We start from the raw sequence: 144,179 nt of genomic DNA, 5'->3' as shown, positions 1-144,179 counted from the left end.
CAGGATAGAAAGATACGTTCATTCTTAAAACAGATTAAACACAGGATGTCCAGTCTTGCAGATGACAAGTCTAGGTGACTTTTACCTTTATTAAGCCACTTGAGGCTTCGGTAATCCACTCCCCTCTGCTCTCGTTGTAAAGAAGAAATCACAGTGACTGGCTGGCCAACTACAGCTGACTGGACTGTTTTAAGATAGCAAGGCTCTCTTAAATTTTAACAGAATAACTCGAGGGCAACATGGCAAAGAAGAATTTCTCCATGTTGACTCGAACTCTGGAGAACATAGAGACATAAATGTGGCTTATGGCTGTTAAAGTCTACTCCGTCTCCCTGGTATTTTGGCAATGAAACCTAAGATTGTTCTAGGCACCGTACTTTGTGAGTTGGCTGCACAGGGTAACATTATAGGGTGGTAAGTAGTGTGATTTGCGTGGGCCTGGGGCCAGGAAGTTGGAATTTGTTGCCATTAATCTTGAAACTGTTGAAGGTGTCTTATGTTCAAGTTTATCTGGCACCGTCCAAAAAATGAGAGTTCTGATAGCCAGAATGCCTACATGACTATAATACATAACCTTAGTGAGTGGTAAAGAATTTTTATGGCTACTGGCAAGAATCCAAGCACATATTCAAGTATATCTCCACAAGATATTTCAGTGGAGTGACCCGAGTTATCCAAGTAAGATTCTGGCTCATAAATCTGGGGTTGGAATAATAACATTATTCTGTGTCCTAAATATTACATTACAGTGGCCAGAAGACGGAAGCATCTCTATTATTTACACACAGCGCTGCTCCATTGTCAATTGATGAGTCATCACGACGATCATACAACCTAGTGAATTTTGTGCAGTAGCTAAAATCTAACATTTATTGAGAGGTGATTATGTGTCAGAGTACGATGGTAAGTGGGCTTCAGACATTATCTTGTTCAAGCCTCCCAGATATTATGGAGGAGGTGCTCTTGACAGATGAGAATTGCAAGCACAGGGCAGTTGAGTAGCTAAGCACATTTTCCAAGGTCGAGGAGCTCCATACACACCAGCCCCTTCAGGGTCTCGACCATGCCCTAAACTCCACAGAGGTCTTAGGACCTCTCTGACAATGAGAGAAAACCTTTTAAAGATCTTGAGCACTTTAAAATATTAAAGACATACAAAAATGTCTCAAGAATAATGGAAAGAATAGTCATGCAGCTTCACTCCAAGCATAAGAAATAAATACTGCCAGCATAGTTAGACCCAATTGCCTTCCCTGCCCTCCCTACCCTGGGGGATCTCCTACCCTGAACTGGACACTGGTCATTCCCATGCATTTACGTTATATTTGAACTACATCAGCATGTATCCTTAGGCTACGTATGCAGTATGGTTTGGCATGTTCGCATGAATGATATATCATGCCTTATGTGTTCTTTTGCAACTTTCTTCACTCAGTGTTGTATTTGATTCAACCACATTGATACGTGTGGCTGCAGCTCTGTTCCCTTTCACTGTACGAGCCTACACTGTTTATTTCTCTCCTCCAAAGGGCATCTTCACATCAAGCATGTCAGTGACCTTTACAACCACCTTCTGCATTTAGCAGGATTGGTACTGATATCATCATTTTACTGATAAAAAAACTGAAGCTCTGTTTCAATGCCTCCCCCAAGGCCTCTGTCTTAGTTCAAGAAGCAATGACAGAATACCATAAAATGGGTGGCTAATAAACTACAGATGTCTATTTCTCACAGTTCTGGAGGCTGGAAGTCTGCGATCAGGGTGCCAGCATGGTCGGGTTCTGGTGGGAGCCCTCTTCCAGGTTGAGACGGCTGACGTCTTGTGTCCTCACATGGCAGAGAGAGAAAGAGAGCTCCCTGGGGGTCCTGTTGATAAGAGCACTAATCCCATTCATGAGGGCTCCCCCTTCAGGACCTAATGACCTCCCAAAGACCCCACCTCCTAATACCATCACACTGGGGATTAGGATTTCAATATACGATTTTGGGGCAGGACAGGAGGGGAGAATTAACATTTAGTTCATTGCAGCTGCACAACCAGAAAGGGACAGAGCCAATATTTGAACTCAGTTCTGCTGACTTATGGTCTGCGACTTTCTCTCCCACTGTATTTGGCCTTCTCAGGTAGCGCTCTACAAGTCTGTGCTAACGCCCCATCTTCTGGGCCTTTTCTGGTCACCTTTTGGTCTTCTATTTTTCATTTTGTGGCTAGAACAACTTAACAAACTTCACTTGGGACCTCGCCTCCCACCCAGCCTCTTCTCCGAAGCTCCTGAAGGAGGCTGAGGGTGAAGGTAGCAGTTACTAGCTTATGCCCATCACTTACGACATCTGAAGGTCATTGTAGCTATGAAGTAATGGAGATAAAGACAGTGCCTTCCCTGAAGTAGGCCTGGAGCAGAACGCTCCCCTTTTATTTCTAAAAGACTCTTAAAAATTGTGTGTGTGTGTGTGTGTGTGTGTGTGTGTGTGTGTGTGTGTGTGTGTCTTGGAGGAAAGCCCTGGAGAGTACTTCCACCTTGCTAGGGACATGAAGATCGAAAGTAATTACATTTTGTCAGGAGGTTTAATACTTGAATCTGGGGGGACTTGTAAACTGACAAATTGAAGAACAAGAAGGGACAGAAAGCAAAAGTGTATCATTTGGGTCTTCCTTTTGAAGAGGTTGAAGATTGGTTAATAAAGCTAGAAGCTAATTATTTCCACCCATAACTTCCTTTCCCGCCATCGTTGGCAATGAGGACCATTCAGAAGCAGAAAGATCATTACTGTTTTGCTTTCCATAGAAAGCACTTCTAGAGGAATAAAGTTGATTATTTGGGGGTGGGCATTTTTAGTCTTTTATTCTTTAAAACTCGAGTAAACTGGTAAAATCCAAATAAGTTTGTCATTTAATATTGATAATATTGTACCAATGTCAATTTCCTGGTTTTGATATTGTAGCATAGTTATATAAGATGTCATTAGGGGAAGCTGGGTGAAGGGCACCCTCCACTATTTTAGACACCTCTATGTGAGTTAAAATTGTTTCAAAATTAAAGATTTTTTTAAAAAATTTGAGCAGTTCTTTTCACTCTTCGGATTTTGAACCAGGCAAACCTCATCAATGGGCATTTTATAGCAAAGTGCCTATAGGATACGTGGGGAATGGGAATTTTGAAACAATGTCTACCAGCCCATAAACCTGCTGGAAGGTAAGGTAGTGCTTTTACAAAAGCATCTTAAGAAGTTTATGATCACCCAACCCGTTGGGACACATTAGTGTTACAGTCCAACTCCCAAATGTTCCATACTTCAGGGTTTCTCAACTGCAGCACTACCTGCATTTTGGGATGCACTAGTCTTTGCTGGAGGGGGGTGTCCTGTGCATGGTCCCCTGTCTAGTGGCATCGTGATTTCTACCCACTGGATCTCCATTTATTGCTAAGTGTCTCCAGAGGGAACAAAATTGCCCCTGGTTCAGAATCTCTGCTATACTTAGTAAACCATCTATTGTCCCTCCCTGCTTTTAAAAGAAAATGAAATTTACTGATTTTGTAAGTTAGAAGAACAGCACCCGCCCACTCATCCTTCTGTTGGCCTCAAAGCACAAAGCCCTTGAGTTGAGCTTCTAGATTTTTTAAAAACATACAATTTCACCCAGTCTTTACTATCTTGGAGTGGAATTGAAATAGAAGTATTTTCTATTCTTAAAAGGCTGTCTGAAGCAGATATTTCAGAAGGAGAAATGTACGTAGGGCCTCCAAAGTGCAGAGTGGAGACAATGTTGGCAGTACTACTGAGTATCATAGAGGGTCATAATTTCACATGTGAAGGTAATGCGTTACATTAAAACATTCACAGGCTTTCGTTTATTTAAGCCTCTGGGGCTCACACAGCACATTTCTAAATATTATGGGTTCTGTAAAGGTGCATGACGAACACGCAGACTGCCGGGACACTGGAAAAGTGATACAAATCAGCACTGAGCTTAATCACGGCTTTCTTTGGAGTGTATATTTATGTGGTGATGTCAGCACGGTATTCTGCAACCGGCTGAAGGTCATGTTCTGTGTTCATCTGCACAGGATTTAGAAACCCTCAAACAGTCTGGCTGGAGAAAAATGCCCAGCTGAGTCGGAGCACGGCTGTCCCTTCCCGGTGTATGTTGTCCTCCCTCAAAGGAACTGAACAAAGTAATCTATCTTTAAATGAATTCAAAACCACAGCGGATCCGTCTTTTGCCACATGAGTTATTTGACTTATTGAGGCTGGCTCCAGTGTCAAGCCGTGTATGTTGCCTCAATGTATTTATTTAACCCAGGACTGCCGCAGAGAAGGAGAACCCACCACGGCACTCGAAGGTCCATGACAAAGGGAACATTCAGGCCAGATCCAGGGTAACAAACACATGAGGAACGCTGGGAAGGGAAAGACGTTGCGAGGCCAGCACAATGCCCGGCTTTATTCCCCACGTGGAGGCAGGCTGTAGCCAGCCAAACTGTAAACTGTCGTTCTCCGAGCAGACTCAGCGGATGGCGGACGTGGAGGGAGAGCGGAGGGCTTCAGCCGGGCTGCTCGGAGGCCTGATGGCGGCGCAGACTCTCTGAGTCCCAGCCGTCGGTGGCCTTGTGTTTCCTTTTAGGGGCCCAGGATCGGCTGGATGTGCTGGGTGGCTGTTGCACGGAAAGAATCTAGAAGCCAGTTATCCACAGGGCGATCCACGAGCTCATGCAGCATCCTGGCCCCGCCCACCGAGTCCCAGCCCCAGCAAACCTCACCCACATCTGGGACTGGGGTGTGTGGGGGGTGCAGATGGTGGGGGGAATTGATGCCCGTGAGCACTACCTTCACATACGACGTCCTCTAAGTGCAATGACTCTGCAGATGACGCACTCCCTGGGCCAGTCACGGATTAGGCTAATCCTAGCTAATAGTATTCAGTTTGTATTTTCTTGGTTTATAGATTTGGCAATTGGGAGGCAGGTCAATGGCTTTGGGTGAAGTTAGAGGCTCTGTTACCATACGAGGTACCCTTGTCTCTCCGTCAAATCCAACTGAGGTTCCACCCACGAAAGTCACTCTGTTGGCCAGGAATCTTTCCATTGCGAGTGACAGAAAGGCAAAACCAACTAACCTCAACCCAAAATAACTATACACATTTAGGTACCAGGCACTGTTCTAAGTCCTTTCGTATATTAACATCTTCCATCTTCACAACAACTCTAAGAGGCAAGGCTATTATTACCCTCATTCTAGAGATAAAGAAACTGAGACACAAGGAAATGAAGCATCCTGCCTCAAAGTCACGCGGCTCTTCAGTGACGGAGCTGAGATTGGAACCCAGGCGGACTGGATCCAGTATCCACACCCTTGAGTACCATCTGATACAGCACACGGGTCAAGGGGTCAACTCAGAGGACTGATTTAGATACTGGCGGTATCTGCAGACACAGAGTAAGAGCTGCAGGGACTTCACAGCACCTGGCCTTTTCTTTCTGCACAGGTCTTATCTGCTCTTGTCTCTGCTTCTCTTTGAATGCTGGTCTCATTCTCTCCTGCAGCAAGCGAGCCCTCTGTAAGCATGGGGAACATGGCTGCTTGAAGCCTCAGCTGAGCAACCCAATAGAAACGTGAGCTTCTTCCTCCCAGGATTTATGTATCAGTACTTTGCTGGGCTCGGTGAGGCCCACTTGGGTTGGCCCATCATCTGGCCAAGCCTAGGTCACCTGCCTCCTGCGGTAGATTGTAGCACTAATGGCCCTAATTCTGCACCCTTCCCTGTATCCACGCCCTTTTGCATGAGACTCTGCAGTTCTTCCCATATCCCGTAATTCTCCAACCCTTGATTCTGAATTTGGCCATGGGATTGCTGTGATCAACGGGATGTTAATGGATCTGACGCAGGCTGAGGTTTGAAAAAGCACTTTCGCACTTCTGCTTCCACACCTGGGGCTCTGCTGTGACGTGAGAACAGGTGGGTTGGCGTGCCGAAGGCCAAGAGAAGAGTGGAGCGGAGCCAAGATGCCCCAGTAGCCCGTATACCAGCCAGGCGACCCCCAGGCTTGTGAGAGAACCCAGCCAAGACCAGAAGTACTGCTCGGCTGAGCCCAGACTAAATCATCCACTTGCAGACCCATGAGCTATAGCATTACTCTCACGCCTCTGCGTTTCTGGTGTGGTTTACTGTACGGCAGTATTCCCAACGCGAGGGACAAGGCTTGCTCGCTGATGCCCGCCAGGACCACAGAGAGTCAGGGAGTCGGTGCCCAGAAGAATGGGGGTGCTCTCAGCAGACAAAGGGCCTGAGGAAAGCATTCTGGGCTGTCAGAGTAGTAGCTCTAGTCCCACACATCTTGTTGAGGACATTACCTATTATACTATCTGGAGTCCTTTTGTGATGAACCACTGTGAATTTCTTTTAGATTTAAAAGTCAAAAATTCTTGATTTTCTCAAGTATTATTTTTCCTTATGAATAATGTACATTTTTTAACTGATTACATTTTCCTTTTTGCCTTGAACTCCTGAACTCCAGGAAGCTCAGGGCCAAAATTCGTAAATTTTTGGACCTGAAGATACGCATTTTGTTATACTCAACTTCCCTCTTTTATCATCCTGCCATTTTGCTTCTATTTTTCTTTCTCCTGATTTAAAAAACTGCTTTCCTCCTTCCTCTCTCTCTCTCTCCCTCTCTCTCTCTCTCTCCCCTCTCTCTCTCTCTCTCCCTCTCTCTCTCTCTCTCTCTCTCTCTCCCTCTCTCTCTCTCTCTCTCCCCTTCCCTCCCTCATTGTTCTGTATGTGTTTTATTTAATCACCTCAAATTCATTTGGGGATGAGCAGTGAAACAAAAATGTAATTAATAAAACTAAATATATTTTTAGTTTCAGGTAAAGAGCAGTTCAGGATGAACACAAAATTTGTGGTTGTAATACCTTTGACATCATGAGAAGTATGATTTAATATTAAACTAGAGTACTGACAAATAAATAAGATCTCATAATAATAGACATGAACATTAAGAGTACAATGAAATTAGCACAGATCAAAAAGTTTGATAACCCATCTTGACAGTAGGAGTGCAAATTGGCACAAGTTCTATAGAGAGCAATTCAACAATGTCTACCTTAAAATGCATCTATCCTTTGACCCAGCCCTTCCAGGAATCCACTTCTAGGAATTTATTTCATTTAATTTTCTAATTTAAATTAAGAAATTTAAATTTGAAAATAAAATTAATTTATTTAAATTTCACTTTCAAGAATTTATCTTTCAGCTTCATGGTTGATATGCAAAATGATATACGCATAATAACATTCACTATGTCTTTTTAGTAATAAAAAGGAAACGCCTAAATGTCCCTTAATGGGGACTGTTTAAAATATGGTACAATCTATATAACAGAACAGTAAGCAGCCATTTAAACCTGAGAATATTATCTACATGATAACATGAAAAGGTCTTTAGCGTTTAGCATTAAATGAACAAAGAAAAGTGGAAAACAGTGTATATACACCACCTTCTAGGGATGAGGGGGCAGGTGGATGTAGGTGTACATATAAGCCCACATGCATACGCTTATGTATGCAAAGAATATCTCTGGAAGCATACGCAAAAAAAATACAGGGACAGCTACTCATTTTAGGGATGAGAGCTTAGGTGGCTGAAGCCAGAGGTCAGAGACTTACTTTTCATTTTACACCCTTTTGTAATTCCTAAATTTTTTACCGTATTTTATGTAATCTAGTTAAAGAAACTAATGAGGAAAAATTAAATGAGTTCTTACTGGCTTGTTGCATAAGGAATGACCACAATTACTTCTTAATGTGAGGGAAGAAAATGAATCTAACCCCTCTAGCAATTCCCCATATTAATGCAATTGTGCCATTTATTAAATTACAGTTCAGTGATCTGAAAGAATTAATTAATACCCATGCCCCCCAAAGCCTGGCTGTGGCCCACGGAGCACAGATTTATATACAGCACTCGTCATTACACAAGACACCATATCAATCTAATTCCACTAATGCTTACTGAGGGTCTCTCATCGGTCAGGCCTTTTGTCAGGAGCTGGAAACAAAAATACTCATAAGACTCTGTCTTTGTCATTAAGACAATCACACAGGCAACGAATACACTGTGATGAATTGTAGGGTGCTTGAAGGCAGGGGCTGTTGCAGTTATTTTTGTATCTCTAGCATCTAGTATGTAGTAGAGACTTCCAGAATGTCTGGAGAATGAAAGAATGAATGAGTGAAAGGAGTGTGGACACCCCTGCACCGGGTGTGGACAAAAATGATGACTCTAGGAGGGAGGTAACTAAGAAACAATCAACTGAGTCATGAGGAATTACCCAAATGCACAGCCTCATTACCTGGCACTAAGACGATCCCAAAAGTATCCATGCAAAAGGTTTCTCATTATTGACACGAACTATATTTAGTGGGTCGGCAGGTAGACAGCTTCATGATTTTCTGGAAGAGCATGAACTGTGGGATCCAAAAAACCTGTGTTAGAAAAACCCAAATCCAGCGTTGGTCACCTAAACAACCATGGGTAACTTCACCTTTCTGAGCCTTAGCCTTCTCATGTATAAAGCGGAAGTAATCTTATTTAACTTGCAGGTGAATTATGAGGTGTTAAGGATCGTTGATTCATTTATTCATTCATTGAGAAATATAGGGAACAATTAGTGGGTGCCTGGCACTGGGCTAGGTGCTGATTAATGCACATACAAAGTTGAGCCCAGCAGTTAAACCCAGTAGGTATGAACACATGGAATGTCTTGGGACGATTCGTATTGCTTGGTAGCTGGTCAATCCTTCTGCCCTCCAGTCAGGAGGAATGAGGGAAGAGTAACCGGACACTTCTGTTGGTGTGAAATGAATGGAAGGAGGTTTCACAAAGAAAACGAAGGTGAGTAAAAGGATAAGTCCATTAAGTTCAGAGTTACTCAAGCAGAGAGGCTTCAGACTCATTAACAGAGTCAACACTGCCTTTGGCAGGAATCCTATGTTCTTGGTGTAAGATGTGTGACGTTTTTTCCCCCCAGGTAGTAGGGGATAACCAAAGGAAAAATCAAGAAAAATGGAACCAGGAGTAGACCATAGATGATCACCCTCAGTAGCCCCTGAACAGCTTTTAAACCTGAAGTCCCTCTCCTGCCTTCACCTGACTGAGGAGAGAAGGGCTTACCTACCTCCCAGCCAGGGAGGCTCTGAGTCCCAACAGGTCAAGCTATCTGCTGAGCCTTTGTATCAGGGGTGAGGAGATGGCGAGTGGCTAGAAATAGCAGGGAGGTGGAGACACTGTTGGAGGAGAAGAGTTGAAGGGCAGAAGTTCTGGAGGGGAGAGAGAGGAGGATTCTGAGGGGTGCTCTCTACCAGCCAAGAGGATGCCCTGAAGTGCTGGTGGGTGAGACCCTCCTCCGTGCCGTGAAGGTAAACCAGGAGGCACCATGTCTGATTTAGTCTCCCCTCCACCCCAACCAATAGTGTAGGTTTGGATGAGTTACTGTAGACGTGGAATGATGACCTATTTGCAACTGCTGTGTGCATGCATACACGTGTGTGCACCTGCTTTGGGAAATGTGAAATAGCCAGTGATCATGAGCATTGAGGGAAGAGTTCCCGTGCCCCATAGAGCTATCTCCAGATGGGCTACATGGCTACAAGGAGCCCCACATGCAGATGCCCCCAGGGCTGAGATGTGCCCATGGACCCAAGATAAGGGACTTAGCGCAGGGGCAAGGATGACAGAAGCCGGCATCGCTCCCCAGTCCTGTCTCCTCTGCCACCTTGTGTGCAGGGCAGCAGCCCCGTGATGCGTCTCCCTCCTCACTCCGGCACATTTCTGCAGACTGCACCTTCTGTCTTAAACATTTTGCTAACTCCCTTGTGTTCTTCAAAGTTCAGACTGGGGTTACCTCTTCCCAGAAGCCATTTTGGGCCTTCATTTCCTTGACCTCCCCGTGCTAACCGCCCTCGAGCTGGTCCCCCGGCATCTGGAGCATGTTAAGTCTTACCATTGGGTCTTCAAGTTCTTTAATTCCTTGCCTCCTCTGCTGGACTGTGGGCTTGAATACAGGTCATGGGCCTCATACCTTCCAACCCCCAGGACTTGTGGCAGCATTGGCACACAGTAAGAATTCAAGACTGTTGGTTGGATGAATGAGCCAGTCACGGGATGAATTTGGAAAACTCAGTCACTGTAGGAAAACTGTCATTTTTAATCAGGTTCTTTTTCAAGGAGTTGAAAGTGTTCCACAGGGACACAGGGGTCTAAGAATATGCCTGATGTATAAAGAAGGGACAGAGCCACAAAGAGTCCACAGAGTAATTGATGGCTTTAATGAGTTTTTCCACCATTTTCAAATGCCAGTTCCAAAGCCTGGGCACAGCCTCTTTGGAAGGTTTCTCGAAAAGCATTTTTTTCAGCAAGAGTGCAGTTAACGGAGCTAGAAACACAAAACTTCACCGAGAGGAAGTGGCTTTTCTTCGGGTTTTTTTTTTTTTTCCTCTAGAGTTGAAGCATGGAAAACTCAACCCCACTCCTCCTGAAGATTTACAAACAGATGTGGCTTTCCCGGCACATCCACACCTGCTGTCCCGCAGCCAGCCTCTGGTGGCTTATAAGGAGCAGCTTATCCCCTCCAAGGGCAGAAAGCCAGTCAGTTTCCTGCATGCAGTCATTACTTCACAACGAGTTTTCAAGCTATTTGTTTTTTCAATAGCTAGTTTCAACCTTGCACTTGCATCAAAATGTAAAACTGCAAAGCGATTATTAGCATTTCACATTGGATATAGTCAAACATTGCAGGGGAGTCAAGCCACAGGCTGGTCTTGTTCTGGTCATCAGCACTGCTGAGCCAAGAGAAGCTGGACAAAGGCGGTGCAGAGATGCTCTGGTGAAGGGAGTGGAAGGTTTTGCCAAGACTTCAGGGCAAGGACCCCGGTGGAAGGTTCTGGAAGACTGTTGTAGAAAAGTTATGCATGGAGAAGACTGGATTCCCTTTGATGCCCAGTCACCTTGAGCATGAGTCTTGTGACATCACTGAGGCTGCTAGACTTAGAAAGCAGGGATACAAATGGAATCAGGCTAAATCTTGCCAAAATCAATTTGAAGGAAATACCCTTTTGTCAGTCATTGATAATGAGGGAAGAGACGTGGTATTTACCATCGGCAGGTTTAGTTTCAAAATTCCAGTTTTATCCATAGAGCTGTATGGTTTGGGGCAAGTGACTTAACAAGACAGCTTTAGTTTCCTCCTGTTTATAATGCTCGCTGTGAAAACTACCACAGTGTGTTGTGAGGATTCAGGTAATGTGCAGAAGGCACTCAGCACAGTGACAAGCACAGCAAAGATACAGTATCAACAGTGATATTAGTAAGAGTAATGTAGTCTTTTGCTTTGAAAAACTCTCTTTTCAAGTAACCAGGCAACCCACTGCAAGGCCAGGAAATAGAGAAAGAGGCAGCAGGCAAGATAACAATGATGACAGGGCCAAGGTAATGAAATTCCTTTTTATTAAGGAAATGACAAGGTGCATATGGCCTGGTCTAGTGCCTTCTTCTTTATGGGTTCTTGCCAGGATCATATACTTTTTCATGCGTTGACTAAGGTAAGACTAAAGGTCTCTCCATATTCATAGCCCAAGAAAACTGGGTCATTTCACTGTCAGATGGAAGGGCAGACTGCTCAGAAGGGAGGTTTATTTGATCCATACTCCCTAGGGCCCCAATTTCCCAAAGGAATTCCATTCCATTCCTTTCCCCCAGTGCGTGGAGCTTAGGCCACACAATCAGACTATCTTTTGGCCCCTGAGAGATGCCTGAGAAGCAGGTGTATCTGCTTAATATCCAACCTGTTTTTATGGCCAATCCCAACGACACAAGTGAGTTCAACTGGCCATGATTTTAGGAGAGTCAGAGGTTGTCATTGTTCCAAGAATACAGTTTCACAAGAGTCATAAAATGAGGACTCTGTTTAGCCCAAGAATATTGAATTGGGGTGAGGAGCTCCAGCTGCAAAACTAAGAATGATAAACTTTTCAGCAAATTGGCAAGAGTATTGTTATACCAGTCTTTTGTCTTCTTGGAGAGGTCATAAAATACATCCAAGATGCTGTGTTTGTGTTACGATGAAATGAAGATCCTCCATCCCCTTTTCCCTGCCGCAGGGGTGCCTGCTTGCACAGTTTAGAAAGGGCATTTAATAAAATCCTTTTCATGTGAAAGGCCGGAAGCACAAACCGAAGGTTATTATCAATAAGTCTGTGGTCTAGAATTCTGAGAACCAGTTGTTCACTGCCAGGCTCAGTCTTGGGTCAGGACGAACCAGTACAGCCATCTCTACTGTTGGCATAAAAATAAAGACCTGCTGAACTATAATCTAAGAAGGAGAGGGATAGGCCAGAAACAGCTAGCAGACAAAGAGCATCTTTTGTTTATTGCCACCGAGTATTTCCCATCAGAGAATCACCCCTTCACTTGCTATCAGTCCTTATGTTTCTGGGAAAGCGGACTCCTTCCCTGATTCAGGAGGCTGAGTGATCCAGGCTTAAGCCAATCAGCACGTTGTATTTTCCCTGGCCACTCTGATTGGTTGAGAGATGAGCATCTGACTCAAACACAACCAATGAGACGAGTGAGACTTTCAAGGGGAATTCTGGGGAACTGTCACTGGCTCTGAAGTGAGAGAGATGTGAGAACCTTGTAAGCTGTGGGGTTACAGCAGGAGGAAGCCCGTGGCCCAGGAAGAGCCAAGTGGTGAGCTGAGAGACAGAGGAAGTAGGGTCAGAGGGTCATCATCTAAGCCCTGCTTTAAGCCTGCCCTCCTTTTCCATTTTGTCAGTCACCAACTTTCCTGTTCTGCTTCAGCCACTTTGGGTAGGAAATTTGCCGTTTACACCCCTTTATTGCCCCATTGTCTCTACCTTTGCTTCTCCATCACTTCCTCTTTTTTTACTTTTTTTTCCCATTTTTAAAAGCAATGCATACTTATTTTAGAAAGTTTCATAAACACATAGCAAAAGAAAATGAAGTAATTTTCCCAAGACCACACAACTCTCAGGTGGCGGAGCCATGATGCTGACCCAGCTGGGCTAATGCCAGACACTGGTGTTCTCAATCCTACAATTTACTTTTTTTTTTTTTTTAACATCTACAATTTACTTTTAACCCCTCATAGATCTTCTAGGCATTTTAATGTAGATTCTTCAGTGTCTTCCTTCCTTTGAAGTATTTTTTTCTCATGAGCATATATACTTATGGTTTTGCAAAGTTAGGATGATATTACAAATACAGTTTGTGTGTGTGTATTTTTTTTTTTTTACTTAGTAATATATCATGGACATTTCCCCAAGTCATTAACTATTTTATAAGAACATCATTTTTAATAACTGCATAATATTTCATTTGAACTGAATACATCATAATTTATTTAAACATTCTCATATTATTGGAACTTTAGATGCTCTATATTCTTTTCTATTTAAAAAAGCCAATAGGGTATAGCTGATTCACTTTGCTGTACCACAGAAACTAACAAAACAATTGTAAATCAACTATACTCCAATAAAAATGTTGAAATTAATTAATTCATTTATTAAAAAATAAAACTAGGGCTTCCCTGGTGGCGCAGTGGTTGAGAGTCCGCCTGCCGATGCAGGGGACACGGGTTCGTGCCCCAGTCCGGGAAGATCCCACATGCCGCAGAGTGGCTGGGCCCGTGAGCCATGGCCGCTGAGCCTGTGAGTCCGGAGCGTATTCTCCGCAACGGGAGAGGCCACAACAGTGAGAAGCCCGTGTACCGAAATAAATAAATAAATAAAAATTTTAAAAAAGCAAATGGGTAGAGTAAGATTTTTAGGGCATACAGTATCTGTATCTGTATGGTGGGTCCATGGCATACATTTGTCAAAACCCACAGAATGTACCACACAAAGAGTGAACCCTAATATAAACTATGGACTTTAGTTGAAAATAATGTTTTAATATCACATCATCAATTGCAACAAATATACAACACTAATGTAAAATGTTAATAGGGGAAACTGGGAACACTCTGTACTTTGCTCAACTTTTCTGTAAACCTAAGACTTCTACCAAAAATATTCTATTCATTAAAAATAAATAATTAACAGTATAAATGAACAAGCAAGCAAAAGGCAATGTAAATATAAATTTTCACCAGTTCTGATTAGAGTTGACCCTTGAACAACATGGACTTGAACTGTGTGGGTCCACGTAGATGTGAATTTTTTCAATAAATATATCAATAGTACTACATATCTGTGACTGGTTGAATATAGAATGGTGGATACAGAGAAAGTGTGGATAAGGAGGGCCAACTGTAAAGTTATACAACAATTTTCGACGGCGGGGAGTGTCAGTACCACAACCCCTGTCTTATTCAAGGATCAACTGTATTTTATTACAATAGATTCCTAGGGGTGGAATTACCAAAACAAATGTTACGATATTTTAGACATATTGCCATAGTTTCTTTGCAGGAAAAAACAATGTACCATTTTATAGACTCCCATCAATGTATGAGAGAGTCTAGCTCATTAGATTCTTGTCACACTGAAAGCTGAGTTTTTAAATCTTTGTAAATTTACTAAGAAAACATAATGCCTAATTCTAATTTGCCTGTCTTTGATTATTAACTGTACAAACGAAAACTGTACGATACAGATGAATGGTACAGAACAAACTTTAGAAACAGAATTAATTTATTGAAAAAGGTAGCCTAACAAATCAGAGGAAAAATTGAAAATTCTTCAGGACAGAGTGAGACAAAGTGCGATACACACCTCATACCTCCTTCAGTGTTCCTCAAACGTGAACGTACATCCAAGTCCCCTGGAGGGCTTCTTAAAACACAGACTTGGGGCCAACCCCCATCTCTGATTCAGTAGGTCTAGGGTAAGGCTCAAGATTTTGCACTTCTCCCAGTGTCTCAAGTGATGCTGTTGCCAAGGTCTCCAGGGACCACACTTTGAGAATCATTTCTTTGTATAATAAACTCCAGATCAATGAGAGGGATGGGTGGAAAAAAAAAAATCAAATTCTACATCTTTCTCACTTCTTGACAGATCAAGAATATAAAATTTACAGATATATGTGAGCTCGATAGTATAATTAATAATATATGTATATATTAAATTAAGTCTAAAATATATGTTAATGTGATATGTGCATATCATATATCTCATATTATTATATTGGAGAATGCATAAAGGCAACCTCAACATATTTTTAATGGTAGGAAGGCGATAGATCACATTTTCTGACCAAAATTCAATAAAACTAGAAATAAGTAGAAACGAAAAGCATTAACTTCCCTACCACGTGGGGAATATGCCTCTCTCTCTCAATACTTATTTGCTAAACAACAATAATGAGACTGCTGCTCCCTTAAATGCACGAATTGAAGCTAAATTTGGGGAAATTTTTGTAGCTGTAAATTCTCTCATTACTAACAAAAGAGTGAAATCAAACAAATTAATCGCAAAACTCAAAAATTTAGGAAAAGAATATCAAACCTAAAGCAGAAGGAAAAAACATAAAAAGCATGAAACTGAATTTAAACTAGAAAACCTAAAAACACTACAACTGATTAATTCAAGAGCTATTTAAAAACTTAGGGCTTCCCTGGTGGCACAGTGGTTGAGAGTCCTGCCGATGCAGGGGACACGGGTTCATGCCCCGGTCTGGGAAGATCCCACATGCTGTGGAGCGGCTGGGCCCGTGAGCCATGGCTGCTGAGCCTGCGCGTCCGGAGCCTGTGCTCCGCAATGGGAGAGGCCACAACAGTGAGAGGCCCGCGTACAGCAAAAATAAAAACTTAAAAAGAGAAGTGATAGTCTACCTTAAAGGAAGAAGAAAAAAAGAGTTGGAAAATGCAAATATCCAAAATTAGACAAAAGAAAGGGCAGATACAGGGGAAATTTTTTAAAGTATTAAAGAATACTTTGTAAAAGTGTAGAAGTAAATTTAAAAACTTGGATATCGTGGACACTTATTCTAGAAATAATAGATTTCTTATATCAAGAAGAAATAGGAAACTTAAAATAAGCTGCTAGACAATTATGAAGGAGATTCTCCTGAAAGGGGCCAGGCTCAATCAGCCTATATGGTTCAAACCATAAAAGAATAGACATCACAGAAATTATTTAAATTGCTCCATAACTCAGAGAAGGAATGCTTTTCAATGCATTTATTGTTTTTATAAAGCCAGCAAAACATTATACCAAAACCTATTAACGGCATACCCAAAAAGAAACTATGGACCTCATTTCACTTATAAATTCTAAACAAAATATTAGCAAATAGAATCAATACCAGTGGGTCATTATCATCACTGATACGTACCATCTGTCCAAGCCAGCACAATAAACCAAAACAAAGGGTGTAAGTATTGGAAAGAAGCAAGCAAAATTGTCATTATTTGAGGATAAAATGATTTTATACCAAAGAAAACTCAGGAGAATACACTGAGAAAACTATTAGAAACAGTGGTAATATGACTCCGGTTCCAAAACAAATGCTCAAAAAAGTAATAACTTTCGCACTAACAATAGTCACTTAGAAAGCGTAATGAATCAAAAATTCTATTCATAATAGCAATTTATATATAACTAATAAGACATATGCTCTATAGAGAAAGCAACAAAACCCTATCGATAATAAAGGAGCTTTGGTAAAGCGGAGAGATGTACCTTTTAGATATGCGATCTTAACTTTTCGAAGAAGGGAAAAAATAATTATTAGTTTTGGAGCTGTAAGACGAATATAAATTCCTCTTGGAGAGAAAACTGAGTTTTTTTGCTTATTTGTTTTTGTTTCTTTTGTTTTGTTTTTTTAGCCAAGCACCTGGGTGGGATGGGTTTATTTTGGAAAGATAAGTCTTATCCTTGTTGTCATGACTAGAATTAAGATAGTGAAATTGGGCTGGAGGTGAGTAAACCAGGAGAAAGAAGGGAAAAGATCAAAGTAAAGGAGCTTAAAGAGAGAGTGAGGACCTTCCTCCTGTAAGAGGACAAGTAGATGAACGTTTAAGAGTAAACACTTCTAGTATTTAAAGTCATTCGTTGTGATCCATTATAATGCAGCCCATTTGTACATCCTCCAAACCTTTGATGATGAGGATGGTGGTGGTGCTGATGGTGCTGATGATAAGAGCTCATATTTATTGAGTACCTACTTTCTGGGCAATGCACTAAGCGCTATAAATGTGTTTATCATTTAATTGTCACAAAAATCCTGTTTCCCATTACAGGTGAGGAATTCAGGCAGAGAGAGACGTTAAGTAACTTGACCAAGTACACAGCTTGGAAGTGGAGTTTAGCGGTTGACGCAGACATTCTGACTCCAGGGCTCAGACTGTAACTCTACCCTGAAGTCACCTATCTTGTGCTCATGGCCTAGAGTTAATGGCAGCGTAAAGATCGGACCATCTCCAGTGGGGTGCTGTGGACTGGAGAAAGGACAGATGTGCGAGGGTCAGAGCCAGAGCAGAGATCAAGAATTCTGTGGAAGCAGGAAAATGGAACTGGCTCCAGGAAAAATAAACACCAACCCCCTCCACTGCCATGAAACCCCAGAGAGACTGAAAAGCACGTTGGGATTCTATCAGGTGTGAGATGGGGTGTTGAGACAATTTTATTACATCTTAAAGTAAACGATTACTTCAGCTGGCTGGATAACATAGATTCATGGAAGAGGCTGAAATATAGCTTAAAATTATTAAAAAGCCAACGCTCCCTGAATCTATTAAAATAAATTCAAGCACTTCCAAATTCTAATGGGATTTTTCAACTTGCCCAAATTATTTAAAATACATTTGATAGAATAAACTTATACAAATCACCAAGAAAGCGCTAACAAAGAATTACCAAGGAAAACCTGACCCATGAGATAATAAAACACACTTTGAAAACACATGAATTAACAGAGTATAAGTTTCAAATCAGAAAAATAGTCAATAACTAACATTTGAACAAAGAGCTAAACATTTTTAAGAAATCTGGATTCTTCTCTACATCCAACACCAAATAAAATTTCCAATGAAGCAAAAATTTAAATATAAAAAATTAACACAAAAGTACTAGAAGAAAATATAGGTGAATAGTCTTGGTGTGGCAAAGACCATTCAAGTTTGACAAACCTCTGGCTCACTCCCTAACCACAAAAAGGGGAAAAGAGGATGGTCTATTTAAACTTCTGGATTGGATCAGATGTCTAATTGAGCACTTGCAACTACCCCCAGTTCCACACCAAATCTCATGAAATGTAGATAAATGTATAATTTAATAATAAAATCATAGCTGATTTGAATAATAAGAAAAAGTGCTGTCCGCATATAAGAAATTTTGAAAAACTCCTTTAAAAATCCAAATAGATCAGATCAACATAGAGAGGGAAAAAACAAACAAACAAACAAACCTGTAGGAGACCCATCCCTCAGACATTTGTAAAATAACTTCCATGGATGAGGGAGAGGTTGGAGGATGCTGGGAGTCCAGAAGGAATGGCCTTGAAAAGGTGAGCCTGGAGCTACTGCATGTGTGTGGTTAACTGAGGACCTGCTTTCAAGTGCTGACATCCAGACAAAAGCAGTGAGTAGACACGGGGTCCAGAGAACAGAGCAGCATCCACGTAGCTACTGACCCCAAATAGCAGAGGGAGCAGCATCTCAGTAAATAAAGAGGGAGGATCAAACACCAGCGTTTTCTTACTCTCCCTCCCAAAACAACTGTAAAGAGATTTTTTTTCTTAACAGATAAACCCACAAGGTCAAACAGACTGGGAAAAAGAACAAGTAACAAAATTTTAGATGCTGGAACACAGATGGACCAGTGGTGACTTGTTCCTCCAGGGAACGGGGGAAGCCAGAAAGCAACCTGACTTACGGGACAAAACTCCCCAAAGGCACGGATCTCGGCAGCGTCAGGTACCTCTGGAGTAGGTAGTGGAAAAAAACAAACAGGTGTTTAAGAAGTTGGTTCCCTCGGCCCAAAACCACCATGACCACCCATGCAGAGCCCCAGCCATAGGGACGGAAAGTCAGGGAGAATCAGGGACAGTTGAGGGCTGGGGTGCCATTCAGTGGTGTAAGGGAACTTTCACCTAACTGAATGCCAACTTGTAATCAGTCCTCAGAATTGTGGCAGGCAGGACTATATCCGCCAGGTAGGAGATGCAAGACCCTTCTCTAGGGAATGTGGTCAGCCCAAGAGAAAGACCTGATCGTCTTGCAAGAAGCCTGTGGTTTACAAACTTCACCCTCTGATTCAGACCTTCCAGTCAACATATTTTTCCTATTCCCAGAATAGTGATCTATCTCACAGCTTCCCTTTTCCCCCAGCACTGAGCACAGTTCCTAGACCTCTCCCCTCACAGGCAGGGGATGAGCCTGGCCCTGCTGCTGGCTGGCGCGGCTTCGTGGGGAGTTCTTGGCTACCACCCACTTTGCCGCTGAGCATCTTTGTGAAACAAACACAGCTGAGTATCGTGTGCCAAGTCCTCCAGGAGATGCTGCAGCAGGTGGTACCCAAGGAGGCACTGTGGTGTGGTGGTTAGACATACTCTCTTGGAATGAGGCAGGCCTGGGTCCACATCCCAGCGTTGCCCTTCCAAGTCATGAACCTCGGGCAAGTCACTCGGCCTCTCAGAGCCTCCATCTGCCACCTGCAAAATTGGGAAAATAATAGCACTTGCCTCCCACTGCCCCCACCTCCCCGGCTGGTGATTGTGAGAATTACACAGTGTTTACCCTCTGGCCTGTAAAAGCACAATCATTGTTTTCTTAAAATGATCAAAATCTTAAGGCATGCAATTAGACCAAAGCCTCCGTTCAAATGCCAGGAGTGAAGAATATACAAGTTGGACCATCTCCTGAATCAGAACACATGCTCTGTCCTAGCTGGTCCTCACTGTTGTTTTGATTTTTTTCCATTAGACATTTTAGAGCTTCATAAGACTAGAAGCATTTTTTGTTTCTTGAAGAGTTTTTTTTTTAATTTTGAGGAAATTGAATTATCAATTTTTTGTTTTATGGTTTATGGTTTTGGTGTCCTATCTAAGAAATCTTTGCCTACCTCAAGGTCACAAAGATTTTCTTCTATGATTTTAAAAGTTTATATTTTTAGCTTTTATGTTTACATTTATGATTCATCTAATGTTAATTTTTGTATATGAGATCAAATAAGGGCGAGGTCAGCACCATTTGTTGAAAAGGCTATCCTCTCCCTTTGAATTACCTTGGCTCATGTGTCAGCAGATAACTGACCATGTATGTGTGAGCTGATTTCTGGACTCTCTGTTCTGTTCCATGGGTCTATACATCGAATACTATACCATCTTGATTACTGTGGCTTTATAGGAAGTTTTGAAATCAGTCAGTGTAGTTCTTCAGGTTGTAGCTCTTTTTCAAAATTATTTTGTCCAAATCATCTTTTTAATGTCCCACTTTAATTTTGAGAGGAAAATCAAATTTTACCAGGCATATGAAAAAACCTGTAACACGAAAATTAAAAATCAAAATAAAGAAACCACAAGAGCGAGTTAAAGGAACTAGAGACACTGCATGCAAGTAGGGGAAAACTTCAAAAGAACTATCATTAATATCCTCAGATATAAGAGAAGATAGCGAATCTATGAACAAAAAAAAACGTGAAATTGAAAGGAATATTAAGAAAATGAAAGTGGGAGCAAGCCCTTCAAACGACATTCTTTGTCAAGTATGTAGGGAACCACTTCACACTCATCCACTCTAGATATTTATTAAGCACCTACTGTATGTCAAGCACAACACGGGTCAAACGAGATGGATAAGACTATAGGATACTTGAGCAGGAAGACCTCAGAGATCACCTTTATCAATTTCCAGAAGGAGAAATAAAAACTCATTGATGTCAAAAGCCTTGCCCAAGATCACACACCAGTTGGTGGCAAAGCCAAAACCAAAATCCAGGGCTCTTAACATGCCCATTGGTGTTTTGTTTGTTTGTTTTCATTTTTTCTATTGGAGTATATTTGCTTTACAATGTTGTGTTAGTTTCTGCTGTACAGCAAAGTGAATCAGCTATACGCATACAAATATCCCCTCCCCCTTAGACCTCCCTCCCATCCCCCCCATCCCGCCCATCTAGGTCATCACAGAGCACTGAGCTGAGCTCCCTGTGCTATACGGCAAAGTCCCACTAGCTATCTATTTTACACATGGTAGTGAACATACCCACTGTTGCATGTGGTTTATTTCATTGCACTGATTGTAATCTTCTCTTTTAAAAGCACAGTGGAATAAAAGGTAATCTGATATTAAAAAGAAAACAATTCAGTTAGTAAAAAGGTAGGGGGCATTTTGTTAATAAGTAGTACTTTGTATGACCTCAGTTCTTTATAAAATGTCTTGTGGAGATTATTGCACTGCTGCTGAAAAGGATGCTCTGTCTACCTAGTGACTTGAGTATTTATTTTCTCAAATCTTAACTCTTTTTAAGGATAGGTGAAACTTTACAAACTTCAAGGAACTCATCATCAGAGAGAAATTTGAACGGTTTATGGCCCCTCTCATCACTTGGAAATGGAATCCTCCTTATGCTCTGAGGATCCCTTGCTTGGAGGCGCTGTTGCGTGGAATCCTGTGGAGAGTTCCTGGTCATTACCTTCCTGTATTTTCATGTTGACTATTGGTGGGGGGCTGGGAGGTGGGAGGTTGAGGGTAGCCCATTATTCACAGATGAAAGCCATTCTGCTCTGAATTGTTGATGCTCCCTCCTTGTAGTCTGAATCGAATCCAGCACCACCTTGGAAAGATCTAGAGAAGAAAGCCTTTGTTATGGTAGACATACTTTTGTTTTTAACTGCACGATAGAAAAGAAACACAAGAGACTCTTGAGTTAGATTCTAAGAGATAAGTAGATGGGACAAATTTCATAGGTTGATCAATTCATCTATCTGTCTGTCCATCCATGTATCTATCTACTTAAAGAGGCTGGATTTCTCGTGGGCTTCTCTCCATAATCATTCCTCTTGCTGTGGTCTGAGCTGCATGTGTACTTTTATGCCACTTCCATCCAATCGTGCAATTATGGCAGTTCCACACTGTCTTCTCCAAAGCTTCTCACTCTTTAATTAGGAGGTATTGGTTCTGGTTTCCTAGAAACCCAGGGCATCTGCTAAGGGTCAAGTCCTTGATATCTGAGCTCTCTCATAAATGACAGAGGAGGGAGGGATTCGTGGAGGTGGAAGCCCTTCTACAGATCTAGGGGGTAAAGATTTGTGTTGTCCTGGTTGAGCCCAATCTACCACGCGGTGTCTGTTACACAGGATAAACTATTAATGTTAGTTTTCCTTGTTCACTTAACTTTATCCTTTTCTTCCAGCCAGATCACTCTGCTCCTGTCCTCCAGAGACACCTGGTAAATCCTCACTTCTACCCATAGGCTTGTTTCCCTGCTTTGCATATTCCAGCCTCACCGGGGTACTCAGTTTCCTGACCCCACCATGCACACTCATACCTTTGAGCCTTGTGCCTGCTGTTCCCTCAATCTGGAGCACCCTTCACGGTCCTCTTTGCTTGGTGTGGTGTTCCCTGACCTTCATTACCCACAGGGAGACTTGGTCCCCCTGCTTTGTGCTTTCACAAATGCAAGCTTCTAAACTATTAACCTTCCAGACTACTTATAACACTGCATCTGGTCAGCGTCTTCCTATGTTGAAGCCATGAACCCCTCCATAGTGGGAGCTTCTTGGAGCCAGGGACAATTTCATCCATTCTTTTGGATCTCCAGTGCTGCCACATATAAAGTTTCATTTTAAAGTAAATAAGAGCATGATAGTCAAGAAATAACAGTGTGGTCTAGGAGCTGTTCATAGGGGCTTCCTCTTCAGATGAGTTATTTTCTGAAAACTTTTCTGATTTTTACAGATCTGTCTTTAAGTAAGTCTGTTCTAGTAAGTATGGAATTCTTACTATGTGGATCGAATTCTGGAGATATTTCTTACTCCAATCATTGTCGATTTCCCACAATTTCACTAATTTCTCATCATCAGAGCAAAGGTTGGGACTTCTAATTTTATTATCAAGCATCTGCCTTTCATTGAATTTTCAGAGTAATAGATTCCCCTACTTTATTTAACCATAATTACAATAAATGAACCATGTACATAGATGTATACGTGGAGTCTTTCATTTATCCTGTGAGAAAGAATGGTCATAATAATTCTGTTATTTATACAGGGATCAGATTTTCTTTGCCTTATGGGATACTAGAAAGTTGCAAAATCACAGAAATAAATATTTTTCCAGTGAGCCGGTTGGCTCAGGTGCCACAGCACTTCACGTGGAATAATCTATTTGTACCATACACAAAATCAGGCAATAACACGGATATAACTTAGAACACAGCAAACCTCAAATCCCAAGTTATTAAGATGAAGAGGGAGTATGCAGATTTTCCCTCCCCCCACCTCTCCTCTGCTCACCCAAGATAATCCTGTCATTGCCATCCCACTGCAGGGCTGGTGTGGAGAAAGGCTTGGGAGACCAGTGGAGAGAGAGGTGCTCCAGAAACCTGGTAGGATGGATGCGGAGACAGGATGGGCAGGCTGGTGGGAAACATGCCACTAGAAGAAACTATTGTTAACTCTAAATTTGGATCCCCTTCACAGTTTTGAAAAGCCCAGGTAAGGTTTAGAATTCCTTTTCAATTACTTTTTTGGCCACAAGACTATGGTTCTTTGAAGGCAGTGCTGCCCACGTGGGTCCCGGGATTTAGCGGGGTTACAGAAACAAGGCTGCTCCCAGCTGGGTAGGTTTGCAGTGCTTATCTGCCTAAACATGTCTACTGTATGCTGTGTAGACATTTTCTTAAAGGAAGATAATTACTATGAGACAGAAAAGGAAAGTAGGAAATGACACGTAATCTATAAAATAGTTTCAGAGAAGAAATATATTCCTGCTTGGCACACACACACAAAAAAGGATCTTTTTTGTTGCCAGAAGTAAGTCAAGGCTAGTTTTCAGGGCTGTGAAAACTTCAAAGTTTTGCCTGAAGGGATTTCCTCCTACAAGAGAATTTTGAAAACCTTGACTTTCATCTGCCTTATTTGATCAACGGAAAGCAATATTGACAATATCTCAGGGTTCAGCGGAATACCCGCTAACCCGCCATCACCGTAAAATGATTACTTCTGCTTAAACAGAGGCATATTTAAAATAAGACAGAAGCCTTCGACCAAAGGCATCTCACGTGTCCTAAACATTCCCATGTGGAGGACACAAAACCATTCTCAGTAAACCCAATAATCCAGCTGGTCTCTAGAAGTCCATACTAACAATATGGATGTATGGGGGTTTATACTGTGTTTGGCAGACCTGGTATGGGGGGCAGGCTCTAGGCCACCTCCATCCCCTAGATCTCAACTGCACTTGTTGATTGTAAAATCTGTCTTATATCGCGGGCCAGCATGTAAGATGTTATTTGAACAAAGATTGCTATAGTTAAAAAAACAGTGTTTGAAAAGCATGAGTAGCCCACCCATAGCTACAAATGGGCTCTGTTTTCAAACAGTGTATAAAGTCAGTTACTTGGAATTCAGAGCACATATCCCCACCCCTTGAAATAATAGTGAAGTTGGTAGGCAGGATCCTAAACTGGTCCATAGATGCCAGGACATTGTGGAATTGCCACTGCAACTGGATATTCTAGAAGCAGGAGGCTTACTGAAACTCTAATAAAGGATGGGAAGTGTTAGTCATGATAAGTACTATTTATTGAACGTACTGTATACGTCAGGCTCTCTTCTGGTTGGTTTACATGTGTCATCTCGTGTGTTATTAGAGCTGACCCTCCCCTCTGTGTGCCAGGCGCCTCTCACAGATTTCTCACGTAGGCTTCTTAATAACCTATTTTATAGACAGAAAAGCAAAGTCAGAGAAGTTGGTTTATTTGCTTTCATTTGCTTGTGTTTCAATCACGTTTTCCAGTATCGGGCAGAGTGATTCTTTTCAAGCAGTCTGCCCGTCAGGCTCCAAACCTACAGATGTGCGTTTTGGGTCACACTGGGAGCAATGACAGGCCAGAACAGAGGGTGTGGCCAGCTGGGCAGCAAGTCAGCGGGCCTGGGAGAGCCAGCAGGTTTGTCTGCTGAGTCCCCGCTTACCAGCTGCAGGGTCCCAGCCAGTGGTGTTACCTCTCTGAGCCCCATTGTCCTCATCTGTTTACAGAGGATAATAGTGGGATCCACTGAACTGGGAGATTAGGATTGACATATACATACTACTATGTATAAAATAGATAACTAATGAGAACCTACTGTATAGCAAGGGAACCCTACTCAATGCTCTGTGTAGTTTTCCTTCCCCTAAATGGGAAGGAAATCCAAAAAAAGAGGGGATATATGCTTACGTATAACTGATTCACTTTGCTGTACAGCAGAAACTAACACAACATTGTAAAGCAACTATACTCCAATAAAAATTAATTTAAAAATAGCACCAAAAACACTTTAAAAATAGTAGGAGCCACCACATGGGGTTTTGGCAAAGGCTGGGTGGGGAGGCATTAAATGTCTTAGCTGGGTACTGGGTGCTTAGTAGCCATTATAACTCAGAGTCCCCTGCTTCCCTGAGTCACTGAATTCAGAGCTAAAAGCCTCACCTCAGCCACTATGGACTCCTGACCCACATAAGAATTAGGGCACTCCTGGCGACTGCTATAGAGACCTAATTATAGAATCTAACATCACAATGGGAAAAGCCTGTGAAGAATGCCCGCCTCCAACTTTCTGGATAAAAAATCTGTAACAAGATGGCAAGTATGGAGGCCCAGGCCCGGGGTCAGGGTACCAGTCCCAGCACTCCAGATTTCCGGTCACTATGTCTCCGGGTCAGCATGAAGGGATCCCATCACTGATTCCTGGCTCGTTCCTTCTCACCTCTGAGATCCCAGCTTAAAAGCAAGTCTTGGGGACTGGGGAGGGGGGCTTGCTGTGAACGCCTGGCTTCATGCTTCTCCCTTTCCATATAGCCATCCCGTTTGCAATGACCTCTTTAGCCTCGAGATTCTCAGTAGATTACAAGCCATACGAGGGCAGGGACTGTCTGGTTTCCTGCTCCATCCTCAGGACCTAGCACAGAGATTGGCACTTGGGAGGTGCTCAGTAGATATTTGGGACATGAAATTAAATGGCTAATTCAAGGCTGGTAAGGATTCCAGGCATTGCCTTCCTCTGTCTTATCTCAGCCCCCGCTTCCTGTTTGGATTCGGGTTGCAAATATAAGGTGCAGGTGAGTAGCACGGCCTTATCACCTGGGCAAATTTAGCCGGGTCACCTTTCAGGTTAAAGAAATTATGGCAGGGGAAGTTTGGGCATGAGGTCATAGAGGGAACCTCTTGGGCTCGTTTCCATAATCCTGAAGCCGTTTTTTTCTCTCATTTACTCATTCATTCATTCTTTGCTCATTTCTTAGGTGTGCTTTGAACACTGACTTGGGGCCTGGCCCGGGATAAAGGTATTTGGTAGCAGCTTAGTCATTGGCAGAGCAATATTTGTAAAGAAGTCTTTCCGAATCAACCAGACATGGCTTCGACTTCTGGGTCTTTACTGAAAGCCTGTGAACCCTAGGGTATGTTTCTTAGCCTCTCAGAGCCTCAGTTTCCCACCTTTGTGAAAAGCACTAATCAGCTTTGTCTTGCAGGGCTGTGGTTGAATCCAAAGGTGATGAAATAGCTAAAACAACCCGTGGGAGCTCCACATGGGTTAGTTCCAGGAACACCCTGCACCCGGGCCACCGCCGCCAGGGTGGTTTGTTCCACCCCGTTTTTCAAAGGATCTTCTCTTCTCCACTGTTAAGCCATTTGGAAAGCTTGCGTTGCTGTCATTCAGAGCTTCTCGATGTGAGTGCAAAGACCACCAGCCTCATCACCCGGGGAGCCTCTGAAGATGCAAATTCCTGGGCTCTGAGGTAGTCTGATAGGATCAGAACCTCTGGTGGCCCAGCAGACACTTTCCTGAGGCGGGAACACCTGCACTTGGTACTCCCCGCCTCGGAGGGGCCCCAAGGCAGCCAGATTGGTGCCAAAGATCTGGATTCTGCTTGCAGAGAAACCAGACTGGAAAGAGGGTCCAGAAACACCTGTGTGTTTAGCAAGGGGCCTGGAGGGGAGGGAGCGGAGATGAAATGCGTTGGCAGGAATAAGTGGGCGGGGGAGCGGGGCGGGGGGAGACAGGGATGACGGAGTTACCTACCAGATAGAGGTGTCCAGGCAAGGCAGAAGCAAGGGGACCACGCCTGAGCCTGAGGGCGGAAATCCTTCCCACGCCAGGGGTGGCAGCACGCTCCAGGTACCACCTCTGCCAGGAGTTACCTGGGAGGGTCAGGACCTGACCAAGCCCTGCAGGGGGCGTCCTGACAAGGACCTTCTCCAGATCAGTCCTGGTTATGAAGATTTTGGCCCCTTATTAGATTATGTACCCTGATGACATTAAGAGCTGCTACCATTGATGAGAACTTCCTGTGAGGCAACTCAAACACAGAGAAGGGGGCCAAGGTCAAATCCACATTCAGATCCTGGCTCTGGCCAGGCTAAGGAGGGTGGCAGAAGCTCTTGGAATGCAAACACGCCATTTATATTTGCTGAACGAGATTTAATGGAGAGGGGTGATACAGAGGGTAGAAAGGGACTGTAGATATCTCTTTCAGACAGACAGACAGACAGACACACACACACACAGTCTGGATGAACACAATACTACAGAGAGCAGTGGATAGTAAGAAAGATTTGAGGGGGCTGGGGGTAAGAAGATTCGGGAAAGAATGGCCTCTTCGAAGTGGAGGAGACCATCCCCTCCATCCATTCCCTTTGCCTACAGTATCCTCGACTCCCTCTGCTTGGCCAACCTCCCATTCTGCTCAGAACTCTCCTCCTTCAGGAAGCCTCCCTTGATTGCCTCCCCCTCCAGGCAGGGCTGGGCATGGCTCTCCCACAGTGCCTGTGCCCCCCACATCTTGGCTCTTAGTGCCTTGGGCTGTATAAGGCCCTGCATCCTCCCCTGGGTTGTGCCATTCAGAAATGCTGTCACCACATCTCACTCCTCTGGTTTCCCTTTGCCCAGCCTGAGTCGAGAAGGCCACAAGTGTTTGGAGGAGGTCTGTTGAGCTGCATGGAGGGGAAGGGGTGAGCAGAGCCGGGGAGGAGAGGGAAAGCCAGGCTTGTGGGTGGTGGCAGTGCCTGGTTTGCTTGGGGCTGAGGGTCCCTACAGGAGCCCGGTGGCGGGTGGCCCTGGACAGGTGGCTCGTCCCAACCCTGGTCCTCACAGCCATGAATGCTGTGGTTGCAGGAATTTGGGGGAAAGTGCCATGGCTTCTCCCACATTCATCCAAATAAAATCTGGGCCCAAATGCCCCAGGCAGCTCTTCTCTGCAGAATCACCGAGCCTGTGTGTTTATTTTGCTCCCTCAGGCTGAGCTGACTGAGGCTGAGCAAGGGCATGGGGTGCTGGAGTGAGCGAGGTAAGGGGGCGCTGTGTACAGTTAAGGGAAAAATACAGTCCAATAGAGTGATGAGGGCTGAGCTGTTGGCTTTAATTCCACATGAAACAGGCTCAGCAACAGTCCACATTAAACACTGTTTCTTAAGCCTCTGATAAAGGAGTTAGTTGAGAGTATGGGCTTTGGGTTGGTTTGCTTATGAAACGCACCTTCACAGACCATTTGTTTGCTAGCATTAGGAACTGTCCAGCCCTGGGAAGGCAGTCCCTCCAGGGTCAGCAAGGCATGCCAATATGTCAAAGCATCCAAACACACAGAATAAAACATCCAAAAACACAGAATAAAAAGACATGATTAATAACAACAAGCGCACACATGCCCCGCCAGGTGCTAGTGCCCTCTTAGCCTCTCTTAGCTGACACCTCCCAGACCAGCTTTCCCGCTGCCCTAGCTCACACATGGGCTGGCCACACAGGAGCTCAAGGACACCCCACCAGCAATTTCCCTGAGAATCTGGTGAGTGTAGGTAAGGTGTAAGGTGGTCCCGTCCTCGATGGGTTTTTACTGTGAGACAGAAACCTCATCAAAATGTCCCTCACGTTGAAAGCGCTCGCACGCTATCCTTTGGCAGAATCTCACAACTGATTTGTGAGGTGATGTTATTATCCCCATATTACAGATGAGGAAACAGAGGCTTAGAGAGATAAAGGGACCGGCCAAGGCTCACAGAGCCACTCTTGGGTGTGCTGGGGGTGAGGGCAAGGCAAAGGAGTCCCAAACAAGAGGCCTCAGAAGCTCACAGCCTTCTTGGGGAGATCAGTCATGAGTACGTGAAAAGGTAAAGAAGATGATAAGTGCAGAGCAAAGAAGGAACGAGTGGAAGATGGAAAATGGGGAGGCTCCGAAGGCTGAAGGTGGGCTGCAGTCAGGTGGACTGAGATAGGCTGCTGGGTGCTGTAGGTGAGAGGATGCCGGGACCCAGGAGAAGGGCTAGGACACTGCCTGGTGCAAGCAGACAGAAGGATGAAGGTAAAGGAGGCGGGAGGGAGATACTGTCGCAGGGAGGACAGCCGAAGCAGGCTTCGGACACCCAACAAGGAATGAGAGCTATAATCTGGGCCATTAGGGAGCCACTGGGGATATCTGAACAGGCTTTCAAGTCGAATGGACTGAAATGTTAATCCCCTGCTCTATCACTTACGAGCTGTTTTACCTTCAGCAAGTTGCTTAGCTTCTCTGGTCCTCAGTAGCCTCATTTACAAAGTAAGGATTAACACCTGGAATTAATATGCCCAGAATTATTGTCCAAATCAAATGAAACAACCGTGTAAGGTGTCCAGCATCATATCTAGCACATAGTAGGTTCTCAAAATACTAGTAAATGCTCACTGCTCATCAGAAAAGAGACTGTGTCTCTGAGCTTCAAGTGCCTCACCTCTAAAATTGGGGAAATAACACCAGCTGTCAGCTTCTCAAAGTGAACATCAGGCAAGTTTGTTAGACACACTGCAAAAAGGGAGTACACCAATGGGATAATCTTAGTAGTGTCTTGGATGGGGAAGTCGGGGGAGGATAACGACGGGGTTTGAAGTCCTGAGCTGGGTGATTTTAAGGCAGCTCTGGAAAGACGGGTCTGGACGGTGCTGAATTTATGACAGAATACTTTTTGGTTCGTAAGCAGTGAAACAGGAGTCTTGAAGGGAGAATCAATGAGCAAGTGTTTAGCCTGGATAAGAAAATAGGTCTGCAGCCTACCACCAGCAGCACGTATTTCCTAGAGCCAGAGCTGTATTATTTTGCATAGTCACAGTCATCTTTTAGCGTGCTTTGTCTCCATATTGTTTAGCACAGAAACAATAAAGTAGCAATACTTGCCTCATAGGATTGTTAGGGAAATTCTGTAGAACATGTGCTCAGCACAGTGTCTGCTCAATAAACCTTTGTTAATTCGGATGAGGTGGGAAATGACCAGAGCAGCAGATGACAACACAAGTTTAATAAGGTGAGCAATTGTTCCCGTTTGCCAAAGATTGAGGGAGTTTCCGGTATGTGGAACTTTCAGTTTTAATAGCCAGACAACTTCCCCTCCCACCCTCCCCCCAGCCCCTGGCAATCACCATTTTACGTTCTGTTTCTATGAATTTCACTATTCATTGTTCTTCATGTAAGTGGAATTATATAGTTTTTTTGTTTTTGAGACTTAGCACAATGTCCTCAAGCTTCATCCACATGCCATCTGCATGTGTCAGAACTTCATTCCTTTTTAAGGTTGAGTAATATCACATTGTATGGATGTACCGAAAGTTGTTGATCCCTTCATTCCCTGATGAACACTTGCGTGGCTCCACCTCTTGGCTGTTATGATTAATGCTGTCGTCAACATGCATCAACACGGGCATCTTCTTTTTTTAAGCATCTGAAGTGTTGAGCAATGTTTACAAGCTGCAGAGCAGAATGGCGGACCCTTAGTGAGTAGGGAGTAAGGCTTCCAGAGGGGCAAAGGCGCTATCCTTCAGTGAGCCTTTGCTAGCATCCTGCTTTGCAGCCTCTGCTGAGGATGCTGAGATAGCTGTTTAGAAGCAGCCCGGCTCCTCTCGGAGACCCGCATGCTGGGAAGAAAGAAGCCCGCGGAGGATCACGCTGCCCGGGAACCTGAGATCCTACACCAACCAGAGGCACCCTGGGTGTCACAGGCAAAGCTCCACCTCTGGCTCTCATTTCTCTCTTTTGTTCAAAAGAAAAAAACTGAACGTGGGGCTTCCCTGGTGGCGCAGTGCTTGAGAGCCCGCCTGCCGATGCAGGGGACACGGGTTCGTGCCCCGGTCCGGGAAGATCCCACATGCCGCGGAGCGGGCTGGGCCCGTGAGCCATGGCCGCTGAGCCTGCGCGTCCGGAGCCTGTGCTCCGCAACGGGAGAGGCCGCAACAGTGAGAGGCCCGCGTACCGCAAAAAAAAAAAACAAAAAACAAAAAACTGAACCTGAATGGAGGCATACTCAGAATTGGGGTTAAAAACCAAGCAACTGGATTCAAAGTTAGGACTCCCCCCTTCCCCCTCCCCCTCCCCCAACCACACCACTTAATGAGCTTTGATGCTAAATGCTTGGCTGGCACCTCCCATGTTTTCCCAGCACTGCCCTTAGAGGGGTGTATTACCCCCTCCACATTGCAAACCCGGAAATTAAGGTTGAGAGGGGTTAAGGGAGGTCGTGCAGCTACGAAGGGACAGGGTAGCTGGGATTCCAGCTTGGGTTTGTCAGGAGGGCCCAGAGGCCTTTCTTCTCTTCTCAGCCTCCATAGGGTGAGCCGTCAACTGCTGGATGATCAGATCTCCAAGATTAATGAGTCAACAGGCTCTCAAAGCACTATCTGAAGGTAAACAAGTCAGTATCACCTCCCACTTAGGGTTTGTGAATGACTTTTCCCCTCTGGGGAGACAAAGGTGGAAATCTACACCTAAGCAAGCCCGGGGCAGGGGCTCAGGTTTCTCCCGGCAGCCTGTGCTGCCAGCCCCCTGGAGATCCTGGCCTGGTGCTGTCTCCAGGAGGGTCTCCCCCTCAGCAGCGAAGCTAGAGCGGGATTCACAGAAACTCCAGATGGAGAGCCCTGGGGGGTGCTTGGCTTAAGCCAGATCTGAACTGTGCCTCAATGCTGCTCCCCAGGCATGAGGCCCCCTGCGAGGCCCTAACAACACTGATCTTATCTCCTCCTGGGGAATTTTCCCACAGGGAGGTGGGAAAGGTCAGCAGTGTGTCCTGGGAGCCTTTGGGGCAGGTTCAGTGCCTTCTGCTGTAGAGGGGCTATGTCAGAGGTCCCAGAGCCTACACACATGTGCTCCATGGGTCCCAGTGTCCTTCGAAGACACAGTAGGGAGCTCTGAGTGGGGGATGCCACCATGGTGCCTGGCCTGCAAGACGGTGGACAGTCAAGTGCATTGGCAGGTTATAATAAGTTCCCAAGTGATAAGGTTTAAAACTGGCCCAATCTGGGCATGGGTACAGAGTCAGAAACTCCATCATCCTAAATTAGTAAGTCTGAAATGCCACATCTTTATGATTCATGCACCATTTTCACTATTTTTGCCACATCTGTGTTCCACCAGTGCTGTTATTCAATTTTTAAATTAAGTCTCTTCTTTTATTATTCTTTAATAATTCTCAAAAGTACCAGTGGAGAGGTAATGGAAAACCAGGACCCGTGGATTATAGTCACCATAAAAAGAAATACAATGAATACTCTTCAGCAATGAGAATGGGCAGTCTACAGTGACACACAGTCATGCAGATGAATCTTACAAAGAGAAGGCTGAGCAAAAGAAGGTGGGCCCCCGGGGATTCCATTCATTTGATGGATGTGAAAAATGGGCAGATCTAACCCATGCAGAGACTTCCTTGGCAGTCCAGTGGTTAAGACTCCGTGCTTGCACTGCAGGGGGCACGGTTTAGATTCCTGGTCGGGATCCTGCGTGCCTTGTGGCGCAGGAAAAAAAAAAAAACAACTAACCCATGTGGTCAGAAGTAAGGAGACTGGCCACTCCTTGGAGGAGGGGGTAGTGATGGAAAGGGATGGGAAGAGGGGGCTTCTGGGAGCCCAGGAAACTCTGTTTTCTGATCTGACTGCTGGTTTCACAGACTGTTCAGTTTGATCTAATTCACCCAGTTTAACATCCAGCTTAACACCTATTGTGGTACTAAACTTAAATATTAAAAAAAAATAAGTAGAACCACCATGAACACAAGACAGTGTTTATTAAATTCTGGGGAGAAGCCAGGGTCTGCTAAGGGCCCCTGCTCCCATAGTTAAGAGCGTCACATGTGCTCGAGAGGGGTCAAAGGCCTGTTCCTCCTCATTGCAAGGTTTGGGGGAGAATCGGAAAGGAAATGACTTTCTCATTGTGTGATTTCAAGGTTCTGTCCAAGCACTTGGGAAAACACTGAAGGAGGCGACTTAGTCCCAGCTCCAGGTAAATGATTAAAATGAGATAAGCGTGTAGAGCTGGGGTGGACGGCGTGTGCAGGGGGCAGCAGGTGGACAGGTGGCTGGATGGGAGGTTGGGGGACCAGCAGAGGTCAGAGCTGAAGGCCTCAGGGCTGGGAATGAACCGCGTCGGGGTGGGAAGAGCCTGGGGACGCCCAAGCCCCAACCACTGGCCCAATGAGGAGTCATGTGGAGTCACGTGCAGGGCCCTCGCTGGCCCGTGTGCGGCTCTGGGCTATTTACCCAACCCAGATCTCAGGTCTAGGCTAGAATGTAAGTTAATGCCTTTAGCTTCCCAGGGCAAGGCGAGCCGGTGGAAAAGATTCAGTTCCTTAGGTCAGGACCACCTAGGCGTCGCCCCTTCCTCCCTAGATGAGTTCCGGAACGGACAGGGCGCATCTGCCCACTCTTGAGCAGAAAGCCCGGTCTGCAAGGATGAGCCCAGGACCCCAACCCCACCCATGGGAGCCCAAACACAGTCCAACCCCAGGAGGGCCCCCCAGGCCCCAAAGGCTGAGCCAGAGCTTTCCGGGGGCCTCCGCCCCGACCTGGGCGGGCCTCCTCGGGCTGCTTTAGTATTAAGCGTTAATGATTAAATCCCGGGTTCTCCATTAACCCCGCCGCCGGCCTTTGTCTCCGGGCCGCCCAGGAGCCTCCTCCTTTGAAATGCCACATAAAAATGAAAAATGCCCTTTTCCTCCCTCCGGGATCGACGGGTCCTGTTTCCCTATAAAGTCTGCGTCGGCCGCACAGGGTGCGCCCTGCTCCAACGCGGGAGCGCGAGGCCGGCGTGGGCTGCGGCAGCATCGGGCGGGGCGCCGGCGAGATAAGCGCTCTGCTGCGGGGCGCTGGGCAAGGGGCGCGGGACGGCCTCCGCCACCCGCCCGCCGGCTCGGCGCACCGAAGGTGGGGGAGCATTAGGAGACCCGCTGGGACCTCTTTGGTGACGATCACGTGGATGGCGATAACAGCATCAACCGCAAGAAGAATGCTTCGACCTGTCCACAGAGCAAAGCTTGGGAATGAGACGAATGGGAAGGAATGAGGGCGCGGTTCGTAAATTCCGAATTCTGCCGCCTACACTTCTCAGAGCCAGGTTCCGGGAAGAAGCATCCGGCTCACCTGGGAGCTTGTTAGAAGTGCGGCATTCCCGGCGCATTGGGTCAGAAGCTGCACTTTAATTAGATTCCTGGGTGACTCATGTCCCCATTACGGTTTGAGGAGTCTGGTCTACGTAACCAGTGGCTCTGGTAATAATAGTAACAACCCTGGCTACGGTGTATTGAGTGCTTATCATGAGCCAGCATTGTTTTAAGCACCTGATGTGATTGTCTTGTTTAACTCTTAACAACGTGCCAGATGCGCCATTTTGCAGATGAAAAAGTTGAGGTCCAGGGAGATGTGGTGCCTTGCCTGAGGTCCAATGTGTAGGGATTAGAAACCCGGGCTGCATCAGCCTCACATACAAGCACCCACACGGGAGCCCCTCCAGGTTAGCTTTTGTGCGTGTGCCGCAGCAGGCTGGGGACTGTCCTTTGGAATAACCAGGGGCCAACTGCTGGTGGCTGGATGTGCAGCCAGCTGAGATGCGTAAGTAGCAAGCACGCCTGACAGGCTCCTCTTGTCGCCCACCTCCACCTGCTGGAGATAACGTGACACATCTTGCCTCCACCCTCCAGCTTTTAGGAAGAAATAGCAGAGCTGGATGCAGGCAACCCCTACTGCATACATATCCCCAGGTGCTCTGTGGCACCATGAAGGGGTTAAGTTACGGCTCAGCCACTACATAAATCTGTGTTTATCTGCTGCAAAGTAAGCTATTTAGGGTTCTGATTTACAATCCTCGGTTTTCATAAAAGTCAGTCATTCCCAGTAAAAGAATGTGGGTTAGATTTATAGGATCTGCATTAGTCTTTAAAGCCCAAAGGGTCTATGAGTCACCCTCCGTAATGTTTTTGCTCTAGTCCGGAGATATTCATGTGCAAAGAGAAAGATTCCCATCTCTGCCCTGAAAAATAAGACTTTTGGGGGGAACTAATTATAATGGCGTCAATTGTACTATGCGTGTAAACTTGCATCAGCGGCCCCCCTAGAGCCTGTTTTCCAGGGGTTTTATTCCGCAATAAAATGTGCTCTGGTTGGCAGCTTGGCATATAAGACCTCCACTGGTATGAGCGAATGTTTTTTCCTACCAAGTTATTAGAAATAAACAGCCCACCAGTGGGAAGGCAGAAAAAATTATAAGCAACGAAAATAAATCTTGGAATGTTTGCATTTGGTGACTTTAATAAAATCGGTCACTTAGCCTAGCAGCCCAACTGGCTAAATGGAGCCAGCCTGGTATTTTTATTTTAATTTGAGTTTGTGTTCTGCCAGTGTGAAATGGGGTCAAGGCAAGACACCATGGAAAAAGCCTTTGATGTCTCCTTGAAAAATATTTTGCTCTGTGACATGGTATTTTGTGTCCTTCTCCCCTCCCGACCCCCAGCCCCCAGTTTGATGAGCTGCATGTCTAACCCATGACCATCACACGTAATAAAATATAGCCATCATCAACAATCCTCCTTCCAACTCTCTCCCCTCCCCCAATGAAATCAGAATTCAAGGCAGAATGTCTTAACAATGCAAAATAAAAGTGCTGATCAAGATAACCGAATATGATTAAAGGGGATGGAGGAAACCAGCCTTTTAAACTTTCTCCAAAGCAAAGCCAAGGTGAGGGGCCCAAGTGCAAGAGAAGGCGGGGGAAGGAAGGTCGTATTCATTGGGCTGGCGGCCAGTTCAAATAGAACTGGGTTAAGACAGGAAGGTTTGCCAGCCAGTTGAGAAGCAGAGAAGGATGGATTGAAAAGGATGGCAGGGATCAATGAGCCCAGAATGAAAGCAAGTTCTCCTTCACCAAATGTATGAGAGAAAAAGATGATGTGGTTATGTTTGCAAGAGCTTTAATTCAGTCTCAACACGGGCTGAGATTGTGCACAGGAAAGTGAAAGAGTCAGAAATACGTGCTCTCAGTCAGAGTCAGGAAAGGTTTACCAGGGACCTAGAAGGTGCAAGCTGAGGCCCCAGGGACACACAGATAAATGTGATTTGCCCTTGACTTCTTCCCAGACTAGTACTTGGGCAGATGAGTTAACAGAGGGTTTCAGTACAAGGAAGCAGTGCACACAGAACAGTCCAAATCTACTATGTGTGGCCTGTTCGTGTTTCAGTGTAGCTGGGACAAAATATCCTCTTGGGCATCTTCCTTAATTCATCATCACCCTCACCTCAGTGCAGGGCATTATGGTAAGAAGGTCCTCTAGGGCTTTCAAAAATGAACAAAATGTGGTCCCTGCCCCTGGAGTTCAATGGCACAAAGAAGTATACAGACCACTGCAATGTACCACATACAAAGAGACAAGGGCAGTAAAGAAACCAAGGAAGGCTTCAGGGAGGGGGTGGTGTTCCTGTGGCTCTTGGAGACTCAGTAGTAATTTGACATATAGAGGGAAGGAGCAAGGATAATCAAGGGAGAAAGAAGAATGAAAAAAATGTTTAGCAGTAGGAGGGTGTTGGTCTGTTTGGAAAGAGGCAGGATCATTTTGTGGGCGCTTCATGGAACATGTGAGGAGGCTAGAGGGCAGGAGAGGGAATCTGGGCCAGGTATGAACAACCTTGAACCCTTACTAAGGAATCTAGATCGATCCTTCAAGTACTGGAGGCCTTTCCTGACCCACCATATCTGAGGTCTGTGTCCTTCTTTGTGGCCTCAAGGCACACTCACCTCCCTCCCTATTACAGCACTTTTCACCCTTGTATTTCAACTTCACGTGTGTCTCCTCCGTTGGATCATAGCCCTGAGAATCTTGTTCACTGTTACAATCCCAGCCCCTAACACAATGCCCAACACGTAATAAATATTCAGGAAATATTAGATGCAGAATGAATGAGATGGAGTTTTCGCAATAATAAATTGAAGGCTTGTAACAGGGATGGATAGCTTGGAGGCAGGCTTCAGAGAATTTGGATTTGGGGTCTAGGGTAGACTGGAGCCCAGAGAACCAATAAGCAGGGATCCGTGGGCATTGACAGGCAGCTGGGGGTTGCAGGGGTAGGAAATGGAAGGGATGGGGAAGCCAGGATGCTGAGAAGTTTAGAGATGATGATGATGAGAGAAGCACAGCGAAGGAATGAGTCAATGCATCAATGAATGAATCAATGAATGAGTTCAGTTAGAGATATACTGCGTTTGAAGTGTGCTATGACTCCAAATAGAGGTTTTGCAGCCTTCAGGTAGAAATTTAGCACAGAAACATCTGCACAGAGAGTTCCAAAAGAGACAACGCAGAGAGAAAGCCAAGATCACAGCCCGAGAGGTTGCCTATTTTTAGGAGCTGGAACATCAGACACTAAATCTGAAATTCCTTTTTCTACGATCTCCATCTTCTCTACCTATTTTAGTTGAAATCACTTTAGACTCACAGTGAGTCTGCCAATTTTCCCCCTGACCTTGTTTCGATCTTAAAGTCTCATAAATTGCAGGCCTCCCTAGGCATGTACCCCACTCCAGCACCTTGGGAAATAGCCCGGCTGGCAGCAACCTTGAACTTTGTGTCATATTGTGATGAACGGTCCCGGACAATGAACAGCCCTCCCCTCCCCAGGCTCCTTGCCTTGGCTCTTCTGCCATCGGTGGACACAAATTATCTGCTGGGAGAGCGTCTAAAAGCAGGTGTTTTCAGCTCATACATTGGAGCTGGTTGGGAGGATGACTAGGTAATGGAACAAGGAGTTGGCCTCGGAGCCAGGGAGCAAGGGAACACAAATGTAACTGACCAAGGTCAGCAATGACAGTGAGGGAGGAGAAGGGGGGCCGGGATGGAGTGACGGGCAAGAGGTGAACGTCATAAACAGGGAGAGATTGGCCTAAACTTGAGCATTCGTGAAAGGAGAGAGTATTTCGGGAGATTCCTAGTGTGAGGATCGGGAAGGAGGGGTGACCCGGGGGGGCAGTGCCTGGGGAACCATGTCAGGCTGCAGCTAGGACCTCCACCTGGACAACCAGCCAGGAAGGGCCTGGTGTCTCTGGCAGGTAGAGAGAGAGTGAGGGGAGCTGACTTGGCTCAGGGGTCCCACGTGACTTAGAAGATAATACAGAGGTTTCCCTTAAGCTGGACTCTGGGCTAGTGGATGCCTCCTAACCTCTGCCCAGGCCACATCTCCAGCGAAACAGTCGTTCCTCTGGGCAGACTGTCTGGAGTAAGAGAACCGACTGTCCTCAGCTCCCCAGTGGAACTGTCAGAAGTGCCTGGGGTGGCCTCAGGTATGTCTCCAATATTGCTCAAGAAGTTTCTGGAATCTGTGCCTCAAACTACCTGCTCTGGTCTCCATGCCATGCTCTGGTTAGCAGAAGCTGCTGAGATGAACTGACCCTCCTTTGCAGAGAATTTATTTGCATTTCCCGAAGCAGACATACTTTTACAGGAAGGATCCTTCCACAAGTAAACAGCAGCTGCTCCCACAATGTGCAGGATCAGCTGAGATTTAGGGTCCCATCGTGGAAGTGATGACCCCTTGGTGGAATTGCCAGAGTCTGGGGCTTTAGTCCTGGCAGGAGTCACGTGGCACATTTACAGTAATTTAAAAAGGAATTTTTGTACACATAAAACTTACCATTGAAATCAGTTTGAAGTGTATGATTCACTGGCATTCAGTGCCTCCACAGAGCTGTGCAAACATCACCACTATCTAATTCTAGAACATTTTCATCACCTCAAAAGGAAATGCTGTAGCTATTAAGCCGTCATTCCTCGTTCTCACCTCCCCCGAGCCCCCGGCAACCGCTCACCTGCTTTCTGTCTCTGTGGATTTGCCTTTTCTGGGTATTTTATATAAGTCAAATCTTACAATATATGGCCATTTCTGTCCGACTTCTTTCACTTAGTATCGTTTTTCAAGGTTCATCCGTGTTGGAGCACGTATCAGGCCTTCCTTCCTCTTTATTGCCAAATGATATCCACTGTTTGCCTATATCACATTTTGTTTATCCATTTGTCCATTGATGTACATTTGAGTTCTTTCCACCTTTTGGCTATTGTGAATGATGCTACTTATGAACATTCACATACGAGTTTTTATTTGTACACCTGTTTTCTTTTTGGTCTATACCTAGGAGTAGAATTGCTAGACTGTACGGTAATTTTATGTTTAACGTACTGAGGAAGCGCCGAACTGTTTTACACAACGGCTACACCATTTTACATCCCCACCAGCAGTGTGTGAGGGTGCCACTTTCTTTACATCCTCACCAATACTTGTTATTTCCTTCTTTTTTTTTTTTGATTATTGCCATCCTAGTGTGTCTCATTGTGTTTTGATATTCATCTCCCTATTGACTAAGGACGTTGAGCATCTTTTCATGTGCTTGTTGGTCATTTGTATATCTTCTTTGGAGAAATTCAAAATCCTTCACTCATTTATTAACTATTTATTAATTCGGGTGGTTGCCTTTATTATTGAGTTAAGCATTCTTTATATATTAGACCCTTAGCGGCTATATTATTTGCAAACATGTTCTCCCACTCTGTAGGTTGTCTTTTCACCTTGCTGCTAGTGTCTTTGTTGGACAAAAGTGTTTAATTTTGATGAAATCCAATTTACCTATCTTTTCTTTTGTTGATTGCGCTTTTTTTGTCTTTCTGAGAATCCACTGATAAATGCAAGGTCGTGAAGACTTACCCTTATGTTATGTCCTAAGAGTTTTATAATTTGAACAGTTATATTTATGCCAGACCAGGAACTTTTTCAAGAGGTATATGCAGAGTTACAAGAAAAACAAGGAATGGAGCAAGACCTTGGGGCAGGCGGGCAGGCAAGGGTAACGTTACCATCCCGAAACCTTTGGTAGAAGGATGCATCTTCCACATGCCCCGGGGGAGGGAACCAGGGACTCTACTCTGTTTTCTGATCTTTGGTGGTGCTTCCCATTGGTTGCATCCTATCAGAAGCAAGAGGGCAAGGGAGCCAGGAGGTGCAGTTCCTACTTGGGTCAGACTCTGGGGGCGCCAAGCAGCCTGGAGGAGGTGAAGGGAGTGGATTTGGAGGTGTGGTTGGCAGAATGATGGCCCCCAAAGATAGCAAGTCCTGGTCCTCGGAACCTGTGACTATGTTACCTCATGTGGCAAAAGGGACTTTGCAGATGTGGTTAAGGATCTTAGGTTGGGGAGATAATCCTGGGTTACCTGTGATGGCATAGTATATTAATAATTACAAGAGTTCTCATAAGAGGATCGTTTTGTGTGTGTGTGTCTCAGAGAGAGAGAGAGAGAGATTCGAAGAGGCTACTGCCTTGAAGATGGAGGAAGAGACCCTAAGCCAAAGAATGAAGGAAGCCTCCCTTGGAAGAGGTAAGGAAACAGACTGTCCCCTAGAGCCTCTGGAAGGAACCCAGCCAAAGGACTCCATAATTTTAACCCAATGAGATGCACTTTGGACCTAAGACCTCAAGAACTGGAAGATAATAAACCTGATTTTTAACAAATTTTGATTTTTAACAAATTTTGATTTTTCAAATTGTTAATTTAAGCCACAAAGTTTTAGTAATTTATTACAGCACTGCTAGAAAATTAACACAGGAGGAGCAGGTGGAAGGTCCCTCTACCTCTGCATGGGGAACCCTGGGGTTACAGGTCTGAGAAGAACCGCGTATGATTTCTCCGGGAAGACCACATTTCAGAAATCCAGGTCCATGGTTTCTCTAGAGGGGGAGGCAGCATAAGTGCCCTCGGTGATTGTACTGCCCAGGATTAACTCAGAGAAGTAGAATCACTCTGAGAGACAGAGAATCGGGGATGTATTATAAGAACTGGGTGTTATGCAATACCGGAAGCTGGTGGAAAATTCTCTGCAAGGCTGTTGCCTCTGGTGTTGAGTCTGAAGTTGACTAGGTTAGCAGAGCAGCAGTGAGGAAAGAAGGCTGATGGGAAGCAGAGGAGAGCAAGGCTCAACTGGGATCCGCTGGGGAACTGGAACCCAAACCTGTCTCCCACGCAACCTGGGCGACGTGGGTGACCCGCAGAGAAACCGTGCCCTGTGCCACAGAAGTCACAGGCACCCAGCCCAGGACTGGGGGCAGTTGAAGGAGAAGATGCAGCTGGGCTGCTGGAGCTGCTGGTGTACGCGCTGCCCTCGCTGCAAAGTGAGCCGGCGGAGCGGCGGCCACAGACGTGAGCTGCCGCAGTGCCTTATACCGACCTTCAGAGCCGGAAGTGGCTACTGCACCACTTGCGCTTTCCAAATTCCCCAGAGATGTCTCTGTGCTCAGTCTAAAGCAATCTCAACCCAGAACTGTACAGGGAATTCTGGGAATCATGGTTCCAGCCTAGCTAGGCTACTGTGTTTCCTACCTAATGGTGTGGAAGGGTAAACCTTTGCTGAGTGCTTACTGTGTATGAGGGACTCCAGCTTCATTACCTCATTTACTCACCTTCTGATGACCTCCATTTTACAGGCAAGGAAACCAAAGCTAAGGATTACCTACCTTCCCAAATCATGCAACTACTCCAAAGAAAACACACTAATGGCCAGTAAGTGCATGAGGAGATGCTCAACATCATTAACCATTACAGAAATGCAAATCAAACCCACGATGAGAGGCCTCTTCACAGCACTAAGATGGTTATAATAATAATTTTTAAAAAAAGATGGACAAAACAAGTGTTGGCATGGATGGGGAGAAATTGCAACCTACATACACTACAGGTGGGAATGTAAAATGGTAAGCCTGGAGTTATCATATGACCTCACAATTCCACTCCCAGTTATATATCCAAGAGAAATGTAAGCATGCATCCATGCAAAAGCTTATATGCAAATGTTCTTAGCAGCCTTATTCATAGTAACCCCAAAAATGGACACAACCCAAATGCCCACCAGCAGATGAATGAATAAATACAATGGTATATCCACACGATGGAATATTACTCAGCCATAAAAAGAATGGAGTACTGACATACTACAACACGGATGAACCTTGAAAACATTATTCTAAATGAAAGAACCCAGACACAAACAGCCCCCTGTTGTATGATTCCATTGATATGAAATTCTGTAATAGAATAAGCAAGTCCATAGAGACAGAAAGCAGCTTAGAGGTGCTTAGGGCTGAAGGGTTAAGAACAAAGGGAGAGTGACTGCTGATAGATACAGGGTTTCTCTTTCGGTGTACTAACAATGTTCTAAAATTGATTGTAGTGATGAATGTGCAACTCTGTGAATGTACTAGAAACCACTGAATTGTAGGTACAAATTATATGGGCGAATTGCATGATATGTAATATTTCAATAGAGCTGTTAAAAAATCATGCCACTAGTAAAGAGCAAAGCACAGAATCCAGCTAGCGTTTTCCTGACCCCAAAGCCATCTCCCTCCTTAGTATTAGCGGATTCTCAACTTCACTAGGTGGAAGGATCACTTAATGAGCTTGTTAAACATACAGATTCCCTGGTCCGCTTCCCGGAGCCCAACTCAGTAAAGGCAGTGAGGTTGGGGGAATCTTTGTGCTTAACAAGATGCAGGTGAGTCGAGTGCAGGTGGTCTGAGAAACCAAGGTCCCCTGCTCAACAGTGGGACTTTGGCATCTCAGAGCCAAACATGGTTCCCATTGGTCAATAAGATTAGAGAAAGGGGAGGTTTCAGAGGCCAATTTTTCTAGAGGGTGGTTCTATTTTCCAGGGGCTGGGTAGAGGGAAAGGAAGGAAGGAGAAAGAGAAGGAAATAGAAGCCCATGGACCAGGAGATGTATTGTGAGGAGATATTGAGCGGAGAACTCTCCGAGGGAGGGGGCACCAGAGAAGAAAGGAATGTCAAAAGTGTGTGGAAATTACTCCAAAGAGGAGAGCGAGAGAGCAAATACTCACCCACTAGCCGAGTTGACCGCCTGCCTAGGGCTTTCGAGATACTCACTTCATGTTCAAGTGTAATCCTTGAGAGAAAGAGAATTTCAGTGAACTTCAGGTAATGTCAGCTCTCTGGGGCTTCTTTTTGAAGAAATAATCTGAACAAGTTTGGAAAGCACCCAGCGGTGGAGGTTAATTTCAATCTTTTTGTGCTCTTGCGTCTTTGTTCCCTTTACCTCCTCCTTGAAGTGGAAATGATTGATGCCTAAGTAACGTTGGCTATGGAGTAATGTTTATTCAGACTGCAGGGGAGCAAGATAGGGCTTAAAAATGAGGTGAACATGTTTCCTTTGAATGGCACACGTTGAGCCTTTGAAAGTCAAGTGTATTCCCAATTGTGCAGTAGAATAAGGAGAGAGGGACCAGCAGGTGAAAGGTCTCCTGCAGAAGATCAATGTACAGTAGTTAAGTGGAACTCAAATAGTCTCAGGAAGCCACCTGAGCTGATGCCCCGGGTGATAAATATTGACTCGTTTGTGGGATATCTTAGGTCTTGTGGTGAGCCCTTTCGACCCAGGAACTGGAGGACTTGGTAAATAAGTTTCTAAAGCTCTGAGGAAAGAGAAAAGTCATGTTCCCATATTCCAAACTCTCTCTAGATAACGCCAGCACCCCCTCAGAGGTAAGGGCGACTGGCAAGGAAAGGGGAACCTCACCCTCCACACCTGTGATGGGGTGATTGCCCCTGGAGACCCCACTCTCTTCCATGTGTGTGCTGCTTCCTGTCAATTGGTTCCAGGTGGCCTGTAGAAGTGGCCAGCGGGGCTCAGACAGATCTAAAACACACCCAGCGATTAGGCTTGTCACACTATGATTTGATCTGACAATCTGAAAATACACAAACAAAAGCAGGGAAGAGTAATTGTTTATTTGTCTTCCTTTTGCTAGGATGCTCTAACAGTTGACTTGGTCATCTTTGAACCTGTGGATTGAAGATGGGGTGAGGGACCTGCATTGTCCTGGGAAGAAAAGAAAAGTTATAATTTTCTGGGTTCTGGGTGATAAGTCCTGCGTAAGTGTTTGTGGGGCAGGGTGAGGAAACAGCCCTTTCCTTCTGGGGGGGGTGTTGGAGGGAGAGCTGGGGGTCTCTATGCATGCTCTGTCCCACCCACACATGTCTTGGTCCCTGGATTTGGAGGGGAAGAAGGTGGCAATCTATACTGAGAGAACTAACAACCTACTTGCCAAATTCCCATCACACTGTGACCAGCCGGTGTTCAGGCCCAACATGAAAGGGAAGGAGGGATGGAGGAAACTGTCCAGAGCTTCTAAAGGGGACTTCCCTGGTGGCACAGTGGTTAAGAATCCGCCTGGCAATGCAGGGGACACAGGTTCGAGCCCTGGTCCGGGAAGATCCCACATGCCACAGAGCAAATAAGCCCATGCACCACAACTACTGAGCCTGAGCTCTAGATCCCGTGAGCCACAACTACTGAGCCCACGCGCCACAACTACTGAAGGCTGCACGCCTAGAGCCCATGCTCCGCAACAAGAGATGCCACCACAATGAGAAGCCCGTGTGCTGCAATGAAGACCCAACACAGCCAAAAATAAAAAAAAGCTATTAGGGCTTCCCTGGTGGCGCAGTGGTTGAGAGTCCGCCTGCCGATGCAGGGGACGCGGGTTCGTGCCCCGGTCCGGGAAGATCCCACATGCCGCGGAGCGGCTGGGCCCGTGAGCCATGGCCGCTGAGCCTGCGCGTCCGGAGCCTGTGCTCCGCAGCGGGAGGGGCCACAACAGTGAGCGGCCTGTGTACCGCAAAAAAATAAATAATTAATTAATTAAAAAAATAATAATAAAGGGGACTTCAGGATTGTTTTTTTTAGAAGGGGCTGAGTGGGTGGGAAAGACTCAAGATCCATGAGTTGGCTTGTACTTGTGGCTATAACACAGCAAGGAATCTCTACTCCAGAACACTTCCACCTTTTAACTCCTTCATACTTTAAGTATTTACATTTTTTTAAGCTTTTATTTAATTTATTTTTTAAATAAATGTATTTATTTGTTTATTTTTGGCTGCGTTGGGTCTTCATTGCTGCGCGTGGGCTTTTTCTAGTTGCAGCGAGCGGGGACTACTCTTCATTGCAGTGCGCAGGCTTCTCATTGTAGTGGCTTCTCTTGTTGCGGGCTCTAGGCTTGCGGGCTTCAGTAGTTGTGGCACACGGGCTCAGAAGTTGTGGCTCGCGGGCTGAAGAGTGCAGGCTCAGTAGTTGTGGCGCACGGGCTTAGTTGCTCCGTGGCATGTGGGATCTTCCCAACCCAGGGCTCAAACCCGTGTCCCCTGCATTGGCAGGCGGATTCTTAATCACTGCGCCACCAGAGAAGTCTTTTACATTTTTATTCCCCACTCTGCTCCTTTTAAAATTTTTAATAAAGTAATCTTTGAAAAATCTCAATCATTTCCTCTGAGCTAAGCAGAGAATTTTCCCTTTGCTTGGGCATATGACACCAGTAGAAAAGAAGAAAGATAATAGGAGACCAAAGCCCGGTAACACTGAGAGGGCTGAGAAGAGGCATGGATGCGGCCATGTCCTTCAACCTGAGCCATCAACCACTGGCTACTCATCCCTCTGGGGGTTCTTCTTTAAAAAAATATGAAGATGTAATTCATGCTATATAACTCTTTTTAAGTATACAATTCAATGTTCTTTAGTATATATACAAAGTTGCACAACCATCACCTCTATCTAACTTCAAAACATTTTCACACACCCCCTAAAACCCCAACACATTAGCTATTACCACCCCCTGCTCCCCCCGTAACCCCTCCACCCTGTCCAGCCTCCAGATTAGATAACCTCTAATCTACTTTCTGTCTCTTTGGACTTGCCTATTAAAGGCATTTAATATAAATAGAAGCATATAATATGTGGCCATTGGTGACATTCTTCTTTCATGTAGCATAATGTTTTCAAGGTTCATCCATGTTGTAACATCAACCAGTATTTCATTGTATGGACGTGCCACCTTTTGTTTATCTATTCATCACCTGATGGATACTTGGATGTTTCCACCTTGGGACTGTTATGAATAACACTGCTATGAACATGAACATCAGAATACAGCTTTGTGGGTTTTTATCCGGGGATTTTGTTAGCCCGCCTCCTGTGGAAGCACCCAGGTTCAGGGCATATGAGCCGCAAAGAAGTGAACCTCAAAGAGATCGATTTGATCAAGAAAAATAAGACAAAGCGTAGGATACTTACATTTATTGACTATACATTATGCGCTAGATGACCTACCCCAATGCTGTGTGATACATTTTCCTTTTATAGATAAGAAGACTTACAAGTAAAAGAGAGATAAAACAATTTGCCCAAGAACACATAACTACTGGACTCAAAATCTGGAGTGACCTCTCTGGTACCATACGAAAATGTGCAAAGACAATTTACAAAGGACAGAGGTCAAGTGTCAAATGATAGGCTAGTTCTTTAGAACGGCTGATTGTAAAGTTGGGAAGAAGCTTTATATGTTGGTGTAGAAATTTAAGGCCAAAAGATGTTATGTGACTTTCTCGAGATCATGCAACTTGTAGGTGGCAGAACCGTGGTCTCCATTTGGGAGAAAGGAAAGCTGGATGTGTCCTGATAAAGACGTCCATGGTTGTCAGAGTTTGTTAAGTTATGCTGCAGTAACAAAGATCCCCAAATCTTACAGAAATGAGAGCTTCAATCTCGCTCATGTTGAGAGCTGCATGGTGGCCACTCTGGTCCTTCTCCACGTGCCTTCTCATTCTGGGACATGTCCTGAGAGGGAGCAGCCCATAGTTGGGATATTGTGTTCTCTTGGCAAAGGGAAAAGAGCAAGAGGCAGAGCCAAGCCATATGACTGCCCTTAAAGCTGCTCAGACATGGCTTCTGTCATATCCATTCATATTCTATTGGCCAAAGCAAGTCACATAGCCAAGCCTGGAAGCGGGGCAGGGAAGTATCCTCTGTGGTCACATGTCAATGAATGGGGATGTTTGGCTCTCCTACAGGGAAAGCAGTAGATGGGAACATTAATATCATCAACCATAGCTTTCAAAAGGCAAAGAAGTGGTTCTATAAACCTTAGACTGCTGGCAAATATTCCTTCATTTAACAGATTTTTATTAAACATCCCCTAAGTGCCATGGTGGGCAAAAGCAAGTATGTTTTCTGTCCTCATGGAGTTTATAGTTGAGAGGGAAAGACCAAGATTAATTATAGAAGTACATAAATGATGGTGGAATTCTGACAAATGTCATAGAGGAGAGGCACGTGCTATCACGTGTGTGTATACAGACCTGTTCAGGGGGATCCAAGAACCCAGAGCCATGTGCATCAATTCAGAGAGAGATCCCGACTTCCTGGGCCCTATTGTGATACATGCTGACCCAGTTGTAGCAATGGATTTCCCTGTGACACCATTTTGTATCAGTTGCTGGGCACCCATGAAGCTGACACAGAGTGTGAGAATCACCAACGCCAGAGGAGGACAGGAGGGACCTTGAACTTTATGGAAAGAAGAATTCCTTCTTCTTTCCATAGAAGAATTCTTTCCAAAGAAGAATTCCTCCTCCATGGCTGGAGGATCGAGATAGGTGATTATCCTAAGAGGCAGGTGCCAGATGCAATGGTGACCAGGCAGGGAGTTACAAGAATGTAGTTTCACGTTTACAATCTAGGAGCTGCCTATCTCTGTGTGGGTGACAGTTTTCTCGTCTATAGTTATAATAATGCACTTCTGATTCACGTGGCTGCTGTCAGGTGTGGGAGATGGAATAACGGCCCTCCGAAGATGTTCACATCCTAATCCCCAGAACCCATGAACATGACCTTACATGGCAAGAGAGACTTTGCAGATATGATTAAGGATCTTCAGATGGGAAGACCCTCCTGGAGGGCCCAACGTAATCACAAGGGTTATTAGATGAGGGAGACAGGAGAGAAAGAGTCAGAGAAGGAGATGTGACATGAGCAGAGATCAGAGTGATTTGAGGAACAGAACACGAACCAAGAAATGTGGGAGCCTCTAGAAGCGGGAAAAAGGAAGGAATGGATTTCCCCACAGGGCCTCCAGAGGGAGCACAGCCCTGTGACACCTTGGATTTAGCCCAGTGAGCCTGTATTGGACGTCCAACCTCCAGAACTGTAAGGTCAGAGGTCTGTGTTGTTTCAGGCACATTTACTACATTTGTGCTGACCTGTTCAAATACACCATCAATAGAAAACTAGTAACAGGTTAAAATAAGATCATCGATGTTCAAGTTCTTGGGAAAAGTCTTCCACATGGAAATCAGAAGTGTTCTTGCTGCCCAGAGGCAAGGAGGGGTGGGGATGGCCACTGGATTGACCGCATCCCTGCAGGTGAATTTGTCAGCCCTATCAATTTTGGACCCTCTCTAGGCAGATAAAACTCCCAAAGAGCTGAAAGCTAACATCATCCTTCCCCTACCCACCGAGGCATGTACTACTGACCCCGAGCAGAAACTAGGAGCCCCCCCTTCCCTTTCTACCAGTTTTGGAACCTTTGGTGGTTCTCAACCGTGGTGTCACATTACAATCAACTGGAGAGATTTAAAAATATTCCTGTGAGTGGTCCCCACCTTCAGAGAATCAGATGGGCTCATTGTACAGTGTGGCCCAGGCCTCAGCATTTTTTAAACACTCCTGCAGGAGCATTCGGTGCGCAGCCGGAGCTGGAAACGGCTGCCCAAGAGGGGCCACCATGCTGGTCTACTGGAGAGTCGTCCCCCCTCACTTACAAGGATGCTGGTGTCCAATTTCTCCCAGCCCCTGCAGCCTGGCTGGCGTCAGCTTTGCCCGCTAAGCCAGCTCCTCCCAGACAGGCAGGCTCAACCATAAATTTTAATTCAAAACTTTTCCTTTTTATTATTTTCAAATGCTCAAGGCCCTAAAGGAGATGAGAAATTTTTCTCACGCTGGGACCTGCAGAGAAGCAGAGAGATTTTCTGCAAGTTCTCCTTCGACAAGGTGCGGAGTCTTTCAGCAGCCCCACGCCCCTGTACATACACGCACACACTCTCACACGTTAAACTGGTTATTCTTTGCATCTGTGGATATTGTTCTATCCAAGTGCGAGGCCAGTGACTTCGCTCTGCTAAACTCTTTGTGTGGCGGCTCCTCCTCTGGGGCCAGATGGAAAGAAAATCCAGATAATCGTGGGTAACGGAAGCGCTGACAGGTCCAGGCGCATGGCTCTACCTGCACAGCCTGCTTACTCACTGGAACACATGCAACGTGCCCGAGCGTGAGTTCCCAGGGCTCCACGTTGGCAGGAGCTCACCTGCATTCCGGGTTGTTTTGTTTCTTTTCTTTCTTTTTTTTTTTTTTTTTGCAGTACGCAGGCTGTTGTGGCCTCTCCCGTTGCGGAGCACAGGCTCCGGACGCGCAGGCTCAGCGGCCATGGTTCACGGGCCCAGCCGCTCCGCGGCATGTGGGATCTTCCCGGACCGGGGCACGAACCCGTGTTCCCTGCATCGGCAGGCGGACTCTCAACCACCACGCCACCAGGGAAGCCCCTGTTTTGTTTCTTGACAGTGCTTCCGACGCCATGTGCCTGAGAGTGACTGAGCCCCTTCTGGCCGGCCTCCTGCCGGGAATATTGAAAACCCGAAAACCTGAAGCTAAGGCTCGCTTAGTACCTGGAGGGAAATCCTGGTCCTGCTCCTGCCCTGGCCTCCATGGCCTGAGCCCGGGAGTGGAAGGGTCCATCCTAGAGGTCACGTGGCCCCAGGCAGCGGCCACTCTTGGTCTAGGAACTCTCGGGAAGTCACATTGTTCTGGTGAGCTGGAGAAATCAGATCCAGTGGGTCTGGGGCAGGGCCTGAGGTTCTGCATTTCTCACAAGCTCCCAGGGAAGGCCAATGATGCTGGTACCTGGACCACACATAGAGTAGAAAGGCCTGGGGGTTTCTGATGCGCTCTGCATCTAGGTCCAAACCCAGCTGGAGCTTTAATGGAAACATCACTTGCTAATAGGCAGAAAAGCTCCAAAGGGAGCCACGGGGGACAGTGGAAGGACAGCACAGCAGTGTGACCCATTTATGGCTGTGGCTGACAGCAGCCAGTGGAAGAGGCCTCCCTTTCCTCCCTTCCAGCCTGTACCTCCCAGCAGGGAAACCAAAGCAATGTTCCCTTGCTGGATTCCTTCTGTAGCTCCCTAGACTAGGCGATACCCTTCTAATTGCTGGGGCAGCGTGTGGGGTCCTTTCCTTGGGTCTCAACCCACCTCTCCAGCCTGAGTCCCCTGCCCCACATCCCTGTCCCTGACCCCTTGATCCCCACCCGCTCTCAGGCCAGGACCCAGGAACACCCCCATCACGGTCAGAGGCAGAGCCCAGTAGTCGCCTCCTCTGTGTGGTCTCCCCACCTTCAGCTAGAATGAGCCCCATGTTCCCCAGGCCTTGAAACACCTTCTTCATTCCCCTGCTCCGGAGCTTTCTCAGTTGTGCTATGATTGTCTCCCCTGCAGGCCTCTGAACACCTTAAAAATAGCACCTGCCAGGCATGCGGTCGGCAGGTGGTCAACGGCTGTTTAAAATACAAACAGGGCGCCGGCCTCCCCCGTGCGCAGAAGCAATCTTTCCCTAACAATATAACTAAAGTGCAGCCTGGTTCAGAGCCCAAGGAGGCACAAAGGGCATTCTCAGGGCAGTAGTGCAGGGGTGCAGAGGATGACTGCTCTGAGATAAGAGGAGAGAGATGGAAAGTTATCTCTTGCTCACTCTGACAGCCCCAGGTCTGCAGCAGGCCTCCTCGGAACCAGCAGGTGTATGGAAACCTCACGGTGTGAACGCTGAGGATCTCTTTGACAAAGAAGTTCATCCCCAGAGGTGACGGTCAGGCGCTGTCCTGGGCATCCCGCCAAGGCCAAGGGGCTGTGGTCTTTGCGGCCTCAGCCTTTTCGTGATGAGGTAGGCTCACGGATTTTCCATCTCTTGCTTCTCTCGGGAGTGGAGTAGGTCTTTGTTAAGAGCTTTGCGGGCTCCCAGGGAATTCGCTTTTGGGGAAGCTATTCCCTATTATATCGAACAGAATAAAATACATCCCTGGCTAATATTCAAACACATTTTTATATAAGTACTGTATTAAAGCAGAGTGGTGGTTGACTTTTAGATGTAATGTTATGTCCTGTAGACATTAAATTCAACACGTATTCATTTTGGGTTTGTTTTTTCACTCCCTCTCTTTGAGGGAGGGGATGTGGCTTAAATTCTTCTGTAGAGTCTGGGTCTTGGCAAGTCCAGTGCCTCTAGGGCCCTTGCAGACCCGCCTGGCTGGGGAGTGCGGGTGCTGGGGGGTGGTCAGAGGCAGGGAGGCATCACTTCTCTCTGCTCCCGTTATCTTCTTGGACAAGCATCGTTGCCCAGCTAACAGCTTCTCTTTTCTGCCTCCAAGCAGTGCTCTTCCTCCAGGTTCCCTCCTTTGTAAGAGCGAGGGGAGTGAGCTCCTGTAGGGTAGAGCAATTTACCTCGAGCTAGGAACTCAGTGACAGCCCAACCCTTAGACCCGCAGAAAGCCTCCAGGACCAAGAAATCAGTTTACGGGTTTGTGTTCTTCTTTGAGAGGGGCCACCCAGGTGTGATTGCATAGTTGCTTCTTTTTGATGTTGCACAGCCCAGAGCCATTTCTAGGGGCCCTGACTCCTGCTGATAAAGCAGCTCTGCTGCCCACGGGCCATTGCAGCTCTTATCTCAGGCCATCCCTTCCCTCCCAGCCCCTTTATGTAAGTATGAGTCCCTTTAACCCCAGGTGTCTTCATTGCCCTCCCCTCCAGATGCGCCCCCCCCCACCCAAACACACCTGCAGCCTGAAGCCTCCTGACCTGGGCTGGGCCAGGCAGGTGCGCACTCCACATTCCATGGTGCTCCTTGCCTCCGGGCTGGCTCAGACAAGCACCCCCTCCCCAGCTCCGGATGCACAAACAGGTCTTTCCCTCTCCTCGGCTGGGCCTCATTGCAAGGAAGCCTGGATGTGAGTGTCAGGTGGACCGAGGAGAGCAGGTGAACAAGCCAGGGCGCTCCTGCTCTGAATTCTTCGTTACCAGTCGGGATTCCTGCCCCAAGCGTGAGGCCCAGAAGCAGAGACAGTGCAGGGACAGGAGCTAATTAAGCTGTAAGCCATCCCCAGAGCCCCAGTTCATTTGTAATTATGCTGTCTGATCTCAGAAGCACCCCCAGTGCTCTGGGAGAGCAAGGAGGAAAAGGGGGAGCAGATGATTGAGAAGTTGATCAGGCCTTTTAGAATGGATTTTCAGGAAACTGACATTTACACCATTCTTAGAGAATCCAGCTCCCTGAAAAGAACCATAAACCGTGCCTAATTCTGCCACGTGATCTGAGGAGCCCCGATTGACCGGCCCCAGGGGGTGCTGACTTCTTTCATGTAGGTCAGGGGACCCCTGTGTGGTGTAATTTTGGAAGGCCCCCCCTCACCCCTGCCCACAGAAATACCCCAGCTAAGCCCATTGATGCTGGCAAGCAAGCTATGCATTCATTCTACTGCTTCGGCATCGCAGAAATCCAAACGCTATGTTTGCTTTCACAGACGCTACACCTCGGTGGGCAGGAGGAGAATCCAGTCTCTACAATGACGTGATCTAATTGCTGTATCCTCCAACCGGTATTTTTTTTTTTTTTTTTTTTTACGGTACGCGGGCCTCTCACCGCTGTGGCCTCTCCCGTTGCGGGGCACAGGCTCCGGACGCGCAGGCTCAGCGGCCACGGCTCACGGGCCCAGCCGCTCCACGGCATGTGGGATCCTCCCGGACCAGGGCACGAAGCCGGGTCCCCTGCATCGGCAGGCGGACTCCCAACCACTGCGCCACCAGGGAAGTCCTCCACCCTGTATTTTTTTTTAAACCATCAGCAAATCGAAACATGACCTAATTTTTAGACCTAATTTTTCAAGTGGGTAGACTGAGGACCAGAAAGAGTTAGTGACTTCATTCAATGTCATGCAGGCAGAATGTGTGACTTAATTCAATGTCATGCAGGCAGAATGTGGCAGAGCGGAACTTGCATCCAAGTCCTCTGGCCTCCAGTCCAGAAGACTCTGCAGTTCATCAGAAGTAGAGTATAAAGAAAAAGCTAGAAAGCTAAGGATTGGTCAAGCAACACTACGGAGACTGGTACTGGGTAGGGAAGGGTGCCTGCAGAAAGGGCTGCAGCCTGAACTTGGTCCCCGTTATCATCTTTGGTCATTTTTGATTTGTTAACTGTTAGAAAAATCCAGGTTGAGAATACAGCCGTGCTCCAAAGGATAAATCGCCGGCAGAAGCTCTCAGGCCGACGCGCTTACATCGGTTAACTTCATCCCTCGTAGTAATGGGCCCTGCTGACAACTGACTCAGGTCTGGGCTCCGAGCACAGGCTCTCCCAGACCTTGCTGCTACCTAGACAGCCCCACAGAACCAAAAGGCAGCAGCGCATCTTTGCGCGCCTCTGAGGAAAACCAAATAATACCGGGCTCGACCTAGCTTAGGCAGTGCCTGTTTCTTTTAAAAACAAAGAAGGAGACAGACAAAATTCCTGCCTGAATCTGTTTGCCCTGTCCCCGTGGCCAAGCCCTAGGAATTCTGTCCTGGCTGGGAAGACTCAGGCCTCAGCACTTTTCTGAGCAGTGGGGACTGGGGCCAGAGACTCTGATTTTAGTTCCCAGAGTAGCAGCAAAGACGTGTCAGAGGGAGCCGGCCTTCCAGAGCCTTCCAAATCTGTGGAATGAAGCTAAGGGATCTTGAGACTTTTTCTATTTTTATTACAAATTATAAAATGTAAACAACTCTTGTTTCGTAGAATTTTAATAGAGTCAAGAGTTAAGGAACTTAGCCCAGTGCCGGGCAGAGAGTAAGCACCCCAAAATGATCATTATAAAAATAACACATTTCTAAGTGATAAAGGTAGCTGTCTCATTGTAAACAAATTTGGAGAACACTGAGAAGTACAAGGAACAAAATGAAGTTCATCTACAGTCCAAACTCTCAGACATGGGACCTTATATATAAGGTCCTTATATATATCCTTCCAGAGTTTTCTCTACCCATAAACTCAATATATCTATATAATAAACTGGATATGTCTATATCACACATCATAAATGGAATATATTTATTCACACAAAATTTTTATTTGTACATGGTTATACGTATTGTTTGGCTACATTTTTACTTGACAGCATTTCATGAACTTCTTTTCATATTAACAAATATTCATCTAATTCATTATTGTTCATGACCACATAGTATTCCCTTATATTATAAACAACTCTTCAGTGAACATCCTTGCACATAAAGATTCACTCACTTGCCTGATGATTTTCTCTGGATAATTCTCAGAAGTCGAACTCTCAGAGTTAAAGCTTTTAGAGACACATGGCCCAGCTCCCTTCCAGAATGAGTGGACCAGTTTTATCCTGAGATCTTTTCAGGTACTAACAATACATTGACATGAGTCTATTCTCCTTATTCATGGATTCCCTGTTTGCAAATTCACAAAAAAACATTCCCCAATGTGTTCCAGAAATCTCTATGGAAAAATAGGATGCAAATTTTGGATATTTTAACCCTTACAGTCCCTGGTTCATAGTAAGCACTCATTAAATACAGTGTGCATTGAATGAGTGGGCAAAAAAGACAGAGGTGCTTATACAATTTGGACCCCAGTTCAGCATAATGAACTTTTCTGCTTCCTCTTTCTTTAACCTGTATGCTCCCCCACCCCCGCTTTTGGCTGGCTCTTTACAGGAGCCTGTCTGAGGCACAAGCACCCAGCTTCCACACACCCTCGCGGAAGCAAGCTTCAGGTCACACCCTTGACCTTCATCACACACTGAATTTGAAGGCCATCAACGGCACTGAGCACAGTGGGGATGCTGCCCGCATCATCCCATTTCCAGAATGAAAAAGTCAGAAACAAGGATGTAATCTGATTTATAAATCTATTTATGGGGAAGAAGAAACATATTTGCAGAAGAAGAATATTTTGTGACACGTGAGGATTATACAGAGCTCAAATTTCAGTGTCCGTAAATAACGTCACTGGAACATAGCCGCTCCCATTCGTTCCTGACCATTGTTGGCTAATTTTGTGACCCTGCAGCCGAGTGGAGTAGTTGCTACAGAGACCGTACAGCCCACAAAGCCTAAAATATTTACTCTCTCTGATGCTTTGCAGAAAAGTTTGCCAAATTCTGACCTGGAGGTAGGAAAGGATATTTAGTCACAACGGACAATTTTTTTTAATTTCATGGTGGTTTTATTTATTGATTTTAATTTTTATTTTATATTGGAGCATAATGGACACAATAGACTTTTAAGTCACACGGGTGTGTACGCAGACGCTAGGAGTGTGAACATCCTACTGTTGAAAGCTATGATTCTCAAACTCCTTGGCCTCGGAACCCTCTTTAACCTTGAAAATCACCGAAGACCCCAAAGAGCTTTTGTTGACTTTGAGTTGTATCTATTGACATTTCCCATATTTGAAATTAAAACTATGAAACATTTTAAATATTTATTTATTAATTCATTTAAAATAATGTAATAATCCCACTACATAGTCACACATAACACATTTTTAGGAAAAACAATGATACTCTCCAAAACAAAAATTTCAGCCTAGGAGAGTGGCATTGCTTTACAGTTTTGCAAATCTCTTCAAGATCTCGGTTAACAGAAGACAGGTAGATTCTCACCATTGCTCCTGTGTTCACTCCAGTGCAACATTACACAACATACAACCTCTGGAAAACCCCACTATATACCTATGAGGGAACAAGGGCGAAAAAGACAAATAACATCTTAGAATTACTATGAAAGTAGTTTTAACCTAGTGGATCTTCTGAAGGTTTCTTGGGGAACCCCAGGGGTCCTGGGGCCACACTTTGAGAACTGCAAGTTTAGAACACAAGGGACACACATATGGCAACATTTGCAAGGTGAAGCCTCTATGAGAAGCTGACCGAGCTGGAGGAAAGAGCCCCTCTATTGCCTCCCCTTTCAGCAAGGTAACCAGAGTGTCAGAGATGGAAAAGGTTAAGACAACACTGGCCTCCCCCTCACTTGTCATGCAAACCTGGGGTGGAGGAGGAGCAGCTGCTCACTTGCAACCATGGCAACCAAAGCCTTGGGAGTGGCAGTTCCTCCTCCCCTGGGTCCCAGGCTTTCGACCAGCCTTGTCTGTCTTCTTTCCTATTTCTTCTCCTTCCCTCCGCCTTCACCCATAAGCTGGGGGAAAAGAAACCAGGTGACATGCCTCCCTGTGCCCAATATGTCATAGGGAAGGACCAAAGAATTCTCGTTTTCATTTCACGTGGGTATGGCTATCCAAAACCCTCCCTTCCCCTGGAGGAGCCATTTCCCCTGAGGGCTCCCCCGGCCACCTTGCTGCACCAATGCTTTTGGTATCATTTGGGTGCAGCTATTTTCTCTCCCAGGGAACATAAGATTCAGTCTATTCCCACACCTGCTTTTGCTCTTTTTATTTTGAAATTGTTTTTGCTAATCTGTAGAAACAGAAGGACAGTCTGTCTACTGAACACAACCTGAGAACAAAAGTAAACTATTCTGAGCATGAAGGTGAGGTCTTTGATGTGCTTGAAGCAGAGCAGCTCCATCCCCCAAGGCAGACTTTTGCTAAGAATATTAGTCTACTTTTATTGTCTGCTCACGAAGTACCAGGCACTTTTTCAAGTACTTGAGACACAGACTGCAAATTGTATACCCTGATATCTGCTCTTCCCCTTTTCTTGAATTCATGGTTTTAAGCTAGGCACATGGCTTCCCAGTATAGAGACAATGTCTTCAGTGAGGGTCTCATGGTTGGAACCCCAGTAAGCATTGGCTAGAACTAGTCACATGGACCCACCTACCTGCAAGGGGACTGGGAAACACGGCAGGGCATGTGACATGTGGTGAGAAGAAATGTCTCTGCCATCGCATGTAAGCACCCACATGTCTACAATCAGGTCCTACTGCAAAGTATTCTGAGTCCTTTCCTTAGTCTTTGGTGGGGATGCATCGGAAATTCTAAGCTCCTATTAACGGAAGGCACAGATGCATAAGGACTTTCATGGGTATCCTGTCCTGGTGACAGAACAGGTGAGGACCTTAATAAGTATTTGATGGCTAAGGAGCAATTAGTCAAGTGGGGTCTGAGAACTAAAAGAGGAAACTTAATGGCCTGAGGAGAAATAAGCCAACTGTTCCAGCTGAGTCTGCCTTCCAGGCCATGAAGACACCTGGACCAGTACCTGGGGCGCCATCTACTCCTCCAGCCCCTCTGATCCCCTCCGACAAGGATGAGAGGAAATAGATCCACAGATTTGTGGACTTTGGAAAGAGGTAACTCAAGAGTATATATCTAGAGAAATGTACATTTTTATTTATACCCAAGTCCTCCAGTCTAAACACATTAGATTTTATTTAAGAGGTTTTGAAGAGAAAGAGTCAGCTTCTCTTTTTCACAGTTGGCCAATTATAACTAGCACCTAAGGACCTGGTGGAACCAGGGGCTGGCTTATTTTTGCTCTGGAACATAAATCAATCACCCAGGTATTTACTTTGTCCCTATCATGTGCCTGGTGCAACGTTAAATACTTTGATGAAAAGAAAAGTACAGTGTGCTCTACAGCAATGAGACAGGTTTTGTAGTAAAACATGCCACTTTTGGTAATATTTAGCCTGGAAGAACTTGCCCTTCAAAGTAGTCCCTTTAGAAGGTTGTATACTCATTTCTGAGATGGAGATGAGAAGGGCTGTGGCATCCTCTTTTGCAAATGTCTTCAGGCCCCAGGTAAGGACTCATATGAAAGCTGAGTGCATTTCTACTGTGACTTCTCCTTTTCTGTTATTATTATTATCCAAGAGAGTTGTCTGCCTTGTTTACTAGAGTTGGCTTTCAATACCTTTTGTGTATCCTCAGAAATTACATACACACTCAACAGAGGAAGAACAGCAATGCCCAGTGAACATCTAGAAAAATGCTCTGTAGCCTCTGAAGGCAAACCCCAACGTGTATTTTAAAACGTTATGACAGATTATATTTTCCAAAAACAATATTTCTAATGATATTTCTCATTCTATGTGCTTTTGAGAAACTTAACACCCACCCACCAACAGGGAGAGTCTAATTCCCCTCCCCTTGAAACTAGGTGAGCTTCTGACTCACTAGTGAGCAAGAGAATGCATGGAAGTGATGCCGTCCGACTTCAGCGTGAGGTCATAAAAGGCAGTGAGTTGAACAGTTTCCCCAGAACCCTGACCCACCACGTAAGCATTCTGATGGCTCTGAAGCTTCCATGCTGCGAGGAAGCCCAAACCCCCCACATGGAGAAAGCACATGGCTGTGAGGTGCGGGGGATCTCCAGCTAGCCGCCGGCTGCTCTCTGCTCACGAGAGACCCACAACCATCAATCCAGCCCTTCCTCATTTCCTGTCACACACAGACTGTGAGAGAGAATAAAATCATTGTTGAATTAAGCACAGCCAGTGGTAATTCTGGGCTCTCCAGAAAAAAGAAAAAAATCCTAATTTGTTCTGTCTATTTCCATGGTATAAATACTCCTACAATGGCCAACCTTAAGCTACCAATGTGGTGACTATTGACTTGGGAAGAGATGCAGACAAGGGGCTCAGCCAGCGGCACGAGCTGGCTCCAGCCAGCCCTTATCCAGTGCTAGAGCAGACCCTAAAAGAGGACAGCTCTGCAGCCCCAACTGGAGCTGCTGGGTGTGTTTTAAAGTTCCTTCCCCGGTTTACGTGATGGAGCCCAGAGCCAGATGGTACTGGGATTTGTGGAGCTTATCTGTGCCAGCCTTTGGCCAACATAGAGAATAAAGCCCTTTTGGCTTCATGGTACACAGAGAACTGAAACCTCTAACCAACCCTAAAGGACCCCTAATTTGACAGTATCTTCCCCTTCTAAGGGACAGATGTGCCGATGGTGGTGGGCAAGTGAGGCCATAGCTCTTTGGGGTTCTGAAGACTCTTCTTCCCCAGCTAGGCTGGGAATGCCTGTCCTGAGGGATTTGCCAAGTGCAGAAGAAACTTACATACAAGAAGCTTTGGGAATGCTGGGTCTGCTTTGTGAGAGATGGCCACACTTGCAGGGATGAAATGTGCCTCCACTCCCCCCATCACACTGGCCCCAACCCTGGCCACCACCACTTGGGGAAAACATCCATCTCCTACCATCCGAGTCTGCATGAGGGGTTCAGACACAGAAGGTCATGCTATTTTCAACAACTTGTTTTCTATCGTAAATTAATCTATTTTACTGTGCGGAAAGAAACCACACTCATAAAAGGAGAAAATAAACCACACCCTATCCCCACTATCCCATCTGAAAACTTTAGGTTTTTGTTTTCAGTCTTTTAAAATATACAGTATGTACAGGTTTCACATCCAAAGTCGTTCCCTTAGCGTTACATCATGGGCATTTCCCTAAAAAAATAATGATAAGAATGGCTACATAATATTCCATCATTTGGATGCTAACAACTGTAACAGATGTAGAGCCCATCTCCCCAAACTTTTGAGCTACTCCAGAAATGGAAAACCTTGTGAGTAAGTCTTTGTGTTCTTATCTGACAGTAGAGCATTCGTAGAAGTAGGAGAGCATAATGAAAGGATATGGCCATTTTGAAGACTCTTGATTAATATTATTGTTTTAAGAAAGTTTCTATCAGTGTGAACTCTGACCAGAAATGTGAAAGAGTGTCTGTCCTACAGCAGATTAATGGGCAAAATGAATTTTCATTATTGGTTTGATTTACATTTTTGATTAATGTATATGAGTATTTTACATGTTTGTTGAACATTTGTATTTCTGTTCTTTACTCGTGTCCTTGGTCCATTTTAATATGGTTATGTTAGCACTTTTCTCATTGTTTTGCAATAGCCTTTCACATAAAAATAAGATTCTGTGTGATACTTATCACAGACACCTTTCCAGTGTTACTGATGCCTAGAAGTTTTAATGTTTCTGTGGTCAAACCCAATAATCTTTTACTTTTTAACCTATGTCTAAGCTTTTATAGCTATAAAATTCTTCTCTCAAGATCTGAAATTTCCCCATGTCTTCTATTTCTATGTTATTTTTGCATATAACTGTTAAGTGCATGTGGAATTTATTTTGGTATATGGGGAGAGCTAGGGATTATCTTTAATATTTTCCACATGGTTGGGTCCTAACATCCTTTATTGACTAATCTCCCTTTCCTCACGGATCTTTACCACGTACTAATTTTTTATCTCTATTAGGGTCTGTGTTTGAGACATTCTGTTATACCCATCCATATGCTGATGGTTTGATTTGCCTATTGAAGTTTTATAACATCTTTGTTTTTCTTCTTTTCCCTCAACAGTGTAATACTTTCAATGTATTTCTTTCTCAAAATATTCTGGGCTGGATCAAGCTACCAAAATTTCCCGAGAAGGAGCGTTCCTGGCTACTGCAGGCCTCGTCTGAATAGGACTCCTGTTGACCTGAGTAGCCACAGTTGTCTTACGATAATAGCTTTATAACTTTCACCCAGGATCCTACTCTTTTGATTTTTTCCTGCTCATCCGGACCTTTTGCCGTAGAATGGAAAAGCAGACAAGGGCAGAACGAAGACAGAGCTTGGGCCTTGCTGGGCCACCTTGATAGGAAACTAACATGTGTACTCACCTTTTTCCTATTAAGAGCCTACTGTATAGCACATGGAACTCTTCTCAATATTAGGTAATGACCTAAATGGGAAAAGAATTTGAAAAAGAATAGATACATGTATATGTATAACTGAATCCCTTTGCTGTACACCTGAAACTAACACAACATTGTTAACCAACTATACTCCAATATAAAATAAAAAGTGGTTGTTGTTGTTTTTAAGAGTGTCATTTGCCTATTGTTGCTAGAAAGCAACAACTTGGATTTAGCTATGTCTTCACTGAAACTTAGCAGAGAGACACCCACAAAGGAAACTAGTAGTTCCTCATTAAAGAACACTGGCAAGGGCTTCCCTGGTGGCGCAGTGGTTGAGGGTCCGCCTGCCAATGCAGGGGGCACAGGTTCGTGCTCCGGTCTGGGAAGATCCCACGTGCCGCGGAGCGGCTGGGCCCGTGAGCCATGGCCGCTGAGCCTGCGCGTCCGGAGCCTGTGCTCCGCAACGGGAGATGCCACAACAGTGAGAGGCTCGCGTACCGCAAAAAAAAAAAACAACACTGGCAAGGGGGAAGGGCTCTACTTGTAACTTTTATCACTAAATTATTTTGGGTGTGCTGCAGTCTCTCGGGAATTCTGCCGCACCATCTGTGAAATGAGGCTTCCAGACTGGACACCCTCCCAGCTCTAACGCAGCACCACTGGTTCTAGACAGCCCCATCCAAATCTTGCGATGAAACCCTCCAACCGCCTTTATTTTCCTGAAACCAGCATTTGTCAGAACTTTTCAATAGCTCTAAATTCAGACACCTTCCTGTTTTTCCTGAGCCTTCTTGCTTTGTGAATGGTCCTTTCAAGATCCCAGGAATAAAAGCAGGCCCAAAGTGTGAAGCAGATAAAAAGCAACAGCAGTACAAGAGAAGAAAAAAGATGTGGGTCCCCCCCCCCCCCCCCCCCGCTTTCCCTCATTAGTTTAACTTCTGACCGATTTAGACATTTGTTACATTTTTCCTGGAAACTTGAAAGTTTAATTTGGAATCCAGTCACAGAGAGAAAATTCTGCTGAGGATATAATGCAAAAATATGTTTGCTAATGAGTGGCACTGATTTTACAGGAAATAAGGAAGAAAAATACAAATTTTGGAAGAAAATAAGTAATTTCACAATGTTTCCATTTGCTCCATATCCAACTTCATTGCTTCAGGGGGTAGCTTGGAAATTTTTCTCCTGAAAGCACAGTAAGTATTCCTGTAGACTGTCTATTTTCTGGCCTGGAAGAGGCGGGTAGAGATGACAAATTTCCTAGAACCACTTCTGGGAAATCTGTGTTGATGGCATCTCTGATTTTAAACTCTTCATTCTTTCCTCCAGCAAAAACACACCAAATCGTGCAACAAGGCTGAACAGAGCAAATTCCTGCGTCTTTAATTAAAAAAAAAATCTTTTAAGTCTTTGTTGTTGCTTTGTTTGTATGCGAATGTGTGTGTGGGGGGGGTGGAGTTTGGGGGTGGTGTTTTAGATGCCTTTCAAGATAGTTCAGGGAGATATCACAAAACGATCACCTGCATCCCCATTAGAAATTCTGATTTTACACCATTAATTGGCATTTTCAAAACAACCAGTGCCCAATTTGAAGTCTACAAATAAAATATAAGCCCAGATGCTGCTTCACACTTGCATGCATTTAACACTTCATAAGCAGTTCATTAAACTGATAACACTTTAAACAGTAACACTGCCTCTTTCAGACTCCCTCAGCCTGTAATTGTCCTGAGGCAACGAATGAACCCTTCCTAGGCTTCGAACCACAGGAATTTACATTCTTAACGTGTGTCTCTTAATTATGGATACCCTGGTCCCTGGCTGAGTCAGAGAGGGCCAGGCTCGGGCCTGCATGCCCCAGCTACTGGACACACAGGGACAGGCCCAAGGGGTTGTGGACGCGGCACAGGGACAGACCCCGGACAGTGGCAGGAACAAGGTTGTCTCAGGGTTGCCTGGGTTTCAGCTGAGCCCCCTTGGCTCTCCTAAACACCCTCCTGACCAGAAGCTGGTTTTCCAAGATTGAATCTTCCTGATTAAAAAGGATTTGGATGTATATGTGGAATCTAGAAAAATGGTACAGATGACCTATTTGCAAAGCAGAAACAGAGACACAGATGTAGAGAACAAACGTATGCACACCAAGGGGGAAAAGAGCGGGTGGGATGAATTGAGAGATTGGGATTGACACATATACACTACTATGTATAAAATAGATAACTAATGAGAACCTATTATATAGCACAGGGAACTCTACTCAGTGCTCTGTGGTGACCTAAATGGGAAGGAAATCCAAAAAAGAGGGGATATGTGTATACATATAGCTGATTCACTTTGCTGTAAAGCAGAAACTAACAACGTTGTAAAGCAACTATACTCCAAAGAAATTTAAAAGAAAAAAAGGATTTGGGATGAACGTTCATCACCTTCCTCCTGAAAGCCCTAACCCCTACCGCCCAAGTTGTCTCGAGATCACGGGACTCCCTGACACAGTGAGGCCCCAGCTTCCTGGCACACACCTCTAGGACCTGGGGGTGACCATAATTAGAGAGGCAGCAGGATGTCTTGGTCAGCGTCCCGGCACACAGTACACTCTCCAGAACAATGGAAAGGTTAAGTCTTTGGCTATTCGGGGTGTGCCAGGCGAGGTGTGAGCTCTGCACCCCTTTCATTCAAATAAACAACAAACTAGAGAGGACACTGGACCTCTTCTGCGGATGACGACCGGAGACTCGCGGGCCTGAGTTAAAGGATGACGAGCATCAGTCGACTTCCCAGTGTGCTTGAGCACAGGGCGCTGTTCTGAGCAAGCCTTTTCCAGCATCCTCTCCTTCAATCCTACTACTGGTCGGGACTATTATTATCACCATAATGCAAAAGAGAAAAGGGAGGCAGAAAGGCAGGGATGGTACTTGGAACTCAAGTCCATTGGGCTCTCATAAGAGGGCAATTGACCTATACGCTCTGGTCCCTCTGTGGACACAGGGTGTATACAGCGAATTAGAGGCTCTCAAAGCCTGGTTCCTGGGGTTTCACCCCAAGGGCAGCGAGAACCCTGCCCCTCTGGCTCCTCTGGCCCCTCTGGCCCCTCTTGCCCTGCCCGGCCCCGGGCGCCCTGAGTTCCCACGCCTCCCGCCTTCGGGATGATTTCCAGCCCCATGGAACTGATGGGTAACTGATGGGCAACTGATGCGTAACTGATTAACCTTTGCTGGGCTGCTGCGACGCCGGAGGCGACCCGCGAGCGCCCTTCCCAGGGTTGGAGCCCCGCGGTCGCTCGGAGCTGGGAACCGAATCCTGATTTCCCGTCCGGGGGGTCTGGCGTGAGCGCGCGCGGGGGCTGGATGCGCGGAGGCTCCGCGGCCGGGCCCACAGCGCCATCGTGTGGCCAGATTGGGCAGCGCGGCTGGGGCCGTCGGCTCCCACCTTTTCCGGGACCAGAGTGAGTTGGGCGATCACGGTGGTTGGGGAAGGACGACCACACCCTTTGGGGACATCCCCTGGGCTCCAGCTCTGGGCGCGGGCGGCCTGTGTGGCTGCAACAGCAAAGGGAATGGCCCGATGGGGTCCTACTTGGCGAGGACTCCTTGGTCCGCCCTGAAATAGTGTGGGAAGCAAGGCACCCAGCCTGTCGTGGTAGAGCAGCAGGTTTGTCACAGAGAAGAGCACCGGTGATAAAGGCTCCCGGAAACCTTCGCTCCTTCGGGGATGCATGGGTCCCTGAACCCGGGCAAGGTTATATTAAGGCTTCTGCTAGTATTCATTCGTTTTATGGTTCATTCAGGAAGTCAGTTCGCAAGCATGTAATGAACACCTGCTATTGCCAGGACCTGAGGTGGCTCCAGATGATACAGAAAGGAATAAAAGTGAAGGCTTAGAGCACGCTAGGTGTCTTTGCCAGTCAGATGAAGCCCCTGGGCTCCTTTTAATTGTGAAATAGTCATGTTCTTTGTTAATACATGATGTAACAAGAGCTACAGACCAGTATGTTAACTACCATTTTTTCAAAATAGTGATGGGCACAAATGATATCAAGAAAAAGGTATCAACTGCAATGTAATATGAAAATAGCTGTGATCTCTGTTGGTGACAAAGTCACAGCCACTAATACACTGTGACGTGTTGCCTATATTCATAATTGAAAAAAATGCTACATTTCACTTCGAGGTTAGCGAGACTAATGATGTAAATTCTTCCCTAGGCAAGTTCAGGGACCTCCTGGATTTTATGCACAGAACCCTTGGTTAAGAAGCCTGGTAGGTGAGCAGACAGTAAATAAGTAAACAGGGTGAGTATAGACGGTGCTGAATGCTTTGAAGGAAATCAACAGGGTGATTCTGACAATACGATAAGAAGAGAGGGCCTGAATCAGGTGGGACTGTCGGGGAAGGCCTGGAAGATGTGGAATTTGGTGTTACAAAGTCTTATGCAGAGGTAGGAAATGGCCACCAGGGGGCCCAATTTAGCCTAAAACCTGCACAGTCTGAAAAAGTCTGACTCCTGTGCAGGACCAGTTTTTACCCTCTGACCACCACGCTGCCCCAGTTTCTAAAGCCCTGATTCATTTACATCCTGTCTAGACCCTAAAGGCATTTGATTTTGCACCTTTGCTGCTTGGGGCAACCCAGCCCAACAGCAGCGATCTGCCCAGCAGAACTAAACCCCCCAAAGTTTAATCTAAAGAAAAAGCTCAGGATCTCTGAGTCCTATTTGGGAACCAGCCTCCTTAAGGCTTGGAGAACCCCCGAAGCTTCCAGGTCTCTACCATGTTTCATTCTAGCTGTGATGCCCCAGGGTCCCTCCGAAGCGAGTGGGTGTGGGGCACCTCTGTTCTCATCTGCGGATTCCCAGCCCAGCAGTGGCGTGGGGCAACGTTTTGGAAGGTGGGTGGTGAACTTAGGGCAGGGTCAGAGGAGGCCTTTGCGGTCGGGTATGAACCAGTGTGGGAAGTTTGCGGGGCGATGTCAGGCCTGGCACCGGCAAAGAACAACTTTGTTGACAAGAAGATTAATTAGACAAATGTAGTGCCCATCAGTTACTGCCACCCCCCCTTGGGGTCAGCTCTAGTCAAGCCTTTTGCTAGAGACTTTTTTGTTCATCTTTTTGAAAGAAAGCCTAATCTCCTAACAAGGCAGCCAGAAAACAATTCATGGTGCGCCAGTGAGCAAGTACCTACAAGCAGGTTCTGAAGGAAGGGTTCCTGCAAACCACCAGGCCTCGGGCTGTCCCCTCCTGGGAGCGACTGGGCCTCTTCCTTCTACCTGTACAGACCCGGCCCCAGGAAGCATGTTGAGCCCTGAATCCTTCTTCATGAGGGAGGACGCCCCGTTCGTGAGCTCTGTTGATCTTTCTTCCTCTCTGCCTTTCATGGGAGAGCGTCCCTGGAGAGGGGCTGGCAGCCAGCCACGCCAGGTCCTCAGAGCTTGGGGCCTTCCGCCACCTACACCTTCCCTCCTTTCAAACGCCCTCTTTCTCCCATAGGCGCCTGCCCCATTGTCCCATTATTGGACGAGACAATGAATCAGTAAGTCGTCGTGGCCTCATTCATCACTTGATAACTATTCTGAGCCTCATATGCCAGCAGTACTGGGAATACAGGGGTGATCTTGATACATCAGGCCCTTGCCTTTTGAGGGCGGGAGCAGAGGCTTATGTTCTAGAAGGAGAGATACAGCAATGAGTAAAATAAATGCACAGACGTGTCTGTGGTCCAGAAGGAGCTAAGTGAGGGGATGTGGTGGAGAGGGCCTGGAGGTGGCAGCCATTCTGGAAAGGGCGCCCCAAGGAGGTGAAATTGCAGTTGAGACCTGAGGAGGGAGGGAAAATGGGAGGGAGAGCTGGCTTTCTCTCGGCCACAGGGGACAGGAGTCCGATGGTGCCAAGGGAAGGGACTCTCTGTAAATATCCATTGACTGAATTTTCTAAGTTGTGTTTTTCACACTTTAATATGAACTAGAATCTTCTGGGAGAATTGCAGCCCTGTCTCCAAGCAGCCTGTTCAGTCCTGTCAGGTCTCCCTGAGGTCCTGGAAAGCCGTCGCAGTCAGGCTGTGGGCACCCAAAGCCCGTGTAGCTTCAGCAGGCCAGTCCCCCCGTAGCTTGTCATAGCCCAGGCCAGCCTGGGCGGAGGCCCGGGTCCCATGCTTGGCGTGGTGGAGACACCTGAGCGCACAGAGACTCCTAGGCCCAGGCGTCTCCTTGGCAGTGGCGGGTGGAGCTGGCCTTCTCTTTCCGGGGCCCCTGAAAGCCTCCTAGGGCTGCGCAGGGGTGGTGGCACTCAATGGCTTTGTCAACCTCCTTAGAGCCCCACAGGTCCCCAGTAGCCTCCTGGACCCCGCATCTATTTCCTCTTTTCCCGCCTGCAGGAATCAGCTGAAGGTCCACATTCTACGTTGGTAGCTGATGGGAGCCCAGGGTCTGATGGGCGCCTGCACCGAGCGGGGTCCGGGGAGCCCGGCCCTTTGAGGAGCGAAGCACAGTGGTCAGTGCAGAGCCCTGGGCCTTCCAGGGCAGGCTTGGCTGCCCTGAGGCTGTCCTGTCTGAGACCCAGGCAGGAACAGGGACCTGCTCTGCCCTTGGGGCCATGTCCCGTCTGCGGGCGGGATTCTCTGGGCGCAGGCGGTACTTCCCTGGATCCTGAGTCCTATCCTTGCAGAGGTCATCTTGAGTCTGCAGAGCCCTGAACCAGCTCCGGGTCTGTGTGGTGCCGGCCTCTCCCCCTTCGTCCCTTTCCCTGTGGGCGACAGCGCGGCTGGATGAGCCCAGTGGAGGTGGGGTCGTGGACAGGATTTGGACACGTGGGGCTGGTGGGAACACACACATGTGCAGCAAGGCCCCTCGTGGCCCCGGAGAGAGCTGGGGGTGGACCTCCGGGGGGGTGTCCCAGCCCGGCTCCCTGTACCGCCGCGTTCTGACGGGCCACTCCTGCAATTCTTAAGTTCAAACCTCACCTTCCAGATGACGCAGAAGATGTTTATCAAGGTAGAAAAATAACACATTTTATCTAACACCTTATTACCTTGATTAATGACAGTACTCAACACATGGTACGGGCCTCCACTTTTACTCTTGTCCTGGCCTTCAAAATGTCAGGGAACTAGGAGACACTTGGAGGAATTTACCAGAACATAGGAAGTCTCCTCATGGGGGGGGGTGTCCGTGTCCCCTTTCCTGCATCCCGCCTGACTGAACCTCAACTCAGTGATCCTCCAGGTATGGATGGAGAAGACCAGCCTGGGTTTAACGTGAGGTCCTAGGGCCGCCCCCAGACCTGATGCACGGGGTCCCGGGTGAAGGTCTCGGGAAGCTGTGTCTTTTGCCCTCGCCCGCCCCCAATCAGGTGACTCAAATGCGCTCAGAAGTGTGAGCCCTTCGTGGCACAGGATCCATGCGTGGACAAGGGGACGGGATTTCTCTGTTTAAAGCCTGGTTGAAGAGGTGCAGACTAGGAATTATCTGCTGTCTCTGAATAGATGTTTGGGGGCCCTGGGGTCACATCTTTGTAGGGAACTCCCTTTTCCAGCTGCACACGGAGGGTTCTCCAAACTCATGGGGCCCAACTCAGAAACTACCCGTGTCCGTCGCATACCCCGTCCGGAGGCCCCCAGCGCGCCACCTAGCCTGATTCTCTTCCAGGAGGGAATGTAAAAGTTAGAACAGGATGGAGTGAAAGGCCTGTGCATCCTGACCTGCCACCAGCATGTGGCCATGGACCCCCTTGCGCAGGGTGGGCTTCAGCACTGCACCCCCGGTCTTACTGGCGCTTACGACTGACTTTCTGATTTGTTCTGGGGCCTGTGGATCCCAGTCATTCGTAAAAGAAGAAGTTTGGGTCCATCTGAACCTAATCTACTAAAATCGAGCAACACAAATCCAGTTGCTCACAGCTCTTTGTGCAACACCAGAAATATGGGTACATTTCATTCTGTCCCAGGAACCAGCCAAACAATACTAACCAACTAGTCAAAAATACAGCAACACTGTGTGCTTTCATTTCTAAAATGTCATAACCACAAGCACATCTAGAGAAAAAAAGCTGTTGACCTCAACATTGCTGGTCATTTCCAAGTTCCCTGGTGTATGTGTGTGTGTTCCTTTGCTCACTAGTGCAACGTAAGCGTTATCAAAGCAATGGAAGATTTGACAGTCACTTGCTTTCTCTGGCTGAACTGGGGGGAGAGTGCCTTTTCTTCCCTCTCCAGGCCCCAGTTTCCCAGAGCTGTAAAGGCGATGCAGAAAAAAACTTCTGTGCAAGGCATCAGTTCACCTCTCCTAGTCACAAAAGAGATGAGAGCAAATGGATTAGGAAGTTTGTTTGGCAAGTGGTTTTTGGAGCACTCAGGCGCCAGACTGCTGTTGTTGAAACGGAAGACAATTCAGTCCACGTGGTGTTCAGTGGGGTGATCGAGCTCCCGATTCTGCTCTGTTTCCTGATCTCTGCTGCCCTCTGCTGTCCAACGTGGGCTGGGACAGGCCAATGCAACCCGCAGGTGTGGCCCAGAACCGCTTTGTTTTTACTTGCAGGGGACCTGAGACTCAGAATGGGCAGCAATTTCTTCTAGGCCACACAGCAGGGCTGCTGCCTCCCCGTCAACCAGGCAGAGGGTCCTCTGACCCACGGACCCTCCTGGTGCCTGGAACAGCCTCTAGAAAGGCAGCTTCCCGGGCCTCACCCCAGACCTTCTGACTCCGAAATGGTGGGTGGAGATCAGCGCTCAGCATTTTAGTAAACCCTCCAGGTGATTCTCATGCACACGGTAGGTGAGAACCTTTGCTATCTCTTTGGACATAGAAGTCTGGAGGAGGAATAGGCCTTTTTTTTTTTAAAAAAAAAAAAATCATATTGTGCATCTTTAAAATTAAAATAAGACATGGAAATGCAGAAGTTCAACTACTTGGTTTTTATTTTGTATTTGAGAAGTTTGGTGCTGTGAGAATGTTGGATTCCTACAGCACACAGGTGGGCTCTGTTCAAGCTTTTGCAGAGAACAAGACTCCTGGGGGACAGATAGAAAGTCTCCTCTGATCTGGGTGACACGTGTGCCACTCCAGTGAGTGACAGAGAGCCCCGCTGTTGAGTAGGATCTCTGCATTTTGGTGACACCCATCTGATGATCGGAGGCATCAGGCTTTGGATTTCTGAGACAGTCCTGATTTGAATTCATTCATCCAGACTTTCACGCATTCACTTATTTAGCAACTGTTTCTCGAGCACCAACTATGTATTCTACAGACTGTGCTGGCTGTTTGGCATTTGGTCCCTATTGATACGGTCCAGTGGGAAAGACAGATAGGAGAACACAAACTGCACAGAGAATGAATCTGCTGAAATTAATTATTCACAATGATAATAAACTCCATGAAGAGGACATTCTGGGTGCTCTGATAGGCAGGAGGTCACAGCCCAGGGAAAGAGAGGATTATAAAACAGCGTGAAGACACGTCTTATGAAGGAGATGGTCCCGAGTGCTATGGGAGAGGGAAGGATGCCTCACAACAAACCTTCCCAGCTGGGGTACAAGGGAAACCCAGAGAAAAGACATCACAGAGGTTGAGGATTGGTGGGCTGATTCTTTTTACCATTAGAATTTAAACATGACTTTTATTATGGGACGATTTTTTATTGTTAAACATTTTTAAAATATAGATAATACAGTACATCATGTAGATGTAACCACTGACAAGAGTTTGCTCTAGAGCCTTCTGAATATTTTTATGTCAATCTACGTGATATATATATTATACTATACTATACTATACTATACCATACCAGCCATCATACTATATTGTTTGGTGATTTGCTTTTTAAATGAACAATCTACCTGGGCATTCTTTCTTCCTGCCCGCTGTGTGTGAGCACCACTCTGCTAGTACTTGGCTATTCCAGGTGCATCCAATGCTTCTTTCATTCTAATACCCATCAGGTTGTCTCCCTGCCCCCAAGTGTACCCCGAACACGTCAAACCACTGGGAGGGATTTTCTTATTAAAGATGTGGTAACTTTAAGAAAACAGTGGCAGTGTTGTAGGGCTTCCTGTGAGAAAATCATTACACAGGTGCAGAGATACTGATCCCCCAAGGGCAGGGGAGCATAAACTATGGATCTGGGAGCTCCAGGCAAGAGCGGGAGAAGTGTGGGCTCTGCACAGGCAGAGACTGGGAGGGTAGGGGCAGGGAAACAGCAGTGTGTGGGGAACCGCACTGGGAAAGGCAGAGCCTGATTGGAAGGGGAGCAGAGGGATGGGGGCTGCAGCGCTCGCTCACTGCCCACTCACCTCTCTGAACAGACACTCGAGGGGTCAACGTCAGTAACAAGGACCAAAGGCTTCTTCCCACAGGCTGGCCATCAGCAGCAGAGCCATGTGTCCGCTCTGTGCCCTAGACCAGACATGGCCCTGGGACTCAGCATCTGAGGGTGACAGAGCCTTCCACCGAGGTTCTGGTGACAGCAAGGCAGGAGCGAGGGAGGAAAACAGCTCCCAGTGTGAGGGTCTCCTTGAAGCAGCATGGGGGTACCCGCTGGGGGTGCAGAGGGCAGGTGAAGAACTAGGACACAGAGAGACGTCTGGGGACAGGAGAAAGCTCAGAAAAGCAACATATGCACGTGCACTGCACTTCACAACCTATTAGCTGCTCGCAGAATTCTGCATCAGTATCAGCATGATGATTGTGTTAAAAGCAGGGAAATTCAGATCACACAGCAGAGCGCTCAAGAAAGACCCACCCTGGGGCTTTCCCCTGTCTCTGAAGGGTCCAGAGAGTGGACCAAGATATCTGTGAAGAGGTGGACGCACCCCTATGCTGAGAAGACGGTTCTTTCTAAGCCGTCGGGGTCTTTGATGAAAGGAGTAGCCATCCAGGGCACATCAGCTCTTAGTTGCCATCACTCTGATACGAGAATAGCAGAGGGATAAGCGAGTAAACTCAGTCCTGACCGCACATTAAAATCACTCGGGGCGCTATGCAAACCTCGATGCTCAGACCCCAGCTCTTGAGACTCCAACTGAACAAGGCTGTGTGGTTATATGAATTTATTTAAAAAGTTTACACACACTAATCAGGTGACCTGGAGTGAGACAGAACTGTCTGGGACCCTACCCTCAGAGCCCGAGTGCATCCAGGAGGGGCCCTCGGTAGTTCAGGGAGACCATGGTGCTCTGAAGAGTTGGATATCCTTTAGCTGTCTCTGCCTATTAACAAAGTGAAGCTAGTAAATGAAGTGCGATGCTGATGCTTTCTTATTTTTATGATCATGGCAGTCACAAACTATTGGCACCAGAGCTGATGCTGGCCCAGAGATGTATTTTCTTGGGCATGAACTGGCTTTCTGGAAATCTGAGCCAACATTGAAACATCTGGATATCTCATGTAGCTATTTCGACTTGCAGCTCCTTTTGAAAGATCGAAAGATCTGACACTTGGTGCTCCAGTGGCGCTGCTTCTGTGCCGACAGGCAGCTGGTGCTGAGTAGTGGCCACTGCTCTCCTTCCTGAGCCTGTAGCCATGGGCCCCCTTGCGCAGGGTGGGCTTCAGCACTGCACCCCCAGCCTTATTGGCGCTTATGACCGACTTTCTGATTTGTTCTGGAGCCTGTGGATCCCAGTCATTCGTAAAAGAAAAAGTTTGGGTCCATCTGAACCTAATCTACTAAAATCGAGCAACACAAATCCAGTTGCTCACAGCTCTTTGTGCAACACCAGAAATATGGGTACATTTCATTCTGTCCCAGGGACCAGCCAAACAATACTAACCAACTAGTCAAAAATACAGCAACACTGTGTGCTTTCATTTTTAAAATGTCATAACCATAAGCACATCTAGAGAAAAAAAAGCTGTTGACCTCGACATTGCTGGTCATTTCCAAGTTCGCTGGTGTACACTGTGTGTGTTCCTTTGCTCACTGGTGCAAGGTAAGCGTTATCAAAAGCAATGGAAGATTTGACAGTGACTTGCTTTCTCTGGCTGAACTGGGGGGAGAGTGCCTTCTGTGGCATTTACAGTGCACAGTGCAGCCCTTAGACCATGCAGGTGAGAAACCAGGGCTGCTGAGTCTTACCTTTTTCTTCAAGAAGTGGCCAAAATGTTTTTTCCTGGGTTTATACATGGTGACAGAGAAGCTCCTGCCTTTTCCTTCTCACCCACTGTCAGCAATGCGGCTCTGAGAACGCAGCTCCCCCGCTACCTGGAGCAACTGATGGGAGCCGCTGGCCGGTTCTCTGGTGAGCAGAGTGCGCAGGGCCGGGCCCCAGCTGGGCCCTCACGGGCGTCTGAGCTGGTCCACATGCTCCTCCCACCCAGCCCCAGGGGACGTATCCAACACTGCTGAAAAATGGAACCATTTGCTGGTGTTGGTTCTAGGTCAGTTTCCACAACCTCACCTTTCTTTGCGCTTTTCACCTGCCTGGACCAGCTGGGCTCATTCCTGCCCATCTTTCAGGGCCATGCTGACACCTACTCCCCGGGAGGCTCCAGTGAGTCACCTGCTCCCTGTCCTTTCTGAACCCCACTGCACCTGCTGTGCGCCTTTCCTGGTTTGTCTTCCACTGTTGGCCGTGTGTCCTTTCACGGCCACTCCCGGTGGATTCTGTTCAGTCCTTCCGCTGCCGGGGGTGAATGTCCCCTCGTGCCCAGGGCTGCTCTTCACTTCTCTACTCCATGTCAGCCCCACCCAGTTGTAGGGAGGTGCCTCCCACAGAAGGTGGTGGCTCAGTCGGTTCCCACAGGTAAGGACAGGGCAGGGAGGGGCTGGGGAGGCAGCAGAGGGCTGGGGTGCAGGAAGGTGATGTGAGTCTCAGGCAGGAGGAGACTTGCTGCGTATGGGGGAGACAGTCAGGGAGGAACTGCTGGACGTGGACGGAGCAGGTTTCTGGAGATGCCTCATGGAGAGAAGGTGGTCCACCCTGGCTCCAGATCAAGTTCTTTCTGCTCAGAACAAGTTTTTCCGTGATGCCAGAGTGGGCGACAGACGTTAGGGATGCCGAGAGCCACTTTCCGTCTTCCTTTTCTCTCCCTTCCTCCCGGCCTGTTCTAATCCTGCTGGTCTGTGTCTCACAAGCAAGACTCCCCGTCCTGAACGAAAGCTGACAGTCTCATCCATCTTCCCATGAGCAGCGACGCAGACAGAACACACACGTTCCTGAATAACTTCTAAGGACTCGGGTATCCTCTGGACTGATGAGCCCCCCCATCTGTCATCTTTCTCTCAACCACCCTGGGAGGCAGGCAATATTATCCCCCTCTTACAAAGGAGGCTCAGGTGACAGCTTGCCCAAGGTCAGGCAGCTAGATGGCAGGGACATGCCATCCCGAGGCCACGCTCTCCTCTTTGTTCCACACCTTGGGCACTGGTGTTCAGAACCACTGCTGAACAGGTTTGCAAAAGCAAAAAGCAAAACCCAAGGCTTGGCTGACAGTTACTCTGCTAGCCAGTGTGGCTCCGGCAGACCCTCTGCAATGTGCAGTGGCATCGCCAAGAGCACAAACTTAAATCAGATTCTTAAGATCCCTTGAATTAACTAATGCTAGACTCTTGCTAGAACACGATCCTCTATAGGACAGCCTTCCCGCTGCTTCACGGGACACGGTCTATTTTTCTTGTCCTACTCTTGACAGATATTAGCAACTTAAGACACGCAAGGGCCTATTGTCCAATTACGTTCCCGATGCGCACTTGAGACCACTGGGAAGTGAACCTAATCCACAGAACTAAGTTTTGTTGCTGGACAGATGGTTCTTAAGAAAACGATCCGAATCATTTCCCCCCAAATCAGCCTTTAAGAAATCTCGTTTCTCAGGCCTTCCTCCTTCCCTCACTCCCTCCCACAATGTATCTGTGCCAACTTACAGTTTGCCAGTTTCCTCCTCAGTTGAGCTTTTCCATTTGATTAGGTTGCAGGCTTATCCATCCTCCCCTTCTGATAACCGCACTTCCTGGCTCATCCATATGGGGTTACACGAAGCCCGAGTCATCAGTTGCTGAGACTTCCCCCACCCAGGGTTTCTGTCCAGAAACATCTGTACCCTGTGAACTCACGTCAGCAACAGTAATGCCTACCACAGGCTTAGGGTGTAACGATTTTTCATCTTCCACCCTGCCTGAAGCATGAAAGCTCTAGATGGTAGAATGTCAAAATACTGGAATAAAATGAGGTCTTATTACAGCAGAACATGTTAGGAGGTGTCTGGAGTAAGACTGAGATTTGCTTAAAATTGCTGGTAATGAAACAGCTCTTGGATATAAATTTTCTGTCGTCTGCTGATGTCATCTATCATTGATTGATGACGTATATATACCATCTATTTATCTCAGAACTGTCAGAAATAAGACTAAGGTCAGCCCAGGTGATACATGTTGTACGTAGTTTCCTAGACCCACTGCCATGGGAATTGGGGCCCATAAAGGAGCCGGATGCGATGACGCTTATAACAACATGTTTCTGAAAAGAGCTAAGTTCTAGTGTACCTAGTCAGAGAAGGATCACTGATCTGTACCCGGAAAAGACAACTGGACATCTGAAATTTCATCTCAAGTTGGCATTATGGACCTAGAGTAGGAGTGGGTAAACTTTTTCCTGTAAAGGGCCAGACAGTAAATATTTTAGGTTTTATAGGACATAGAGTATCTGTTGCAAATACTCAAATCTCTTGAATTGAAAGCAGCTACAGACACTGAACAAATGGTCATGGTTGTTCCAGTAAAACTTTGTTTACAGAACAGGCAGGCCTGCAGGCCACACTTTCAGCTCTTCATCTTGAGGATGTCCCGGGACAAGGGCCCCTTCCCGTGCAGCCCACCCACCTGCCCCCGCTCCCCTCCAGCCCGCACTGCTGCCCCACACCAGCCCACCGACTTCAGTTTCAAGAAGACAGTCAACGCGAGAGAAAACGGACCCAAGCAACATTTTTAAGGCGGTGACTGAGGAATGTCTTTTATCTAACCTTAAAGTCTTAACTAATTTGTGCAATCTTTCTGAAGCTGTACATCACAGGGTTTTTAACAGCCTTCTTGCCTAACTGCACTTGGCTTTGCTAAAAATAAATATGGAAGATGGAAAAGCTAAATATCAAACCCAAATCACCTACGGAACCTAGAATGTCTTTCCTTCTCTTGTACTTAGGACAGTTACTTTCACCTTGACTAAGTCATATTTCTCAATGTCACTGAAAAAAATAAGGAGGGTCGGTGGTGTTTAGTTGGCCTTTTTCGGTTTGACAGCCAAATGCTGAGGCAAAATGCCTGCAGGGACTCATCTGAGAGCCGCAGTCACTGAAAATCTGAGTGGGAGAGAAGTGGGGCCTTCATGGCATTATTCTGCGTGGACCCGGCATGGCTGACGGAGCAAACACATGCAAGGAGCCTTTAAGGACAAGAAAGGCAAGTGGGGCAATCTGCCCATCCGAGTGCCCTTTGGGCCTGCCCATCTAATTGGATTCCAGCAGTTCTCAGGAGAACTGCATTCCTAAAGCCCAGCTCCTTCGCTTTTCTTCTTTTAAAACACCAGCACCTTCAAGTATAACCAATTAAAAATCCCTTTACATTTTAACTGACAGACTTCTTTCATTCACAAGTTGTTTTGAGTCAGTCAAATCAGTTACAAGATGGGAGCAGGAGCTTTTGTTCTTCTAAAATAGATCCCAAAGAAACAGAGCCCTACTGGCTCAGAGAATATTCTCACTTGTCTGACATTTCTGCCTTGCAGAATTCTTTTATCCTAGCATGACAACAAGTTTGTACCTGAACACTTCACGTCAATCATGAAGTGCTGCTGAGGAGAATGAAATACTACAGGTGATCACGAGCTGAGGATTCACTGAAACCTAATACTGTCTTCATGCAAGATGAAATCTCCAGGCAACAAACAGTCGAGAGAGGAACTGTTTTCATATCGAGGCGAGGTCTATTCTGTAGAGAATTTTTAATTAGTTGCATCTGGGAGGGACATGAAGCTTGTATTGATGCTGCTCTGATATCTATTTTAGAAGAACAAAAGGTTCTGCTTCCACCTTCAAAGCAATGGAAATACCTAAAGCAAGAGTGCGGGCAGGCCGAGAGCGGGCACCACCCGCAGAACAATTACTGACCGAACAGGAAAAAGGTAACAGTGAGCGACAGGAAATGGCTCTGTGAGAGCAGCCAGAGGAGTGGTCTCACACGGGGCCTCCCTTGCGCAGAAGCCCCTGCCCACCAGACCAGGTTTCTCCCCTCCACCCAGGCTTCCTTCATTGCCAAGGGAAGGGCCAAGGGCCTGACAAGCACACCTGTGGGGACCTGCACAGGGAGACACCTGCTGACCTGAAGTCACGGTCACTCTCCTTCCCAACTGCCGCTGCTTGTGTCACCCTGGGAAGCCTCCTTTGCTAATGCACTGATAACACCATGTGCTTAAAGACCTTCCGTGGGAAGGCAAGCTGAGGTTCAGAAAGACTGACTGTGAATGTGATTCACCTGCCCTTGAATTCGAATGCTCACCAGAGGGGCGTCTTGACACAGACTGGCTGCCATGCTCACCAGCCGGTCTGTGACACGTTCCAGGCTCTCGGGCCTCTCTGCTCCGCTGCTGCCAAGCTGCGCCTGGTCCGCTCCTCCATTCCCACAGTCAGGCGACAGCTCGCTGCCTATCTGCTGGCCTCTACTCCAAAGCACATTTAACTTCCAAGGTGCCCTATGCTGGAATTTCTTCTTTTTTCTCTCTGCTTACTAAGGCCAGCATTCTTCTCTCCTTTAGCTAATTGACGGCTGAATTAAGTCTATCCTGACAAGCATTTAACGAATAAACAATATGAAGAGAGCTGGGCTTGCCCATGGCCTTCCCAAATTCTGTGTAACCCCCCAGGCACAGAGAGGGCAAGAAGGCTGGCCAATCACAGGGCCAGTGGATGGGTTTCTGCTAGGACATTTACCCAAAGCACTGGCCTGGGGACAAGCAATCCCAGGACAGGCTCTTCCTCTCCATGGACCTCAGTTCCTTGTCCGATGGGGCAGACTGATTGATATCTAAGGGCAGAGACTACGATTTTATCTAAAAACACCTCCTGGTGGGTGTTACGATACGTGCCACTGTGGACATGCAGGAGGAGAAGACAGGAAGGCCATTTCCTCACCTCTGAGAGCCACAAGCCAAGCCCTGCCCACCCAGGAACTCAGAGGCAGCTCTATCCTGGGGCCCAAGCCCCCGCAGCCCAGGTTCTCCGGGTTCAGCAAAGTGGCTCGGATGCTGGAGGGCCGGCAGCTCGACGGACTCCTGAGGCACCAGCCCAGCACCCGGCCTGGTGCGCAGCAGCTCAGAGAACACAAAGGCCTGGCTGGGATGAAGTCCCTTTTTATTTATCATTTCTGTAAATTATACACATTTAAATTTTTAGCGATAATTTATAGCAGTCACATCTCATATAGTTCAGTCATTGGAAGAAAGCAAAGAATATTAAAGAACAGTGCCTTCAGAGAGGAGGTTACTGTAACACATCACTGGAGTTAAAATCCAAAATATACAAGACTCCACATACTGGAACAAAACATAAAGCTTACAATTTCTCTATGAGCCTACGAACCTGAAATTACAAAATTTAGCAGCTGCCTAAATCAGGAAATCAACAGTTCTGTTTTCAAGGTAAGAAAACAAGGAATGCTATGGTAAGTCACGTTTACTGCTTAAATGTTTCTGCTCTGTTTGTACCTGGAATGACTGTATATAAACACAGGCAAAGCACAGATTTCAGAATCGGTCTCACAAACTACTTTTACTATAGATTTTAATCTAGTCAATGAGAAAAGCAATTCAGTTGCTCGGATCTTAAGTTTTAAAAAAATTAAAAGTGTTTCCAGGGACTCTTAAAACTGTCTCCAAAAGTATAAAATGTTATACTTTCAAAATCTGAAGCGTTCCCATCTTTGTCTGAGATAAATACAGGTCCTAGAACCTGCTCCTGACAGCATAAACGTTCACATACTGCTGTGCACATGTAGTGAAACAGCCCACAAGGACCCCGGCAGGGACGGCATCATCATGAGCCTGGGCTGTGACCGTCCACAGCCAGACCAACGTCCCGGCCGACTGCTCGTGAGGCCGCGTGCCATGGTACATGCTGACCTGTCACTCTGCAGTCAGTTCTTGCTTAGGAAACTCCAGCTCATTCAATAAATCTTTGCCAGCTGCTCCAGCTTTTGAAGCAAAAAAAACCGCTCCCTGTTTAAAACCGAGGTTCTTCAAACTTCGGGCATAATCCGCATATATAGCGGAGATGAGTTTCTGTAAACCACAGTTAAGGAAAAGAAGGGCAAAAAGGGCTCCACCAGCTTCCCACAGGCCGGAAACAATGACCAGCTCTGCTGGAGTGTCCACGGGAGGGCAGCACGGGAGAAGCACAGGTACCTCTTCCCTGGGGGAGGGCAACTCCTGGCAGGGGGAGGTGATGTCTCAGTGTGTAATGTCCCTGCACTTGCACCAGCTGAGCCCAGAGCCTGTCCTTCTACAAGACCCAACTAACATCCTCCCAGATTCTCCAAGGTCTAAATGCACTCAACGACTGGAGAAAGAAGGATGACAGAAGTGAAACTCACGTGCATACCCTCATGCCATTTGAAAGTCGGAGAGGCTGGTGGTTTAAGAGGCAGATGAGCTTCACTGAGAGCTTCTATTTACAAAGCCTGCCCCAAGGCAAGAGCTCCAGATAGCTGGGTGTTGGGATTTTAGACAGCCCTGTTCCACTGTGCTCTCATATCCAAAATGGCTCCTTCAAACTAGAGCCAACTTCCCCAGTGCCTAGATATATGACACTGAGTTCAGCTTAATTTTCTGTAAAAAATTATACAGAAAATCAAAACCATGACATGTAGAAATGAGGCCACAATGTAACAATTCAAGAAAAAGTGCAATGATATAACAACAAGGCCTCTGCAAAAACAAGGACCTGGGAGTTGGATTCTCAAGCTCATTCTTTTCAAAGAAACACATGTAACTCAAGTGACGGGTAGAAGAACTGAAATGCTCCTGGTCATACGTGGACCACAGTGACCTGCCTGCACGACACGTCTCTCTGAAGTGCTGCTGTGTCTTGTTCCATGTTAGACTGTCCCTATGGATAACAGCAAGTCTTTCTTTTTATTCTATTCCAATATGCATTTATTCCAGCCTCCTTTACCTTTCCTAAACTAGTCTTCCTCTATCTTCTTTTTTTTTTTTTTTTTTGCGGTACGCGGGCCTCTCACTGTTGTGGCCCCTCCCGTTGAGGAGCACAGGCTCCGGACACGCAGGCTTAGCGGCCATGGCTCACGGGCCCAGCCGCTCCGCGGCATGTGGGATCTTCCCAGACTGGGGCACGAACCCGCGTCCCCTGCATAGGCAGGCGGACTCTCAACCACTGCGCCACCAGGGAAGCCCCCTCTATCTTCTTTTTAAGTTCAAACAAAACATTACAAAATTCGGGCTCCCTCCCTTTTACAGCCCTTCCTGACCCTCCGTCTATCTCACAGCTGATGCCGGTGGTGCAACAACCTTCTTTCTGATTCCCTCCCTCTCGTTTCTCCCTCTTTCCTGGCTCTGGAGGGTCAGAATACAGATCTTTCTCGATAGAATAGCTCTTCCCCGGCAGCACAACCGAGAGAGATTCTAAAACCCGCTACGGCATCTGCTTCCTCCTCAGCACACATGTCCCGGCAAAGGATATCTGTGTCCTCGCTGACTTCAATCGCACCGTACTTGAGACAAGCTTCCACAAACAAGGCCGCTCTGTCGAAGTACCTCATGCTGCTCAACAGAACACGAGTTAGGTGCTGTAATTTATGGTATCTGAGAGAACCGTCCCAGGGCGTGTTTCTATGTAAAGACTTGTACACACTCTCCTCGGAAGCCTGAGTGCTGGGTAAGTCACACCAGCACCGTTCTCAGCCCCGGCTTAGAGGAAAGGAAGGGAGAATTCTCACGCCCCAACCTCCCACTCTTTTTTATTAATACTTAAAAAAAATTTGTGAAATCGTTGAATTTCACAGAAATCTACAGAGATAGGACAAGGATCCACGTACCCACTGCCCAGATTTAACAAGTAAGCTTTTGTAGTATTTGCCTCAACCTACCTCCCTTAGATTTTAAATAAATAAAATGTCCTATAACAAGTGATGAGTATTAATTACCCTTCAAGGTTGTCAGAGGGGACACCTCCAACTCGCCACACTTTCTTCACCCTTCCTACTGCCTTCTAGCCTTCATCTCAGTTGCTCTACTCAAAGACAAATTGTCCCCAATTCTCTGAAGACTTTTTTAATATTCTTTTTAAACAGGTACCTGTTAGGTGTGACTAGCATATTGGTAGGAAAATAACACAGTTCCTAGACCAAATGAAGAACTGATAAACACAGACTGTTCCATCCCTTTAGGTTTCTTTTTTAAATAAACCTAAAATGTATGCTTCTCCCTTCACTCCTGACACCGAGGGCTACCCTCCACCCGGCAGAGCCTCAGGACAGCGTAAGGTGGTTAATCCCGGGTGGTCCTGACCAGCTGTGGACACTGGGTGTACCTGTGAAGCGTCTCAGCCACGCTGGAAAAGCAGCCCAGGGAGAGGAGGACCAGGAGGGCCTTTGACTTCTGGTTCACTTGAGGGGAGCAAAGGTGGTCAACCCAGCGCTTTAAAACATCAGCGCACTCTTCTGGATTTAAACGGACCTGGGAAAGACGCCCACGTTAAAAACAGAGACATCCTGCACTACAGAAAGGAAAAGAATTGAATCGAAATGGGATCTGTACCTATGAAACAAAGCTCGGCTCTGCTTTACTACACACCCCCTGATGCTGCAGCACCACGACCAGCAGTGACGGGGACCCACACCTTCGGGGCCGACAGGCCTGGCAACACCTCTGGGCTGAGTCTGGGCTCACACCCCAGTAGGGAGAGGAGGCAGCTGCTTTCACTTAATTGCTACGAATGCAACCTCCAATTTGCAATCAGAAATGTAATTTATACTCAAAGAATAAGAGGATGAAAGTTGCAAGAAAATATTCGCAAAGCCGCTTTGCAGCCACAAAAATGCTTCTAAATCTTGAGTCCAAAGTTCAAGACTGAACTTTCTATCCCAAATGTTCAAGGCACCTACTAGAATCACCTACTTTGGCAAGCCACGCTGCCCGGTTCCACTCGCCATAGGTCTGCAGGTAGCGGCAGGCATCTGCAGCTTTGTCTATCAGGCAGAGCAACTGAACACCCTCTGGAAGACAAAACAGCAGCCCCACAAGTGACACTGGAGCTGTCTTTCTGACAAGTCACTAAAGGATAAAATCACCATTTGACTTCATCTGGTCTTGGACATTTTATACCTACCTATTGGAGACATTACTGACTTAAATTTTAAAATAAAATATTAAAATAGGGCTTTACAATGTTACCACTCAAATGAACAGGGTTGGAAGTACAAACACAGTCCAGAAAACAAACAAGTAAAGCCTACCTCACTCACTGGTTTTCAGCATTTAGGGTGCCCAGGTTTATCCAATTTATGCCTATTGTCTTGGCAATTATTAATAGTGCCCCATTTACTCTTTAAAAAGCACTCTGGTCTAGATGATTAAATTATATGGTCATCTTATCAACTGCTAGCAATAATCTTTCTACTTTTCTCCAGTGTATATAAAAAAGAAAGAAATATCCCTAATAACCAATTACTTTCCAGGAGTGGGTCTGATTTTCCAGAGTATTAACGAATATACCCCAAAACATGCCTTACCTGCCAATTTCCCATTGGCAATCATATTAGTTGCCACGAGCTTAATGGTGCTCTGGGAGGGGCCTGACGAGGTGACAGTTGTGACCAAGCAGGCTTTCAGTGAATCACAGTAATAATGCTGGTTATCTGCGCTTGTTTCCAATAACAACTGCACAGCTCTGTCTGTCTAATAAGAGAAACAGTTCTTCTAATTACGAGGCCATTTTCCTCCAACATAACCTTTTAAAATTCATAATTTGGAACACTGAAGTTTTCAGCTTAAAGAGGACTTTTCTCAAAAATGTTCGTGGACACTTTGTTTACATATATACAAGTTGAACAAAAGTACAACACTGCTTCTTTAGGACAAATGTAAAACCACATTCTGGTTTATACAGGTGCTTATGTAAGCTTTGCGCCAGTCAATTCAAAGACACAAAACCAAAACAAAACAAAACTAGTTAGGCCTCATGTGACATTATGGAAGCCAAAATTACAAGCTGGTTAACCATATATATCTTTGCTTTCTCAGAATGTTTGTTGGTCTTATTTCGAAAGAAAGCACAATTTATACTTATACTTTTAAGGAAACACTATATAGTGTGTGTGTGTGTGTGTGTGTGTGTGTGTGGTGTAAGTAATGCTGTAAATTACTAATCAACTAGGAACTCCCTGAAACATGAAAAGAGTTATAAAAACTGACATACTTGACCCAAGAGAAGTAGCTGGTCTGTACATTTCCTGGTATGATCATAAGTTGACCGTTTCACCTCCTGGAGATTAACCCTTTCCAGCTGAAATTTCTAGAGTAGAAAAATAAAAGAGAGAGAAAATTGAGGCTGGATTTTAAAACTTTTGACTTATTTAAATTATACTTAAAGTCGTTTTAGTAAACATTACTTTGACTTCTGAGGTTATTAATCAGCTTCATAGAAATCTAACAGTTTAATAAGAATCTAAGGAGAAACAGTGTTGGAATGTATTCTAGTCTGTGTGCAAGTCTGCTTACAGAAACTGCCACTTCAGTAGGGCTGGAAGAAGCATCTCTATGTGTAATTTAGAACTCTACAGGAAGTTAAAAAAATTATGAAACTACCTTTATATATATAGAACAGCAAATTTAAACCAAGTAAATTGTTTGTTATTTATAGAAAATTAATAAAATGAGAAAATTAAAATGAACCAAGTTGAAAAAAAATTTTAAGACCAAAAAAATTAGAAGACTGTTAATAATAAAATTTTAATGTCTATTAAAAAACTCTGTAAACATTTATGAGCTTTTCAAGTACTGAGTCAATCCTTTAATGTGAATGTGCCAAGGGACTCATTTCTATTACATGGACCTTTACTTAGTGTGAAAGTTTCCTAAGGTTAAGATACTTACAAAGACAGAGCTTTAAAGGTTTTTAATATATGAAACATAATACCTGAAAATAGGCGTTTTCACAGAGCACGTCGTAACATATATCTAGTGGGTTGTTCACTTTGTCCCAAGGAGCAGTTTCTTTAGCAGCTGGTGTGCTTGCTGCCTTCTCCTGGGACAAGCTGTGCAGGTAGTGGGCAGCGACAGTCCAGAAGTGCAGCTCCGATTCATCGCCGTAAAGCCTGGCAAGGGTGAAACCAAAGTTTCCACTGAACTCACACAGCAGCTACTTCCCACAGTAGCTTCAAGTGCTGGGAGCATGGTGCTGGCATGTGAAAGACCACGTGCCGGGCTGGGTGGAAGAGGTGAAGCTGCAAGTCCTCCAGCCCTGTTACTGGGTCTCAAACAGCACAGGGCTCTGACTGCATGAGGCCCCTTCAGACCCAAATCCCCCTTTGTTCTGTGTTAAGAGGAACACCATGGTTCTTAAGCCTGGGCCATTATTTACCTGGTTTGCCATTAGCATACCTTTCAATCTGGACCAACTAAGGAAGAAGTTCCTCTGGAATAACTGACTAGATAAGGTGTGGAAATAATATGCTATTTATTCTCTGGGGAGTGGAGGGAAATGTCTTTTTTTATAAGGGACAACTCTACTGTACAGTAAGAATGTAGAGATTATTACTTCTAAATATAAGTTATTGGTACATTTATTACCAATATTGGTACACCAATATATATAGGTATATTTATGCACTTTGTAGCTGATATTTTAAAAAGCTGTCTGTAGGAGGGAGTCTTTTCAATAGAGAAGGCCTAGATCTCATGCTTAAAATGTGAGGTTTTTTTTTCCTATTTGTAGTACTACTTTCAAAATTAATTGTAAGCCAACTATAAAGGATGAACTGATATATTTTCTAAAATCCGAAAGAGTCTGGTCTTAACTAACAACCTTAATAAAAGAAATGAGTTAACCTGAAATTCCCTGTGTCTTACACAAAACATTTCAAACAGTTACCTTGAAACAAGCAGGCATCTCTGCAAGAGAGTAAATTCCGGATCGAGTAAGAGTTTCTTTATGTCACTGCGGACAGGAATGCAGACAAAGGCAAGACGATATTTTTGAATCCAACAACAAAGGAGATAAATCAGTAACTCTTAAAATGAAACATCCTACCCAAAGGGTATGCTTAGAACTTACAAAAGAACTCACTTTGCTGTGACCCTGAAACTGCAAAAGCTTACAGGGCTTAGAGTGTATCTAGGTTTGGAGAAGCAGTACCCATCAACCACCACAGCTTAAGGCTCTAATTGTGATTCACCTTCTTGCTTCTCGAAGCAGTTCAACTCATGTTTTTAAAAGTATGAACAGCTGTCTAACTATAGGAACAAGAATGTCATTGTTGATAAAACGATTTTGCTGATAATCATCAGGAACAGTACATACTTTAGAGACGATGCATTCAGAATTTATTCTTGAACGTATTCAAAAATTAAAATATTTAAGGAAGAAAGGCTAGTGTTTTTATAAATTGCTATTTCTAAAATAGCCAAATATAGAATATTTATAAATCAGGAAGAAGGGAAGATAGTCTTTAAATCTATTCTTTTCCATTTAAACATAAAGGCTAACCTTGGAAGAGAGAAAACAATAAAGTAATTATTTCGAATTTGACATCAATAAAATATTCTATTATCGTTAATTTATTAAGTATTAAAATACATGTGGCAGAGTCTAGATTGCAAAAACATGTTATGTTTTACCAAGAACTCCTTGTGGACCCATATTTTTCTACTTCCTTTCCAATATTATTCCCAGTACATATTTTTAAATGCTCTTGGCTCTAGGGAGCATGTTAATTTCTTAGCCAGAATAGTGCACACACAGCTCCTGACACAGAGAGCTCACTTTAGGAGAGGGAAGCGGACACACAAGAATCGCCCTGTGTACACCCTCTAACACGAGGCTTCGCAGGGGACCTGCGCTGGAGGCAGGCTGAGCTATAAGACGTCCACTGCACAGCAATCTGAACCTTACTTCCACAAGACAAAGATTCGAAAGTCACCTCTGTGAACAGAATGGTCTCTCCGTGGGCTACTAAATATTTTCTAAAACAAAGCTTATTTTAATTTTAAAAAGCCTAAATCATTATGTTTTTCTTTTTCATAACCTTATCTTCTAATAAAACATAGTTAGAGTGCTTACTTAGACAATGAGTTCAACTGCTCTTGAAGGAGATTCTTTATTTCTTCATTTTCTGGATAATCACTGTACCAAGAAAAGATTTTAAATGAGTTCATTTTCTCTTCACTTACAATTTATTTATTTCACTTACGATTTATTTCTTCACCAGAAAAAAAGTTGTATTAATATAGAAATAACTTCTTTGTAGTCCTTGGTTAAAAACCTGGTTGTAGACCAAAACAGCAACAGTCTACTCAGGAACCTACCAATCATCTTTAATGTCTGCTTTTATGTTATTTAGTCAAAACCAAGAAATGAGTAAAGTCTCCTTGGCCTTCAAGAAACCAGAAAATTGATCAGTGAGCTCTAAAAACTATTAGATTTAGATTCATGTTAATAAGGAACTTAGCAATGACTAAAGGAATCTGCTTGTTCTGCTCTGCAAAATGACCATTCATTTCTTTAAGTAGATACTTCTTGGAGAAAAGATACCTCATCATATTATTATCTTTTTAATTCCCCTAACCCAGGCCTATCTGTGCATTCCACATGGCATAAGTCCTGTAACACCTGTGGTAGTTTAACTAATAACCACTAATAATGTGAATATTTTTTTGCAATGAGGCAGACTATAAAACATAAAATACCTCTGAAGTAGGCCCCTTCATGCTGCTTCTAAAAAGAATTAATCTTGTCCCCAAATTCCTCTTGGTCTCAACTGGCCCTCTTCACACTCAGTATGCCATGCCCCATGTTCAGACAGTAAGACTACCACAAAGCCACCTGAGAGCAGCACGTGTACTCACAGCTGTCCACAGGCTCACGCTTCCCCAAAGTCCCCAGAGGGGTGAAGACAAGAGGCAAATCAGTGATTCTTTTAGTGTGTCTGCCATTACTGCCTCAGCTCGGTTTTAAGTTTGCAATCCCTATAGGCCCTGGAGACAGGTCACTGCTGATTTTCATGGGTGTCCTTCAATCTTAAATCAATTAGGAAAGGAAAACAAAAATGCAAAAAAACTTACACATGAGAAATGTCTAAAGAATACCGTCCGTTCCAAGGCTGATGTAATAAGAAAGCTTTCAAGGCGAGGGCGGCCCTTGGAACAAGGAGATACGGGCACCACACGGGTTCTAGACAAGAAAACAGTTTTTGCTTTTAATAAGGAAAATTTTATACTACTATAAAGCTTCAGCTGTAGACAGTTTACAGAGAAGTCAGCAGAGAATGGTGTGTAAGTCTGGTGGCAACTCAGAGAGTATATTCAATGTAATCACTACTTACGACACAGGGGCTAAGAGTTGGGGAGAAAGCAAGATTGAAGAGTCTCTGACACCATAGTGATACTATTTAAAGTGCTTGGAAACAGCATCATACTAAATGTTATTAAAGTCTCATACTCTTGAATTCCTTTTAGATGCTGCTAAAAAGAATATTGTTTTATGCCATTTTATGCCCCTGATAATAGGCAGTGTGGGCAAGAAGGATTCTCCAACTCAAAAACAGGGATTCCAATTTTCTACATTTGTCTGACCTCCCCCTTTATGGGGGGTTGGGGGAGGTATCAGACAAATGTAAATAAAGGCCAGGTGGAAGAAGAAGACTATCTAAGCTATTCTAAGAAAACGTATTTGAATCGATGTATTATGATTTTTCTACTTGTCATCAAGGAGAGTTGAAGAAAATATATTAAATATTATATCACTGCACATGACCTCAAATGATTTTATTTTTATCCGACATCAGTAAGTCCAAAATACATTTCTAATTCCTCAGAATAGGAATATTATATCAAACAGATTGATATTTTTCCAAGCTCAAATCAGCACATATCTGGCAGCAAACACAGACATCTTTTTCCTAACTCCATATTTACACTCTCACCAGTTTTTATTCTTTAACATTTATTGAGTGTTGTTCTGAGTTTAAAGTTCAATATGTGGAAATATGCACAATTTTATTGTCCTTTCCCCATTATAATTTAAAAATTTTTCCCTTTCTGGCTGAGGTCACACCAACAGAGATTGGATAGGAATAATTTTTTTTTTTTTTTTTAGTATTAGGAAAACTTTAAAAGAAAACTGTGATCTAAAATCTGGCTGCAGGCCAGCCGTTCGGGTATGGTATTAAACATGTGCTAATGACGGGCTCTAATTCTGTAGTCAGTTTAATTTAAAAATAAGTACCCTGGCTATGGAGATTTTTAGATACAAATTTTAAGTTAAAGGTCAAAGAAAAGCTTCTCAAACATTTAGATTATATTTGCACACTTCTTTACCTAGAATTAGTAACTAAAAGAAAAATCATCCTTGAAATTCCCTCCATTTCCTTAATAACTTTATGTTTAAAATAGTATCTATGCCTGTCCTTCCCTAGGAGGAAGTCCTGTTACTTCCGCAGAGCTGGCAGGTGTCTCAAGGACAGATATGGGAATGCAATGCTCAATTTCTGCCTCAGCAGATGGCAGACACGGTTACAGAATAAGAAGTGGTGGTTCCCAAATACAGTGGCAGGGTGGGACAGTGACAAAAACAAAAGCACTCCTAACGTAAGGTAGCCCAGCCAACACAAACAACTTGGTAGTGCCTCAAGCACAAACATAACACGAAGGGGCAGGTTTTCAAAACACTATTGCCTCTGAATGTGCCAAAGATTGACTCTACAAAGGTACAGACAATTCCCAGAGCTGACAGTTTCTAAGATGAAACTCAATAAATGACTAAACAATTCTCTAATGAAATTTTTTACAGATCAGATAGCTTAGAGTGTACACCAAATATATGCTTGGAGAAAACTTAATGAAGGAAGTCTGATTTTCAAGTAGATTGATGGGTGCATTCACAAACTTCTCATCCTTCTTTTACAGTCACAGTTATTTTTGCTAAAATATTTTTCATTCTGGGAAAAAAATCTCGAAGCATAAACCATACAAAACCATACAAAAAAGGGTAAGGTAGTGCAATCATCCAATTTTGTTTTGACTGGCCTTTTAACAAGTCATAAGATGGGCATCAAAATTCATGATACTCAGAACACTTTCCGAAGTGATTTCTCCATGATGCATGGTTGAGAAAGATATAAGGCTCACTATTAAAAAGCCAGCAGCACCTTATCACTAGATTTATGTCCTCTAATGAGTTCTCCTAAAGTCTGAGGAAGCTATTTTTATAAATGTAAACATCTTTGATCTTTTGACAGAGCACTCAGAAAAGGGTCAAGGAAGGGGCGCTTGGTAAACCAGAGTCAGGGAATGATTGACGTCTGCAGTTACAAAGAGTCTAGCATCTCAGCAATAAAAACACTCAAGCTTTAAGTTAATATATAATGTTTTCTTAAACTCAGATTCCTAGAAAGCAAGACTGAGATGAAACAGAAGCATCTCTCTCCCCTGAAGAGAGCAGTTGGTGCAAAATAAAGACAGGTTTCCAAGCATCCTTTCCCTAGAACTCCATACCAGTTAACTCCTGTTCATCCATCCTAAAACAGGTGGACTTCATGGACATCTCCAGGACCCTGATACACCCATCATCTGAAGCCAGGATCACTTTATCTGATGTACACCAGTCCACGTCCAGTATCCGAAAGGTTACATTTCTTCCACTTCTTAAACTGCTCACCATCTGAACCTTCAAGAGTGAATTTGATTGTCACTTTCACAAAGAAAAGAAAGATGTTAATCATTCTGGATTAAACAGTCAAGGAAAGACAGCGTCTGTGGCAAAGGTCCAGTTTACGTTCAAAACTGAACAGTCTTTGGCAGTCTACCTTCCACATGCAGACTGCATGTTAAAGGTCCCAAAGATAGTGATAACATTAAAAATCTGTTGAGCTATCACCTTTAAAACAGAAATACTGCGAAAGAAAAACTTTAAAGGAAGAAAACTTTTAATAAGCTTGACAAACCCATTACATAGTTTTCATTGCTAAATCAGAAGGAAGAAAAAAATACATAGTTCCTGTGGCCAGCAGCTTCATTTGCAGTGTACCCACGTGGAGCTGGGCCTACCTCTTTAGTATCCCATACTTCAGCTCCATCATTGTACATTGCTATTAATTTTTGGTTTCCTTTACCAGGGGCAAAACGAATCTTCCTCACCCAACTTCGGTGTGTAGGTATTCCTCTGAGGACAAACAAACAAAAACCAAAACACCAATATGAAGCAGAGTAATATCTCATCATCAAGAGATATGTCCAATGTCTCTTTCTATTTCTGTTTTTGACAAGGTCTAGTGATGTGACAGGAGAATCTCTGCTTTCTGGGACAGGGGCCACGTATAAGAGAAAGTGTCTGCTCTTTAACAATGGCTGGAATAGTGTCCCAGGACTTCTGCATGAGCCACCTGCAGATAAGGGTCTTCTATGAATGTTCCAGAGTTTGGCTCAAGGCCCTTCCTCCCAAGTTCAGTGACAAGAGACCCAATGGTCCAAGCTCCACATGACCATATTTGGTGACCCTGCTTATTACCAAGTCACAAGCCTCCAATGGAACCGTACCAAGAGATTTTTTTTTAAACCAAATAACACGATTGCATTTTTGACTCATACCTGGATACTCTGCCTTTCAAATCCCAAAAATTTAAATTTCCATCCACATCTCCAAGAACTAATGTATCACCTTTCCAAGCGATGCAGGTAATACTACCCATACTTCCCTAGAAAACAACAGCAACAAATACACATCAATTTCACCACTGATAAGCAGTCATAACAGAGAAATATCTTTATTTAATAACTGTGATAAAATAATAAAGATATTTTAATAAAACCTAATTAAAAATGGTTTTGCTTTAGTAAGAATGTCATCAAACACTAACAGAGTTCAGACACTATGAGAGCTACCTAGCATTTCGATTTCAACTAAGAAGAACCAGGAGAGTTCAATTAGATAGACATTGTTATCTGAACTAGGTTTATAGAAAAGGGATGTCTTTTGAGGGAGAACTACTTCAGAGAAAAGAAAATTAAAAGAAGAAAATAAGAGAAGGAAAGGACACCCTTTCAAGAGAGCTCCCGTCTCCAAGTTATCCCTCACTGCAAAAGGATAAATAAATCTATTCTGGGGGAAACTTAAAGCTGTTTCACAGCTAATTGTTCAGCAATTTTTCTATTGAAAGAGAGGATCCATCACTATGTAGTACATCTGAAACTAACATAATATTGTATGCCAACTATATTTCAATTAAAACAAAAGAAAGAAAAAGGGGATCCAGAGCTTCACTGATACCTTCTGGAATAAGGAAGGTGAAGAGATACTGGGTATTAAAGGCATCTGCACAATTTGAATTCACAGAAGGCTCTGCAGAGAAGTTACACAGGGAAACACAAATATAAGAATGAAACACTACTGTAATAAATCCAAGTGGGGAGAAAGGAGCTTCAAGATCTAACACATGCACAGAGGTCATGTGATGGAGAGCCGAGGAGCCTGGGCTCTGGGGTCAGCTGCCTGGGCTTGAATCCAAGCTTTATCATTTAATTTGCTGTGTGATTTGGGGCATGTTTACTAATCTTTCTGTGTCTAGAATTTATCATCAATAAAGTACGGTAAGCTCACAGAACTTGAGGAGTTCCTATTACTGTTAATAAATTTCTACAGGTAAAGGCTTTATGACAATGCCTGCCACAGAGTAAACAGTCAATACATGTTAGCTATTAAATAATATTATTGCTCAATTACTTTTCTACTTATTGTCTACTTATATTAAAAGAAATCTTGTTTCTTAATTTATAGAACAATGTAAAACTTCACGTGTTTAGCTCTCATGCCATCGATAGTAAGAAGGAGGAAAGCTCCAAGGGTTTGCCAAACTGGCTATTAGTAGACTTGCACACACACCAAATACTGCGTAAATCATAGTGTTAGTCAAGAAACAGAAGAAAAAATTGGATTAAGTATTTTAATGAATTCAATTAATAAAAAACTTAGAAAGCTATGTTAAATAGAGTTCTGTATAGTATAAAGATCTTATTTCTATTCTCCTGACCATATTAACAGAATGTTTAAGAATTTGCCTTTAAATTTACTTTCTCAGTCTTAAATTTTTTTTTACATTTTATAATCTTAGTTTCTAACTTCTAAAAATTAGAATATTAAAGTTTAAATTTGCCCAGAAATCAGTGTTACCAGCTTAGAATTACAAGTGATGTATTAATACAACTGCACAATTAAACAGCTCAGACCTTTCTACCTAAGAGCTTGTTGATGGGATATAAACCATATGGAAAGTCTAAGGTGCTTTCAGAGGATGTGGCACAAACTCGCTTTGTGGCTCCAAATAATCCCAAGAGAACCAGTGTAAGATTTAAAACTCTATGATAGAGTATTATTAGTTGACATTGATATGTTGCCTACGTGTAAAATATGATGTTCAAAAGATCAGAAGTAAGGCTGGCAGCAAAGCAAAGATATTCATTCTCTCCTGCTATTCTGGTTTTCTGAATAAAGGCAGTCAGTCAACTATAAACTCTCCATGAGAACATAATTTAAAATGTCAAGCTTTCTGCTTCTTTTCCATTTTTATATACTGTTAGTTCTGGGGCCAAAACTCAGGGGAAGTTTCAACTCAAAACAAATGTTTAACACTTTACATTTGGGAGGAGGGTAAGATAAATATTGGATTAAAATAAACAAACAGGGCTTCCCTGGTGGCGCAGTGGTTGAGAGTCTGCCTGCCAATGCAGGGGACACGGGTTTGTGCCCCGGTCTGGGAAGATCCCACATGCCGCGGAGCGGCTAGGCCAGTGAGCCACGGCCGCTGAGCCTGCGCGTCCGGAGCCTGTGCTCCGCAATGGGAGAGGCTGCAACAGTGAGAGGCCCGCGTACCGCAAAAAAATAAAAAAATAAATAAAAAATAAAAAAATAAACAAACAAAACCTCTGCCTAAATTCTACATATTTATTAGTCATTGAAAAATATTTTGATTACTGCAAATAAAAATAATGAACCAAAACCAATTTCTCATGTTTTATATAGTAGATGCTTAATTCTCTTTCCCTAAAAATAATGTGCTCTAAAATATGCACTAATTTCACTAATAAGGCTGGATCCTTATTAGGATGGTCATTCCCTGAGGAAGCTGCTTCTAGCTGTGGAATAAAATGATCTGGCAGGCAGAATAGAGACTTGCTGTATCCTGACTTCAGATCTCCATAAAACAGTGTAGAATCTTAAAAGCTGTGTGGTGCAATAATCCTGAAAGAAGCAGTTACAAAGAGAAAAATTCATGTGTCTAATGTTCAAAATTTTTAAACTTTTTTTAGGGTGGGGGGGAACTAGAATCTCAAAAATTATTGGATTATTTCTATTCTAATCTCAAATGTGACGTGATTAGAAAACAAAGAGACTGAGCTATTTGCAAGTGCCACTGTCGGAGTTCAGATGGGTCCTTCTCTGGAGTCTAGAGGAGCTCTGAATATTACTAAGAAAGCAAACTGACTTTCCAGAGGACAGCTCATTACACTGCAACTCTTATGCCCACACCCTTTAACCGTAGCTCTTCTTGCTACACACTTAAAGTTACTGCTCCTACTTATAACTACCAAATATCAATTTTTCACATTTGCATTATTTTCACACTAGTGAAAACTTTTGGCAATATTAGAGAGTTTAAAATAGACATTACTAAGTCTCAGATATGACTTGTTCTATATAACAGTAAAAATGTAATTACAGTTTGAAAAGCACTTTCGCATGCTAGTTTCAATTTTTATCAATGAAGGTTTTTTGGATGCCCTCAATTCTTCTAAAGCTGTTAATAAGGAAGATGTGGCAGCCAGCCCCTAAGAGGCCAACCCCCCTACCTGATTCTGCCTTTGGTATTCACGTCCTTTGGTAGTCACCTCTCACAATGAACAGTGACCCAACAGCATACTGTGAAAATGTGACTTCTGAAAACGAGGTCCTAAAAGACACTGCAGCTTTCTTTTGCTCTCTCTTTGATCACTCGCTCTGGAGGAAGCTAGCTGCCATATCTGAGGACACTCAGGCAGCCCTATGGAGAGGTTCATGTGAGGAAGAACCAAGGCCTCTCATCACGGCCAGCATTAACAGCCATGTGAGTGAGCCATGTGGGAAGGGGATCCCCTGCCCCAGCCAACATCCTCATGCAACCTCATGAGGGTTGGCATTCGCCTACAACATTCCATTTTTAGATGGCAATTTTAAATCAATATATATATATTTAAAAAACCATCTCATCCTCCAGTTAACGGTTATAGTATTATTCGTTAACAAAAACATTTTCTTCATCCATCCATTAAAAACAACCTGTGAGATACACATTGACACAATTAACCACAAAACCTTGATTAGAGAACTCCACAAGCCCACAGGAGGATATATATGTTAGTAAATATTAATAAATATTTTTATACCTATCACCTGATTACTATTACCCAAAAATAATACTAGATTTTAGTCAAATCCTTCAGGGTAATGCTTGAAATGGAAAGAAGAGAAACTAGAGTCAGACAGACAGACCTGGCTTTAAAATGCTGCTCTGCCATGTCACTAGGCTGGGCAACTGGGGAAAGTGACTCACTCTCCCTCAGTCTTGTCACAGATAAAATGTAAATAATTCCTCATGGATTATTATAGTGATAAAAATGAGTAACACACGGTTAAGTATTTAATCGAAACAGTTATAATGCTATTCTCTAGCAGTATGGAACAAGTTTAATCAGTGCTAATAGCTCCTTAGTAAAGTTTATTTACATTACACTTTTCTGAGAGAGTTTTCAAACTCAACTATGGCTTCACTGGATATAGAACCAATAAGGACTTTAATAAGAAATCTTAATGAAGATTTAATCACAGGTTGGACTCACGTCTGGTGGAATCCGAGCGCTTTCTTTCACTGAGTTTCCTTCAACAGTGAGATGATAAACTTGGCCATCATTATCGGTAAACACAAAATGCTCCCGGGCAGAGATGTTCTGACTGAGTTCAGATTTACTCTCAGCCTCCTGCAACAAGCTTTGGGATAGAGGAAAATAAGATAAAGATATTTCTTTTCCCTCAAGTGACATAATTAATTAACTCACCCCAAATACAGATGCATTAACAGGGGGTCAAAACCATTTAAAAAAAAAAGAAAGGCTGAAACTAATCTTTGCCTAGTAATAACAGGAAAACACAAATTACTCCGAATGCCACGAGTGAACACTTACCCTGCACAGAAAAATGTGGTGATCTAGACCTCACACAGGAAAAAAATCCTTTTTGCTGTTTCTGTTGCAGAACAGAGGCCTTACCTCGACTCATCATTCTCTCTGAAGTTTTTTATTTGTAAATTTAGTGGGGATGGGGGTGGGGTGGTACCTAAGTTAGAATCCCTAATACATTTCCTTTGGTGAACATAAATGACAATGGGACCCATCTGGATATTCATGCTACATTCATTTGAATTTCAGAAGCTGAAGTTTATGGAGCAGAAGGGCACTGAGAATGATCATATTCACTAACGGGTGCTGATGTGTAGGTGTTACTGCACAGGTTACTGCTGCAAACTGCACCAAGCAATGCAATACTAAAACTAACTTTATAGTAATATGAGCATGTACTGAAACACCAACGTATGTTCAAAAGCAGACTAGAGGTGCCTTGGGATGACACTTGTCAATTTCCCAACCATGACTTGGCTATTACAAATGACAGGGGCGGAAACAGGGTACCTGATAACAGATGACTCAACAACACTCAGCTCTGTATCTGACACCACGGTCTGGCGGGCCATGGCCTCTCGGGTAGCCAGCTGTTTCTTTCTTAGGCTCTTCAAGTTGTGAGAAGGTGACCACTCCTGTGAAGCAGAGACAGACATGCCCGCAAGTGATCAGTTTCTCTGTCAAAGAACGCTTCCAGAAGAGCTGGGCATACCCGCCATTGCCCAGCGTCACTTATTATTACTACACATGAATTCACAATTTGTTCTTAGGTTTTACTTTTTTCAGAAAGGTTGAATGAATGCATCTTCATTACAGTTTATGGTAGAATATTTTAATGATCTACCTCTAATCTTCAATTACAGCTTAAAGGAAAAGAGCTTAATGGCCAACTCCAACAGGTTTTAAACTTTTGATGCTTTCATTTTTTACAGAATGAAAATAATACATTTAATTATGGTACCTCCCACTCCTTACCTCCCCACCTCCCCCTTAGGTACACAAGGTGAGATGATCACACTCCTCCAATCATGGCCCATTATCATCTGTAGGTCCACCCCAAACCTCTCCTTTTATTTATTTATTCCTGCTTATTCTAATGCATTTAATCTAATATCCTCTCATATGTATAAATTCTTAACATGTAGTTATTTTACATGCACATATTTGTGATCTGCATTAATAGCAGTGTGTTATATATCTCATCCTGTTTCTAACTCTTTTTACTCAGTGCAATGTATTCAAGTCCCACCTCTGTTGTTTCTGCATGTTATATAACACTCCATAGGTATATCTGCCAATTTTTAGCCTAGTTTTTAGTTTAGTTTAGTTTCCCAGCAAAAGACACCCAGATTGTCTCTATACTCTCCTCACGGCAAATTACACTGCAGTCAATATCCTCACAAAAGTTCCTGTATGACCAGAAGCTGATCAGCTGGAACACAGAGGATGTCTGTGTTTGCCTAAGTGCTGCCAGTTTGCTCTGCAGAATGGCTGCACTGGTCTAGATACCTATCAGCAGCGCCAAGGAATTCCTATAGCTCATATTACACCCACATGGGATGCTACCTGGCTTTCCACTTTTTGTTAGTCTAAAAGGTATATCATGGTTATTTTACTTTGCACATCCCAAAACCTATGAGTTTGAACATTTCTTCACATGCTTGTTTGGCCTTTTAGGTTTCCCTGCCATTCATTAACTGTTCACATGCTTGTTCGTCCTTCCACTGGGGCTCCTGTCGCTTCATTGCAGGAGTTCCTACAATACTAATCCCTTGGAGGGATTAGTTAACCCTTTGTCCATCTTAGACACTGGAAAATTTCTTTTTTCAACTTGTCTTCTATATTTAACCTCGACAATGGTCTGATTCATTGAATAAAAAGCACCAATCTTGATATAATCAAATTCATTCAATTTTTTTGCCTTTTGGTTTGAGCTTCAGATATCCTCTTTTGCCCCAGAATAGAAAAATATTCTTCTGTATTTGTATTAATTTTATAGCTTTACTTTTTTTTACATTTAGGTCATTAATCCTGTGAAGCCCACCTCTGAATATGGTATTATGCAGAGATCCAGTATTTTTCTCCATAAAGTGAGACAGTTTCCCCAATACTGCCTACTAAACAGTCTGTCCCTCCTCTTGGGTTTGTGAGCTACTTTACTGTACATTCAGTTCCCAAACATTCATGGGTCTGTTAATGAGGTCTTTATTATACTGATCCATTTCTCTTTCTTGGGCCAATATGACATTGCTTTTATTTCTACGGTTTAATAATATGTACTGTATGGGGTAGGATGCGTCCGACCCCCACCCATACTGCCTACATTACTCCTCTTTTTTCAAGGTTGACTATGACCTTTATTTTTCCATAAATATTTTAGAATATGTTTATCATGTTCTTCAAAATATCTAAGTTAAATTTTAATTGGAATTTAATATAATATTAGCTTAACCCATCCAAGAAAATAAGAGTTGTCTCCATTTGTTTAGATCTTCTCTGAATACACATTTTTGACAAGAAAATACACAGGATTAATGATTTAAATTCAAGCTAAAGAAAAATATTCATCACATATATACATACCTAAATAAACTGTTTACTTCTTCAATTGTAACTTACCAAAGCAGTTATTGCAGGGAAGTTTTTGGACATTTCTCTAAGAATGGTACAGGTCCTAACATCCCATAACTCCAGGGGTTTATCTTTGAATACAACTGCCAAATACTGTCTAAAATAAACAAAATTACTAAATAAACCTCTTTTTGCAAAATTTTCACAAGCAGTGCAAATAAAAAGTTCAGTAAATCAGAAAACTCAGATGACACATTCTAAACAAAGAGAATTTAAACTAACCTTTAGCCCTGATGATTAACAGTCCTAAGAAGGTAAAGCTCTAAAATGACCTGTGAGAGCCACATAGCCATAAGTAGGCAAGGAGCCCAGCTCAGAATGATGAGAAAAGGCATGAGTTCACATCCTGGTGCCACATATTACAATAACCCTCCTGAGGCTCAATTTTCTCATCAACACATGAAAATACCACTACTTACATCAATGGATTGATTGGGATGCAGGTTACGGTAAAAATTAAATAAAAAAGTAAGTAAAGTTTCTATCATGCCGACAGTGAGGAAATGTGACAGAGTAGGAAGATCCCTGTAGCGCAGTGTTATCAAAGGACTCCCATTTGATAATTATGTGACCTCAGACAAACCATGTGACCTTTGGAGTTTTATTCTGCTTATCTTTAAAATGGCAACATCTGTCTTACATACCTCACTAAATACTGTAAGGATAAAAATAAACAAAAACGACCAGCACACATGAAAGACTTATAAACCGTGATGGATTATACAAATGCAAAATGTTACATTTTTTATTATATCTAATATAAAAACAAGGCGTGTATGTAAATAACTAATATAAAAGAGAATCTGGTAAATCCTATAAAGATTCACTATGAAAGCTGAGATTAATTTTGACAATAGGAAAATGGCATTCTAGGCAGAGTTACAAGTGTGATAAATGGCAAAAGACAGGAAAGGACACAGGGTGTTTGGGGGAACATGCTGTTTGAAATGCAAAGTATGTGAGAGCAATCGTCATGAGAAAGAAGGCTAAAATGTGAATTTTGGATTCACATTATAAAATCCCTAAGACACCCTAAAATGCAATGCTAGCATGTGCAGAGATTCATCCTGCAGAGAAGAGCAGATCACTGAGTTCTGAAGCAGTGGTGATAATGTGATCAATTGTTTAAGATGTATTAATTTAGTAGGCTTGTGTAGAGTCAAGACTGACTGGAAATAGAAGAGACTGGAGTCTAAACAGTTTGAGCAATTCTCAAACTTCTTAGTCCCAGGACTCCCTTACGTTTAAAAGCATTATTGAGGCTCTCCTCCAAAGAACTTTTGTTCTTATGTGGGTTATACTAACTGATATTTTGCATATGAGAAATTAAACCAAATATAATTATAAACTATATTAATTCACTCAAAATGAAAAAAAGAGAAAATAACTACCAAGATGGTAGATGAAAACATATGCCATATTAGTAATTACATTAAATATGAATAATTTAAACAATGCAATTAGAAGCAAAGATTATCAGATCAAACAGTAAAACAAGTCCCTATTATATGCTCTCTGTAAGAAATCAACTTTAAAGACAGAGATAAGTTACAAATAGGAGGAAGGAAAAAGATATACCATACAAACACTAATCAAAAGAAAGCTAGAGTGGCTACACTAATCAGACAAATCAGACAAACTTCTGAACAAAGAATATTAACAATGATAAAGAAGTCAATGAATCAAAAGTCAATGATACGCATGGAGTCAATGAAACAGAAAACAGAAAACCACAGAGAAAAATCAAAGAAACCATAGAAGTTTCTTTGAAAAAATTAATAAAATTGACATGTTACTGATTATCAGAAATGAAAGAGACATTACTCAGATCACACAGCCATTAAAAGAATAAGGGAATTATTATGAACAAGCTTATATCAATAAATTCAACAACTTCAATGAAATGAATGGACAGATTACTTGAAAGACACCAACTACCAAAGCGCACTGAAAGAAATATATATATATAACCTGAATAGTTTGGCATCTATGAAAGATGAATTTATATTTAAAAACTTTACTGCAAAAAAAATTCTAGGCCCAGATGGGTTCCTCAGTGAATTCGCCCTATTTAAGGAAGAAATAATATCAATTCTACACAAACTCGCCTAGAAAAAAGAAGAGGAGGAAATATTTCACAACGCATTTTACAAGGCCATTACCCTGATTCCAAAACCAGTCAAGGATATTACACAAAAACTAGACCAATATCCTTCATGAACTCAGATGCAAAAATCCCTAATAAAGTATCAGTAAATCAAACCCAACAATATATCAAAATATTAGCAAATCAAATCCACTAATATATCATGACCAAGCGGAGTTTATCCCAGGAATGTCAAGTTTAACATCTGAGAAATCAAGCAATATAATTCACCATATTAAGCCAACTTAAAGAACAAAACAAAAACACACCAAATGATGATGTCCATAAATGCAGAAAAAGCATATGACAAAATTCAACACCTACTCAATGATACAGAGTTTCAGCAAACTAGGAACAAAAAACTTCCTCAACCTGATAAAGGGCATCTACATGTATCTACAACAATACCTTTCTAGATATGTCTCCTCAGGCAAGGGAAAGAAAAGCAAAAATAAACAAATGGGATTACATCAAAATAAAAAGCTTCTGCACAGCAAAGGGAACAATAAATAAAACAAAAAAGACAACCTACCGAATGGGAGAAGATATTTGCAAATGATATATCCAATAAGGGATTAATATCCAAAAATATACAAAGAACTCATACAACTCCCCAACAAAAAGACAAACAACCTGATTAAAAACTGGGCAGAGGAGGTGAACAGACTTTTTCCCAAAGACATACAGATGGCACGTGAAAAGATGTTCAACATCACTAATTACTTGGAAATGCAAATCAAAACCATAATGAGATATCACTTCACACCTGTCAGAATGGCTATTATCAAAAAGATAAGAAGTAAGTATTGGTGAGGACGTGGAGAAAAGGGAACCCTCAGTTGGTATAAATGTAAATTGGTGCAGCCACTATGGAAGACAGTATGAAGATTCCTAAAAAAATTAAGAATAGAACTACCATATGATCCAGTTATCCCACTTCTGGGTATTTATCCAAAGAATACAAAAACACTAATCCGAAAAGATACCTGCATCTCCCATGTTCATCATCACATTAATTACAATAGCCAAGATACAGAATCAACTTAAGTGCCCATCAACAGAGGAATGGATAAAGAAGACGTGGTGTGTGTGTATGTATATATATATATATATATATATATATATATATAAAACAATGGAATATTATTTATCCATAAAAAGAATATCCTGCCATTTGCAACAATGTGAATGGACCATAAGGGTATTATGCTAAGTGAAATAAGTCAGGGGAAGACAAATACCATGTGATTTTACTCATATGTGGAATATAAAAAAATAAACAAATTAAAAAAACCAAACCAAATAAAAATAAACAAGTAGATACAGAGAACAGAGTAGTGGTTACCAGAGGGAAAGAGGTAGGAAAGAGGGCAAAATGGGTAAAGAAGGTCAAATGTATGGTGACCGATGGAAAATAAATTTTTGGTGGTGAGCACGCTGTAGGGTACACAGAAGTATAAATACAGTGTTGTACACATGAAACTTACATAATGTTATAAATAAATATTACCTCAGTAAAAAATTAACTATTTCAGTATATAAATAATAATTGAAAATTGAAATAAAAAAAGAAAAAACACCATTTATAATAGCATCAAAGAAAAAGCAAAAAATAATTCACAAATGATGTGTAAGACCTATAAGCTGGAAACTACACAATATTATTGAAAGAAATTAAAGAACTAAATAAGTGGAGAGATACACCACGTTCACGAATCACAAAACTCGGTAGACGTCAATTCCTCCCCATGTTGATCCATGGATGCAATGCAATGAAAATCAAAATTCTAGGAAACTTTGTGGTAAAACTGATAAGTTGAGTCTAAAGTTTATATGGAAATGCAAAGAGCCTCGAAAAGCTAAAGCAATTTTAAAAACAACTTCCGAGTGCTTACTCCTTTCTTTGTTCTTTTGATTAGTTTTCATTCAGTCTCTGTTGTCAATAATCCTGCTTTACATTTATTTTCCCTTGGAACAAAAAACTCAGAAACTTACTGGAATTAGATCTAAATTACAAATAAGGAAAATGAATTCTTTTACTCAGTAAACCCAAACTGAGGTGGAAGTTGAAATAAGAATTTCACCAGATAACAAATAACATTTCTTAGTGAGTGACAGGCATTTATATCAACATAGCTATAGTGGAACACAATGGGGTTACTGGTCTTACCAATCTAATGAAATGTTAAGGTTCAGATAAATTACCTTGTCTTTTTAGAAGTGGAGAATTAAAAGCAATAGCAACTTAATTTTGCGATTAAAATATTTTCTTTGATATGGCTGCACATCACAGTTTGCTATCACTAAGAAATTCTATATGCATGCATGCATACTCTCACTTTCTTAAAGATAAAAAAATCCTTGAGATTACCTTGTGAGAAGACCAGAGAATTTTTTAGGATGACACTTACTTCAAATGAGATACTTTAATCATTTCGATGGGCGATTCATCATTACCTCGTTCACCACGAAAAGCAATGCTCCTACCTTTAATTGCAAATATTAAAAGGTAAAAAAGCACATAAAACATGTAAGAAACTAAAAGCTGTACCAATGTAATTTGATCAGTGCTACCCTCTATTCCTGTTCCCTCTTCCATTTGCTTCTAAGCTGTTTCTAATAATCTAAATTCAAAAGTATTCTCAAGTATTCAAAACTATTACAAGTTAAAGACCAACAGTATATTACTTACATTCAAATATCTACTTTATAAAAACATATTTTCTTTTTTTATAGAATTTCTTGAGGTCCTTCTGTGGTTTCTTTCAAATAATTTAATCTTAGAAATTTAGAAATACCAATTTCTAAAGTTTTAATGCATCTATGGTAAAGCAACTGCTTACTGTAAAAACTACTGGTACATTCAAGGTAATATAAATATTTTCATGTTTACAAATACTAATTAGTAGAGAAAACACTCTTTGAACAGGTATTTAAGATTTCTTGTCCCATGTGCAAAATACTCAACTACAATATTTTGACATGTTCCTATCAAAAGGTCTCTATAAACTGAAACTGGGGAATATTAAGAATTAGTTAATAGCCAAAGAAGCTAAATGGTTTTCTGTAACTTAAAAAATGCAAGTTCTACTTTATGTTTGAACAAATATACATATTTTTTGGCTGCATTGGGTCTTTGTTGCTGTGCATGGGCTTTCTCTAGTTGTGACGAGCAGGGGCTGCTCTTCATTGTGGTGTGTGGGCTCTCATTGTGGTGGCTTCTCTTGTTGCAGAGCATGGGCTCTAGGCGCACGGGCTCAGTAGTTGTGGCACACAGGCCCTAGAGCGTGCAGGCTTCAGTAGTTGCGGCACGTGGTCTCAGTAGTTGTGGCTCAAGGGCTTAGTTGCTCCACGGCATGTGAGATCTTCCCGGCCCAGGGATCGAACCCGTTTCCCCTGCATTAGTAGGTGGATTCTTAACCACTGTGCCACCAGGGAAGTCCCTGAACAAATATATTTTAATATCTTTTCCTAGATTTCTATTACATTAAACAAAAGAGAGAACATACTCAATTCAAAGACAAGTGGATGCCTATATGCCTCCCTGCTCTTCAATGCCATCAAACAGAAGCTCACTATTATTATTCGCCAAACACCCTACATCCTTTCCTGGCTCTGCTAGTTGGCTGCCCTCCTTAGAAGACAAGGCTGTAAAAGTCTATAATCTATGAATTTAAATGTCCCACCTAAAAAGTCAGTAACTATTACTTAGAAATTTGTTCCTCAAAAATAAATCTGTGAAAGACAGATTTTAAGTTATCTAACAGTCCTAGACCTGAGCTGATTGGAAAAAACTGAACAGGCATTTTTTTAGTGAATGATACTACAGAACAGCATTTCATCCCTGGGCTACCATGTACCTACAGTGACCAGTGCCAGTTTATTGGCAACTCAGGAATGTAGGGATAGGGGTCACCAGGCAGGTCATTTCCAATTAGACTAGAGCAACACTGGACTAAAGTAGGGCTAATTCTTTGAGGTTTAGTAACATACTCTGATAAGTAAGAACAACTATAAGTTAGAAATATATATTGAGAATACAAGGAAGCAACCATATATATGATTTATTATACACACAGGTAACTTATTGGTTAAAACTATCTACATATATTCATATTGCTAAGCCATTTAAAAAAAAACTCCCCACAATTTTGTAAAAAAAAAAAAAAAACTATTTGAAATCATTCCATGTGCTATATATAAAATAATATAAAACCTTCACCTTACTCTATTTTCAAGTTCGTATTTTGAAACTCACTGGGCTATAGGTTTTTAACAATTGTGAACAGGTTACTTTACTGGAATATTTCCTATTGTAAAGTCTTTAAACTCCGAAATTAAGTTTTCCTATTTAGCCAGCCAGAGATTATCAAAAGTTTTAAATTTAAGCATTTAAAAAGAATCCTTATTTACAAGATTTTTAAGGGTTTCACGCAAAGGCCAAAATTTTTAAAAGAGAATCTAATAAAGTGTAACTACAAAGATTGATTTTAAAACTGTACTTCTGGTTATCTACAACAATGTACTTGAAAGTACAACTGATACCATATTTATGAATCTGTCCATTCAGGCTAATGGTACTCCATTTACCATGCACTTGTGTTAACATAATTTGCATACAATGATGAGTCTTTTCTAAGGCAATTATTACAGAACAACCAAAGAATGAATATATAAACATAGAATATATAAAAATGAATATATAAATGAGAAAAAATTCCAAGGTGAAAGAAAGTACTTTGGAACATGTTTTATAAATAGCAACATCTTTGATCAATATGATGGTACCATTTTAAATATCGTAATAGTCTAAATACACAAACCTGTTGGAAGATCAACCAGCTGAAGTTCGTTCCTCACTAATCCCATGTTGTTTGGTGTTGAGGTAGAAAAAGAAAGAAAACCAGTTAAACTCGTCCATTCAATACCCCTATAATGAGAAATTAAACAAAGATTAATCTAATATTCTTTTTTGTCTGAAAAATTTATTTGAAAAATAAGTTTTTTCTATGACCTAAATTTTATTATACAAGTTAATTAAGGAATTATATTAATATGACATTTATTTGAGGCTATATTATCATACATTTCAAACATATATAAAATTATTTCTAATAAAACTTTATCTCCAGATCCAATAAAAAGATAGGTTATCAGAATTCATGGCACTAAAACAGCTATTAGAATCTGGCAAAGGAGTCACATCACAGTATTTGCCAAGAATTCCACTGTTTAAAAACAAGTGGTACAGAAATATTCTGAGCAGACTGCTTAAAGTTGAGCACACGTAGGAACTTTATCAAATTTTATCAAAATTCTTAGTTGGTTAGGAAGCAGAAATTCCTGAAGCAAACAATACAAACTGAGCTATTAGATTTGGAAGTGGATGAACGTTCCAAACTGTATGTCAATTAGAGAAAAGCATAAAAGAAAAATCAGACAAGTATGACAGGACAGTAACCTATCAACCTAATGTCCTGGGAGTCCCCTTTATTTGGGACTGATAGTAGGTGAGTCCATGTTTTTTTCCCACTAACATAACTGGCTTCACCATCAATGGAAAATGGGGGGACCCAGGACAAGCGAATTCATCAGAGTCACAAAAAGAAGTGAGAAACACTACTATTACCCTGCATTGCTTACAAGGTAATAGAGCTGACCGGGAGGCAAGTCTAAACCTCTGTTCTATATGCAATTGCTCATCAGCATTTACAGGACAACCATTTTTAACAATGACATAATGTCTATGGCTGCTTTCACGATACAGTGGCAGGGCTGAGTAACTGTGACAGAAATTTTATGGCCTACAAAGCTTAAAATATTTGCCATCTGTCCTTTACAGAAAATGCTTGCTGACCTCTGATCTAGTTTTTCCACTTCTACTCCAATTTGAATGCTCCTGCTAGATTTAGCATTAATACTGCTCTGAACATGTCTCTCACCTGCCCAAGAAAAGGTATCAATACAATGGCTCCTGCATCAAATCCAAACTCTTCTGTGTGACTTTCAAAGCCATTCGGCATGAAACTTACCTCTCAATCATCTGAACCTTGTGTTAAAAGGTTCAGATGTTAAAAACCTTGCTATTTTAACTAGAGTAGCTTTTCCTCACTGACCCCTGTGTACCCACCTACTTGTCTTTTCTCAGAGGAGCAAAGATAATCCCAAGAGAACTGAAAATAATATTTGCAACAGCAGGGAATTACTGTAGTTATCAATTTATAACTCTTCAAATGTAAAGTTCTGTTGAAACACTCAGATTAGGCTGCTAAAAACAGAGAACTCTTGAGAACTTCCATGACTGGAATGACCCCTCTCCTTCCCTGTTCAAATACTATCTAGTATCAAGTCCCAGCTCCAGCACTTACTAGCTCTGTGCTCCTTTACCTCTCAGTTTCCTCATCTGCTGTGCAGGAGTAATAACACTGAGTGCATAGAGAAGGCCTGGCACAGAGTAAGCACTGTATGTATTCATAATCACCATCAATAATTACTCTTACTTCAAGATCTAACTCAAGCCCTATTTTCTTCACTAGGCCTCCTCATTTACTATACTCAAACTGCACCTATAGAGACTACAATATAAGTTGGTTAATTATTCACTGGAAAAGTCAATTTGTCTTGTTTCTCTTTCTTTTCCCTAACACATAGTACTCATTAATTTTTCTACTGAGAGTGAACAAAAGGAGACAAGAATCATTTTGAACTTCTGTTCTCTAAATAAGTCTGGTAGCTTCAATCAGATCCGTTTACCCACAGAAACCTTAAGATATACTTTCCAAGTCTTGCTGCTGGCAATCTGAACTACTTATACTCCAGTATAGTAATGCCACTACCTCTGGACAGTAAAAATTTCAGTCCTCCCACTTTTCATTTATTATTTTTAAAAATACATCTGTTAGGTACCCCATATATGCCGGTGCCTGTGCTATTAAGTACCCAGTACATGCTAGCGAGTTTGCTAGGCTAGGGAATACAGCTGTGAATGAGATGGAGGTAACTGTTGTCCTTCAGGAGCCTACAATCTAGCAGAAAAGAGACATTATACAAGTGCATCTGGTATTATCTATCTCAAAAGAGAACAGTGCTGAGTTCAACAGGAGCTTGTAAGAGTCACATGGAATCTGGTCTCAGGGGCCAGGCTGGGCTTCCTGGGGAAACATTAAAGCTGAGACTCAAAGGGCAAATAGGGTTTTGCCTGAAAGCCTCAACAGCTTTCAGTGGAAACGACAGTGCGACTGATGGAGAAGCACTGCAGTAGACTGTAGTCTCTTAGAAGGGAGGTACCATGCCCTGTCTCTCTAAGCACGTGACAGGCACTCAGCAAATTCCGTTAGATTAAAAGAATGATGTCCAAAAAAAGCCTACCATGCCTCCTTATGTTTCTAAGTGCCGCACATATTCAGAGAAGTGCTTTCCCCCCAGTGTACAGGATGTCCCAGTGTTCAGGATATAGCAGAACACGGGTGGTTGCTTATTTATAATCGAGCACCACAAGTGTGCTGCCTTTGAGCAGATTCCAGCAGCAGCCTGTACATCTGACTCCTACTGATCAACTAAAGAAAATAAAAATCGAGTTGGACTTCCAAGTGTATTAGATAAGGAGGGGATTATTTCTCAAAAGAAAAGAATGAAAACTCTTGTCAAACACAGCTGAGCACAACACTGCTCCCAGGATTAGAAAACCATTGTCTAGGTTTAACCACACACTGAGCTCTATAAAAACTCTTAAGAACAGCAGCTCATTTTCTGACTCAGTCTAAGGTTGTTTCGTAGCATTCCTTGCTACTGAACAATTGTAACCTTAGAATCTACCAATAGGGATTCAGTGTTCTGACTCCTATGGATTCCCAAGTTGGGCCTGTTCACCTGCATTGGGGATGCTACTTTAGCTACTTCTCAACACTGGGTGGCTGGGGGGAGCAAACACTTTCTGAAAGGTCTTGAAGTCCTACCGTTATATGAAACTAACTTCGGCAAATGTACAGACAGACAAAATAGAGATCATTTTACTTTCCACAAATCACTCAATGTGCTCAAAGCAATACTGAGTCAATCAGTGTTTTGATACCCATATAAACTACTGTTTTAACAATTTTTGACACTGAAAATAGTATTGGGCTATATTATTGTAATTTTAGCCTACTGGACAAAGACACCAACTAATAATATAAGAACTCTAATAATCTAAGAAAACCTATATGTACCACTCTACATTATTTAGTTCTAGGTATCTTCCACTGGATTATAAGCTTCCCAGGTTTTGTCTGTTTACAGGCATACAGAAGAGGCTCAATATATATTTCATATTTGTAAAGCATAACTGGTTAAAACATCATAGCTTTCAAAAAACGCATAGATGCAACTATCTGTAGTTAGGCAGTACCAGGCCATATGTATGCTAAAGACTGAAGTACTTAAGATGAAGTGGTTTTTAAAAACACTTTTAGTACTAAGTAGAAAAACAACTTTCTAAAGTTGGCCTTTAATTTGCATGTGAGTATCTAGAACATATTGGGTTTACTGCTAATAAGTTCAGCAATTTTTATAGCACATCTGTGAAATTTTCATAATGGCTTTTAATTGTAATACTATAATTGCATTAATTGAAACACAAAGACAGCAGTATTTTAGCATCCTCTTGGGCACCATCTCTGGATGTAAAATGTGAATTATCTTCAAAATGGCAATTAAGAGGGAAAATTTATATTTAAAATAATGGAGCATACTTGCGGGATTGTTCACAACGCTAGCCTGACTGAGCAGCGTACCCCTCAGAGCTATTCGGTACCCCAAGTAACACATTATAAATAATTTTGGTGTCAATAACAAATATTATCGTAACGTGTGTAAGTCATGTATTTAGTGACATCTATGACCTGAACAATCCAGGATAACAATCTTACTTACAGCAAATAGCTCACTGATTAACTAGCTATCTTGTCTTTATTAAAGATTACATACTGTGGTGATCATTTCACAATATACACAAGTATTGAATTATTACACTGTACATCTGAAACTAGTATGTTATATCTCAACTGTACCTCAATATAAATAAATAAACAAACAAATAAATAAGATTTCAGTGTTCCGAAAAAAGTGACAATGTGCTTGATTTTCCAGAAGCATGTACCAAATTCCTGGCATTAATCCCGGCTTAGTCAACATTTTTATCTTATTGCCAAAATGTTCCCAACTAATCTATGCGAATTTTTTAGCTGGAGATTTAGCACACGTATCCTAAGAGCTCAGTTCTGAAGCCTGAAACGCCTGGATTGAATTCCATGTACCTTTTCATGACTCCACAATACTCAGTTCTTCTTCTGTAAATTGGGAATAATAATAGTGCCTACTGCATAGAGTTGTAGTGAGGATTCAAGGAAACAATGCCTGAAAAGTATTAACACTTAACATAATCCTTAGAACAAATACTGATTAAATGGTGAGTTTTGATTGATTGGTGTTTGCCATAAAAGGGAACACTGCAAACAAAAGCCAGGGGTGAAAGGAAATGTCAAGAGAAGCAACGCAGACAGGAAAGAAAGGAAGAGAGAAGGTATCAGTGGCAGCAGGGACTACTGGAAGGAGAGAGAAAAGATGAACAACAGCCTGGAAGGATCCAAGCAGTTACCTGTGTCTCTGCACCCCAAAAGCCTAACACTTTTGAAGACATTACTCCTCCATGTAGATGTATTTAGGGAGATACTGTAGGGGCACAGCATAAGGTGGCGATAAACAGTCACTCAGGCTGTACCAAAAAATCATGCACTTGAAAGAATAAGGCAACATAAACTCTTCAGAAACTTCCATCACAATCAGAAGTTGTGATACTTCAAGGGTTGACCATTCCCCATTTAGAAAACGCATTTATTCCGAATAATGTGCACACTAAGGGTTCACTAAGAATTTTAACGTACACATGAGAACTATAACTATAATATAATGTACAGAACTGAGAAATGGCCTTTCGGATACATCTGTTCCAACATCATCAAAAAATACTGGAAGATTAATAAATTTATATTATATATGTGTAACTTTACAATCCATCATTGCCAGGGCAAAGAAAGGAATATAGTCATGTGATCAGCAAGATAATGCTATGGAGCAGGTATGTATGTACTTTATTTTTATTTATTTTTAAAAAATTTTTATTGGAGTGGCATGTATGTACTTTAAAACAGAAAGCAAGAGTCATCCTTCTGTTCTGTTAGCCTTCCCTCAGATACCTCTGCATACAGAGAACTCATAAAACAGATCACATCTCAAAATGAAAGAATAAATGAGATTAATTAACAATTTAAATGACCTTATTCAAAATTTTCACGAGCAGTCCTACTGAGGGATCTTTACAGAAAAGGAAAACAAACTATATAAACAGGAACAAGGGAACAGAGTGATATCCAGTGAGAAAATAGCCTTGGCCTTAGGAGAAATAAATAAGATGCAGAAATAAAGTGAGAAAAAAATTCTCCACTGCATAATGTTCTCTACAAAGTAAACAATTAGTACTCATCCTTAATGAACATAGCGATTAGTTGGACATGAATATGCATTACTCAAAGTTTTCAGTCAAATAATCACCACTGCAGAGTATTCAGTGTAGAAAAGTCCACAAGAACTTTTTTCTGGTATTACATATGTTTATAATCTCAATATCCCAATGACAGACTCACTTGACTTCACACGAGTGGATGCTTAACTCCTTGTGCAGCAGCCCACTGGTGAGATGGTACACCAGGACAGAACCGTTACTTGTACCTATTAAAATGACATAGTAGAGGAGAATTAATCTAGTGGAAGTTCCAAATCTAACAAAAGTCTTTTCTCAAGATTTCAATTATTTTACAACATCTATATTTTATAAAAGGAACCCAAGCTAGGTGTGAAGAAAGAGTAAACTTCTCTGTCTTCCCTCTCATCAAAAATGGGCTTAGGGCTTCCCTGGTGGCGCAGTGGTTGAGAGTTCGCCTGCCGATGCAGGGGACACGGGTTTGTGCCCCGGTCTGGGAAGATCCCGCATGCCGCGGAGCGGCTGGGCCCGTGAGCCATGGCCGCTGAGCCTGTGCGTCTGGAGCCTGTGCTCCGCAACGGGAGAGGCCACAACAGTGAGAGGCCCGCGTACCGCAAAAAAAAAAAAAAAAAAAAAAAGGGCTTAATCTCATGTGCTCTGTAATCTTACCTATATCCAGGGACAGATTTTCAAAGACTTCACAACCTAATTCAATACACACAAAATCTGAAGATGCACCTTCTTAAGCTTTTTGAATGTTTATTATAACTGATCCTCAAAAAGGCAACCTAGCAGAACTCATTAACCAGATTTCTCTAATTTTCTTTACAAAGATTTTGGTTTTGTTCTGTCTTTAACATTAAATACATCATAAAGTAAAGCGAAGTACAGTGGTTCACTGTGGATTTTACAGTTAAAGAAGCCTGGGTTTAAGCCCTGGCTCTGCCCTATACTTTTGCAAATTACTTGCCCACACTAAATTTGTGTTAGTATCCCTTTAACATGGGAATAATGGAAAATCTGTTTGTTGGAGATTAAATGAGAAACATACATAAAACACTTAGTACAACACTCTGCACAAAGTATGTACATGATTATTACTATTTCTGTTATCACTGTAATTATGATTTGTAGTTATTATTATGCCTAAAGCTTTTCGTGGTCTCAGGTAATATGTCTAAATTTTAATTGGAAGGGACATGGCCACTTGAGAAAGTAACACTTTCTTGAGAAAGTAATGTTTCAGCCCTTAACATGTTTTTATAAGTCAAGCAAGAAAAGTGAACAATGTAAGTGGCTGCACAATCACTTTCTCACTGCACATGACTTAAAAGAATTAATGGATTCATACAAAGTAATAGAATGTAGAAATAATAATAATATAATAACAATAAATGTAAAAATGCTAGGCAATTTCCAATTTTAGCTAACTTGCTGAATTAAAGCTTCAGAAATTTCTTGCAAAACTATTCTAGAGAAATACAGTATTACACTTGCTTACTTTTATCACCTATTCTACAGTATCTTCTAGTACTGAGAAAATATCTAAAGAATTACTAAAACTTTTCAATTATCAGATGTTCATAATAATCATATGATTTCTACATTCTGCACATTTTGATGATGTTGAAACTATGATTTAATACTTAAGGGGCCCAAGAAGAAGTAATTCCGGTTGAACTCTGCTTCTCTTTTCTAATGACTCTGCAAGACTTTAGGCACTTATATTTTTTGCTTTTACTTTGTTATTACACTAAATTCAATAAATGACCTGCTATTCACTATATACCAGCACAATACAGCTTATTCTACAATGGAAATCTCAGAGCCTGACTCAGCTCTTGTTATCTAGCTATCCCAAGAAGTAATTTTCTCCAAGAAATTAATAAATTCCTAAATTGAAAGAGAAGGTATACTGACCTTGTACAGAGATGTACATACTATGTACACTGACCAATCGCAATTGAAACCTCAATGAGAATTTTAATATCAATAGTTTCTAAAATAAAAATTAAACATCTATCTGCATTTATATAAATCTGGACACCTGTAAACGCAGACCACTGAACCTTAAAATTCAAATCACTTTCAAAAGATAATAATGGAAAAAATGGGAAAATAAGAGTAGTGCCAAACAGTAATACTCAAATGAGCCATGAGGGCTCACAAGTCAGCCATTAAGTTGAGACACACTGGCCATAAGGTCGGGTTTTCATTTTAGGAAAAAAAAGAATCGCAAATCACATGTTTATAGACCTTCTGGGAAAAAGCCAGAAGCCAAACCAATAGCATCTTAAGAAAAATGTTGACAATTTCAAACAAATATATTATTGTTCAAAATTTTAGAGAAATGAATTTTAACCTTATGTATTTAGTAGCAAATAGAAATTTGGTCCTCTCTGTAAAAGAAATCAGGTTAATCCCATTACCATGAAATTACTGTGACAGCAAGTTGAAACCCAGACCAATTTTTTTTATCTACAACATAAAAATATGCAATTTCAACCCAAAAGGCAAATCTTTAGTTTATAAAGACAATAGCCACTTTAAACACAATAAAACCAGGTTTAACATACAATTCTTAGCACATGAAGAAACTTGTTATTATTAAACTATTAAGTGTGACTATATTATTAGTTAACAAAAACTAATAACAAAATGACATGCACAGGAAGAGCTTGAGATGGTCCAAGAAAAGACAAGGAGTCTGATTTCAGCATCACACAGGGACTTTCCTCTTGACATTTTAGAGATGTACCCATGGTGTCAGGGTCTCTGTTATCTGGTGTCAGGTGAATGAGTTATCATTATTATTAAAAAAGATTAATAGAACAGAAAAAAAAGTATTTCAAGATGAGTATTTATACAATTTCATTTAGCCTCTTCCTCCTCTTAAAGCATTTTAAAGGAGAATAAAGGATTTTCTAGTAACCAAGAAACTTAAATATCTTAAAAATGTAAAATAGACATTAAGAATTAAAAAAAGAACAGGTCCAATACTCACCAACAGCAAGCAATGGCTGATACATCTTGATATTTTTTGTGGTCAATGGTGGGCACATACGGATAGCAAACTGTGGTGAGGGCAGTCCTGAAAGCAGACCTGTTAGCAGGAATTTGAGTTGCACTTCCTGCAGAATGGAGCCTTTGGGATGTTCTTCCCCAGCAATTGCACTTTGCCCTGATTTGTAATAAAAAAATACAAATATGTTAACTGTAACATATGCTGTTCTTAAAAATCTAAAGGAACTTTACAGTGGAAGTATACTCTTCAGGTCTAGAAGGTGTAATGTAGCACTCTAGTGCCTGTAGCTATACACCGAGTCTTACTTGGCTATGGGACTTAAACTGCATCATCTAATATCTCAAAGGCTAGGTTACTCCGGAGTATTGCTATCCAGAATTCAGGGACCTGTGTCTTCTAAGAAACACCATTTTAGCCAAAGTTCCTGGTATTAGGGCACCCAAGGCAAATCAAGAGGACTAGGGTTAGAGAACAGTTTCTGTAGCATGAGATATTACAGAGCATTCCTGTCTTACTGCCTTTCTAAAGGGTTACTTTTCAATCTGATGCTCTTTAAAGTGCACATAAAATTGGTAATCACAAATAGCAGGTTCAAAGAACTCATTTAGATTTCAAATAAGAAATCTTAATGTGTCAATGTAATTACAACATTTAAGCTTTATAATTACATATTTTTATATAAGTAAAATAAAATTTAAATACATACTTATAATTACTAATATATAATATATAAACCGTCACTAGTGACAGTTGTCTTAAATGGCATTATTTTTAGATACAGCGTTCGTACTTAGGTTATCAAATTTCAAACTAAAAAGATGATTCAAATAAAAACCATTCACAAAATGTGAATACAAAGTGTGCAACAAAATCAAAACCATTCACTAGTAAGGGTATAAAAATTTTCTTCCTTTAAAGCATTACTGAATACTGGGATAAAGTTGTCAAAAGTACATATCAGGAATATGTATGAGTATATATATATGTACACACACACACACACACACACACACACACACAGAGTGAAAGGGAAGAATGAAATAATTACTAGAAGTGGGTGACAGGATTCTAACTAAACCTTTTAAAGCTGTAAAGTTGTTTTAGCAATGATGTTATTGTAAAATCGGTAAGATATACAGAAAAAAAGGCCATCAGCTGAATCCAAATAAATGATCCCTTAGGATAAGCCATACAACTGGTATCAATCTTAGTAACAAAGATGGGGTCTAAAGGAATGGCAAGTTCTACAGGTAGGTACCATGTTTACCAACCCTTGCAGCTTGGAGTTCACTTCAGGAAACTGCCATATTTCTCTTCAAGCATCTTCCATGTGAGGTGATTCACAAAGTACGGCAGATGATTCACAAAGTAGGGCAGATTAGGCCTTACTAAGCAGCAGCCTTTACCCAATGAATATAAATCAGGCCTCTGTATTTAACTGAATTGCTTTCTATTACCACTAAGTACATAGTGAATTTCAAATTAAAAGTTTAATTAAAAGTTTTAATTAATATGTTTTCAAGTAACAAAGATTTATTTAATACTTTTAAATCAACAACACTGTCAAGAACTGCTATACAATCTGTATCATTTTGTCTCCTAAAAAATGTAAGTTATATCACTTAGATACCTGAACAGCATAAAATTACAAACTCCTACAGGCTTTGTATTACTGATTAGTTCTGTGCATGTGTGTTTATAATTCTTTTCACTTTAATATTTTATATTAAGTGCAGACAAGGTCAATTAACTTGGAAAATTGTGTAACTAATAAAATAAATTTTGCAAAACAATTATGTGTCTAAACTTCCTCATATGGATTTATGTCTAGAAGGTGAAAAGAATTTTAAGTATAAAAGCTAGTGTCACTGAGCACAAGGATTCCACGGCTGGCAGGAATTGTGAGAATACCAGGGTCTGGAGAGGTCTTGCTTAGATTACGGTGAAGCAGCCGGGACTAGATGCCATGGCCAAGGAGCAGACTCCAGACTGGGATGACTAGGTTCACACTTCCACTTATCGGCTGTGTAGTCCGGGGCAAGTTTTTAATCCCCCTGGGTCTCAGTTCCCACATACATAAAATGGAAATAATAATAATAATAGCACCTACTTTGTAGGGTTGTTGAGCTAATACTTAAAGAGAATTTGGCACAGTATTTAACATAGTATTAAGCACTCAATAAATGTCATCTCTGATTAAGAAGATTAATAAGTTAATGCTCTTTCTAGTATATCATGGATCTTTACAGCATTTAAACAAAAGAACCTAGTAAATAATATCCATTTTCAATTACATTGTGGGAGAACAAATAGTGATAAAGAAAATCCTTTATAAACCACTAGCCACAATTTTAAAAGAATTAGACGTCGGTACTGCTTGGCATATTTACAATTTCTAGTTGTATATATTTGAAACCACCAATCCTCATTCTTCCTTGAATATACAGTGGTCCTATAATAATTAAATTAACTTTGAAGCAATATATTATCTGCAAATAAATATTTGTTGAAGTAAGAATTCCCAACGTGAAAATAAGAAAATGTAAGTCAAAAAGTTAAGACGATTTTTTCTAATACTGCTCAGTTACTTTATTCCTTCAATAAATACTTATCACACATCTAGAATGTGCAAGGCCCTGGGCTGAGCGCTGGGGATGCAAAGCTGAATCAAGCACTGTCCCACCCTTGTGAAGCTTGTAATTTACTGTAGGGAAAAAGACAAGTCAAATCACAACTACAATCAGCTGATGACTATTAGGGACCACATAAATCAGGCTTGGGAGGTTAAAGAAAGCAACACCTGAGCTGAATTTTGAATAAGGAGTAGCAGAAAGGGAGAGAGAGGAAGAGTGTGTTCAATTCTGAGCTGAGGGAGCAGCGAGCATGGAGGAGGAGGTATGGTATTGCCCAGCAAGGGCTATATATGCAGCATCCAGATGCCTCATGCCATCTCTTTCATTTAGATCAGAGTCCCTCACAAATGAACATTTTCTAATTCCAGCACTACAATAATAGTCTATACTACTTCAGGTACTCTTATGCTTAAATATTTTATACCCCTCTGATTTATTTAGGAAAGAATAAGTCTACATTTTAGTTTTCTGAAGTATTAACTTTGACTTTACAATAACTGCAACCACTGACTATTAATTTTGCCCTTCAAAAAGTATACCTAACATAAAAGTGAGAGGAAAAAAAAGCAGTTTACCAATCATGTTATCTAAGGAGAGGTCTGGGAGTTTATTCTGTAGCACTCCTACAGGAATTCCACAGAAAGACACGGGTGAATATAAAGGTGACACGCCAGAACTACTGCAAAGACATAATAATTAGATGGTTCTTACATATTTAAAACATATTTAAAACCTGGTTCTTACATATTTAAAACCTGCATCACATGTTAGTAACTCAAAATACTAATTTTAGGTCATAGTATTCTATCAATTTTTACAGTATTCATTAATCTAACCCATAGGTGAAATATCTCTAGCAGGTTTACATAATCTCCTAATAATCTAAAGTCTTAATTATCGATTTAAAAATATTTTTTTCAGAAAAAAGGTCCTGCTATTTTTATATGATTCTGGTAATCTAAAGAAAGGGGGAAACAAAGCAAAACAAAAAAGAGATCCTATTGGTTCATTTACCTGTTCCGTGAATTTCGATTACAAACAGCAGACTTCAGTTCCCATATCATAACCCTGCCATCACTCACTATGAGGGCAGCTGCATTCTCATTGACAGGACAACACACCATACTGAAGGGACGGACAGTTTTTGTCACCCTGATTGCATCACACTGGCTTCGTAAATCATAGGTAAGCTCTTGGACAGGATCTGGATCTTAACAGAGTATAGTTTTCTTTTAAATATTAGAGAGCAAACGTATCAATGTCACTGCTACTTGTTTTAATTTAAATAATACCTCAACCAAAAAGAATATCATCCCTTCACTAATGCAAAGTTTGTCAAAAATGGCTTCCCTGTTTACAATTACTAATTTCTTCAGGATATAAAGAAAATTTACTTAATGACCGTCTACACCAAGTTTAATTTCCAAAATAACAATTATTATCAAAATAGTCTATTTAATATTTTTAAAATAAAGGAAATTCTTTGAAAAAGGATCAACAGTAATATATGATTAAATAATTAACAGTGCACTTGTAGCCCAACATAATTTACTGTGGTCTACAATAAGCCTGAAAATAATTATACTTTATAAAAGATGTGAAAGTCACTTTCACCTTTACATAGTACATCATTCCATAAAAACATTAGTTTTGTTCTCCAGGATAAGATTGAAACTGACAACTGAATGCCCTGGAGACTTATTAACCTGTTACTTTACCATGGAAATCCTAAAGCAGAGAAGTCAAAGGGGTGTAATAATAAAGGTATATACAAGGTTGGACTTGTGCTAAAGAAATAATCATAAAAGATAACATCCACTTAGCTCATGGATATAATCAAGAAGGGATTACAAAATATTACTATCTTTGCAGCATACAAGAGGTGCACTGTTATAATACTCAGAGATTATCTTGGGCCTGGGTTTTTTTATGCCTCATGTTATAACCATATTCTACTTTCTTAAGGCAAGGATTATTATTAACTCCATGCTTTGGTAAGTATTTGCCACATGAAGCTTTATAAAATCATTCTGAAGAAAAATATAATTAACATTATTGTGAGATATAAACTCACCTGGTTCTTCATTTGAAGTGGTGAAAATACTATTGTAAGATCTTCGAACACGTAAGGTTATACAACCATTTTCATGTAGGCAAAATAAACCATCACGCTGAAAGCAGGGTATTACCTTTAAATAGATGATGTATTTGTTTTTAAAAACAATAGATTGTAAAAGTATATACGGTGAGATTCACAAACTCATATTTAGAGAATATGGGCAGAAAAAACCCCCAAACACAAAAATACACATATAATCCCCTAGTTTTAAAACTAAATGAACATTTAAAATATCCATCAATAATCCTAAAACAATCTGTCTTTATCCATGTAACTTAAATAGTTCAGTACATATCTTCAGATCAGTCAGAAGAATTTCTAGGGTTAAATCAAACCAATCTAAAGTGCAGAAAAATAAGGAATATAAAATAACATTGTTAATCTTTAAATAAATAGAAAAAGAGAAAGTGAGACTAAGGACTTTTGCAAAATTATGGTTTTTCTCTATATAATTCATAATCAACTTGTGGTAATATAATTTATAAGTTGTAGATACCTGCAGAAATGGAACTCCTGTTCGTTCTATTGCAATCACACCCACTGTCTGATTCACCTCAAGGTCAAGGATTAAAATCTCTCGAGGATAGAGCAGCAACATGTGATTCCTTTTGGAAGGCAGGTATGCCAACTGAAGGCAATCATTGAGAGTCATGAATTCAGCACTGAAAAAAGTAAACATTTACTTCAGGCACCAAGAAATGAGTCAGACTCGCAAATGAATTTATTCATGAAACAGAAACAGACTGAGAGAAGCAGAAAACAAAATTATGGTTACCAAAGGGGGAAGGAGGTAGGGGAGGGGTAAATTAAGCGTTTGGGATTAGCAGACACAAACTACTATATATAAAACAGATAAACAACAAGGTCCTACTGTGTAGCACAGGGAACTAGATTCAATATCCTGTAATAAACTATAATGGAAAAGAATCTGAAAAAGAACATGTAATATAATACGTATAACTGAATCACTTTGCTGTACACCAGAAACTAACACAGCATTGTAAATTAACCATAATTCAATTAAAAAAAATGAGTCAGACTTTATTCATATCAGAAAAAGCTAAAAAAGAATTGAATTTTGTACTTTCCATATAATAACTGTCAATGAGAATGTACAACTGTTTCCTGAAATGACCAACACAGGCTAGCATCTAAAAATTAGATCTCTTCTTTGTGCCAAAATCCAAATTACGACAATGATACTGTATAGGTCGGATAGAGACATGTTTCTGAATATGTGAAAATGTAAAGTAAAGTAGTAAGTCTGTGGTATGAGATGGTCAGTGACAATACTATACGGCATTCTTAAGACAGTAGTTTTATTGTTATTTTGTAATTAGAAGTACTAGATAGACTGCTGAAATGAAGCCTCAGGACTAAAACATAAAGCACGTAGGGCAGTTAGGGCTAGGCAACTGGATCAGGAGTCACTGCACTCTCTGCATGGCTTGGGCAAGGAAGGCACTTCCTCTACTCCGCCTTCATTCACTTTTCAGCTGTCTTAAAGCTTTCTTGAAACAAAGCTTCGTACTTTATTCACTTACCACAGCATTTTCTTCTGTGTAAATAAGAGATGAAATGATATGAGGATTATAAAGACTGTTAGAGAGACTCAAAACTCATTTTAGTAAGTTGTGATTGTGGTATATATTTAATCACAACTTTATTTTATAATAAATTTATATTTAATATATTTCAGTAGGAATGGGCATACAATTATGTACCTTTTTTCTTACACAACAATTTTATTAAAAGGTTTTGAAACTTAAAATAGATTAGAGGACTAGAGACAGGGATGTGGACTGCATTAAAATCCTGGCTCTGCACTTCCTAGCTGGGTGAGCTTAAGTAGCATATTTAAAACAATGTGAGACTCAGCTTCCTCATTTATAATGTGGGCACAGTACTACTGCCCAGGATTGTAGCAAGATTATATGTAATAATGTACGTGAAAGTACCCAGAGTAGTTCTATTTGAAGGGATAAATAATGCATTTCCCCAGTACTCAAGATGAACATATGATTCACATGACAGAAAATATAATGTATATAAATCATAACTTATAAAACTATGCAGGCAAAAAATAATTATGATACAGAATCAATGCAAAGTAAATAAAAAGTTCTCAAGATATTTAAGGAGTAATCTTAAATTATTTCAGCACAGGGTGAGGGATAAATTAGTGAATTTAATCAGCCTATGGTTTACTATATAAAAATTATATTTACATATAAATTCAGAATGTATTTGTAGAGCAATTTGTATTTTACATTCTTTAGGTAATTACCCACAAAGACTAGATAGAATAATCTTAGCATATTAAAAATAAAAGCTTTTAAAAAATGAATGCCAGGGCTTCCCTGGTGGCGCAGTGGTTGAGAGTCCGCCTGCCGATGCAGGGGACAGGGGTTCGTGCCCTGGTCCGGGAAGATCCCACATGCCGCGGAGCAGCTGGGCCCGTGAGCCATGGCTGCTGAGCCTGTGCGTCCGGAGCCTGTGCTCCGCAACGGAAGAGGCCACAACAGTGAGAGGCCCGTGTACCGCGAGGAAAAAAAAAAAAAAGAATGCCGAAAAAACTACCAAAGCAATAAAAATATAAGAACTACCATATCACTAGGAAAAAGACAGAAATCTATTTTTAATGCATAAAATTAGTTCTTTAAAATAAAATTGTACTCAGTTGAAATTTCTGAAATAAATAATAATAGCTAGCCTTTACCAAAAGAATGCTTATTGAGTATCAGACACTATGTTCAGTACTTAAGCTATTGCACCTATTAATCCTTACAACCCTAAGAAATCCTTTCAAACACTATCTTAGAGATTGGGAGAGTGAAATTTGAGCACGATTAAATTATACTTTGAGTCACAGAGCTACAGCTTCCCTTAGAATCTTGGCCCTTAACCAGTACGGGAAACATCTTTACATGCATGAGAAAAACACCTATATTTTATTGGCTAATGAGATTACACAGCATTTAAGTCAGGAAAATGTATTTAAAATGAAAATCCAGCTTTTGTCCCCCAATTTTTAATGTGTTCAATGGCCATAATTTTAGAATCTTTATCTCTTATTTTCAGAAGTCAAAACTTTTCATGTGTCAAAATCAATGGGGGACGTTTACTACATTACTGGAAACAAAGGAGCCACGTTAATGCTAAATCTCTTCTTAGGGGAAGAAACAAAAACATTTTTCCTCTTATAAATTCAAAACTACAAACAAGAAAGGGTAACATGAAGAAGAAAATTAATCTTAGTACATCTCCAAAAATGAGGTTTTCATGAATAAATTATAACTAGATAAATGTTGAATAAATAAATGAATGTTGCTGTTAGTTTTACACTTGTAACTTACCTAGGTTTCTCTTGCGTGATTAAGATTTTCACTTTATTAAGAGCCTTCTTGGCCCCTGTGGCTGCAGCCAGCTTGTTGTGAGCTGGGCTGGAGTGTGGGCTGGATATGTACACTTTTTTCCCAGGGCCTGAGGGTGGCTTGGATGGAGAGAAGTCTGAGATGAATACAATGCCCTCACTGGTGAGTACTGTATTGAGAGAAGCAAAACTCTAATTAAAGGTTAATCAAGTATAGCATAGAGTTTTATTCCAATACAATTTTGAGAGCAAGGTAATGATAATTTTAATAATATAGAACTGGCAGTGTTATGCAGTCATAACATAATGGGAATGTTCTCCAAGTTAAAGTGAAACTGGTGGTCCATTACAATTCATCAGGGGCCTCCAAGCTCAGCATTCCAAATTAATGTTTTATATTAAAAAGATACCAGAAGGTTACTGGCAGAAAGAACAAATGTTTGTTCTTCCAAATATATTCAGTGCATGGACTTTCATTAAAAACCTTTCCTCATTATATTCCATAACTTCAAAATCCAAAGACTTTCAGAATATAAAATTCACAGAAGAAATAAAAAATCCCATATGTAAGAAGCTCTGCATACCACACTTGGTAAGTTCAAATATTTGACTTGATGATACTAATTTTTCATCATTATCATGAGCTACTCAGTCTAAATATATTTTCCTTTTTCTTCTTGCGTATCAAATTGAACCTCGGGATGTGTAAAGAGTGTTCTTTTTCTCTTTACATCTAGAGTAAAATTAAAGTGCCAACAGTAGTTTACTAAGTGTACAGAAAATGGAAATATTCAAGGAAGCAGCACCACATTTAACAATACAAATTATGCCTTTTTATGAATGAAAAAACAATCCCCCTCAAAATGGGCTAATACTAATACATATCTGATTATAAAAGTCTTATCTATCCTGGCAATCAGCAGGCTGCTTTAAACACAGGGAACAAAGCAGCATTCAAGAATCATGACAACCCCAGCACATTCAATGAGCAAATTAAAGATGTTAGGTCAACTGATGCTTTGAAATATATAGTACTTTCATCAACCAAATTACAGAGATGCAGTATATTAGCCGGAAGCCTTGTCTCCTTTCAGATTACAGAAGTCACCCTTCAAGGTCCCAGTCATTCCCCTTCTTTTGTGATGCCCTCACTCCCTGGCGCTGCCAGCTAGGCCAGCCCTCCTCTGTGCTCCCACAGCACTGCATTTCACAGCAAACTAGTGAGTGAATGAGTGAGTGAGTGTACACATACGTTCATATACACACATTTATATATACGAAGCCTAAACACATTGTATTGCAATTATTTATACAGCTGTGTTTCCCATTTTAATTTCTACTTGTCTGTCCTACTCTCCCTCCATCAACTCACACATACACCTACTCTCCCTCCATCAACTCACACATACACACACCCCTCAATAAATGTTGGTGGATACATGTTAGAATTTTGAGTCATTCAAATCCAGGGAAAACATTCTTTACCATAGTTAATCCCCTTACCTCTTTCAAGTCGTTGATCAAATATCAAAATAAAACCTACTTTGACCACTTTATCTAATACAACAACTTGCCCACTCCCATTCCCCCACTCCCTTTACCTCCTGGCGTATAATAATAGCTCAAGAAATATCTGTTGGATAACTGAATAAAAAATATTTTCTACATAATTTAGTCACAAAAAAAATCTGTCTAGAATCTGATTTTTAGATCAGTAGCTCAGTAAAATATCAAAAGCACATTGGGAAAAACTGCCTCCACGAGAAAAAAATCCCTTGGGCTTGGTCTTTTCCTGACATGCGTCTGTTTATGGCACTCAAAATACACGGCATGAATTAAAACAGTTTTTTAAAAAGGAAGAAATGAATTTGGCCACAGACTAAATGAAACCCTTGACTCAGGTTCTTTCGACGTTCCTAGAAAAAAATTTAATTAAGTCTGAATTAGAGTAACACAGCTACTCTCTCTTTCTCTGACTAATCTAATTTTATTCACAAATTCCACACAGTGAAGGTCTGGCTTGCTGATTTAAATTTCTAACCATCATAGTATCTTTAATAAGAGCTGAAAATATATGAACTAGATGTGTTTCTCATTTTAACATTATAGGTGTATGAAGGGTGTGTGTGTGTGTGTATGTAGCATTAACCATATACGTTACAAACACCTCAACTCATTTTCCACAAGAAACTAGTACTCACAAGTTAAATGTGAGGGATCAAAAGGATCAAAAGAAAAAGAAAGAATGTTATCTGCATAGCTCTTCTTCCAGAGTTTGGTGCCAGTATCTGCATTCCAGAGCACAATATAATTTGGCGGATGGATAGCAAGCAATAAATCTCGGGAAGCATCTTGATTCCATAACCACTGAACATCTGTAAAGACCAGAAAAATAAAGGCAAAATTCAGAAATCACCCACTTCAAATTACTTGTCTAATGTGTCCATGATATCTAGTTGTGTGTGTGTGTATGTGTGTGTGTGTTTACATAGTCCTTAAAATCTTAACTACCACCCTTCAATGTTGCATATATGTGTCAGGATTGATAGGAAAAGCTAATTTTATATAAAAATGAGCTGTCTGGACATTAGAATCTAGAGGTCAAAATTTCCAAGTAATCTGAAATATTACTTCAAAGAAAATACAAAGCAATTTACACTATTCATTATTTAAAACTTTATGTCAAAGACTGTCCTAGCCATGATCAATGTCAGACTCTCCTAATGTTTTTGTGGAATTACTTAATGGGACTTTACAGAATTTCATGTTTTTCCATAACAATAAAGAGGATAAGGATCTAGTTCAATAGTACAGTAAGTACTTGATAAGTATTTTTTAAATAGTCATTTAAAAGATTCACTCAGTCAAGAGAGCCACTCAGTCAAAGCCTGAAGAGCCCAGGAATACTGTATTGATTATAGGTCAGTAACATAAGCAAGCAAACAAATGATCTATATGAAAATGAGGAAAAAATTGTATCTCTATTAAGAGAAAGTAAGCACTGAGGGCTAATTCAAAAGAGTGGTTCGGGCCAGCTTACTTATATTCTAGCTTACATTTACAAGACTGTTTACAGCAGCTTAATTTTTCTCATCATGCTCAACTGAGGGCAAGACTGAAATTAATGCATTTTACCAAAGCACAAATCAACTGAGATTTGAGGAAATAAGCCCAGAAGCGTATTGATAAGGAAAAGAAAGCTAGATTCGGATCAGCAGAACAGGCTAAACACAATCAAGAGTTAACTGAGAAGTGATGAAATTAAACGAAAAGGAAAAACCAACCACTTAAGAGTAAGTGTATTAATACAGACGCTTGGTGGAGTACAGACTTTCCTCACCCTGAATAGGCTTGGCATGCTCTTGGATCTCACACTGAGCTACTCCTGCTGCTACATCCCAAACGATGATCTTTCCATTGACATCAGCAGAAGCTAAGCGCAAGGAATATGGCGAGCCAATGTTATGGTGATAATTCTCCCTGGCCCATTTAACCTAGTATCAAGAAGAAATCAAATCAAGTAAATACTTGCACTAGATGAAACTATACACAATTTTCATAAAACGCCAACTGGAACCCAAACTCCATTCTACACTTATATTATAAAAATAGGAAACTAGGGAACCCTCCTACACTGTTGGTGGGAATATAAATTGGTACAGCCACTATGGAGAACAGTATGGAGGTTTCTTAAAAAACTAAAAATAGAACTACCATATGACCCAGCAATCCCACTACTGGGCACATACCCGGAGAAAACCATAATTCAAAAAGATACATGCACCCCAATGTTCATTGAAGCACTATTTACAATAGGCAGGACATGAAAGCAAACTAAATGTCCCTCAATGGAGGAATGGATAAAAATGTGGTACATACCTACAATGGAATATTACTCATCCATAAAAAAGAACAAAATAATGCCATTTACAGCAACATGAATGGACCCAGACATTATCATACTGAGTGAAGTAAGTCAGGTACAGAAAGACAAATATCATATGATATTGCTTATATGCAGAATCTTTAAAAAAGGGTACAAATGAACTTATTTACAAAACAGAAGTAGAGTCGCGAATATAGTAAACAAATTTATGATTACCAAGGGATAAGGGCAGGGGGAGGGATAAATTGAGAGATTGGGATTGACATTTACACACTACTATATATAAAATAGATAACTAATAAGAACCTGCTGTACAGCACAGGGAACTCTACTTAATACTCTGTAATGGGCTATATGGGAAAAGAATCTAAAAAAAAAAAGTGGATATGTGTGTATGTATAACTGATTCATTTTGCTGTATAGCAGAAACTAACACAACATTGTAAATCAACTATACTCCAATAAAAATTTTTAAAAAAGGAAACTAGCTTCCATCTTGAAAGTCAGAAATTTTTATTATTTATATTTTTTAAAAGTTGCAATTAAAATATTTTTGAAAATATCACAATGTTCCTGCCTTTAAAATATGAAAAATGATGCACAACCTTAATAATATGGGGAATTCAGGTAAAAAACTCCAGAATACCATATCTTAAAATGGTATGATCATTGGTATATCATTTGATCACAGTAATAACCATAAAACCTAATTCTGACATAACATGTAAAATCCTAAATTGCTAAGCAGAATCTTTTCCTGCATTCTATTCTTCTAATTAAAAGGAGACAACTTACAGCTACAAAAACCTTGCAAAGGAAAAAACAAAAGCAAACAAAAACTCTGGCTATCCCTCTCATAAAATTGGAAAATAACGTTAACAGTTTTTTCCCTAAAAAACAAATTTGTGCATCATAGTTTTAGTAATATCATTAAGAATAGTTTTTTTAAAAAATAAAAAACACAAGAATCCCAGCACAAAATCAAGAAATTAACTGAGCATCGAATACTGGCAGAGTAAGGAATAAAACACAGAGTCCTTACTCTGAGCCAAGGCCTTCCCTGGACACAACCTCCCCTCCCCTCTAGCTCAGCATCCTACTTGCTTACTTCAGAACACTTCCCACACAACACTTTGTAATTATTCTGTTTACTTTCTTTTGACCTATCACCAACCCTATCACCAATCTCACTCCATAGGGCAGGATCACCAAGGCCTCGCTCACATTTCTATCCCCCAGCCTTAACACAGTGCCTGCAGCTGACGTTCGAGTATGTGTTCAGTAAACTAACTTAACACCACAGACTCTTCAAATATATACCTATGTAGACATGTGTACACAGACACACAGATGTGTGTATTTGTAAGTAAGCACTCATAGAAAATGCTAGGTTAGGGAAGCATGCTAACCAATTCCAACAGCCTTCATGAAAAAGATGGAAACAAAAAGTTTTCTGAACTCCAGTGTTAAATAAGCCTTAGGTTTCTACTCCAACACATCTTTTCCTCAGGCAAGAATATTTTAATAAAATGTGTGCGTAGCCATATATATATGCATATATGTTTGAATGTTTATATACGTATATTCACATGTATGAATGTATGTATACTCTCCCTCCTCATTATTTGCAGATTCTGTATTTGTGAATTTGCTTACTCGCTAAAATGTATTTGTGATTTTATTTGCGAAATCAGTATTCGCAGTGCTTTTGCAGTCATTCATGGACATGTGCAGGGTAGTGAAAAATCTGAGTCACTCAACATGCAACCACATCCCAGCTGTGGTTGAATGAGGCACTCTTGTTCCAGTTCTCATAATGTAAACAAATGTCTTTTCTGAGGTCTATTAAGTACCACGTTTTTTGCATTTTTGTGCTTCTATGTTGACGATTTCACTGTTTAAAATGGTCCTCAAGCGCAGCAGTGAAGTGCTCTCTAGTGCTCCTAACCACAAGAAGTTGTGACGTGCCTTACAGAAAAAAGACACGTGAAATAACCTTTGTCCAGGCATGAATTATAGTGCTATCGGTCATGAGCTCAATGATAATAAATCAACAATATATAATGTCTTTTAACAGAAACACATAGAAAACAAGGTTATGTATCAATCAGTTGATGAAAATATTGTGACTAAAGGCTCACTCGGAACCACACCGTGTATTTTCCTGAGGAGCCATCAATGTTTCAGTATATGTTAACTCAGTGTCTGCAACAATTTTACAGAATAAAACTACCACGGATAAGAATTATTGTTGTGTGTGTCTGTGTGTGAGTGTGTAGTACTTGAATTCCATTTTTGTAAATGTCAAGCAGTGTACATATTTAAAAAAAAAATCAGACCTACTAGAGAATGGATTTGAGGACACGGGGAGGGGGAAGGGTAAGCTGGGACAAAGTGAGAGAGTGGTAGTGTATATATGTCCATATATAATGTAAAATAGATAGCTAGTGGGAAGCAGCCACATAGCACAGGAGGATCAGCTCGGTGCTTTGTGACCACCTAGAGGGGTGGGATAGGGCGGGTGGGAGGGAGGGAGATGCAACAGGGAAGAGATATGGGGATATATGTATATGTATAACTGATTCACTTCGTTATAAAGCAGAAACTAACACACCATTGTAAAGCAATTATACTCCAATAAAAATGTTAAAAAAAATCACCTAAACACAGCATAATCAAACTGCTGAAAATCAAGATAAGGAGATGAGATGAGAAAAGATACAACGCATACAGGGAAACAAAGACAAAAATTTCTCATTAAAAATTACCCAAGCTGGGAGATAGTGGAGTGATATCTCTAAAGCACTACAAGAAAAAAAAGAAAAAGAAAAAAAAAACCTGGTGAAATAGTTTCTCAGCCAAATAAAAGCTGAAAGGATCAACCAATAGCAGATACGTGCCTCAAGGACTTAAAGGAAATTCTTCAGGCAAAAGGAATATGACGCCAGACTGAAACACATATCTACACTAAGAAATGAAAACTCCAGAAATGCCAAAAAGACAGAAATGGTGTGTGGGGGGGAGAATATATTTTTTCTCAAAAAAAAAAAAAAACCCAAAAAACAAAACAAAAAACCCCCCTATACCTAACATCAGAATTGAATGAATGCTTTCCTCCTAGGCTCAGGAATAAGACAAGAGTATCCTCCCTCCACTTCTATTCACTGTAGTAGAGGTCCTGGTCAACACAATAGCACAAAGGAAAAGAAATACAAGACACCAGATTATCAGTGAAAAACCCAAACTGTCGTTATCTGAAGATAACATGATTGTCTATGTAAAAAAAAAAAAAAAAAAAAAAAATCACCCAAATTACCAGATCTAACAAGTTTAGCAAGATCACAAGATACATGTTAGTATTAAAAAAAAAAAAAATCACCTGGGGCTTCCCTGGGCGCAGTGGTTGAGAGTCCGCCTGCCGATGCACGGGACATGGGCTCGTGCCCCGGTCCGGGAAGATCCCACATGCCGTGGAGCGGCTGGGCCCGTGAGCCATGGCCGCGTCCGGAGCCTGTGCTCCGCAACGGGAGAGGCCACAACAGTGAGAGGCCCGCGTACCGCAAAAAAAATCACCTGTATTTTTCTCTACTTCACATTACATAGAAAAATTAAGTCAAAATGGATCTGAAACTTAAATATAAGAGCTAAAACCATACATTCTTAGATGAAAACAAAGGTGTAAATCTTATTGACATTGGGAAGAGCAATGGTTCTTGGATACAGCAACAAAAGAAAACATTATCCCTACATCAAAATTTAAAACTTTTGTGCTTCATAGGGCACTATCAAAAAAGTGAAAGAGAACTCACAGAATGAGGGAAAATATTTGCCAACCACATATCTGATAAGGGACTTGTACCTAGAATACATAGAGAACTCTTACAACTCCAAAATTTTTAAAAATACAATTTTAAAATGGGCAAAGGAATGAACAGACACTTCTCAAAGAAGATATACAAATGGCCAAAAAACACATGGAAAGATGCTAAACATCATTAGCCATCAGGGAAATGCAAACCAAAACCACAATGAGAACAACTTCATATCTGCTAGGATGGCTATAATCAAAAGGACATATAATAACAAGTGTTGTTCAGGATGAGGAGAAATTGGAGCCCTCGTACGCTGCTATAGGAATGTAAAATAGCGCAGCCTCTTTGGAAAATGGTCTGGCAGTTCCTCAAAAAGTTAAACATAGAGTTGCCGTGAGTCAGCAATTCTAATCCTAGGCATATACCCAAGAGAAATGAAAACATAGGTTCACACAAACAGACTGTGCACAAATGTTCACAGCAGTATTATTCATAATACCTAAAAAGTGGGAAATACCCAAATGTCCATCAATAAATAAATGTTGTATATCATACAGTGGAATATTATTCAGCAATAAAAAGGAACAGAGTACTGACATATGCTACGGCATGGATGAACCTTGAAAACATTATTCTAGGTGAGAGAAGCTAGGCACATATTGTATCGTCTCATTTATTTGAAATGTCTAGAACAGACAAATCTACAGGACAGAAAGTAGATTAGTGGCTGCCTAGGGATGAAGGGGATGGGGAAAAGGCATGGGTAGCAACTGCTAATGGGTACAGGGTTTCTTTTGGGGGTTATGAAACTGACTGTGGTGACAGCTACACAACTCTGTGGGTATGCTGAAAGCCAGGGAATTGTATGCTTTAAATGGGTGAATTTAAATGGTATGAATATCTCAGTAAACCTGTTAACAATGAAAAAGACCCCAAATCTCTATCTCCAATTGTAACAACTCCCCTAAAATTTCAGATCAGTATAATTCAATTGCCCCAGGTGTCTCAGACTTTGCACGTTAAACACTTAAACTCACCGACTTCTCACACACTCACCTCATCAAAGCAACACTGCCATTCAACTACTCAAACAGAAACCTTGGAGTCATTCTATTCTGACTCTCCCTTAAGATTGTTTACTATAAAGGCTATCAAGTTTACCTCTTAGCTCCTAAATGGAACTCCGTCACGCCTCTGCTTTATTTTAGGCCCTAAGAATTTCCTGCCCAAATTACTGCAATTCTAAATGATCCCACTGCCTTGTCTTCCCTTTTTCCAACAGATCCTCCACTGCTGCCAGAATGAGTTTTTCTAAAATGCAAATATGATCATATCAATCTCCTACTTAAAAATCCAGATTCCTTCACAATCTTACAAACCTTTTGGGGCAGGTGAATTTCTCCAGCTGCCTTCTTTCATCACTCCTACATGTGTATCCCATCTTTTAGCCATCCTTACACATATTACTTCCCTTTGTGTATATCCTCCCTTTTTCCTGCAGTGCATCTCTCCCAATTTTCACTTGGCCAACTATTTTACAGTCCCTAAAATGAAAAGACTTCTGAGACCCTCCTCTGATCCCTAAAACGAGATGTCCTGTAGCTCCTTTGTCTTTCCACAGCATATTAGGCAGGTCTCACTTACCACACTGTATTTGTATGTTTTCTTTTCATTCTTCCTCGCTAGACAATGAATTGCTTGAGGGCTTTCATCTCTATATCCTTAGCACATGTTAGGTGCTCAAAATTGATGAGTGAATGAGTGGTCCAGTACATGGTAGAATTAGTGTTTTCCACCAGCTTTGAAATGACCTAAGAACTAGCATTTTAGCTCATTCTAGCTCATCTGAGCCATACTAGCTCATCCTGATGTGACATTATATATGGAAATACTAGGCTACCCCAAATAGATTATCATACTTAAAACCTATTCAACATGTGTACATATGACTTACTGAGATTCTAGCGATATTTAAAACTTTAGAACAGACAACATGTTATCGGGTCAAAGCGGGATCTGACTTACCTTGACAACATCAGCTTTATGTTTTTCTAAAACTTGAAGCGTTTGAGCAGTATTGGAATCAATCACTACCACCAGCGAATGACATCCATAAGCAATTAAACCTTGCCAGCCCCTAACAAAAAGTGTTAAAATTTAAGTAAAAAGCAAAGCAAAGCAACTTCTCTCTTGCCAAGAGGCAGCCTAAATAAGTGAGAAATCTAACTAACATGCACCACCATTAATAAAATTATTTAAGCCCAAAGGCTAGTATTTGACATTATACCATTTAAATAAAATGTCTAGTTTAGCTTTAAAAACGCTTTAGTTTTTCTTTCAGATAAAAAAAGAAGGTTCTGAGAGACATGCACGTAGAGCCGTGAAGACGTATAAAGCAACTCCTGTCGTCTATTTGTCTTTGAGGGCTTATACCTTGTCTTATTCAACTTTTAATACTGAGCATCCACAAAGTGCGTGGGATCATGCCCCCCGGTATCTGTGATTAGCCCCGGTCCTTCCCACCAGATCAAAAAAAGACAAACACTGAACAGGAGGTTTCCGTACTCTTGCCAACATTCCCAGTAGCCACAGCTACCGCAGTTTGCGTTATATCTGTCTAGTTGTTAATTTGCAGTGTCATTTTACAGTAAACCGATAAAGGTGAAATAAAGTGCCGGCGAGAGCACCGGAGCCTGGCACAGGGTCCGGCACACTGTTGAATGAATAAAGGTAAGAAACACGGATGAAAGAGAAAGAAGACAGAATGGGGACGAGAACGTGGTCAGGGGAATTGACATTGGGGAGAGAAGGCTGGTGACTGGAGACAGGTTCAGAGACGGGACTGGGAGGGTGAGGAAGGTGTGGGGAAAAGAGCAAAGAGAAACAGAGATGGTAGAACGAGGGCAAATATATCCACACAGGGAAAGTTCCCACGTGGGGCATTTACAGCTTTTATCGTAACAACAAAAATCCAGCATTTAAATGAAAAACTCCAAGTGTGAGGGCGGCACCCAGTCTTTGCGAGGCCGAACTAAGCGGGGTGGGGGTGGGGGTGGTGAAACCTCTTGTTTTGTCCCCTTCCCCTCACAAACTCCTGGCCGAGCCTGGCGGCCTCGGAGCCCCGCGCCCTCACCAGTCCACCGCCGCCTTGTTGTGGGCACTGAGGGCCCCGGTGAGGGTGCGCGCCGACACCTTAAAATTCACCGTGTAGGGTAACATCGCTGCGGCTAAGGCCGGCCCTCGGCGCCGACCCGCAACCAGGAAGCGGCGGCTACTACGCTTCCGTTCCAAACAGAGTCCGGGTGGCTTCGTGGGCGCCGCAGTTTGGTTCCACAGCCCCCAGATACGTCTTCCTTCAGGTTCCGCCATGACTATGTTCCGGCTGCTTCAGGATGCCGCCGCTGTAGCGGTTCCGCAGCTCTGCGTAGGAGCCGGTGGTTCCCGGAAGAAAGAGGTGCTGACTCTGGTTACGCCCGGTTTGTTCAGACTGGGACTGCGTAGACCTATATGCCCTGGTGGAAATGGTGAAAAGCAGGAGCTAAAAGCCCCAATTAGCCTTGCTTCCTTGGATTAGTTCACTTAGGGCAAGTACCAATAACAGGCACTGTTGTAGGCATGGAAGATGTGGTGATGAAGAAGACAAAGTCTCCGCCCTCATGGAGTTGATAGAATAAATGCATGTGTGAAGTTAATTGGATGAATGGAGAGAGTGAATGAGAAGAATGGCCGGAACAGAAAAAATTTGCAAATATGGAGAATACTCCATATCTGGCCTTGGAAATACTTAAAAAGCAACAACAAAATAGCGTTTCTCCTGAGGCCAATGCCCTTTGCCTGTGTCTGTTTGTTGGGGTAGCTTTTCGTTTGCCAGTTTCTCCTCTGCTGCTCTCCTTCAAGTCAGACGTAATGACTCCCTCCTCTGTACTCCACACTTTTTTAACACTCGACACAATGATTTCTTTATAATTTCTGCAGCCTTCTGTCTCTCCCCAAATACATTGCTAGTTCCTTAATCAACAAAAGGAACAAAGATAATGGTAATTTTGTCATCATGGGTCGTTGTGTCCACCCTATCACTCTTATAAAACAGATTTCTCAAAGATTACCGACAACGTCCTCTTAGTTGTTAAAGTTAATGAATACATTTTGGCTTTTAGTTATTCTCTGGCTGCTTCCCTTCCCTTGCTGTCCTGCCTTCCCTGCCCCACATCCTTTCCTACTGATGATACTTTGGGGCTAGCAGAGATACCCATAACCGCAGATCTAAATGTACCACTGCCTTATTAAAAATCATTGGTGCCTCCTGTGACAGAGATTGCTAATTGTCTCCCAGAATTTATTCCCCTCTTCTTTCTTAGGAACATAACCACAATTTGTTTCCAGGCACATTATCACTCCATTAAATTAATACATACCCCAGCTTCCCTTACAACTAGATCAAGTCATAAGGCTAAATTCTGGCCAATGAGATGTGAATGGAAATGTGTAGTGACCTCTGAGAAACCACTCTTCTGTGCTGTTCTTCTGTGCTATTTCAATATTTATACCCTACATTATTGTTATCTGTAGATATGTTTGTCTAGCAAGGGAGACTAACACATTTTTAGGCAACTGTGTTATAGCAGAATAAATACACTCTAGTAGACTTAGAGCTCCTCTCAGAAAGGAGCCAAATCTCAATATTCCTTTCTCCCCAATGCCCAACACTCTTCCTGGTCCTCAATAAATGACTGATGGTGCAAGAGTTTTAAATGGCCTTAAGCATAAGGTCAACCAGGCATGAGGTGGCAGTAAGGAGTTGGTGCAGAAGCTCACAGATGGAGAAGGGGGCAGGGAACCCTCTTATAGTAAGAGGAATTAATTAGTTTGAATCTGTAAGCTGCCTTGAGGACATGAATGTTGAATATTCAGGGCAAGGATGGATGAACAGCTGGGGTTGGAACAGTAATATGTCTCCCATGGTACAAGAGTGTGAATTAAGTATGTTTCCTGGGTTTTTATGGCTTTCTCTGAAGCGTCTGTCTTGGCCAGTGTGGAAGACAGAATAAACACATTGGACAATTGCTCTTTCCATGGGAAGGAACCTAAGCTCCTCTTCTATGCCTGAAAAACTACCATTTCACTCCACATCCAATGACTTCAACTCCAAAGCCAGGTAAAGTGGGCTCAGAGCATCCTTCCACAGCTGTCTCATTTGCTTCCCTAAACTAGGACAACTATTTTTCCTCTTTTAAAGTTGGTGGAGATAAGAATACAATGGTGATATTTCCGATTACTACTCTGCTTGGGTGGGACAAAGCAGAGGAAAGGGATGAAGACAGAAATAATATACTACTGAATAAATCACTTACTTTGTAAGTGAAATTTCCAAGGTCACATCAGAGAGAGTGCTGGTAAATTGGTTTGACCGTGGTTGGAGATGTTGAGGATGAAGGAGATGAAGTCAACTGCTTACCATGGAGCACGCATAAAATGCCAGGTACTATGCCAATCCCTTCACCCCATCTGCATCATCCCACGGGATCTACTCAGTCATAAGGCTGTATTATGACAAGTATCCTATGGATGACAAAATTAAGGCTCACAGAGTTGCCTGAAGTTATGCAGTCAATAAAAGGCAGAGCAGTGTTGGAACCCAGGTGAATCTGATTCCAGAACTGATACTTTTAACTACTGACAACACCACATTGCCCCACACCACAGTCCAGTTGCAATGAATGCCAGCTGCCTGGGAAGCATAGGATTTTTTAAAAATCATACTTTTATTGAGATATAATTCACCAACTTAATCGCACAATTTGGTTGGTTTTAGTACATTCACGGAACTTTGCAACCATCACCACAATCAATTTGAGGCTATTTCGTCACTTCAAAAAGAAATCCTATACCCGTTAACAGTCAGTCATCATTTCCCCCTGGCCTCATGACCCCGTCCTCATCCCTAGGCAACCACCAAGCTACTATCTCCATAGATTTGCCTATTCTGGACATTTCATAGAAATGGAATCATACAACATTTGGTTCTTTGTACCTGTCTTCTTCCTTTAGTGTAATGTTTTCAAATTTTTCCATTTTGTAGTATATAGCAGTACTTTGTTATTTTTATTTCTGAATAATATTTCATTGTATGGATATAGCACCTTTTACTTATCCATACATCTGTTAATGCACATTTGTGTTGTTTTTATCTTCCGGCTATTACAAATAATGCTACTATGAACATTCCTGTGCAGGTTTTTATGTGAACGTATGTTTTCATTTCTCTTGGGTATATACCTAGGACTGGAACTGCTGGCTCAGACGGTAATTCTAATGTTTAACTTTTTAAGGAACTACAAGATTGTTTTCCAGAGAGGCTGCTGCACCATTTTACAGTTCCATCAGCAGTGTATGAGGATGGCATTTCTCCACATTCTCCCCAACACTTTGTATTCTCTGTCTTTTTGTAGCCATCCTAGTGAGTGTGAAGTGGTTCTCATTGTGGTTTTGGTTTGTATTTCCCTGATGGCTAATGATGTTGAGCATCTTTCCATGTGTTTATTGGCCATTTGTATATCTTCTTTGGATTAATGTTATTCCAATTTTTGGCTCATTTTTCAGTTGGGTTATTTGTCTCTTCACTATTGAGTTATAGAATTTCCCTACCTACTTTAGACACAAATCCCTTATCAGATTTACCTAAAAATTCTCCCGTTCTATAGGCAGCAACATGAATGTTGAGCCGCTTGGCTGGGCACATATACCCAATAAGGTCAAGGACGGAAGTCATGGTCTTATTTCCAAAACTAAGGAGGATAGTGCTGGCCTGGTTGTGGCCTGATTGTGGAAAGGGACAGGAACATAATTCTGATGCTGAAACATGGTGTATAAGGACAGGGTACACACCTAGGAATAATGAAGTTAGTCAAAGGGAAAATTTAGGAATTAAAAAATTTTCTGTGTTATTTGCATATTTTACTATTTACGTAGCTTTTAATTGTGTTTTTGTCTTATCTCACTTAAGATGGCACATAATGAACAACTTCAGTCACACTGTTGGTAGTCCTGCACAGTTCCTGACCTTCACGCTTGTCCAAATGTCTTCTAACACCACGTGCTTCTATGTGCACAAGTCCATGGTATCCACATACTGTATGTGATCCTTTAAAGGTTCTTTTAATTCAGTTCTATTACTAATACCAGGTATCATTTGCTGGGAATTGACCATGTGTCAGGCAGTGAGCTAAGGACTTTCCACGTGAGCTAAGCCTTTTCTTTGCTCCTCATACTGGATTTCCTTCTTCTGGTCCTAGGGAGTCATGGGTGGTTAGCACCAGTAATAGAAGGGCATTTATTGTTACTTTAGGCAAATTACTTGAGTTGATTTCGCCTCCTTTTCTTCTATTTTTTAGAGGGGATTGGTAATTATCCTTGGATGATTAAAAGCATTACAATAGATAATACAGTAAAAGAGCCTAACACAGCACTTGGGTTCCTAAGTACCTTATAATTTACTGACAGAGCTGGGATATAAATCTAGGCCTTTTTTTTTTTTTTGATAGCACTGGCCCCTCTAAGCTTTATCACCTTGAATTTGAAGAAAGATCTTCCCTCCCTAAGGTTCATCCTGCAAAGAGAAGAAGTAATGAGGATTTGGGTGAAAGTGGAGTTGAATTTGCTGTGTCAGTCACCAGGATACCAAAACCACAGTGACCAGCTTTAAGACCAGGGTTTTAAGGGAACACATCAGACAGGGTTTGGGGACTCAAAGTTCGGAATGGACCATGATGACGTTGGCCTGAATGGGCTAACTCAGCTCTTCCTGAAAGACCAGGCTGTCCTCGCACATAGCCAGAGACACAGGCTGTTTGAGCTGCCGGGCCAGCCCCAACCAGTGCTCTGCGGACCGCCCTGCAATCACAGCGTGCTTACAATGCTGTCTGAAGCTCAGGGCCGGTGGCCTCAGGGGTGAGCTTTTAAAGGAGAGGGGCTGCAGCTTGTGTATCTTTCAGGATGACAATGCCTCATTCTCTTCCGGGCTTGGGTCCCCTGAGCCTCCCTTCTCAGGCTGTGTCTTTACTGAGACCCTTCTCTTGACCCTTGGTCACTCAGCCTCCCGCTAACTCTAGCATCACTTTGTGCCAAGACATTTACTGCATCTGTTAGAGTATTTTCCTTATAACATTGGTATTTTAAATTGGTCGATCCTATCTTATTTAAACGAAAGCATTTGAATTCCAAAACAACTTTGTTTCGTCAGTGGTAGCTATCGCCAACCCCATGTTCTAGATAAAGAAACTCAACATCAGAAAGGGGAAGGGACTTACCCAAGATCATATTTCTGGCCAGTGACAGAGGCGAACCTCTACCTGGTTAGGACTCAGTCCAGGATACAGAGCTGCTTTCATGTGAGGTTTAGGAGTGGTTGTGACATTGTCAAAGGGGATAAAAGGGGACCGGCAGTGCATGCGCAGTCAGTACATTTTAAAGGAAAGGCACCCAGTAACGTGGGAGGCACAGTCGGCAGCTGAGCGGGGGATTGGCTGAAGGGGAGGGGTACTAGACTGACAGCCTAGACTTGGCATCTGCCTATCTTTCCTTGAGTTTTTCCTTAAACGCCTTCCGCCCACTCCTTACTTCCTCACGGATAATCATCAGTCTGATTTATTATCTGGTTACTCTCGTTATTAATCTCTTTTTATGTCCCTATATATTATGGATAATTATTACAGTATAATGGATCAGTCACTGCACCTTATGACATGGTAATTGAGGTTTATTAGACTAAAGGATGTTTCTGAGAAAAGCAGTCATGATGAAATGGATTTCTCCCGAGGAAGCTGTGTGAGGGATGTGTTTCTCTTTCATCCTGCACACAAGGAGAAGCAGTTAGGAGTTGCTGGAGACAGCGAGGGCTTTGCGGTTAGACAGACAGCCAGACACACAGACAGGAGTCCTGCTATGGTCCCGCCGCCTCCTAGCTCTGTGACTTTGGACACATTTAGAGGTTAAAAATATTGCGTGTAAGATTCTCCAGTGTGATAGTTGTCCTGAGTATTAAGGACGAGAAGCCAGGTCAGCACCCGTTCTCACCTTTTCCCTCCTTCCAGGGAGGGTCCACATAATGGACCTGCCAGCAAATCTCATTCCTGAGGCCACTTAAGTTCTGTCAGTGTGTGTTTATCCAGTTATTGGCTGTTTTTAAGGGAAGAATAAACTAGAGGACTTCCTTATTTGGTTTATTCAACAGAATTTTACTAGTCCAAATAAACAATGTCTTAATATTGTGCTCGTGGAATAGCATTTCATAAATTAGATTAAGCCCACGAGGTTGTATGTGGTAGGCAACCATGATTTCTTGGGAAGAAATGATTCTATGGATTTTCACATTCTTAACAAGCTTGGACCTTGGTGGAAATAGATTGTGAGACACTCCAGGCTTTCACATTGTCTGGTCTTTCACAGAATCCTCCTATTGTTGCAATTAAAAACAAATGCCAACTTGCCACTGATACGTCTAATCTCTAAGCGTCATACTTGTATTTCTACTCAGGGTAGAAGACTGACTTGTAATTCAAAGTCTTCCCTGTAATAAGCCTTGAGTGTGGACAGACTAAACCAAGAGGCCTAGAAGCCGTAAGACAAAGCAGGGCACTCGTAGCCCTCTGACATATACTGAAAGTGTTTATCTAAGAGCATCTAGTTTTACTCCTTTGAAATATAAAGAACAATATTACAATTTTTTTAAAAAGAGAAAAATGTATCCACAATCTTTATCCACAATCACTTGCTAATGTAATTTTTTATATTCACATATTTTTCTCCCAATCCTGTCCAAATGAAGACATATTTTACACAATTTCATGATACACACACATTTTATTAATCTTTTTCTTTTCTTTTTTTAAAAATTTATTTATTTATTTTTGGCTGCATTGGGTCCTCGTTGCTGCTCGCGGGCTTTCTGTAGTTGCGGCGAGTAGGGGCTACTCTTTATTGTGGTGCGCGGCTTCTCATTGTGGTGGCTTCTCTTTGTTGCGGAGCACAGGCTCTAGGTGCGTGGGCTTCAGTAGTTGTGGCACGTGGGCTCTAGAGCACAGGCTCAGTAGTTGTGGCGCACGGGCTTAGTTGCTCTGCGGCATGTGGGATCTTCCTGGACCAGGGCTCAAACCTGTGCCCCCTGCATTGGTAGGCAGACTCCTAACCACTGTACCACAAAGGAAGCCCTTAATCTTTTTCTTTGAAACTTCTATCATAATTGTAATACTTATATAGTCATCATAATTATCATTTGAATGATTTCACAATATTTCACAGAATATATATACAATAACTTATTTAGCTGCTCCACTAGTGCCTGATATTTAAGTTATTTCCATTTTTAATAACAAAGATAAAGCTACAGTAAATATCTTCATGCTTATAGTTGGTTTTAATTTTATGTTATTTCCCTAAAATAATTCACAGGAGTGAGTATAACTGTCTCTTTTTTATTATTAAATTTTTTCTAAATTACAAAATAAATAAGTACTTATTGTAGAAAATATGGAAGCTTCAGAAGAGCATAAATACAAAAAATATATGATCCCTGGTAATATTGGCTTCTTTTAAGTGACTAAATATTTCTTCCTTTAAAAAATGCATATGTTTTATTTTTTATAAAATTGAGGTCATACTATAAGAACTATTTTTACTCTCCTCTTTTCCACTCAATAATCAGATGTAATCATTTGCAAATATTTCCCTAATGTAATCTGCCCTTTATTTTGTGAATTTTTTGGAAATACAGAAATTTAACATTTTCTAATGGAATAAAATGCACTGCCCATCGTATGCCGTTTTCATACAATGAAAGCATGTCTTTCATTGCTTGACCGACAGATTACCATTTGACAACACAATGTTCTGTATTTGTCATAACACACCTGACTCTAGGCGTGATGTCAGAAACCAAAGAAAAGGAGCCCTGTCTGAAGTCCCCAGGTGATTCCAAATCTGGAGCTGAGCCAGGTGCCAGGACTGGGCGGTGTCATCCCTCCTTCCTGCTTATCCTGCTCCTCTCACTGGCCTGACGTTGTTTCCAAGGGGACATTGGGTACAGCAGGAGCTGTCTCCCAGAATCTGTACTCACTGTCTACATGGCCTCTGTGGGGAGCCTGGGATTCCCAGTCTCACCTTGCCTTTCCTGGTCCTTTGTGTGTCATTGAGCTCAACACCTGGGAGGCTGGTCCAGACCCACTCATCTGCCTCAAGACAGACCTAATAGGTGGTCGCCAAACAAGTCGATTACTGAGAATTCAGCTCCTACCTCTGAAGGATGCTGTTTTGAGGGTGAAGTTAATGCCTAGGGGTTTCCAGCCAAATTCATTAGGAAAGTCATATCTGACTTTGCTATGTGCCAAGTCTCTCATATCTGTCTCATTTGCATGAAGGGTTTCAATAGAAAGTAGACAAGGAAAAGTCATTAATCTTCCTTGTGGCAGAATGTAGCGGTTGTAAAAGTTAATTCCCTGTAGGATACAGGATTAAATTTCACTTAATATATTTTAAAGGGAAAACCACAGGATTCCTGCATAATTGTATAAAGGGGCATTTTATAAATCCTGATGAACTGAATAACAGTGTTACTTATTGAGGAGCAGTACACTAAAAGAAAATTTGTATTTCTGATTATGTATATGTGCATAATTACAAATACAAATACTATATATATAGAGAGAGACACACACACACACACACACACACACACACACATATGAGAAATGTTTTCTTTCCTACCGTAACTTGCCATCTGGTAAAGCGGCAGTGATATTAAAATGCTGTCCTTCTGAGTCTTGCCTTTCCTAGCTGAGTGCTCTCTGGGGGCTCAGGAGGTAGAGGACGTGAGTTACTGCTGAGGCTGGAACAGAAAGGGCCAATAGAGCAGCCATTATCGAAGACATTTATGGTGTCTATGATTGAGGAATCCATTGGCTGTCGGCTTTTTTCAGCCCATAAGAACAGTCTTTACATGGTAATATAGTCATGTCAGGGCTACATTGGTATTGCAGGCTTTGCATTAGGGCTAATTAATCTACAGCAGGAGGTAGGAGGTTCCTTAATATGAACTTTAGTGATTCAAGAAAGTGATAATAACACATCAATTTTTAAATTGTGGAGAAATTGTCCATCCCTGAACAGCGGCTATTCCTAAAATGGAGTGTGCCAAGTGCAGTAAAAATTTCCTTTCTGCTCTAAAAACTGCACAGGGTTCTCAATAGCCCCCGGGATCAAATCTATCCTCCTGGGAAACCGTGTTCTCCCCTGACCGCTGCCCTACCCCTCCTGCTGCTACAAACCCACCCTCATTCCACGTCACACATGTTCACGGAGCGCCTGTTAGAGCTAGTGCTGCAGACCCAGCTGGAGTCTATCTGTCCATCCTCGATCACTGAGGACACAGCAGTGAAACAGGCAGACCCCAAGGCAGGCTTTGGGGACCTCACCATCACCTGGGGTAACGCCTCTTTTCTCCTGCCTCTGGGCCTTTGTTTGTGCCGATTCCTCTTCATGAAATAAACCTTTGTCTTTTTGATTGTTTCTTCCTCCTCTTTTAAAACTCAGCTCAGGTGTCCTCTTCTCTGCCAGGTCTTTCTAGAATCTCCAGATTCAAGGCTAAATATCATTGCTTTTATGCCAAAATAGCTTTTCTTTAAAAAAAATATATTTCCTGTATTCTTGTGATTATATAAGTAGCATATGTTCATGAATGAAATATTGCTAAAGTAAAGAAATGATCACTGAAATATTGGTAAATACAAAAATGTACAAAAGAGGGGACTTCCCTGGCAGTCCAGTGGTTAAGACTCCACTCTTCCAATGCAGGGGCGCACATTTGCTCCCTGGTCAGGGAACTAAGATCCCACAAGAAATGCAGTGCGGCCAAAAATAAATACATAAATAAAATAAGGCAAAATAAAAGAAATTACAAGAAATGAGATTTTTAAAAAATGTACAAAAAAGTCAGTATTAATCCCATCTGAAGATAACCATGACATTTATATATTTTAAAAGGTATCTTTTAATATGCTTGTTCCCTTCTCTAGGCCTCTTGGGGACATATATTCATGTCTCAGTCATCCTGTGCCTTCCTCTACCTAGTTCTATGCCTGTCACAGAGTAGACCTTCAATACATATTTGTTGAACTCAACCAGATTAATTCACTTAAATGCTTTTATTGATACCAAAAAAATGACCAAATTAAGCATTTTATTTAGGGTGTTAGAAAAGAGACCTAAATTCCTCCTTTCAAATAGAGGTATAGAATGAAGGCAAAAGAGAAATAGAGTAGGAAAAGAGAGCGGGATTAATAAATCAAAGTAGGCTTCTTTTGAAAACAAGAACAATAAATGGATAACCCTCTTTCACTCCTTAAAAAAAAAAAAAGCAAGAAAAAAACCCAGAAATAATATTAGAACCATGAAGGAGTTATAGGAATGGAAACATTAAAATTTTTTTATAGTATTGATTTTTCTGAAAAATGGAAATTGATACCACAATCCGCTCTACACTTTGCTATAAGCAGGATTAAGGTGGAGTGATTGAGAATGTGGGTTTTGGAGCCAAGTAGACCTATGTTTGATGTTCTGCTCGACCACTAATTATGTGGCCTTGAGGAAATCACATCATCTTTTCGAACCTGAATTTATTAATCTGTTATGGTGAGAAAAATACCTACTAACGGTGTTGTCGTAGGGATTGGATGTTTTTCTGGCAGTGTTTGGCACATAATGACCCTTGAGAAAGTGAAAATAGCCCTTCTGGTCATCAGATAGTCATGTTTCTAACAGAACATAAACACTGTTTCCAACGGAACAGGGACAAGGCCACGCAAACAATGCTTCTATATGAGGCCGAACCTGGGCAGCCGAAATGACTAAGGATCCCTTCCAGGGGATGGCTGCTTTCTCATCAGTGCTGTCCCCCCTACCTTCATTCCTCCTGCCTCCGGAACAAAGCTTGCTGACATACTGGATGGGTGAACTGACCCGGCTTCTTGGCAACATCCAATCCAGAACTAGCCTCTGCTTCCTTGCGCTCTCTTCAGAACCACCCAGCACAAGCCCCAATCCTATAAGAAGCCTCCTTGTGACTCTCTCCTATTGCAATGCCCCATGGTTCAAGGCTCAGAGATCTGCATTTTGAAGCAGGTCATTCCCCCACCTCGATTCTTTTGCACACTGCAGTGTGAGCAGCATTGCTCTGGTCAGTATATTGTGCTGGGATGTTGCCAATGCCTTTGTCCAGTTGGGACTTTGCCGTCCCACACCAGGGGTCCACAAGGCAAACCCAGCAAGAGCTCTCAGGACACTATGAGCAATTTGCCCATCCTGCCTCTCCTGATGAGAGTTCCTACTGCTTATTGTGGAGTGAAGGATGTTATCTTAGTCAGTGTGCATTGCTATGCCAAAAATATCATAAATCGGGTGGCTTAAACAGCAAACATTTTTTTCTCACTGTTCTGAGGCTGGGAAGTACAAGATCAAGGTACTGATAGATCCAGTGTTTGGTGACGTCTGCTTTCTGGCTTGTAGAACAGCCACCTTC

The 144,179-nt window shown here is 42.4% G+C and overlaps 1 protein-coding gene and 1 long non-coding RNA gene across 3 annotated transcripts; both read right to left on the bottom strand.

Moving 5' to 3' along the window:
- Positions 1–55,895: 55,895 nt before the first annotated feature.
- LOC113623476 (uncharacterized) lies at positions 55,896–61,092 on the bottom strand. The gene is made up of 3 exons (XR_003433945.1): positions 58,652–61,092; positions 57,256–57,420; positions 55,896–56,148 (listed from the first exon to the last, which is right to left on the bottom strand). It is a non-coding gene; the product is annotated as an uncharacterized LOC113623476 (long non-coding RNA).
- Positions 61,093–78,374: 17,282 nt separating this feature from the next.
- Positions 78,375–133,010, bottom strand: WDR11 (WD repeat domain 11). Of its 2 annotated transcripts, XM_027112791.1 has the most exons (29): positions 132,747–133,010; positions 131,639–131,750; positions 125,256–125,409; positions 124,117–124,290; positions 121,899–122,085; positions 119,039–119,204; positions 118,498–118,612; positions 117,438–117,633; positions 116,999–117,102; positions 113,770–113,946; positions 110,929–111,013; positions 105,073–105,179; positions 102,661–102,736; positions 98,092–98,200; positions 95,983–96,107; positions 95,137–95,284; positions 90,856–90,962; positions 90,316–90,430; positions 89,764–89,935; positions 87,334–87,442; positions 86,333–86,395; positions 85,145–85,210; positions 84,191–84,368; positions 83,471–83,566; positions 82,785–82,950; positions 82,171–82,268; positions 81,584–81,729; positions 80,735–80,814; positions 78,375–79,319 (listed from the first exon to the last, which is right to left on the bottom strand). In XM_027112791.1, exons 1-29 carry the CDS (start codon positions 132,980–132,982, stop codon positions 79,162–79,164), a joined length of 3,825 nt encoding a protein of 1,274 aa, XP_026968592.1. In that variant the 5' UTR covers positions 132,983–133,010; the 3' UTR covers positions 78,375–79,161. The 2 variants fall into 2 exon arrangements, with proteins under 2 accessions (XP_026968592.1, XP_026968591.1); XM_027112790.1 differs by lacking the exon at positions 80,735–80,814 and having other exon boundaries at positions 79,201–80,143; positions 132,747–132,888.
- Between the last annotated feature and the right edge of the window lie 11,169 nt (positions 133,011–144,179).

Source organism: Aethalodelphis obliquidens, unplaced genomic scaffold (assembly GCF_003676395.1).
Source record: "Aethalodelphis obliquidens isolate GAN/ISIS:26980383/991018 unplaced genomic scaffold, ASM367639v1 scaffold11, whole genome shotgun sequence".
NCBI lineage: Eukaryota > Metazoa > Chordata > Mammalia > Artiodactyla > Delphinidae > Aethalodelphis > Aethalodelphis obliquidens.
Note: the sequence above shows the minus strand (reverse complement) of the source record. Positions and strands in the feature narration are given on the sequence as shown.

Bases quoted from the DNA above. Each gene is read 5' to 3' on its own strand.
- WDR11 (XM_027112791.1), bottom strand. From the start codon at position 132,982: ATGGCGGAACCTGAAGGAAGACGTATCTGGGGGCTGTGGAACCAAACT. The intron at 119,205-121,898 runs GTAAGTTACAAG...TACTTTTTTCAG, and splicing joins ATCACGCAAGAGAAACCTAG to TGCTGAATTCATGACTCTCA. The intron at 85,211-86,332 runs GTAAGCACTCTA...TCCTGTCCGCAG, and splicing joins CAGTTGAACTCATTGTCTAA to TGACATAAAGAAACTCTTAC.